We start from the raw sequence: 121,896 nt of genomic DNA on the forward strand, positions 1-121,896 counted from the left end.
ACTTTTTGGTTTTCTAGGGTAAAGCAAGCAAGTGTACATGCAAACTAAGCAAACAATTACATAATGTGCATATAAGGCTCTTATGTGTTTGTCATTCTTGCTGCCTGTGTACAAGAACATGACTGGATGTGGCTCCACCCAGATGTGTTTGTGAACAGGATGTACTTCCAAAAACAGAAATTAAAAAAATTCAGGTGAGATGAAAGGGACACTGAGGCTTATTTTAGGGTCACAGACTATGAGAGTGTCCCTGGGAAATTCTGGGAGTTTAAAATGTTTTACAAAGCTGCACCTGTTGAATTTCTTCCTGCCTCAGAAGCTGTGATAGGCACAGGGAATTACAGTGGCCCATAACATGTCCAGGGAGAAGTTTTGAACAAAGGTTACAGAACATTGGTTGATAACCTGGCCACCTTTGGCTTCCTTGCTCTGGATGCTCCTGTTAACCAAATATTGATTCCACTTACACTGTGGGCTTGATTAGAGGGATGGAGAAGGTGGGTGTTGGGGTTGCCTTGCCGCTAACAGGTGATGAAGCTAACAGGTGATGAAGTTGCATACTTTGTACTTGAAGTAAATATTTTGTACTTGTTCTCTTATTTCATCCATCACTATGGGGACATCTGCGTGCCTTTCCCCCCTCCCCATCAGCTCACAAACCCCCACAGGCATCGTTTTTTGCCCTGTCTGCCTCATGACACCTGTTGTTTATTGGAAAGCTTTAACATCTGTCGTGATTTGTGTGGGCTAATTCTGGGGCCCCATTTCATTTTCTTTGCGTGTTGGGCATCCACTTTCAACTGAGCTTCCTAGTTGTTCAGGGATGGCCAAGAATCTATATATTGGCTCCTCTGCCTGGTTATTGTCTGCCTACCCCTCCCCCACCTTGTTTGATGAATACTTTGAACTTGGAAAAAATATATATGGTATATATGCCATTCTTCATTTCTAAAATTCATCCTCTCTGGAAGTCACCCTGGCCCTGCTGGCCTAAAGCCATGCTCCCTGAATCCCTGTTCGTAGGGAGGAAAAGGTACGTTGTCACATTACCACTCCAAATCTCTTAATGGGCAGGGGGGAATCATTGGATGCAAAAGAGATAATGGAGGTTCAGGAAATTGTGTTTAGTTCTCCTGTGTGCATATTAAAGACAGTAGTACTGCAACCCTGGAGTGCCCTGATGCCGCTGCTGCTACAAATAGCCTTCAGCTCTTCACGCTGGTACTGGATAGTCACTTGCTTCCGGTGTCCATTTGTTTTTTATGCTCCCCCCCAGCGCACACACCTCCTCCAGTCCCTTGGTGCTGAATGACAGGCTTCTGCCATGGTTATTATGCAGTCAGATTTCCCCTGCCTGATTGGCTGAGCTCGCCAACCAATGAGGGCTTCCTGGTGACTCCTGGTGGCAGCACCACAGTACACGTGCAGGGTGTGTAAGGAGCGGAGTGGGCACTGGCATAATCCTGGCCAGCACTGCTCCGCCTTCTGTTAAACAGCCAGTGGCTTCTCCGCCTGCCTGGCCGTAGCCAGATGCTCTTGAAGAGAGAAGACTGGTGCCCAGGCTCGGCTGCACACTGCTGCTCTAGCCCGGCTTTTTCCAGGAGGACTGGCAGGACAATGCATTTGGGGGGCAAGGGAGTCATCACTGGCTGGTCCAGGGGAACCAGAGAACAGCTCTCCCCATCGCAAGCTTGTGTTGGCTAATCGCTCCATTGGGGCAGGCAGAATCATCTGGTGAGTACCCTTCCCCTCCCCAGCACACACCCCCTCCTTTTGGGATGAGACCCCTTGGCAGCCTCTAGGTGTGCTTTTGTTGGGGGGGGGGTGTCTCCTTAGCTCCGGATGCTCAGCCAGTCCTGCCCATGTATGCTGGGCAAATTCAGGCTCCGCCTCCAGGCACACACTGGCGGAGGCTGCCACAGTTGTGGTCACGTGTGCCAGTTCTGCAGGAACGGAATGTTCTCTCCTGAAAGAGGCTTCCTAATCCGACTTGCTCTACCCTGCCTGTGGGGGCGGGGAAGGGAAGAGGAAGCTCAGTAGCCACAGAGCCTGGCATGTGCTGCAGGCAGGAGGGGGAGTGGCCCTCTCTCCTCTCTCTTCTCTCTGCAAGCCTGTCAGTGCTGGGCAACTCTTGGGGGTGCTGGATGGGGATGATTCTACTTTGCTGCTGCAGTCAGCAGTGAAGCACCCCTACAGCTTTCTGGCTTGCAAATGAGGACAAAGACATTGTCTTGCCAGCCTGCCTTGCCAGCCTGCAGGGACCCTCTGATAGCCAGCATTACGATGGAGTCAGAATGTAAGCCAGCTGCTGCAGTTCCTTTCTGTGCCTCCCCTATATTTTTTTTTTCTCTGTAGGAGAAGAGGGCAAGAGGATGTTCTGGTGTGGGGAGAGAATGGGCGCTGGATTCAGGGGAAAAGGGGGTGTGGTGGATCCTGATCTCATGTCTAGAGTTAGGACTGTCTATGCTGCAAGTCTTTCTCTCTGTACAGGTTGAGCCTGTACACGGATTTTTTATACATGGATTTGACTCAACACGAATGGCCCCTGCAAATGAGAGAGAATGTGCTGATCCCTGGAGAAGGGGAAAAATGCATCTCTTTAAAATCAGTTTTAAAAACTGAGCAGTCCTTTAACAACAGTCTCCTTAATGAGAGAGAGGGCAGCAGGCTAACAATCCATCAATCCTTCTCTCTCCTTTGGACCCCCCCTTCCTCCAGCAAGTGAAAGAAAGATGATCATTTTGCATTGGTGGTGGAGGGGCTGAGTGAAGTGCTGATGGATTGTCTTCTTAAAGACTCTTAGAGTCAAAAGGTCAGCAAGGCTGTTTTTCAATCACTGGAGCAAAGAAACTTTGTTTTTTAAATTGATTTGCTATAGTGTGTTTTTTTATCCAGGTGAGTGCTTGGAACTCAGCCTGTATATCCTAATAGGCTCACAGTTGTGAAGTGACTTGCAGGCAGACACATGAATTATTTAGGAGATTTTTTGGGGGGGAGGGCCAGGACAAGGGTTGTTACTGCTTCCCCCCTTCTATTGTGATGCTACCACAACATATTTAATACGCCAGGTCTTTATTTGGTTTAAACCCCTACTATCTGAACAATATCCCTTTTTAGTCCTTAGAACAGTATATCTCTGTGTTTACTGTAAGTTTCATTATCTGCCTGTTTCTTGATTTTGGAAATGGCAAATATCTATAGCTTGTAACCCAGTTTGCAAATGGGCTTGATGTGATACCTGATCCGAGCCTACAGGAGCCGCAGGGCGAACTTGATTAGATATGCTTGTATTTAGATTCTCCCCTAGTGTTGACCACCTTGTAAATAAATTCCCAACACTGTTCCTCTTAGTTTGTTGTGACCTGAAAGGAAAAGAGAAATAACGTATGAATGCTTTCAGTTTACAACCTTCTTCCTTCTGGTCCCCGGGTGACTAACTTGCCACAGGCAACTGCTATGCGCATGCTTACTTGTTAATATCAGGACACATGTATTTGCAGCTGACTACGGGTTTGTTGTTACACCATTTTCGGTTCCACGCCTTTTTGGCAGCAGTCCTCTTCCTGTCTGGTTGCCAACTGTTTCAGAGGCGTCTCCTCCTACTGTATTTTTGAGAACATTTTGTTCTGCAGACATGAGCATGTTACCACATTTATCTCTAGGCTCTGTGAAACTTGCCTAGCGAGTTCTGCTTATTTTGTGACTGTTAAAACCACAAGAGGCAGCTTGGCTTAAATGGGCATCTGTGCCAGAATGCAGTATGGTTTTTAGAAAAAAAAAGTTCAAAGTCTGACTCACCCATCCCAGGAAAGAAATGGTTTTAGGACCTACTTAGCTTGGCCCTCTTGGAGTGCATCAGTTGTTATTGCCAGGCAATGGGTAGTCCAGGCCTCAGGTTTTGGCAGATGAATATTTTGTGTGTGTGTGTGTGTGTGTGTGTGTGTGTGTGTGTGTGTGTTTGTGTGTTTTTTAAGGGTGAATGCATACGCACACTCCCTATGTATCAAGTGTGTCATTTCTTTCAAAAAGATGTTTTTCTTGACCCAGGAATTGCTGACTGGAAGCAGTGATGGTGGCCATGCTTTTGTTATCAGAGATTATGGAAACACTGATTGGGGTTGGACTTTAAAAAAGAAGTGGGGGGGGGGTGGTCCTCCTGGTTCATCAGACTCACCAGCTTTGTTATTACAAACAGGACTGTTGTGTTTTTAAGATTAAAAATAGCAAGCATCCAAATTAGAAGAGCTAAATATAGCGCAGATAAGATGTTAATGAGTCTAGAGGAAGTGGTCTGTGTGAAGAATGGAAGCTGTCAGGAATTGACGGGCAAAAGAAGAGGAGGAGAGAAGATTTAAATAAATGAACTGGTAGTAGGTGGTCTTCTGTGCCTTAATCCCCCTCTCTGCTTAGGTGCAGTTAATTACCTTCTTACTGGACTGAAAACCTCTCTGTGCTGCATGGAGAGGGTGGAGGGGCAGGGCAGATGGAGCAGAGCTGTGGTTGCTATGTCAACCCCTTTTAAACAGATCAACTTTTTTTATGTTTTACCCAGAAAACATCCAGGTTGCTTTCAGAGATGTTCTAAATCTAGCCAAACAGCTCTTTTTAAAAGTCAGTATATTAAATTCTTATTTATTTACTTACACACCCATACCCACGCACACACCCTGGCATGCCTGACAACTGGCTTGTTGTTCATCAGACTCAAGGTTTGGGTTTGGTACCTTAAGTGATTCCCTAGCAAAGCTCCTATGTGTTGAATGGGAAGATGTCCATGAATTCAGGGGACACAGTTATTCCCTCTGCATGGAGATGCTGTGGATGGGCAAAGCTCTGGCTGTTGAATTTCTGCCTGCTCTACTGTTGTAGTAGACACTGAATGGCTTCTGGCAGTGTGAGTTGAAATCTGTGTGGGGACATGAAGGGTAGTGAAGATGCTTCAGAGGGAGGGAAGAAAGTGTTTTGCACGCCTTTTATCATAGCAGGAAGGAGAGTTTAAAAAAGTGTATAAATCTAGAAGAGTCCTGTGTGTGCAAATTCCTAACTTCAGTTCAAATTGTTGGGTGGCTTTCTGGAGTGCTTGGGGAGTAAATCTCCCTGAAAGTTTGAGAACCACTGCTTTAGGGTATCATCCGCTGCCCTTTACTCTCAAGGAAGAAATAAAGCTATCTAGTCATCAAAACCTTACATGTTCTACACCAATGGATAGCACTTTTGAAACTAGGCCAAATGACCAGCTATAAACCCCAGTACTGTAACATGTTTTGCTGTCAGGGAGTAATGCCTGACATTTGAAAACTATTCCAAGACTTGAATGATGATCTGCTGGGGCTTCCCTCTGGGGAAAGTTGTATCGCAATGGACCATGTTGGTGTAGCTTTTTCCAGGGCAATCTCCTCTGGCTTGTGAACAGAAGTGTCCTCTCATGCCAGGGACTTTCTTTGTAACACACTTTGTGCAGCATTTGATCTGGATTTGTTGTTGAATCTATTTTCACTCTTTTTATCTTCCCTTCCCTTTCAGGTATTGCGTACAACTCAATCCACACTGATCTTCTCACACTACGCTGATCTTCTCACACAGCTTGGACCAGAGAGGCATCCTCTTTGATCTGCGCTTTCCCCCACTTCTCCAAAGTTGTCTTGCTGTTTCCGTGGCCGTGGAAGTCCCATCCTTTTCCCCGTGTGTGCACCCAGCTTCTCAAGGAAGTGCCCATGCCCCAGAACCGGTCATGAGCACGAGCTGTGAACCTGGGCAGAACCCCTTTGAGGGTGGAGGTGGGGGCAGTGGCAGCAGTGCCGGGGCACCCAGGAGAACCAGAGCCCAGCGAGGGGGCGAAGCGCAGGGCCAGGGCAACGATGACATGGATGTCAACAGCAATGGCTCCAGTGGCAACGAGTCTCATGGCGATTCCCACAGCAGCTCCAACAGCAGCGGCAATGGCAAAGACTCGGCCCTCTTGGAAACAACGGAAAGCAACAAGAGGTATGGGCTTCTGTTGATTTGGCTGTGGTGTTCTAATGCTTAACTCTTGTGGTTGAGTTTTTTGATGATGACTTCATATTTTTTGGGTTGTGCTGGGTGCCCGCACTGTGAGCGAAAGGCGGTATAAAAGTATTCAATAAATAATTCAGTGTTTGCCTGGTTGGTGTCAGAGGATGGGATCCCTGATAGTAGCAAAGCCAACTTTGAACCCTACGTTAGTGTGGATGCTTTTTCAGTTTCACCAAACAGATCTATTAATTTATGTGACAGCTTTGTGCACAGAAGTGTGCTTGGTGTTTCATGTTGTTGTCCAGTTGGGCTAAAGGAATGCCCTGTTTATCCTTCCACAGCTCAAACTCTCAAAGCCCATCTCCTCCGAGCAGCTCCATTGCCTATAGCCTTCTGAGTGCAAGCTCCGAGCAAGACAACCCGTCCACCAGTGGCTGCAGGTAAGGACGTATGTTGTTTCTTTTCTGCCCTCTTTTGTGGCTGTCTTGCAATGGTTGGAGCCACAGGGAATCTAGGCCTAAAAAGGGGCTGAGCTGACAAAGCTTCCCCCCTCCCATGCCAGTTCTCTATCTCTGGTGAGCAGTTGGGATGAGATTTCTTAGCTCAATCTTTCAGTGCTTTGATTCCAGTCCCTGCCTGGTCAAGGAGAGTTTAACTCCAGGACAGTTAGTTTTGGAGATTACCGAGTTCTCTTACACTTTTGAGTGGGGGGGGGGGAGTGAAATACAGGACTGGGACTCTCAGAGGAATACAGTCTGGCCAATTCTTGGAAACAGACAACTGAAATGCTTGGTGAATGTGGCGGCCAGTTCTGGTGATCTGTTTCTTTCTCTAAGTATCCAGGGAAGATATATAATTCAGAGAGGATTGGGGAGAGGTGGATTCTATTGGTTAGAACAGATAGTGAATTTGGAAAACTTAGATAACATCAGAAACCGTTTTGTGTGAAATTTGTTAGTCAAAATCGATGTTTAAAAAAAAAATCTAGCCAGTGTATATTTCTTTTGGCAGGTGCTTGGACAGGGGTATGTGTATGAATGGAGGAGGTGGGGAATAGTACAGATCGCTGCAGCCAATCTGTGCAGACCTTTCAGAGGCGTCTTGGCCTGCTTTTGCAGCAGATGTAGTGTGTTTACAAACAAACAAACAATTGTGCCACTGCAGCAGTGAACAGTCTGCACGAGTGAAGACCCAAAAGGAGCTGATGAAAGCCCTGAAGGAGATGAAGATCCGGCTACCCTCAGAGAAGCGCAGCAAGGGGAAGTCGGGGACCTTGGCCACTCTGCAGTATGCCCTCTCCTGTGTAAAGCAGGTCCAAGGTTCGTTTGTTTAGTGTATACTACCTTTGTGTCATCTGTGGTATTCAGGCGAGACATTCCGACAAAATGTCAAAGACAATTGCTCAGGAATACATGCACTATTGTATTTAATTAAAATCAAGTTGTAAAAAGCACCTTAAAGGTAGCAAGGAAAACTGGTATTGACAGCAGAAGTATAGCTGGGGGGGGGGCGGTGCGGGAAGTACAACAGGCTTAGCAGTGTGCTGTGTAAGCAGCCCCTCTCCCTTGCCGTCAGAGCCATTTGGGGCAGCGATGTCAACATGGTGTTGCTGTTGCTTACACTGCACATTGCAAAGCCTGCCGTACTTACCAACAGCTGCCTGTTGTGCACAGAACCAGCTGCACTTCTGATTAGAAGCAATATTAATTTCAGTGTGGAATGAAGAATAATTAAAAAAAATATATATATACAGCACAAGTCAAATCAGGACAGGCTTTGCTGAAAAAGGTAGCAGTGAAGATGTCATGTGGATCTCTGCTCAGAGGGCATTTCACAGCCAGGCATGGTTCAGTAGCTTTTATGCACAGCTGCATCTGCAGAAGTTGCAAACCGTAAAGCATGGACTCCTTTGCCAGTTCCCCTGGCAAGTAGGACTTGAATTATTCAAGTAGGACTTGAATAGTCTTGGTCCACACCCAGTGTGTCTCTTGGAAGCCTTTTCTTCCTGTTTACCTGCTCTTCTTTCCCCTCCCTTTTCAGCCAGCCAAGATTACTACCAGCAGTGGACCATTGACAAAAGTCAACCCTGCAATCTGGACATGTCTACTTATACCATTGAGGAACTGGAAAACATCACCTCAGAGTATACCCTCAAAAACCCAGTGAGTTTCTCACTCCTCCTTTGTTCCACAGTCTCTGTGTTTTTGCTAAAACAGTCTACATTTGTGACAGGAAAGCTTTGCTGCTTGTAAGATCTTTCCCAACATGCACCTGCACAACCCTTTCCAGCAATTTTTCAGTGTGGGTACTTGAGGCTAACCTTGTGCTCCTAGCTCAGCATCCTGTGTAACTGAGGCCAGGCAGGTGCTTCCCTAGGTGCTCATAAGCAGGCTGCCACGGTGGTGGCTTTCTCCTGTTTGTTTCCAGTATCTGGTCATTGTGGATTCCTGCCACCTGGCATTCATGATTGGAAACCCCAATTGACTATATCCTCCACAAATATGTCTTAATCTGTCTTTAAAAGCTGTTGAAACCAGAGGACATCTCCACTTCTGAAGAACAAGTCAGGAAGGGCTGAGACTTGGGTAAAGCACCTGCATGGCACGCAGAGGTCTCAGATTCAATCCTTGGTATCTCCATTTAAAAGGATCAGATAGCATGTAATGGGTGGGGGGGGGGGATAGAAACTAGGTTTGGGCCCAATACTAAACAGGGTGCACCTGAACTCTCTTGTCAGGCTGCACAGCCTGACACAGAGGCTCTTCATTCTATGGCAGCCCAAGGGCTGCTGCAGAATTGAGTAGTCCCATTGTGAGGCTCCTTAGAATATAAAAACAGCCCCACTGGATCAGGCCATAGGCCCATCTAGTCCAGCTTCCTGTATCTCACAGCAGCCCACCAAATGCCCCAGGGAGTACACCTGATAACAAGAGACCTGCATCCTGGTGCCCTCCCTTGCATCTGGCATTCTGACATAGCCCATTTCTAAAATCAGGAGGTTGCGCATGCACATCATGGCTTGTACCCCATAATGGATTTTTCCTCCAGAAACTTGTCCAATCCCCTTTTAAAGGCGTCCAGGGCAGACGCCGTCACCACATCCTGTGGCAAGGAGTTCCATAGACCGACCACACGCCGAGTAAAGAAATATTTTCTTTTGTCTGTCCTAACTCTCCCAACACTCAATTTTACAATTTCCTTCCTTTACAAAAGTCCCCTCCCCCCCCCAAGAAGCTACCGCTGGCTGCCTGTTGTGCACAGAATGCCATTGCTGCAGCAGTCCTGGAGCAATGGGCAGCTTAGGCTTGGGCTGTTTGTCTCTGGTTGCAGCACTAGAGCGCCACCATTGATCAGAGCGGGTAATGCTGGGCTGGATGGACCAATGACCTGACCCTGTACAAGGTGACTTAATACATCCAAACCATGAGGATACCTTTTTAAAAATTGTTAATGGTAACATTCCCTTAAGCTTCCTTGCACTGATCCATGTTTCTGTGGTTGGGGGGGGGGGCTTCTGCTCTATAACAGTTTCCTTTTCCCAACCTGTTCTTTGTTTGTTTTACTCTGGAAGGATACGTTCTCGGTGGCTGTCTCTTTCATCACAGGGAAAATTGTCTACATCTCGGACCAGGCAGCCGTCATCCTGCGCTGCAAGAGAGAGGTCTTCAAGGGGGCCAAGTTCTCTGAGTTCCTAGCACCACAGGATGTCAGCATCTTCTATGGGTCCACCGCACCCTACCACTTGCCCTCCTGGAGCGTCTGCACCTCTGCCTGTAAGTTTTATCCATGCCTGGAACTTCTGGTGGGCAGTGAAAGCAGTTTTAGAGCCAGAGCTGGGCCCCAAAGTATTCCTTCTTGGCTTCCATGCTTCCTGCAGTACCATTTAAAAATAGGAGTAATCCAAAGCAGCTGGGATGCCTGCTATCTGAAGGACCCCGAAATATATTCTCCCTCTTCCAGAAATGGTACACAAACCTTTTGTGTTGGATTTTTTTTTCCTGTCTGGTCTTGGAACTTTTTTGTTTTTATTAAGCAAAATTCTGTCAGTTCAGGAACTGGGATTAAGTGAAGGACTGAGGAAAGGGCAGTGCTTGAACTTCTTGCCAATTTATTGCTGATCTTGCCATTCTCTCTCTTCATCCTCTCCCCCCCTTAGCTGCAGCTGCCATGGATTATACACAAGAGAAATCTGTTTTCTGTCGAATCAGGTGAGTTTTGTCTTTATTTAGGAGATATGGGGGAGAGATGAAAAGAGATTGTGGAGTTCAGTTCCTGGTGGTCTGAACATGTGTTCCTGGCATTTGGGCTAGACTCAGTGCTCCTCAGGACTGGATGGGAAGTTAAGAGCCAAGAGATTTCATGTTTTCATAAGCGTGCCCGATCTTTTGAGACTGCCCTAGCTGTCTCAAGATTCTAGAGGGCAGATCCTGGAGGGCAAATGGTTACTGGTAAAAGCAACCCCAGAAATACATGCCTGCGTAATACTATGCCTTTCCAGCATAGTAATTGTACCTGTGTCACAAATGCAGGCTGCTTGTTTTGGTGTCGTATTTAGTCTGCAAATAGTCATCCTTCAAATCTGCATTAACATGACTGCAGACCCTAGACCTGTATTGAGCTTGGGTAATTGCATGATTCAAAAGCAGAGAGAGAACCTGTTTCTTCCTCTGTGATAAGAAATACTTATTTGGCTAGAAAGCCACAGGAGGGCCTGACTCTGCTCCTTAGATTTCCAAGGGGTGTGTGTGTGTGTGTGTCTTTTATTGCAGCAGATAAGGAAAGCGAGGTAGCTTTGCTCATTCCAGCTGCAGTTTTGAGGAAGCAAGCAGATGGCTCCCATTTTGTCTTGTGTGTTCTTAGCACTGTATTGTCTTCTGCTCAGCCTGAAGAATGCTTCCTGTCAAGGAGACTACAGGGCACTTCAGTGGTAGGGTGTATTTCTCCCTACGCCCACACATCTCCCTTTGACACTGGAAAGAGTATAGTATTTTTCAGATGGGGAGATATCCTACAACCGGGGAGGAATCTCTGCCCCATCTCACACTCTACGGTTGATTTCAGAATTCAGGTGTGTGTGACCAGGACTAAACCTTACCCCCATCCCAAACCAGTGGGCCATGAGCAGGAAGTCTTTGAGTGTTGCGGTGGGACGGAGTGGTTGTCCCATGCAGTCTGCTTGCAGATATTTTGTGTATACATTTGTATTTTAATCACTGTGTTTAGCAGAATGTTGTCAGCAGCTTGATTAAAAAAAAATTAAGACAGGATATAAATTCTTCAAATAAATAAAATGTCTGACTGGTACTACAGTTAAATGTTACACATGGGCTGGTGGCTTCTGGCTCTCTTCCTCTGATGCTTTTTCAGAGTGCCTCTCTGACCAGGCAGAATTCTGAGGTGGCACAATGGTTGGTTCTTGCTTTTTTTGCTCTGAATTGCACGACTGCTCCTACAAATAAGCTGCTTGCACACCAGTTTGTCCCAGAGGCAATCTAGAAATGTAAATACATAGGTAGTTATGGTGCCTCAGTGGTGGGAGATTTAAGATCAAGTCCCAGCTGCTGGGGGGACTTGCTGGGCTCTGAGATCTCTTCTGTGAGGTGGCTTTTCTGTGGCAGAGTTGTTGTGAGAGCTGACCAGCCAAGGGTTGAAATGGATGTACTTGCACATTTGAAACAACTACAGGAAAGATAAAGTTAGCCAAAGGTTCACAGAGTGAAGCTGCTGTCAGAATAATGCTCTCCCTCTAATCACCTGGTGAGGCAGTATAATAACTGCTCTGATGTGATGTGACAGTGATCTCTGAGTTGGGGGACAGGTGGTGAGGGTGTGGAGGGACTGGTGCCTCCTGCTGCCACAGTGGTAGTTGTCACCACTTTTCTGCTCCCTCCTGGTCGTTCTGGTCTCCTCTGGCCTCTGGTCTTATTGCAGGCATTTGTTTCTCAGCGGATGCCATGACAGTGGGCGCGAGCTGCGCTACTACCCCTTCCGGCTCACACCTTACCTGACCAAAGTGCGCGACTCGGAGAATGCTGAAGGACAGCCCTGCTGCTTGCTCATTGCTGAACGTATCCATTCGGGCTATGAAGGTAAGGGAAAGTCATTAACTGCCCATTGTGGAGTGGGAGTGTGGTACCTACAGGCAGATTTGACAACAGCACTGTACAGAGGCACTACAGCAGAAGCCTAGGTCAAGATGGTGATCCCACAGCTTCTTGGAACTCTCCAGCCATATTTATCTTAATTAACTTGGCTTCTGAAGCTTGATTCGTTTTCCCTGATGAGAAACTTGGTCCATTTCAGTTTATAACCATCCTATGTTAGAAATTCATTACATCCATAACTAATGCAATTTGTTATGCACAATGATGTGCAATTTATGCTGGATCTGGTCTTCCAATGTGCAGCAAAAAAAACCAAAAAAAACCAACACTTTTGAGCCTGTTGGTGGCATCTCCTGGGATGGGTCTGTGTTTGTTCTCCTTAAACTGCACATTTGCTGTACATCATCAAAGAGGCAGCAGAATGGCATGGAGATCATGGCCCAGTCAGCAATATTGTGCTCCTGTTTGTGCCTGTACAATAGCAGTGTGTGTGTGAGCTGGCCCACTGCTGTTTCCAGGCCAAGAGTTGCCGTTTGAAAAAGCTTAACTTGTATTCATTGTGCTTTTCTTCTACAGCTCCCAGAATCCCTCCTGATAAGAGAATCTTCACCACCAGGCACACCCCAAGCTGTTTATTTCAGGATGTGGATGAACGGTAAGGAAATTGAAACGAGAGAAATGTGGGTTGTAAGGGAAAGGGCCTGGAAGGTGGCCCCAGTCTCATCTTCTGGCTATGCAGAGCCTTGGACTGAGCCTTTTCCCCAATGGGTATGCCCTTCTGTGGGCCTGCAGATCTGAGTAAAGAAGCCATACTTCACAGGAAGGGGACTTGCCTTCCAGCCATTTTGGTGGGTGGGTATTCCTGTCTTGGGATAAGGAATATTTCACAGTCCTGCTTCTCATTAACTTCGCTCTTCTTCTTTCTGCCGGCAGCTGCGTTCTTATAGAGAACGGGCTATCAGTAGTTCCCAAACGCTTTCAACTGGCAGTTCCCTTGACTTACTGGGCCATTGGCCACAGCTCCCCAATAGAGTTTCAATCCTATACATTGTTTAGGGCAGTGATTTTTTTAATGAGGGTTCTGTGGCTCCCTGTCTTGCCCCTGAAGAGCCATGGCCACTGGGAAGCAGCCAGTTTGGGAACCACTGGGCTATATGGAGAATTGTCCCACATCCTGCAGATAAGATGAAGACCCTAAGCTGTGTAGTGGCCAGCCTTTTACAGCGCGTGCTCATGGTCACTGTCTGTTCCCCTATTTCAGAGCTGCCCCTTTGCTAGGCTACCTTCCTCAGGACCTAGTTGGAACCCCTGTCCTCTTCTACCTACATCCAGAGGACCGGCCTCTGATGCTGGCCATACACAAGAAGAGTGAGTATAAAACAAAGGGAAAAGCTGCATGGGGGGCAGGGATTGCTAATCTGTACTTGGGCTACCTAATAGATGAAAAATTCAGTTCCACTTAAACTCTGTGTGGAGTGTGGTCTCAGTCCAGAGGGGCTGGTTCTGCATCATCAGCTCACCCCCTCCCCTGCCTTTCTCCTTTCCAGTCTTGCAGTATGCTGGCCAGCCCTTTGATCATTCACCCATCCGCTTCTGTGCCCGCAATGGTGAATACGTGACCATTGACACCAGCTGGTCCAGCTTCGTCAACCCCTGGAGCCGCAAAGTCTCCTTCATCATGGGAAGACACAAAGTGCGGACGTGAGTGGTCCTCTTTGAGCTGCTTGGGTCTGCTGTGGCAGGACCCTTTTCCCCTCTCCTTGAATTTGTAATGTATTTTAGAGATGGGAGATATAAGCAGTCAGGTAGAAGGAGTGAGGAGGGGCAACTTAGAAAGTGGAAGCCGCTGGTCCCATCCTGGGCCCTTCAACATGCACATCAGGGCCACCTTCTCCTGACCTCCCTGACCACAGTGGGCTTATCTCTGTTTATATCTGGCCCTTCCCATGTCATGGGGCTTCCTCTGTGGCTCTCTGATTTGCACAGGTGACATGTTGTGTAGAATCAACACCCTGAGTTGAGTTCAGAAACAAAAGACCTAACAGAACTGGAATACTCTGCTTCCTGGCAGCCCATAGCCCTCTGGCTGCATTCTGTATGAATCGAAGCATTTGGACACTTTTCAAGGGCAGTCCCCTGTAGGGCGCATTATGGTAGTCAAGGCTGGAGGTGACTATGTCTTGACTGACTGTGGCTAGGGCCAGCTTTTCCAGAGAAAGTTGTAACAAATTGCCGAATGAGAGCTTTGTTCTAGATGCAACATGAGAGAGTGGGGAGGAGGAGAGGGGAGACCCTGGGAAATGATCCCGTGGAGTCTCCCTCTGAGGGTCACACACAACCCCCTAACTCCATTCCTGTTCCTTGGATCTCTCCAGGGGCCCCCTCAATGAAGACGTCTTCACAGCCCCCAAATTACCAAAGGTGAAGCCAGTGGAACAAGACATCCAGGAACTGTCAGAGCAAATTCATCGGCTCCTGCTGCAGGTGAGGAGTTCCTTTTCCTGCTGCCTGATGGGCCATGTTCCTCCACTCTGCCCTCTTCTTCCTCCAGAGCTTTGGTCTCTCTTCTGTGTTAATGACTCTTCTTTCCCTTTACAGCCAGTGCACAGCAATGGATCCATGGGCCTGTGCAGCGTGGGCAGCAATGCTTCCCACGAGCAGTTCCTGAGCATTGCCTCATCTAGTGACAGCAACGGCATCCCCAATGAGGAGGCCCAAGCAATGCGGCCGGTGAGTCACAGGGCCCAGTGGCTGGGGCAGAACATTGTGACATGATGCTCTAAGGATGTCAGGGCTCAGAACACAGGTACATCCCCTCAAGCACAAATCTCTCTCCAGTCCTGACCGGCAAAGAGGAGTTCCCAGATATGGTGTGGCTATTATGAAAGGAGAACTCTGGAGGCCTTTTATGCATCTCAAACCACTACGGGAAGAGCGAGCATGAGTTGTGCAGAATCTAAGTCACGCACATGCACGTGCAAAATGGCAAGAGTCGCTGATGTTTCCTAGGTTTGAGAGTAGAGGGGGTGCCATTGGGAAGGCAGAAGAGAGAAATGTTGATACTCCAGATTTTAAAAGACTCTTTGCAACCAAGGGCCTGAGGTATAGATGCCCCCCCCCACCCCAAGATGTTTGGAGTGTTGGGTGAAGGGGAGCAGAGTTCATGGGACATGCTTCAAGAGAGGAAACTAGGACTGGGGTTTTCCCCAAGGAGAATGAGGCTGGAGGAGTTGTGGGCTTCTCTGACCTCTTGTCTTCTCTTGCGACCCCAGATGACTTTCCAGGAGATCTGCAAGGATGTTCACATGGTGAAGAACCAGGGTCAGCAGGTCTTCATTGAATCCCGTGCGAAGCCCCAGTCCACGAAGCATTCTCGAGCAGGTAGGGGTGTGTGCGCGTACGCACATTCTATGGGATAATAGTACCCCCCACACTTGGTGCCTTTATGGTAACTGTAGTGGGTTTGATCAAAGGCCTGCTAGATGATTCTTTGGCTTTGTGGCCAATTTCTGGCAAGGAGGTTGCAATGGTGAGAGGTTCTGCTGGCAGTGGCACCAGGTTTTGGGGCATTCTGGGATCAAACGACCTCTCCCCAAGACTCTTCATGGTGGGTGGCACCAGCTCCAAATTGTGACTTACTCCCCCCCCCCCCCGCAATTACTTCCTAGCTCTTGAAATGCCAGCTGATCGCCACATTCAACCTATGGAAACGGTGAAGGAGTCAGAGAGGAGAGTAGGAAAGACTGCCACCTCCGAGGAATCTGTGGGGAAGGAGCCCTCCAACTACTCCTACCAGCAGATCAATTGCCTGGACGGAATCATAAGGTGAGGGTCAGAGGCATTTCCAATCACTGTTCTGCAATCTTTCAATGATAGCATAAAGAAGGCAAGTAAAATAAATTATTTGAGCCCTTAGAGTTGACTGAGGTCCAGGCTAGAATGGGTTTCATTTGAGGAATCATTTTGCTTTTCAGTAGTGGGTTAAGGATAATTTCTTGGTTCTTTTCTTAAAGGTGAAAACAAGGCGAAATTGATACTCTTTTATTGCCCCAATTTATTGTTAATATTTATATACTGCTTTTAAACAAAAAAATTTACAAAGAGGTTTACAGAGCAAATCAAATAACTAAATGGCTCCCTGTCCCAAAGGATCTCACCATCTAAAAAGTTTGCAGAACAAAAATCAGCTGCACCTGCTAGAAAAGAGAGGGTGCAGGCATGAGGAGCAATAGTTCCTCTCCCCCTGCTAAATAGAAGAGGACCACCTCTGGGAAAAGTGCCCCTTGCCCAATTAGCAGGGTTTGGGCTAGTGTAGCAGCAGACAAACTTTTGGAATTTAAATACCTTCTCCTTGGTTTTATTTTAAATTTCAGCTAGTTAACCTTTTTGTGCAGTTCCAGAGTTCATGCGCACAATAGCCATTTGGGATCCCCTCTTATTGCGTGAACGTAGGCCACTGTTCTCATCAGTGGTTTTGAACTGTTTTGTGGATGCAGTTTTCCTTTTTCATATTGAGTCATCTGGGACTCTTTGAATGGTAGAATAGCAGAGTTAAGCTATCTAGAACGAATAAATGCAACAGTATCTTTCTATATTGCAGATTACACATGGGATATATGAGTCTGTGGGGATCAGATGCAGGCTTCTTTCATCTCCGCTACTCCCTCTAATATGTGCCCCCTATTTAAACAGGTACCTGGAGAGCTATAGCATTCCGAGCCGTGTGAAGCGAAAATGTGGCTCCTCTTCTTACACTACATCCTCAAATTCTGATGACGACAAGCAGAAAGCGGGTGAAGAGATGGCGGCCTGTCCAAGCAAAGGTAATTTAGTTTCCCTCTCTTTGCTTGCACTGTTCAGTATTCCCTCCTAAGATGTAGTTCTTGCCTTTCCCACTCCTGGTTGTTCTCCTCTCTCTCTCTCTCTCTCTCTCTTTCCACTCATGCTCATTTCTGCTGTCTCCCATTCTGTCTGGAATCTGGGTATTCTGTTGCTGTGCCTTGGGTGGGGCAAAGGGGAAGGTGGCAGGTTTCTGGGTCTGTTTGAGAGAGCTGCATTTCCTCCTTGAAACGCCCTTGATTCTCGTGGTCAGCCAGACTCATTCTTTCACATCTCCGCTGGGTAAGACCCTTTTGACATGGGTGCGTGGACTGCATTTTGGGGGGAGCAGGCTGGAGTCTGGCCTCTTGATGTCCTAGTCTTGCCGGTCGGCACTCTTGAGGGACTGTGCCACCAAATGCCTCCATTGACACTGTCCCCTTCCCCCATGCTAATCCACCGTTGTCTCTTTGAACAGATGCGTCCGAGGAGATGCTGCCAACCCCGGAGAGTCAGCCCAAGAGGGAAGAGCCTGGGACGGCAGCAGCTGCCGTGGTGGGAGGCCCACTCACACCCCTGGCCTTGCCTAGCAAAGCCGAGAGCGTGGTCTCCGTGACGAGTCAGTGTAGTTTCAGCAGCACCATCGTCCACGTGGGAGACAAGAAGCCCCCCGAGTCGGGTATGGGAGGTGGACACTTGTTTTTTTTTCTGGAAAATCACAGGTGGGGCAAGCGGGGGCGGGGGGCCAATTGGGGAGGAGTCTAGGGGTGGGGGTGGGTGCTGGAGATGCCACTCACCGCTTAAACTTGACTTGGTTCCTTTTGGTTCCGCGGCTGGCAGCAGGTTCAAGGCAGACACAAAGAAATTCTTTCTGCAGAGCACAACGGACTCCTGGAATTAATGGCCACTGGAGGTTGCAATGGCCACTTAGAATTCATGGTTGTAACAGGATGGTTAGATACGTGACTGGGTCTCCTAGTTACTTCTAGCCATGAAAGCGAGTGGCCCCTGTCTTCTTGATACTTTGGGAACTCCCTTGGGGTGTCTCGCCAGCCAGTGGTGAAGACTCAGTGGACTCACGGGCCTGAACATGCCAGGCAACCTTTGTATGTTCCATAGACAACTGCTGCTGAGTCAGTTTCTCCCATTTGTCAGGTAGTGCCAGCCGCATCCTTAACTGGAAGCCCTTGGGGCAGGGGCTTGGCACACATATTTTACTCAGCTGCTCTCCTTTAATCCCTTCTTCACAGCCCTTTCAATGGCTAGCTTTTTCTTCTTAAATATGTTATTGTGGGAGCCGTGCAATGTTTCCGCAAGAGTAACAGAAGGAAGCCACTTTTCTCCCTAGAACCAAAAGTCTCTTAGGATCTTGGATCAGAACACCTTCTCTTAGGCCATTTGGCAGCAGTTCCCCCACTGGTGGAGGACCAGGGACTTTTTCTGCCCAGAGTGAGCTGCCAAGGCTCTAGCCCCTCCTGTTCTGTTGCCCCGGTCTGGGTTCTGCCCTTTTGAGGGCCTTGCAAGTCTTGGGTGAGATCCCTTTAGCACTGTCCTTCAGGGATGACTGAAGAGATGAAGGTGCTTCTGCTTTGTCTACAGCAGGGGGTGATGCACCTCCTCCTTCCCCCTCTGGCCTCTTTTAGCAGTGCAATCACTTCCAGTGGCCTCCAGGCTGCTTCCTACTAGGCACAGCCCTGGTCTTCCACTCCTGTCCCTCTGTGGTGGTGTGCTTTCAAAGACTTCACCCTCACCTTGCTAGTGCAGATTTGCACAGCATGGGTAGGCCTGCATTTGGTAGCGTGTGTGTGTGTTCATACTGTCTTCTGCTCACACCTGACTCCTGCAAGTGTTTCTCCTGAGTTGCAAGTCACACCAGTGCAGGGGTGTTAAGCACAGCAGCATCAGTTGTCTTGCCGCAGCTTGCAGTGCTTGATCCTCTCCGGGTTTCCCCTTGCACTTAAAGAAGGCTCTGACATAATTATCCCCTTTGGTAGGTGCCTCATTCTTTCTCTTGGAGCCCATCTCTTCCTCTAGACTCTGAGCTCAAAGACCAGTATCAGGAGTCTTTATTTACCTGTGTGACTCCACTGCTCTTCCTGCATTGATTCACACCCTGCCTTTCTGACTTTCTGTATAACCATCTCTAGGAGGAGTCTTGTGGGTTTGTTGTCATGCAGTTGTTTCCTAGAAATTTTACTTCTTAGAAATAAAACCATGGATTAACATTTGGGCATAGAAATTTATCTTGAACAGTGAACAAAGGGCAAATCAGGGAGGGCTATTTACTGGGCTAACTTGCACTCAGATTGCTGAATTTGAGCTTCCAAGTGACACAGGGCTTTTCTTCCGGCACAAATGTTAAAATTGAGACTTTCTCCCTTCCTTTAATAATTTGGTGTGTGGTGATACGTGTATGTCTGTGTAGATAGAGAGAGAAAATGTTTTTGCCATGTCTAAGCTGATGTTGTTCTGTCAAAGGAGCACAGTGTTTAAACAGGAACCTTGCATTCACAAATCTTTTCCTTCCGTGGTCCCACTTTCTCCAAGATGTTGAGAAGTTTCTAGAAAAAGTCTTTCTGAGAATGAAAATGTGACTGCTTTGCCCTCTCCTGGGCTCTGGGAAGCCTCCAGAGGCTGCAAGAGCTGGGTGACATCCTTCTTTTGAAAAAGAGTCTAATCCTGCCTCCCTGAACAACCTCCAGGATTTGTTTCCTTAACAAGCATCAAGTTCATACAAGATCTTAATTCAGAAGTGTCTGTGGCTAGAATCTGAGTTGACCACTGAAGGATATGATTGGAACCAAGGCTGGTGTCCTTTTAAAGCTGGCAGTGGTCAGATCCATTTCCTGCCTGTGCTGGGTATTGGCACTTTGGCTGCAGAATCCTGAATTCAGTATGTACTGGAAGGAGTTGTAGCATGACAGGCTAACCTTGTCCTTTCCTCTCTTTTTTTGTCACTTTCCCCCCTCCCCTTCCTTTCCAGACATTGTCATGATGGAGGAGGCAACACCCAGCACGGCCCCTCCAGCTCCACCCCACAGTGTGACCCCAGATCGGGAGCAGCAGTACCGCAAGGTGGGGCTGACGAAAGAGGTGCTGTCTGTCCACACCCAGAAGGAGGAGCAGGCCTTCCTCACACACTTCAAGAATCTCAGCCAGCTGCACGTCTTCAACTCTGCATCTGGGCTGAGCTGGCAGGAGATGCGCCATGCTGGACCCCACGTAGAGCGAGGTAAGCCAGGGTGGGTGGGGCGCTTTGTCTGTGTTGGTGTGTGCGTGCAGGCGTGTGTACGGAGGGGGGGATCAAAGTCTCTTGCTGCAGGAGAAAGGCTCCCCTTCATTCTCTTTTTCTCCTCTTGGCTCCCCAGGACACAAAGGCCTGCGCCAGGGTGTCCGGGGCCTGGGCTGTCGTGGGAGGAGCAGGAAGTCCAGGGCCAAGCGCATCAAGCAGAACAAGTTGTCAGACAGCACTAGCTCCCCACAGAACTCCAGTTCCCCTCCCCAGGTGCCAGGAGCTCCAGGCCCCTCGTCCTGGCCACCTTCTGGAAATTCCCAGGCCAGCCTCCCTGCCTTGCCTTATCCAGCTGTCATGCCCACTTATCCCATTCCTGTCTTCCCCCCTCGGCCTGCTGCGCCTCAGCCCTCTGAGCCTGCCCAGAACCCACTTCCCACCCCACAGTTCCCAGCTTCTCTAGTCACCCCCATGGTTGCCCTTGTCCTGCCCAATTACGTCTTCCCCCAGATGAACAGTCCCCTCCCTCAGTCCTACTTCCCCGGAGCACCTGTTTTCCCCTTCGGCCCCCAGCCAGGGCATGTGCCGACCCCTGGGCCTGAGGTGTGCACGCAGGCACCGTCTCGGTCCTCCACACCGCACTCCATGAGCCAGCCTGAGCGGGCCGAATCGCCACTCTTTGAGTCACGCTGCAGCTCCCCGTTGCAGCTCAATCTGCTGCAGATGGAAGAGATGCCCAAGACCTGTGACTGGCCAGAAGCCGCGAGCAGCAACCCAACAGGACCATCAGGTGCCACCACTGACTGGTCTGGTGTGGCTGGTGGACAGGGACTGGCAGATGATCTCGGCACCCAGAAAGAAGCTTGCATGGTAAGCCCCTCCAGGAGCCCAAAGACAATCCTTCTTTCTTTTCCTGCTCTGGTGGGCAGTCGATTTGCATTGACATGACATGTTATCTTTAGGGTGGGAGGCAGGAGCAAATATAAGCATGGGAAAAGCCACAGGTAGGGGTAGGTTGTGCTGAGTCTCCACATTGGTCCTGCCTTTGGCAGCACTGCAGGCGCTTGTTGTAGCTCTTTATCACTTGAAAAACTGGCATTAGTCTGCGATCACTTGAATTTGTGTTAATTTGTCATTTGGGGTTCACCATTTCACTGAATCTGGAAGATCTGGGGCAAGAGAACTGGGGGGAGAGAGGAAACAAATGGAGACTGGGTTGGGATAGCCAGGGAGCAAACAGCCATGGTAGGGCAGCTGTCACTGAAGTGGGTCTTGCTGTCCTGCTCAAAAGGCAGTTCTGGCGTCGGCTGGCCATCTCTTCCTGGGAGGGATTCCTACCAGCGGCTGGTCCTGCCTTCTGATTCCATCCTTTTCCAGAGCACAGCAGTTGGGAAGCACAGCATTGTCTGAGCATTGTCTATATTTGTGGAGAACAGCCAACATTCCCCTCCCAAATTGGATGAGGCTGGGAAAAGAAATCAGTTACATTATCTCTGGGGCCTTGTCCCAGTGGTAGGCTGATTTGCTGGCTGCCTGCACAGCTCTAATTTTTGCCCTCTCCCCACCGCTGCACAAGCCCCTTGATGCTCTGTGATAGGGAAGGATTAGCCTATGCCCTCTGAGAATATCCTGGCCTCCCCCAGGCGAGGGATCATTTCAGGCTCTGTGGGAAGATGGCAGCAAGGCCAGCCAGGTGCTCCCAAAGTGGGCATAATGGACAGCTTGTCCTCTCTAATACTGGATCAGCAACTCTGGGCCCTTCCTATTCTTGAGTTGCTCTTGTGGCTGATGTATATAGCCCTCTCTGGACTGACAGTCATCTTCTTGTCCCCTTGCAGGCAGAAGCTCACGATTCCTCCAACAACGATGCCTTGTCCAGCTCCAGTGACCTCCTGGACCTGCTTCTGCAGGAGGATTCGCGCTCCGGGACCGGGTCAGCTGCTTCGGGCAGTGGCTCAGCTGTCTCTGGCTCAATGGGCTCCAGATCAAATGGGGACAGCACATCTGCCAGTGGCACTAGTAAGCACAGCTCCGTCATGTTTGTTCCATCCTGTTGGGTTAGCTTCATAGCTGACTGGGACAAGCTTCTGAGCAGCAGTAGCAGGAGAGGGCAGTCAAGGAGTCAGACCACCTGTGTCTGAGTGACAGTGGTGCTTGGCTGGGAGGTGTTCCCCTCCCCCCCCCCACACAAGCACACTCTTTTCAGTTTCCATTGATGTGAGAAGCAGGGATGCTCAGCCACCACTAGGGCATGTGAAGGCTAGAAAAACTGCTTCCTGCAGGTTTAGCCACCTGTTGTGAAAGTTGCCTGTGAGTGGTCGCTTTCCTCTGTGTACAGGGATGGCACTGGAGAGCCCCGAGTGGCTTTGCAGGTGTTCTGCGTCTGAGGATGGGGCTTTGTGCACAGAGGTGAAAAACTCCCCCAGGTGGGCCTGAGCACCCCTAATTTCAAGCAGATGGCTCTTGAGCAGCCTGCATTATATAGTTGCTGGTCAGACTCAGGGGTGTCTTGTAGACCATGTGCCTGAGTACTTGCAAACATTCACCTCCCATCTTTTGTAACCTGTATGCATACAAAATCATATGAACATAAGAACAGCCCCACTGGATCAGGCCATAGGCCCATCTAGTCCAGCTTCCTGTATCACAGTGGCCCACCAAATCCCCCAGGGAGGACACCAGACAACAGACACAACCTGCGTCGCTTTGCCCTCCCCTGCATCTGGCAATCAGAGGCAGCCTGCCTCTAAAACCAACAGCTTGCACATTACACATCATGGCTTGTAACCCGTGATGGATTCTTCCTCCAGAAATTTGTTCAATTCCCTATAAAGGCTTCTAGGCCAGATGCCATCACCACATCCTGTGGCAGGGAGTTCCACAGAATAACTACATACATACTGAGTAAAGAAGTATTCTCTTGCCTGCCCTTACTCTGGCTTACTGTGACTCCTTACTCCCAACACTCAATTTTAGCTGATGTCTCCTGGTTCTGGTTACCAGAAGAGGCCCTGCAGGGTCCATAATTACTCAGCATGTCTTGGTCTGTACCTTGAGTCCCCCTCCTAGGGTCAGGCATGTGGAGTCTTCTAAGCAAAATTCCCAGGAGCCCCCCCCCCCCCCCCGATCCTTTAGATTAAGGACCTGGATTCAGAAGTGGCAGAGTTGAGGCCTCTTTCTTGGACTACAGCCTGGGCCAACAGGCTCCCTTTGCCTCATGAATTCCTTTCTTTCTTGCCCACCCAGCCAGCAGCAAGAGCAGCAACACCAGCAAATACTTTGGCAGCATTGACTCCTCGGAGAATGACCTGCGCGGCAAGAAGCGCTCTGATGTGGAGGACAACGAGCACTTCATGAAGTACGTCCTGCAAGACCCTATCTGGCTGCTGATGGCCAACACAGACGACAAGGTCATGATGACCTACCAGCTACCCAGCAGGTGAGGAGCAGGAGGCCCCAGGGCTGCCGCATGGCTCAGTTTGTCTGGCTTGGTGTGGGCGTGTCAGGCTCTTCTGCTCTGCCTGGTTCCTGTACCAGACCCCTTTTGGTGTCCCTGTCCTACGTCTGTTGCTTGAACTGGATTCAGAGCAAAGACCTACTTTCCTTTTCCTTTCCTTTTGAGTCATAGTAAAAACACCCCACCATTACTCTTTGCTCATTTCTTCATCATGCTTCCATTCTTAGTGCAATTGCCAAAATGTTCTCCTTGGCACATAACAGAGTGAACACCTGAAGTTTCAACTGAGCTTAAACCTTTTAAACCAGGGGTGTCAAACATAAGACCCACAGGTTTGATTTGGCCCCCAGAAGCCCTTTATCCAGCCCGTTATAATCGGGCTCTCCCAGTGCCGGTTCTTCCAAGGCAGCACTTCACAGAGCATCTCTCAGCTGCTAAGCTGCAGAGTGATTCCTTGGTGGAAGCGGTGCTGCTGAGAGAGTACCCACACTCTCCCACTCCTTGAAAACACGGTCAGCGTTTGCATATTTTTGTGTCATTCACTGCTGATGAGTTCTTACCCGAGAACAAAGCACTGTATTCTTGGCCATTATCTGCTTAATGATGTCACTTCCAATCCTCATTAGGTGCCTTGAACACTATTTGACTCACTCTGTGAAATGAGTTCTAAGTTGTTAAACCAAACATTGGGGCCATTTCTGTCCCAATCAGAGGGGTCCTTTTATTGACCCCAGTGCTAGCAGTCCTTTGGCAGCCAGTCCTGACCCACTTGCATGCCTGTCCTCTGTAGAGATCTGGAGGCTGTGTTGAAGGAGGATCGGGAAAAACTGAAGCAGATGCAGAAGCGGCAGCCTCGGTTCTCGGAAGAGCAGAAGAAGGAGCTAGCCGAGGTGCATTCCTGGGTCCAGAAGGGGATCCTGCCCAAGGCAATCAACATCACGGTGAGGATGGTTGTTGGCATGTTTGGAGGAAGAGAAAGGAACTCTCAGTGCAGGACCAGGAACTAGCAGGCCTGGCTGTGTGACTCTGCTCGCTTTTTTCAGTACAAATAACCTCCTCCTGCTTCACTTTGCAAGCAAGGGTGATACAGTGCCTGGGTCAAGTTGCTCTGGAGGTGGCGGGAGAGGGAGACAGGAGCCCTTCACAGTCTCTCAAGAAGTCTTGGCCCCTGAACCCAAAGACGGCAACACTTGCTCATTAGTTTTTTGTCTTGCATTCTTAGGCCTGTGTGGACTGCGAGAGCAACCCGGCCTCCAAAGTCACCCCATTGTACGACGTTGAGATCCACGACATGGACTTGAATGGCATGCTGGAGCCAATGGAGGAGGGCGGTGGAGGGCAGGGCTGCCTGCCACCCTTGCCGCTGGAAATGGCCATGGAGGAGGAGGAGGCTGGGCTGCAGGAGGGAGAGCAGCCACCCCAGGCAGAGGCAGCGGGAGAGGACTCTGGCTAGGTGAACCATGAACTCTTGTCTGCCTGTCAAGAATCGCTTCTTGCCCCAAGCTGGGACACCACTGGTCAGCAGGACCCGGGGAGTGACATAGGCTGCAGCTCCCATGAGTGCAGCAGCAGCAGCTCCACCCCACACAGCTGTCCAGTGGCTGCAGTGAAAGTCCCCTTGAACCAGAGGGGTGGTGTGGGCCTGGCTAGTGAACTGGCCCTCGGGAGAGAGGCTGTGCCAGGGCTGTGCGCCCCATGTTGGCTTGTCCTAGTGCTGAACTCGAGGCTGGCCCGACAGCCTAGGCTGGACCATATACCCCAACCCTTGCTGCCTTATGGAGGTTTTGGACCCAGGTGGCCCATGAACAATGGACAAAGGAACAGACTTTGTATGTATTTATTTTTGCAGAATGGTTGTTTGTGTTTTATTGGGTTTTGTGAACTTTTTTTACTGATCTGCAGGCAAAAGCTCTTGAAGGGGCCTCTTTGCAGCACTGATTAATAAAGAGAGAGAGAGGCCACTCTTCAGATGCTGACCATGATGATGAACCTTTGCATGTTTCTCTTTTAGTACGCTGCCCCCTTGGTTGAGATCCTTCCACAGAAGGAGGCTTACTGTCACCTTAAGTTAGTGCCCAGGCTTGGGCAGACAGTGCACTGGAAAGAAGACAAACAAAAGCATGGGGGGAGGAACCTAAAACATTCCCCCCAGTTCCCTAGAGGCTGCTGCCTTCAGATGCCTCTTGGAGAGGCCATGGCTGCCCTCAATCTCCCCCCTCCCTTAATGGTCAACTCCTGTCTTAACTGTTTTGTTTCAAAGACTGGTTCTTCCGTTCATGCGACTCAGTATTCACCTCCCCAAAGACATGGGGTGCCCCAAGAGCACTGCACCTTGCAGGCTCCCTTCATATAATTGTTGCAGTCCTTGCAAAAAACACTTCCAGTGACACTCATGCTCTAAGAAGAAGACGGACTGGCACAGCCCATCTCTCCTGGCTGTGGCAAAAAGGCTGCCTTTGCGCAAGGGAGAAGCTCTGGGTCTGCGTGGTCAGACTCTCCAAACCCCCCCCCTGCTCATTTTCCCCCTCATTCACACACTATTTATTGAACTATTTATTTATTTATACATTGTGGTTTTTTCCTGTGTTGATGCAACAATATTTATATATGTCTGGAAGCACCTCTGGTCTCGGCTGAGATTCAGTCCTGGGACCTGCCTCTTGGAAGCAGCTGGCTGTGTTGGTGGTTTTGGAGCCGGAACAGAGGAATCTGCTGCCTGAGCACCTCAGCGAGTTGTGTAGCCCTTCTTTCCCGACACAGCTATTTTGAGGGATGCCTCTACCATGTGTTTAGCTACTGCTTATCAACATAGTCAGAAATTTGCAATCATCTATCTGGGTTTTGAAGCAAGATCAGTGAAGTGAACTACATTGCGAACTTTCCATGAAGGAAACCCTCTTGGGATCTGTCTCTAAACACAGCATCCTGCAATTTAAGAAACAAAAAAATCCTACATCATTATTTGATGCAAGGAACTTACCTACCTATAGTCAGTCTCAGCAGTCCAAAAGATTGCAGAGCCAGATCCCATCTTCGGGTACCCCAGTCCGGGAAGTAACTGTCTAGGAATGCCAAAGTGTCTTGAAACCATTGAAAGTCATTGATACCAGCAGATGTTTCATGCACCAGCAAACAGCTCTTTCAGAGATACTCTTAAAAGAAACTCCTCTCCCTCCCATTAACAAGCATTGCTCGGTATGTGGTGTCAGGGTGGATTCAGAAGAATTAGTGATTTCCTTCTCAAAAAGGTTGTGACAATCCTTGTGTGGAGGGATCAGCTGCAGTTTTGCACATTTGTCCAATGAGTGTTGGCTGTACAGTCACTATTTTGCACTGTGGACCTTTTGAGGGAAAACCTGCATTTGCTCCCCAAGGTGTGGCAATCAGAAAAAGCAGCAGACTTGGGTAAGAGATCTCTGACTGGATCCACTCTTGGACATCTTCGGTGATCGTTTGTCTCCCCCACCTCTACTGAAACCAGTTTTCTCTCATCACCAAACCTGCAGGGTCTGAGGCAACCAAGGTAGTTTGTGTGTGTTTTGTGCTGGGTTCCAAAAACTACAGTTAGCAGACCATATGGGCCTTGCTAGTACCAGAACCAGTGACTGAGCAAACAAAAATGACACTCCTCTTCTAGAGGGACAAAAAACTCCAGAGCCCATGTCCTAAGCTCCAACAACTCTTGTACAAACTAACTCTTGGGTAACTCTAGAAGACCAGCCATGCCAGCAGGCCTTGGATAGCCAAGCACACAGATGTCCTGAAACAGTGACTGACTGGATGATGTGGCTGCAGCTGCCTCATTGGGGAAGACAAAGTTTGCAGCCCCAAATAGGAATGCTCCCTTTTCCAGCACTGTAACTGCAGATTGATTGGAAGTGCATGGCGTCTCTTGTTAACTGGGTCCCTTCTGCAACAGATTTGTACACGTTTGCTTGAGCACAAAACGGTTGCAGCATAAGCCTGAGAACGTCTACTCAGAAGTAAGTACCATTTTGTTCAATGGTGCTTACTTCTTGGTAGTGGTATAGCTAGAGAGGGTGCAAAGCAGTAAGTTTTGTAGCTTCCAGCGGGAGCTCCAACCTTTCCCTTTCAAGGCCTGTGTTTGTCTTTTGCACCCTATGTTCCAGTTTGCCATTTGCTAGCAGGAAACTCCCAAATTTAAAATGAACCCATCTGTTGTGTTTTTTTCCCCTCCACTGGGCGTTCCTGTGTGTGTTCCCCCTTCTTTGAAGGGAGTACAGTAGCTGTTGGACATGTGCCTTGAAGCATATTGCTAGAGAAGGTGTTTTGTTTTTTTTAAAAAAAAAAGTTTACAATATTTTTCCTTCAGTTCTTGTATTTCTTCCAAGTTTCTGCCCTTCCCGTATGGTTATTTTTCTGTCTTGATTTTGGCTTAGTGCTTGAAAGAGGTGGACAGTGGCGGTGGTAGCCTCCTGCCTCCTTCTTGGGGGGAGGAAAGCAACCACTCCTGCCTCTCTGAAGATAGTGCGCAGCAGCAGTAAGGGTAGAAGGACAGAGCAGCCTTTTATGCAGAGCTGTGCCACAACTCATGCCAAATTTGCAACCCTTCAATTTCCAAAGGGCACAGTGTTTGTGGGCACAATTGGATGCCAGCAGTAAGTACAGGAAGAGAGAGAACTAAAACCAGAAGAGGCAAGGCCAGTTTATTATTTTTACTTTGGTAATAGAGATTTTATTTTTGTACAAATCTACACAGAGAACTCTCCCACACATCATTTCTGAGGGGTTGATGGGTGGGCAGGTGTATGTGAGTGAATGAGTGAATGAGGCATCTCAACTCTTGCTGCCAAATTGGTGGTGCAATATCTGTGAAAGTGATTCTGTACCCAAATAAAGGCACTCTTGTCTTTTTTTCACTCGGTGTCCTGCATCTGTTTTGGAAAGGAAGAATATGCAAGGGAGGGGGGAGGAAAGGATAATTCTAGGAACTAGGCCAATGTTAAGATTAAGGAGCATCTCCCCTTTTAATATTTATAAAAAAGATTTTATGATCAACTTACAAATTACAAAATACAGTAGAACCTCCAAAGTTGACCACCTCTCTATATTTACCACCACCTTAAGTTGACCTAATTTTCACAGTATGGACAGACACTGCATATACACTATGGGAGACAAACCTCTCCATATTGACCACCTCCGTAAGTTGTATCTTGACCACTTTGATCATTGCACAGAGTATTAATTTACCCTCCGTAAGTTGCTCACTGAACACTAACGAAGCAAGACCACAGTTAGCAACATCAAAAATGTCACGATGTGTACTTTGAGAGATACAGTAAGGAAAATGGAGGCCTACAGCGGAAAAGAAAGAAAACTTCGCTTGATGAAGTAAATGAAGCTATTTTATGCTGGTTCAAACAAATGAGGACAGTGAACGCCAGAATCTCAGGGCCAATGATCCAAGAAATTGCTAAGAAGTTTGCGCAGGAATTCAGGGTAGAAGATTTCCAAGCATCAAGTGGTTGGCTTGAAAAATTTAAACTGTGACATGAGATCTCCCAGAAAGTCTTGTGTGGTAAGTCAAATGAAGTTCCGGCAGAAGTTGTTGAAGAATTCATTACTAAGTTCCCAGACTTTGCAACAGTCTTCAAAGACGATGACAGGGAGACAGGGTTGAGCAGTGAGGTGGCTAAGTTTGCAGATGACACCAAACTTTTCCAAGTGGTGAAGACCAGAAGTGATTGTGAAGAGCTCCAGAAGGATCTCTCCAAACTGGCAGAATGGACAGAAAAATGGCAGATCCATTTCAATGTAAGTAAGTGTAAAGTCATGCACGTTGGGGCAAAAAACCAAAACTTCACATATAGGCTGATGGGTTTTGAGCTGTCTGTGACAGATCAGGAGAGAGATCTTGGGGTGGTGGTGGACAGGTCAATGAAAGTGTCCACCCAATGTGCGGTGGCAGTGAAGAAGGCCAATTCTATGCTTGGGATCATTAGAAAAGGTATTGAGAACAAAACAGCTAATATTGTAATGCCATTGTACAAATCAATGGTAAGGCCACACCTGGAGTATTGTGTCCAGTTCTGGTTGCCACATCTCAAAAAGGACATAGTAGAAATGGAAAAGGTGCAAAAGAGAGCGACTAAGATGATTACTGGGCTGGGGCATCTTCCCTATGAGGTACAGCTACGGCGTTTGGGCCTCTTCAACCTAGAAAAGAGACGCCTGAGGGGGGACATGATTGAGACATACAAAATTATGCATGGGAAGGATAAAGTGGACAGAGAGATGCTCTTTACACTCTCACATAACACCAGAACCAGGGGACATCCACTAAAATTGAGTGTTGGGAGAGTTAGAACAGAAAAAAGAAAATATTTCTTTACTCAGCGTGTGGTTTGTCTGTGGAACTCCTTACCACAGGATGTGGTGATAGCGCCTTGCCTGGACGCCTTTAAAAGGGAATTGGACATGTTTCTGGAGGCAAAATCCATTATGGGTTACAAGCCATGATGTGCATGTGCAACCTCCTGATTTTAGAAATGGGCTACATCAGAATGCCAATGCGAGGGAGGGCACCAGGATGCAGGTCTCTTGTTATCTGGTGTGCTCCCTGGGGTATTTGGTGGGCTGCTGTGAGATACAGGAAGTTGGACTAGATGGGCCTATGGCTTGATCCAGTGGGGCTGTTCTTATGTTCTGCATACAGTATATGTACTGTATATAATTATAGTACTGTATATAGCAGGGATCTCCAAACTTTTTGGCCAAAGGACCGCATCAAATATCTGGCATGGTGTTGAGTGCCGTCTTCGATGTTGGGTGTTGTCTTTGATGGCTCCACATCAGACCCCTTTGACATCCGAAGCGGCGTGAAGCAGGGCTGTGTTCTTGCACCAACCTTGTTTGGGATTTTCTTCGCTGTCCTGCTGAAGCATGCCTTTGGAACTGCAACAGAAGGCATCTATCTCTGGACCAGATCAGATGGAAAGCTCTTCAACCTCTCCAGACTGAGAGCAAAGTCCAAAGTCCAGCTGAAATGTCTGCATGACTTCCTCTTTGCTGACGATGCAGCTGTCACTACCCACTCTGCCAAAGATCTCCAGTAGCTCATGGATCATTTTAGCAAGGCCTGCCAAGATTTTGGACTGACGATCAGCCTTAAGAAAACACAGGTCATGGTTCAGGATGTGGACTCACCTCCCTGCATTACAATCTCTGCGCATGAACTGGAGGTTGTCCATGACTTTGTGTACCTTGGCTCAATGATCTCTGACACTCTTTCTCTTGATACCGAACTAAACAAACGCATCGGTAAAGCAGCTACCACGTTTTCCAGACTCACAAAGAGAGTCTGGTCCAACAAGAAGCTGAGGGAACATACCAAGATCCAGGTCTACAGAGCTTGCGTCCTGAGTACACTTCTGTACTGCAGCGAGTCATGGACTCTTCGCTCACAACAAGAGAGGAAACTGAACGCTTTCCACATGCGCTGCCTCCGACGCATTCTCAGCATCACCTGGCAGGACAAAGTTCCAAACACAGTCGTGGAACGAGCTGGAATCCCTAGCATGTATGCACTGCTGAAACAGAGACGCCTGCGTTGGCTCGGTCATGTTGTGAGAATGGATGATGGTCGGATCCCAAAGGATCTCCTCTATGGAGAACTCATGCAAGGAAAGCGCCCTACAGGTAGACCACAGCTGCGATACAAGGACATCCGCAAGAGGGATCTGAAGGCCTTAGGAGTGTTCCTCAACAAGTGGGAAACCCTGGCCTCTGAGCAGCCCGCTTGGAGGCAGGCTGTGCAGCATGGCCTTTCCCAGTTTGAAGAGACACTTTGCCAACAGTCTGAGGCTAAGAGGCAAAGAAGGAAGGCCCATAGCCAGGGAGACAGACCAGGATCAGACTGCACTTGCTCCCGTTGTGGAAGGGATTGTCACTCCCGAATTGGCCTTTTCAGCCACACTAGACGATGTTCCAAAACCACCTTTCAGAGCGCGATACCATAGTCTCTCGAGACTGAAGGTTGCCAACAACATGTTGAGGGCCAGAAAAAATATTTAAATATAAAATTTATATAAATAAATAAGAGATGGAACTTAGTTGTGTGAATAAATGAATGAATGGGCTTGTTCATTCAACCTCTCTGGCCCTTAGAACACCCTCCAGATGCAACCATAGCATAGTTCAGTCATGTTCAGCAAAGTGGGCCAAGAGTTTTCAGGAGAGAAGAGGCTGGCCGCGGGCTGGATAGAGGCTCACCGTGGGCCACATCTGGCCCCCGGGCTGGGGTTTGGAGACCCCTGGTATATAGTATATAGTACTGTACGTAATTCTGAATTCATTTTTTCTATACACTGTATATATTTAGGTATCTGTAATAAAAACTCTAAAATTATTATAAGTACAGTATTACATATTTTTCTGTATGTTGACCACCTCCCTATGTTGACCAATTCCTCCTGTCCCTTGGGTGTTCAACTTAAAGAGGTTCTACTGTAGTGAAAAAATGACAAAACAGTGAACCAATAACAAGGTAAATAATTAAACACTCGGCTTTAGTTTGAAAAAGAGAATGCCAAGACAAGATTGCCATTTCTTATAAGAGGGGTCAGTATCACAATTTCTTTGTATAACTGTTAATTTTCAGCTTTCCCAGGATATAACCAAACAAGCAGCGTAGTACATCCACATTCATAGAAAACCAAAAAGATTGTGGATCCACTTTTGAGAATCGCTGGTAAAAGCCCACCACCTGGGTTTCATATCTGCAGTGTTCATTCCACATTTCTACCACTCAAAGAACTCAAAAGTTTTGAAGCATGAACTCTAGATTTCCAGCATGTAAAGTTTTATCTTTACATGGGATCTGTACTGCTGCTGAGATCACCCCCCCCCCTGCAGTTTTCATTGAGAAAGCAGTCCTGCCCCTTGCAGCAGGGCAGAGGACTTCTGCCTGCCCTGCCTGTGGGCATTGGGGTAGGTGGGTGGGAATCTGGCCACTGCTGGAGGCCAAACACTAGCCCTGGGGAGTGCCGCAGAATGTTGGCTGCCAGGTCACCCTTAAGCACATCAAGTGGCCAGATAAAAAGCTTCTGCAGGTCACATCCCATCCCCTGGTCTTAAGTTTGACACCCCTGATCTAGATGGAATTGTCATTCATTAGTCAAATGCAGCTTAAAATAATTGTGGTGTAGTGAATGAATGAATGACTGTTCTGGGGCCAAAACTGCAGAAGTGCCAGACATCAGTGTAGCCTGAAGAGGCTGCTGTAAGGCTGCAGGCGGAGGAGCTTCCTTTTCCCCTCCACTGAGGAGCAGACCCTCCAGTGTGTCCTGTCAAGAGCTCTCAGTATAGCTCCAGGGAAAAGGCCATTGCCATCTGCAGAGAAAGGGCACAGTTTGCCAGTGTGCCGCAGAAGGAGGGGCAGAGACAGCTTTCCTCCTGGCTTCCCGGGGAAATCTGGCTTCCCACGAGCCTGGACAACCAGACCCCAACAAAACACGCGTTCGCCCATCCGTCACGTCTGGAACGAGAAGAATTCGTGCCAGGGATATTGGTTCAAAGGCTGTTTTGTGCACCTAAAGAAACACAAATTGCAGGGACCAGAAGCCTTTCAGCTTGTCCAGGGGGCGTGGCCTAAACGCACCAATCAGAGCGCGGCTCCTCCCCTATAAATAGCCGGGCAGCGCCGTGGCCGTGTCTTTTCCGCTTCAGCTGAGGTCGGAGGAGTGTCCTGTTCTGCGGAAGTGGGAGGGCGCGGCGAGTGACAGGATGACGGAGGCGGTCCCGGCTGCGCCCGCGGTTCCTCTCCCAGCAGTCAAAGGTCCTGCCAAGAAGGCCCAGAAGGCGGCGAGCGCCCCCAAGACCTCCGGCCCCAGCGTGACGGAGCTGCTGACCCAGGCTGTGTCCGCCTCCAAGGAGCGCGGAGGCGTCTCGTTGGCGGCGCTGAAGAAGTCCCTGGCCGCCTCCGGCTATGATGTGGAGAAGAACAACAGCCGCATCAAGCTGGGCCTGAGGAGCCTCGTGTCCAAGGGCACCCTGGTGCAGACCAAGGGCACGGGTGCCTCCGGCTCCTTCCGGCTCGGCAAGCAGACCGAGGCCAAGAAGGTTCCTCCAGCCGCGGCCACCAAGGGCAAGAAGCCCGCCGCGGCCGCCGCCAAGGGAGCCAAGAAGGCGGTAGCCAAGAAAACGGCGAAGGCGCCCAAGAGACCTGCCGCCTCCGCTGGCAAGAAGCCCGTCAAGAAGCCCAAGGCGAAGAGCCCCGCCAAGGCGGCCAAGCCCAAGGCGAAGCCCAAGACGCCCAAGGCGAAGGTTGCCAAGCCCAAGAAGGCAGCAGCGCCCAAGAAGTAGAAAAGCCACCTATGAGCAGCGCTCCCCAAGCCCCAAAGGCTCTTTTAAGAGCCACCCGCACTCGGTTCAAGAGAAGCGCTGATTTGCCTGGAGCCCGTTCTAAGCTGTAACAATGCTAAAGTCGAGAACGGCCTTGCGCCTGTTTCCACGCGTGTCTCGAGTACTCAGGGGCCCCCCCCCGTGGCCGGCTTGGCTTTCCCGCCCCGTTGTACCAGCAGTGTGTGCGTCACAATGTCTGAGTTCTCTAGCCTACCCTTTGGGTGTCTGAAACTAAAGGCTCATCCCGCTTTGGGGCTCTTCATGCACAAAAGCGAGAGCGACACACATCTCAGAGTAGGAAGGGCTGCCCAAGGTGATCTAGTCTAACCCCCCTACCTGTAGCAGTATGTGATTACTGCATAAATGCTCATCCTGACAATCCAGTAGAGCAGTTATTTTCAACCACTGCTGTGACACATTGGTGTGCCAAAGGAGTTTGGGGTAGGGCTATTTATTAATAGGGTCACTGGGGGATGTGAGTCCCCCACTGGCAGTAGCGTCTCTTGTCAGTAAACTGATGGTGTGCCTTCCTTGACAAGAAAAAGGCTTAAAGTCGCTGCAGTAGTGCCGACCTGGGACTAAACCCAGGTTAAAATCCTCATTAGGATTTTAACAAGGCCCACCTAGTTCAGCTTCCTGCATCTCAATAGCCCACCAGATGCCTCAGAGAGCACAGAAGGCAACAGACCTGCATCCTATGGTGCCCTCCCCTGCAGCCTCACAGAACTGACAATAGCGGAATGGAAGAAGGCAGTAATGAAGAACGGTTTCCTGGGGAAAGACTAGCAATGTGAATATACGAGCGATTCACAGGCTTGTGGTTTACTATGTACTTGTTCGCATCCTTCAGTCTCGGAAGACTAAGGTATCGCGCTCTGAATAGTGGTTCTGGAACAGTGTTCTCTCCAGTGCACGAAGCCTCGGTAAAGTAGATGCGGAGGATAGACTGTTACCCATGCAGCAGATCCCCTCTCCACGTTGCTGGAATGGTCCAATGGAAAGGCAGAAGCCAGCACGGTTGGTTCCAGTGGCGTCGCAGGAGTTGCCAGAACGTGACTGTGTTCAGACATGAACTGCCTCAGGGACTCCGGCTCCGGACTTTGCCTCCTGAAGCCTTTTCCATAACTGGAAGTAGCCACAAGGAAGTGAAGGTTTGGGATCAGTTTTCCTTCTCTCAGATGAGCTGCCCTCCCAGGCTAATGAGTCCCATCTACCCGGTACTATGTACTTAGACTCTCGCTATCAGCCCTTTCGTGAGCGGGTAGTGGCTCTTAAAAGAGCCTTTGGGTTTCTTAGAAAGTGGATCCGCGCGCTGTATCTAAGCTCTTTCCCCACGGATGCGGCGAGCCAGCTGGATATCTTTGGGCATGATAGTGACGCGCTTGGCGTGAATGGCGCACAGGTTGGTATCTTCGAAAAGGCCTACCAGGTAAGCCTCGCTGGCCTCCTGCAGAGCCATCACGGCCGAGCTTTGGAAGCGCAGGTCCGTCTTGAAGTCCTGCGCGATTTCGCGCACCAGGCGCTGGAAGGGCAGCTTGCGGATCAGCAGCTCCGTAGACTTCTGGTAGCGCCGGATCTCCCGGAGGGCCACAGTCCCGGGGCGGTAACGGTGGGGCTTCTTCACTCCGCCAGTAGCCGGGGCACTTTTCCTAGCAGCCTTGGTCGCCAGCTGCTTGCGGGGCGCCTTCCCGCCAGTGGACTTGCGAGCGGTCTGCTTGGTACGAGCCATCCTGCTGACGACGACCCTCTCACAGCAACTAAAATATGCTGAGAACTTGCTGCCTATTTATAGACAACCCCTAATCCTGATTGGTTGAAAACCGCGGGGTGTCAGTTGGAAAGTTTGAATTTCCCGGACTGTGCCACGATTGGCTGAGCAAGACCTGCTTGATCGTGGAGGTAGGAGGGCGAATCTAGTTTTTGTGTATTGGAAGGACTCTGATTGGGTGGCTGAAAACAAGCTGCGTTCGATTGGGCGAAAGACGACCCGTCGCACCCAGAGCACGTGAGTAGCTTAGTTTTCTTTCTGGTCGGCTTTCCGATATGTAAACGCAGCGAGACCACCCACGGAACTCACTGATAAGCAAGGAAAGGGTTTTCTTAGGATGTCTAGTCGTGAAGGCAAAGGGTTAGGCAAGGAAGGTACCGTCGCAAAGCCCGTTTGACATCAATAGTGCAAAACCAAAGGCCCATTTAAGAGCCACCCACTTTTTTCTGAAAAGAGCTGCAATCGTGGCGTTCAAGTGTTTTCTTAGACTTCTACTCATCCAGCCACGAAGAGCCTCGGTATGTTTGTTTTCATAGAACTTGGCAGCAACTTCAGTTGGGGGGGGGGGCCATGATTGAGACATACAAAATCATGTAGGGAACAGAGAAGAGTGGATAGAGACACTCTTTTCCCTCTCACACAACTCCAGAACCAGGGGATGTCCACTATAATTGAGTGTTGGGAGAGTTAGGACACACTAAAGAAAATATTTTTTTTTACCTAGTCTGTGGAACTCCTTGCCACAGGATGTGATAATGGCATCTGGCATAGACCCCTTTAAGAGGAGATTGGACAAATTTCTGAAGGGAAAGTCCATCACAGGTTAGAAGTCATGGTAAGTATGTAGAACCTCCTGATTTCAGAAGTAGGCTATCTCAGAGTGCCAGATGCAGGGGAGGGCACCAGAACATAGGTTGTGTCTTGTTGTCTTGTATGCTCTGAGGCATCTGGTGGGCCACTGTGAGACACAGGAAGCTGGACTAGATGGCCTTTGGCTTGATCCAGCCGGGCTCTTATGTTTTAATTTAATTTGAGAGAATGCTGAGATCTGTAAGTTAAGACTTCCCCGTTTCAATCTTGTTTACCCCTAGTGAAGGATGCATGTTTGCTTTAAAGATGAAGTGGATAAACAAGGGAACTTGACTACACAGTAATTGATTCCACTCTGATGCCAGTCATCCCAAGAACATTTTGTAATGGAGGAAGGGACCAGAAAGATTGCTCTTCTGGGGTGGGAAAGTACATTTCTATATATGACTTAACATTTCATTTTGTAGAAGGCTTTCATGGTTAGATGAGTTTAAAACCTAATTTAAAACATTGCTCTTTAGGCCATGGATTAAAACACCTTGTAGGATCTAGTCCAGCGATGGGCAAACTTTCAACTTCGAGGATCAAGGGCACTTTTGCTAATGTATAGAAGTGGGAGTTTCTGAGATGACAAACTGCACCTGCTGAAATTCTGACACAATTGTTAAATGTTCAGGATCCTTAGGGTTAGGAAGTGGAGCGTGCCCACCCGCTTTAGAATATTAACTCCTGTGGTTTAAGTGGCAAAACACACAGTACTTAGGTTGGAGATTTTTTCTGGGGCTCAGGAGAATCAGCTCTCTTGAAGATGCTATAGGCGGCTCTGAAAAGAGCCTTTGGGCTGAGGTCTCAGGGGCTGGGTGTCTTCCTGTCTCACTTTGCCTTGGGCTTGTGGCTCTCGGTCTTCTTGGGCAGTAGCACAGCCTGGATATTGGGCAGGACGCCGCCCTGAGCGATGGTCACTTTGCCCAGCAGCTTGTTCAGCTCCTCGTCGTTGCGGATGGCAAGTTGCAGGTGGCGGGGGATGATGCGGGTCTTCTTGTTGTCCCGAGCGGCGTTCCCGGCCAACTCCAAGATCTCAGCGGTCAAGTACTCCAGTACGGCAGCCAGGTACACCGGGGCTCCGGCTCCGACGCGCTCGGCGTAGTTTCCTTTCCGCAGCAAGCGGTGCACGCGACCCACCGGGAACTGCAAGCCTGCCCGCGAGGAGCGAGTCTTCGCCTTGGCCCTGGCCTTGCCGCCCTGTTTCCCTCGCCCAGACATGCTTGTTCTGCCCAATACGCTCCAGCCACCAGCTCTCCAGACAAGAAGAAGGATGAATGTGCCCTTAGCCAGCACCCAGCCACCTTTTTATTTACTCCTGCAGAATCCCCGATCGCGATGGCCATTGGCTGAGTCAGAACCCGTCCAATAGGAACCGAGGGCTTCCAGAATAAGCCAATCGGAAGGTGGATGGTGAAGTTAGCCAATCAGAAAAGGAAATTTGGAAGCTGGCCAATACGAAAGCGACTTGACTTTTCAATGAGACTCCATCATAATTCGAAACATTACAGCGTGTCTCCCCCTCTGCGGGCGAGGTGGCAGCAGCCCATAGAGGGCAATGGAGAAATGCGTCCCTTACGCGTTACTGAGCAGTACTGACCCTTCCCCGGAAGGAGCAGGAAAGACAGAAAATTGTGTTCTTTCAGGCTCACTTATTATTTTGTGTTTAAAAATAAGGGTGTATTTTTAAAGAGCTTAACCTTAAGCAGGAGAAGAGGCTGCCTGCAAGTCCACTGAGCCCAGGGCAGAGTGCAGGGAGGCATCCACAGGAGAAGCTGTTGTAATGGCTGAGTTCCATTACTCACACAGAGGCAGGGTTCAGGAGTTAAAAATGTTCAGATACATGAAATGACGGTGCCCTAGAACAGCTGCTTTAATCCAGTTCAGTGTACACACTCTGTCTCTGGATTCCAGAAAAGGGGACTTTCTAATAATGAGGGGACTTGAAGTAGAAACTTGCACAAGGAAATGCTTTGGTGTATGGGCTCTTCAGTTGAGAAAGAAGGTGCAGGGGGGGAGGGAACATGATTGAGGGCCCAATGCTATCCAACTTTCCAGCTCTGGTGCAACCACAATGCAGCCCTGAGGTAAGGGAACAACTGTTCCCATACCTTGAGGACGCCTCTGTGATTGCCTCCCAAACACAGTATGTAGTGCATGCCCCACTGGCATGGCTGCACCAGCACTGGAAAACTGGATAGGATTGGGCCCTGAGTCATGTAGGACAGTGGTTCCAAATGTTTTCACACTTGTGCATCCCTTGGCAGCCTATTTCCATAAATTGTACCCCTCACAATAGCAAAATGTTTGTAATTTATAGTTGCTGTTATGTCCAACTTGCGTTTTCAACTACTGATTCATACCTGATAAAAAGTTTTGATGATCAAAAACTAGCCGTCACTGGGACTTTCACATTTCGCTAGCTGCCTTCCTTGCTGCTTTGTCAGCCCTGCAAGGCATTCTAATACAGACCTGCCTTTTTCCACCATTATTCAATTCTTTTTCCAGTACCCCTAAAAGTTCTGGCAAGTACCCCTGGGGGTACGTGTACTCCAGGTTGGGAACAACTGATGTAGGACACAATTATGACATGTAGGAAAGGCATTGCCAAGTCCAGAAAGAGACCCGTATGGGGAGTATGGAAGGAATAGGGTCAAAGAAGTTGTAACAGGCAAGAAGGCTTCCTTCAGAAAATGGAAGTAGCATAATAAGGAACACAGACTCTACCCAAAAACAAATGGAAGCAGACCATAAAGAGCCCAAAATGAGACTATTAGGCTTGTGTGGCTAGCAGTAGTTCCAACTGTGGGTCAGGACTCACTGGTGGGTTGTGACCTGATTTTTGGTGGGTTGCGTAATGGCAATGGAAATATCAGATAACTGATTGTCTCAAGCCCTGAAACTATGCAAAAATCAAATAGCTGCTAATTACCCTTCTAAGAGCTCAGTTCCTGCAGTTTGCAAGATAGCTGCCCTCGGCTCCTGCTCTTCGCAAGCATGTATCAATATTGGGAGATGAATGTTTGAGCATCATTTTCTGGTTATTATTACTTGTAAGTAAATAAATAATTGCTTCTTTCTAGACTTCCATATATTTAAAGGCTGTTAAACCCAGGTGGCTTCCATTAGAGTGCCTTTTTAAAATGTGGGTCCTGGTGCTAAAAAGTTTGAGAACCACTGCAGTAAGAATTCTGGAAGGTTAGAAAGGCAGGACTTTTCTTTGCAAAAACCAGACTAATTCTCTTTTGACACAGTTTGTTCTTCTAGTTGCTTCATAATTTTATCATTAATTATGCTTTTCACCAACTTACCCAGATTAGATATTAAACCGGCTGGCCTGTAATTTTCCTGACCTCCACTCCTTCCCCTCTATTCTTTTTAAAAATATCCGTGTTACATTGATTACCTTACATTTTCCTGGCATTGAGGCTGATTAAAAGGATGACTTACATATTTTTGTGAGAAGATCCCAAATTTCACATTTGAGTCCCTTAAGAACTCTTGAATGGTTGCCATCTGGACCCATGATTTGTTAATGTTAGCCAGTACCCTCTAGAACAGGGGTGTAAAACTTAAGGCCCAGGGGCAGGATGCGGCCTGCCGGAGCTTTATATCCGGTCCGCAGGCTCTCATCTGCTGAGCAGTGCTGTCGTGTTACTGCTGAAAAGGCAGCCCACATGAAAATTGGGCTCTCTCATATCTTGAAATATGATCAAGATTTGTGTATTTTCTCTTCTGATGTTTGTAGCGAATGAGTTCCTAAGTAAGAAAAAAGTGCTTATTTATGACCTGTTTAATGACATTAGTTCCTGCCTAATGACCACTTCCGGTCCTCAGCAGGCATCATGAATGCTATTCAGCCCTCAATATGAAACAAGTTTGACACCCCTGCTCTAGAACATCATCCCTGATCACTTTTTTTTGGATAGATTTCATCAGACTCCATCCCTGAGATGGTCAGTGCAGGCACACTTCCCTATGGGGATCTGCCCTATGTCTGTCATGAAGATAGATGCAAAGAATTCATTCAGTTATCTCTTCAATCTCCCTAAACTTCTTAAGCTTCCTTTTTATTTCCTCATCAACTAAGGGTCCAACTCACTCCCAGGCAGGCTTCCTGATCTTAATGTATTTGAAGTTTTTATTGTATGCCTTGCTATTTCTAGCCACACAAGCCCTCCAGGGGGCTTACCTGGGCCTCTGAATGCCTTATATGTCATAAAAGCCTCACTGCTGGTTTCCCTCTGGAAACTGGAAGTTGTGTTTTTTTGGCTGAAAAGGCCATTCTGAAACCTGCAGAAGTCAGGTGCGGATGCTTGTAGCCTCTGTGTGGTTCAGGAAGCCCTCCAAAGGTGACCAGAGCACAGCTCCAGTTGCCTCCAGAGGGCTCAAGTGGGGCCAAGCCAGATCCACAATCCACAGATACGGATACCCCGCTTGTAGCTATTTTAAACTGGTGTGGCATGGAAGGTCTGCAGGTGTGTTGAAAATTGCTGAAACGCTCTTCGGGGTTCTGTGACTATAATGGTAGTAACAAATTGTCTGTTGGCAGAGCTGGTGGAGGAAGAGGGACTGACAATTCTTTACTATAAATAGATGCCCTAGAAACAGAGTTGCAGAACTCAGAAGAATCTCCCAGAAGTGACATGACAAGAGGCAAAGACCTTAGAGAGTTCTGTGTAGTGAGAAATGTTGAAAACTGCTGGTTTAAAGGTTGATCTGATAGGATCTGTGATGGATGCGGTGGGCCGGAAGGCAGGCCCCCAACGGTGCTCATTTTGAATCTAAGGCCAGAAGACCCTTGTACGTATCCCTGGCTCTTCTAGGATAGGTTTGTAAGACAAAGCAGCCTCAGTCTAAAACAGAGAAGGCATGAACATCCACAGCAGTCTATACACTGCATATGATCTTCACAGTTAGTTATACATTTCCAAATATTGTGAAGTCTTATTAGAGTTACTGAGGAATCTAAAGAACAAACTTTCTAAAGAAAGTTGGAAAAAGTTTGGCATTTAAAAGTAGAAGTAGGAGTTTGCAAAATCCAGTGACCTAACTAGAGGGGCCTCTTGCACACTGCGGCGAGGCTCCCTGACAAACTTAGTCTTTGCACCCCCTCTAGCTATGCCACTGGATTTAATCCATAGGCATCTGCTTTGAGGAGGGTGGGGGGGGTGGCACAGGGAGGGAGTGGGCTAAGAAAACCATGGCAGCTCTGCTGTCTGTAGCTCAGGTGTTCATGAACAAGCCAATGGGCTGTACACTGGAGTCTGAACTTTCTAATCATCAGAGCTGAGAGAGAGAGAGAGAGAGAGAGAGAAACTAATGGTTGTAAGCAGGAAGGCGAGTTGCCCAGCAAGCCAGAATTCTATCGTTGAGCTTCCACTGCAGATGGTGCATCCTGTAATCCCCACCATTGTGGAATTCTCAAGAGGCTGTTGAATGAAGTTAATGGGATTAATGAAATAATGAATGAATGATAAATGAATGAATACCAGTGAAGTGACAGAGCACATTTTTCCAGCACTGCATTGGTGGTTCAGTGGTAGAATTCTCGCCTGCCACGCGGGAGGCCCGGGTTCGATTCCCGGCCAATGCAACTCAACTTTTGCCTCCCTGCTCTGATCCTGGAGGCTCCGTGCCTGCAACCCACTTGCTGGAGAAGCGGTGCTGCCTCTGATGCTGCACGGCTTCCACTTTCCTTGCAACCCTCTTTTGCATGGAGCTTCTCCACTGCAAACCTATGCACAGTGACTGAGAAGGAGGCTCCATTGAGTTCAGTCGGACTTAAGTCTCTCCTAGAGGTGGATGGCTGCCTGAGTCTGCTCCTACTCGTTCATGCATTGCTCAGCCAGCCTCTTGTACCACTAAGCTGATCAGGGCACCCCAGCAAGCAGCCTCTGGGGATGTGGGGGGAATGCAATCCCTTCCAGTGGCGTAGCCAGAAGGGGGCAAAGCGCTAAGTTTTGCAGGGAGGCTCATTGCACCGTGCAAGCCCCCCCCCTTCGGAGCCATTCAGGACTGGAGGGGGTGCAAAACGAAGGCTCCGAAGGGGGGGCTTGCACGCTGCTATGAGCCTCCCTGCAAAACTTAGTGCTTTGCCCCCCTCTGGCCACGCCACCTTCCATTACACCAAATGCTGCTCCAGCGAGGAAGGACTGGCTGGGGAGTGGGGAACGCGGAGTGGGCTCCCCTGCATTGCCACACTGGACCTCAAGTCCCTGATTCCTCCCTGGGACCCAAGAAGATGAAGTCCCGGAAGCAGACCACGGAACTCTAGCAGATTGTGCAGTCTGCGGCAATGAGGGTTAGGGCAACAGCTTTCGCTTCACTTTCCGCATCACGCATGCGCATAGTTGCTTGTTTATGCGCATGCGCGGTAAGGTGTCGCTGTTTCTCTGCCAGCATGGCGGCGATGGAGGCGGGGAAGATGGCGTCGCCCAAGAGCGCCCCGAAGGATGCTCAGGTAGGGGGGCGATGGCGGCCGCCCTGCACCTGGGTGGGGCCCAGGGCCGCTCCCGAGCCTGGCCAGTCCTCCTGGAGCCCCTTGCCGCCTCCTCCCTCCCCTGCCAGCGGTGCTCCTGAGGGTCCCTCCCTGGGAAGGCTGGAGCCTCCTGAGGGGTGGGGTTGAAGCCCCCCCAGACCCCTGCGCCTCTCCAGGCTGGGGGGAGCTGTGCCTCCTGGGCTTCTGCCTGCTGGAGGCAGCCAGCCCAGCTGCCTCCCCTGCCACCACCTTCCAGCCAGCCCAGGCCACCCTGGCTCCCTGTTATGCCTCTGTGCTCGCCCCAGGGGCTTGATCCAAGGGGGGGATGGGTGCGTGGCTCCCCCAAACTGGTACGCCAGTGGGGAAGGGCACGTGCTGGGATGGGGAGCAGCCCAAGCACAGCTGGTAGCCCAGGTCTACCCACCTGGAATGGGAGCTCAGGTCTACCCAGCAGGTAGATCTGGGCTCCAAGTTTTTGAGGGAGCCTAGGTCTACCCACCTGGCAGAGATCCAAGTCTACTCAGGTATACTCACCAGGTCCACCCAACTGGCAGAGGCAAAATGGGAGCCAAGGTGTACCCGCCCAGCAAACCTTGACCATGGAGACCAGTTCAACTGGGAGCCCAGGTCTACCTGGCAGGTAGATATGGGTTCCAAGTTCCAAGTCCAGGTGGGAGCCCAGGTCTACCTACCCAGGTTTACCCACCTGGCAGAGGTGGGATAGGTATCGCGGTGTAGCCACCCAGCAAACCTTGACCACGGAGACCAGTTCAACTGGGAGCCCAGGTCTACCCACCTGCAAGAGGTGGAATGGGAGCCCAGGTCTAACCACCTGGCAGAGGTCCTGGTCTACCTACCCAGGTTTACACACCTGCCATAGGTGGGAGGGGAGTCTAAGTGTACCTGCCTAGCAAACTTTGGCCATGGAGACCAGTTCAACTGGCAGAAGCAACATGGGAGCAAGGTCTACCTGGCAGGTAGATCTGGGATCCAAGTCCAAACTGGAGCTCAGGTCTACCCATCTGGCAGAGACTGAATGGAAGCCGAGGCCCACTCACATGGTAGAGGAGGAATGGGAGCTCAGGTCTACCTGATAGTGTCCCTGGGGAGTTGACCTCTGCACTGGGGTTCTGATTTTGTTTTTCTGTTGGAAAGATCTTTATCCCACATTTCCCCCCCCCCATGATAGAGCACCCAAGATGGCTTAGAACACACAACAATGAAAAAACAGTATAATAAAAGCAATGCATAAGATACAGTGATAAAAAAATCAATGGCACACACAATTACAAGCATATTAATAGTAATAATAAAAATAATAATAACAGGTATTTATATACCGCCTTTCTTGGTCTTTATTCAAGACTTTATTCAAGGCGGTTTACATAGGCAGGCTTTATGAAATCCCTATTAAATAGGGATTTTTACAATTTCAAAGAAGGTTCTTTCTTTCAAGAATGACTACATTCAGGTGTTTTGTTCCGATCTGGCTTCACATTCTGGCCTCCATCCTCCCACGCTCAGAGCAGATGGAATTGCTCGGCTTCAGCTTGTCAGCTGCTCCAAGGTCGCACGGTGCCGGTGGCCTCGAACTGGCGACCTTGTGGATGTTATCTTCAGGCAGGCGGAGGCTCTACCCTCTAGACCAGACCTCCTGCACTTTAAGTGACAGTGACCAGACCAGACCTCCTGCACTTTAAGTGACAGTGACAGTGCCCTTTAAGTGACTCCTGCCCTTTAAGTGACAGTGGCCAGTATAATAAGATACATGACGGTATCTTGAGAGAGCAAAAACACACCTTAACCAACCCAAGAAACAGGCAAATCTATGGTGGAAGAGCCAAAATGAAAAACAAATGGTTTTAGCTCCTGCCTGAATGATAGCAGGGAGGATTCAGTTCAAGAGGGAAGGCGATCCATAATTGTGGCATCGCTGCCCTGGAAAGCCTCACCCCTTGGGATGACCTTTGGGGATGAGCAGGTCCATATGGATAAAGGTGGTTCTTCAGATACCCGTGTCTTCAGGATGAAGTTGGAGACCTTTCATACTGCCAAGTAAAGACAGGGTGTGCATTTTGGTTTTTTTTTGCATGTATAGCTTTGCGCCCTACAGGTAGACCACACCTGCGATACAAGGACATCTGCAAGAGGGATCTGAAGGCCTTAGGGATGGACCTCAACAAGTGGGAAACCCTGGCCTCTGAGCGGCCCGATTGGAGGCAGGCTGTGCAGCATGGCCTTTCCCAGTTTGAAGAGACACTTTGCCAACAGTCTGAGGCAAAGAGGCAAAGAAGGAAGGCCCATAGCCAGGGAGACAGACCAGGGACAGACTGCACTTGCTCCCGGTGTGGAAGGGATTGTCACTCCCGGATTGGCCTTTTCAGCCACACTAGACGCTGTGTCAGAACCACCTTTCAGAGCGCGATACCATAGTCTTTCGAGACTGAAGGTTGCCAATAAAGCTTTATAGAGCACTTTTGTATATTGTTTTGACTGTATGCGTAAGAGTGAAAAGTAATTTACAGATTTCACAAATTAACAAATATTTTAGTTAATGTTTGCTTAAAAGGGGGGCTTGTGTAGAACATCATCATCCCTGCAAGCTATTTAAAAAATGAATCCTTCAAATCTGCTGCCAATACTGTATTCTTGCCACACTCCTGCTTGCTAATTAAGAATCAGAATGCCTGCAGAGAGCAGCCAAATTGCAGACCTTTTGAGCAAGCTGTGCTGAAAGACTAAGGGCACACTCCTAACCAGGTCTACTCAGAAGTAAGTCCCATTTTGTTCAATGGGGCTTACTCTCAGGAAAGTGTGGTTAGGATTGCAGCCTAACTCTTTTTTGTCAGCCAGCCCCCCCTCAGGGAATTCTAGATTCAAAAGTACAGATTGAGGGGAATAAGAAAGATTTGAGTCTGCTTGGCAAAAGGAGGGGCCTTCAGAAGAGGAGCATGGAGGCTTCTTCAAAATCTGCTGCTTTTATGTTTAGTTTGGTATTTGATGCAAATGTTTTAGTTTTTGGTTATCTGCTTTGAAAACTTCAGCTCAAAAGCAGTCATTAAAATAAATAACATAGGTACACTTTATCAGTTTAGATTTTGAAATGTTGGGGAATATTTTCCATCAAAGATGTCACTTCATTTGTTGCTGTGGTTTAATCTCAGTGATGAACATAATAGATGATGAAATTAAACATTTTCCTTTGTTTTATTGTTTCGGATAGGTGATGGCCCAGATCCTGAAAGATATGGGGATAACTGAGTACGAGCCACGGGTTATAAATCAGATGCTGGAGTTTGCGTACAGTAAGTTACGTCTGCACTTGTTTTCTTTTTTATTCTGGCATTTAGTTTATCCTCATCCAGAGAATATTTATTCAAAGTACTGTATTCTGTTTGCTTACTAATCCCTCTCTGCTCCAGATGGGAAGCTAGGAATTTCTTTTCCTGGTAGGCTTTATTTCTAGAATTTGGCTGGAAAATCACAACATTGTAATTTAAGGAGAGATTTAAAGCTTATATTTTGACAAGGAGTTCAGTGACGTGGCTTAGATACTCAGCAAATGTAGCAGAGTGCTATGATCTTTATAAGCTAGGGTTAAGCTCATCGGCTTTAGTACTAAACAGACTTCTGAGGTGTCCCTGCTCCAGGTCTGGTTGAAGGGAATAGGGTATGCATCTGAAACTCTGTGAAAATTCTGCCCCCCCCCCTGCGTACCCTGCTTTGGTGTGCCTTGTTACCCCCTACACCAGGGGTGCTCAATAGGTGGATCGCAATCTACCGGTAGATTGCGAGGCAAAATGAGTAGATCGCGGAGCCCTGTCTCTCCAAACTCTTAATATGTCAGTTTCGTCTAGTGACTAGACGAAACTGACATATTTAGCTGACACTAAACTGACACTGAAACTGACACTTTAGCTGCTCTTCAGGCATGCAGCAACAAAACTGACGAAACTGACTAGACTCCAGCAGGGGCTCCATACATTAAAGGGGGTGTCTGTCAGACACTTCCTTCCCCCCTGGTAGATCTCCGGGCCTTGCTGGGTTTCAAAGTAGCTCTAGAGCCAAAAAAGTGTGAGCACCCCTGCCCTACACCTATGCTTTGGGTTAGAGAAAATGGAGGAGGAAGAGAGAAGGTTGCAGGGTCCTTTTCTCAATCAGGAAATAAAGTTGCTAACTGCAGCCACTACATTTCCCCCTCCCCTAACAGAGCTGTGATCATCAGCTTGCCCACTTCTTCCTCTTTACTCTGTTGCTCCAGGTTTTGGAATGAAGAGACAAAGTTGGGCCAGAATAAGAAAGCAGAGGTTGGGCAGTGCCTCTCCCAGCTTGCTTGTTCTAGCCTCCCTTTGCCACTCTGTTTCACAACATAGAGTGGCAGAGTGAAGAGGAACAGCTCCAGGGAACAGCAGGGAGTGGTGTGAGGTGGCTGCCAGGATGACTGATGAGTACAACTGCTCTCCTTACATCTTTGGGTTTTGTTTCCTGCAAGGATACGTGACAACTATCTTAGAAGATGCCAAAATTTATTCCAGTCATGCAAAGAAGTCGAACGTTGATGCCGATGATGTGCGTTTGGCCATCCAGTGCCGGACAGACCAGTCGTTCACCTCTCCTCCTCCCAGAGATGTATGTTATGGGTTCTTTGGAGCACCATGCCGAATCAGGGGAAGGGGAGGGTTCTTGCTGCTGCTACGGTATCACCCTTGAACCTAGTTGAAGAGATGGGGGCCTTGTCCCAAAGAGGACTCCATTAAAATTTCAATAAGGGGAGGGGCAAGGGCAACACACACACACACACACCAAAGGGGGAAAGTGGGAGTAAGAGAGGCAAAGGCTGAAGGAACAGCAGTGTCACATGTGGGTGAAGTTCAACTTATTAGTTTGCACCATTTTAACCCTGTTTTTGCCTCAGCTTGCTCTAAAACGTAGCAAAACTAGCGAACAAAAGAAAACCATGTGAGGGCACCTGCTACAAGGCAAATAAACTTGCGCACACAGAGGGGGGGAGAAGAGCTGTTCTTTCTCAAAAGTCATAAAATGCTTGAGAAAACAAGGTGAACTTTGTTATGCACCAAGGCTGGCATTGTCAGTAAATGCAAGCAAACTTCCAGCAAACTGGGCCCCTTGCCCAGTAAAGGATTTCATAAAAGTGGCTGTCAGAGGAGGAGCTGCATGAGAGATGCAGTCTCCAGGGAGTGCTACGTTCCAAGAGTATGCAGAAGTTAATCAGGCTTTGCACACACAGTGAAAAATGTGCATTTTTTCCCTTCCAGTTTTTGCTAGATATTGCAAGACAAAAAAACCAGACTCCATTGCCACTGATTAAACCATACGCTGGCCCGAGACTGCCGCCAGACAGATACTGCCTCACAGCACCCAATTACAGGCTAAAGTCTTTGCAGAAAAAGGTAAGGAGCACTCTGCCAAAAGTGAACCTTTGTGTGCCCAGCATCAAAGGAATTACACAAATGTTGACTTTTTCCCCAGGGCTTGAAAATGTCGCTGTCAGGCAGTGGCATAGCTAGAGGGGGTGCAAAGGACTAAGTTTTTCAGGGAGCCTGACTGCAAGCAGCACCTATCCCTTGGAGCCATTCTGGGCGGGCGGGCGGGGGGGGGGAGCAAAATGGAGGCAAATCCATTTTGCTCCCACTGCCCGGAATGGCTCTGAAGGGGAGCGTCTGCTTGCACACTGCAGTCAGGTTCCCTTCAAAACTTAGTACTTTGCACTCCCCCTGTCAGGCACAAGTTCCTTTATTTAGTTTCAATTTGTTGGCTAGGTAGAGATGTTTGGCCATTCAGCCCCATCTTATATTGGTGAAGTTCTTAGCAGAACCTTCCTGAAAAGACAACCTAAAGTCCAACGTTCCTGGATGGGTGGGTGGGGGGACACATTGAATTTTTGTTAAATTAGGATTGTTTGTACGATGGTAGAATGAAGGAACGCTATCAGGTACATATGACCGGGGATGTGCAAATCTCCAGGCACACCGCCAAAGCCGAGAAATTGGCTTCCAGATTTCTGTTCCCTGCATATCTCTCCATTTTTTTTTTCATGACTAGCAGAAGCAAGGCGATGAAGTAAATGAGCCTGTATATGCACGTTTAACCCAGAATTTGTGTTAGCCCAGAATGTGGGGTGTTTTGCACAACTGGCTCTTGATTTTCTTAACCACCATGTCGTTGAACACGTGGCCGTCCTTTTAAAATAGACTCTTTCCCAAAGTAACATTTCAAAACCACTTTGACTATTCATGTTGGTATTTTATTACTGCTTTTCTGCAATAAATACTCCCCAACAACTAATTCATTAAAAACTGTTAAGATATAAAAGCAGCAGTCCAAACAAACAGGATAGATACCCAGAAGTAAACCACCCGAGTGTCACTTCCCCCCCCCCATTCCACAATGAAGGCACCATGAAACAAGCCGGTTTTAAACAACTGCCTAAAAACCCAGGGGGGTGGGAGGAGATCAGGCTTCCCAAGGGAGGCAATTCTGGAGCCCAGGCTCAGTGGCAAAAACTGTGCATGCCTTGCTTCTTTCCAGGTCTCCTCATCTGCTGGAAGGATTACCGTGCCTAGACTGAGCGTTGGTGCCGTCTCTAGCAGACCCAGCACCCCGACATTAGGTGAGCTGCAGCTCAGATTTGATGTGGCTGTGTTTTGAACCTCTCTCATCAGGCTTGCACAACAGCAGATGGCCTTGCGCTCCCAATTCATTCGTGCTGTTTCCACACAGGATCAGGGCCCTCAGTACCCAGGCTTCTAGCCAGAATTGTTGGCAATTGTGGGTGGGAAATCTAAGGGTACTCTAGAGTGTGTTGGGGTGGGAGGAGGGAATCAATTCACAGTACTCAGATCATAACTATAGTTGGTCTCCTATTTCATCTGATCTATTGTTTCCATTATTTTCAATGGGATTGCATAAAATATTAATGGATCAGATGAAATTGTTAATGTATCATAAAGAGCTTTGTGTCTTTCAGTCATGTTTTCGAACTTGCACTCATGGGGGCGGGGAACTAGGCACAAGCTGACTTTTCAGTGATGAGTGCAACCTTGGCCCCTCTTCTTTGGCTTAGTGTATCACCCCTGCTGTGCTAGCGGGTCCTACCTGCTTAGTGTATACACTTAGTGTGCACTTAGATACACTTAGTGTATCACCCTTGCTGTGCCAGTAGTAATGGAAAAGGCGCTGGCTGAGACCCTGGAAAGTAGCTGTCAGTCTTGCACTAGAAAGGTGGACTGACAACCAACTCAGTATTAGGCACTTTGTTTCATTCGTTTCCATGTGTTGTTTTGATGTCTCCTGAAAGCCAACACTGCAGGGGAGGGGCCTGTGAGGCTCTCTTCCTTGCCCCATCCTTGGAGCTTTGGCAATTCCGGATATGTGGTGTTCTGACCCTTTAATTGCATCCTGCCTGCTACCCACCCTTCTTCCACCTGGATCCTAAGGCAACCATATATTCTTAAAGACTTAACCCTGCTGATGTGCATTTCAGGAACTCCTTCGGCACAGACAGTGTCTGTTTCAACCAAAGTTGGGACTCCAGTGTCACTGACAGGTCAAAGATTCACTGTGCAGATCCCCACATCCCAAACAACAGTGAAATCAGGTAAGAGCAAGGAGCACTGCCACTGAACCTCAGGCACCCCCGTAGTTTGAAGGGCTAATAGAATGGCAGGTTTAAGAAATGTCAAGGGACTGAGCCCTGGAGATTGTATAACCAGCCCAGCACAACCTTCCCCCCAGTTAAGATTTTGAAAACCCCTTTGCTGCAGTGCATGCAGAGAAGGAACTCACTTATTCTTTCTTCCTAGCAACTCCTACAACCCCGACTGTTCAGAATGTGCTGATCAACCCCTCCCTCATGGGGTCCAAAAACATCCTCATCACCACCAACATGGTATCGCAGAACACAGCTGGTGAATCAAACCCTTTAAAAAGGAAACATGAGGATGACGACGATTATGACAACTTGTGAGAGGAACTCTGAGTGGCGTGGCGTGGCACAGCACCAACTGCTCCCCTTCTGCTTTGATAGCTGACCCCCAAATGGCAGGTGGTCCAGGAAGCATTTGTGGGGGGTGGGGCACTGGATTAACGCTGTGATGAGTTTCATTGCCTTTGAACCATTTAAACCATTCTTCAACTTGCTGCCACCTCCTGGCCCTCCTGGAGCCTAAAGGGGGAGGAGGAAGGAAACAAATTGGAGTGGAGGCCTTGTCCCTGCCTGTAAGACAAACATCTATAAAATGCGTTGGGGCTGTGGTTGTGAGAATGTCGCAGCAGAGGCAGTTGCTTGTTCTCCTTCATGCGAGTGCCTGTGGAGCTAAAAGATGAGCTTGAGGGCCTCTCTGATAAAGCTGTTACTGGGCTGTACCATTTCACAGAGAACAACATATGTCTTGAAGAAGGTTGTAGGCCAGCCTTCTCTCAGAGGGTTTTTGCTTCTCCTTTGTAAAAGGTAGGGGAATGAAGAGGCAGATATTTGATTCCTTACCTTTTGGTGTGAAAAGATACTGCCTAGCCAGCAAAGGCATCACAGGGCTCTCAGTGCCTGAGGAGAGACCCAGCCAGCCAAAGAGCCCATCCATCCCTTGGGCAGATTGTAAGGCATCTACACAGCTGTGCCAAGGGTATGCCCAGCAGTCAAAGCTGTACAAAAGGCCAACTGTAACACCCAGCCATTCAGCCTGTTCCCCTTGTGGAATATTGAAGTGTAATGATAATTCTTATTTCACTCTTTTATATTTGTATGTTGTGAAATATTCTCTAAATGTTTGATAATTATGTATGGTGTGGGGATTCTCTAAAAATCTGAGATACTAGCACGATCTGCAGAAAGAAAGAAACAGACAGCATCATTGTGGCTTACAAGAATTGTTGCTCTCATTTAGCAACAGTATGTGTGTAACAGTTTGGAAAATAAGTAGAGTTTCCCTTTAGAGAGAATTCTGCTATAATAAAAAAAGCTTTCTGGGGATCTGCTTCAGTTTTGTCTGGGAAGGGTTCTGTTTTCATGTGCGATGGGCTAAGAAAGGCTACCTATCCCCTTCCTTGATATTTTTGTCTAGGTAGAAATACTGTGTATACATGTATAAGTTGAGACATATATGTCCTAAAAACCTGGGATGACTTATACACAGAAGTGTTTATGGTAAATCTGATTATGAACTTGTTCTCAGAGCAACTCTGAGTTTCAAGGAAAAAAAGGAAGGCAGAGAGAGGCCCCTGCGGAAAAGAGAGCCATTGTAAGCACCAGCCTTGGTAGGTTGAGGAATAAGTCTGCATGGAATAGAACTTTCAGTGGTGCAGCTGTGCTGGAGTTGCCTCCACGGAGGTAATAACCTCCCCCAAACTTGACATCTATACATCTTAGGAAATGACTGGATTTTTGGCTCCATGTTGGCCCTGAATTTATCTTCAAGATCAACTTATACATGAGTATATATGGTGGATCATTTACAATGTCAGGTCAGGGAATCAACATGGAAAAGCAATTAGACATTCCCAGAAGAAAGCTTTTGCTCCCACCCTAAGTGGGGCAAGAAGACACGTTGCACTGCAAATATGTTATATAAACCCTCCCAGATGCCTGCATTTAAAAAGGAGTCAGTGGGACCTGCTTGTCCTCCCCCCACCTCTTGAGGAGAAGCTGGCACTATGCCCATTACAGCTTCCAGGAGCAGCTCTCTGGAAAGGCCAGGCTTCTCTGCAGTTAGAGGCCTGTGCTAGGACAAGAGAGATGACTATTATGCACAGCCATTGAGAAACTGCACAAAATGGACAAGAAATATGCTGCAAAGTCCTTTATTAAACAACTATACACTATAATAACATCCGTAGGCTCACTTCATAGCCTACAACATTTCCTATTCATCAGTTGCTTGCCTGCTGCCTCTCCCCAAAGTCCTCTTTAATAGGTGTACAGCTGGAGAAGAAGCCAGACGTGCTGGTGCTGCGCAGCGTCCTCATCTTCCGCTTCCTGATTGCTGGCAGCTGATTCTCACAGTCCTCCCCATTTCCCAGATTGAAGTACAAGGGAACGGCCTGTGGCTGGGGAGCTGCTGGGGCACCTTGCACTGTTGCTTGCTCCAAAGCCTGATAAGAGAGGAGATAAGAGGCAGAGGCAGCTGCATTAGTTTGAGCTTCCAGTGCAGAGCACTGCCATCTGTGGCTTGGAAGGAGAGCGACCTGTAAAGCAGGGTACAGGGGGGTGGACACATAGCATAGCTGTGAGGGCACAGAATAGTACAGAGGGAAACCCTGCATCCGAAACGGAACCAAAAGGGAAGAAGAGCAATGTGCTGGGGCTGGTGCAAGTAACCTGGTTCTGAAAAACCAAACTTCATGTGCTTCTTTGGTAAAGGGGGCCACAGTACACTCAGTCATCAATGGCAGCAAGAAGGGAGGAACAACTGATACTGCAGCAGACAGAAGCATTCCTTGGCTTGGAAAGTACAGTCTTTGAAGGGGAGTTGCAGTGGGTCACCGGCTGAGCACAAGTCAGCAGTCTGATTAACTTTGCAGGCTGCAAAGTTAATGTCATTTCAGGCTGCATGAGCAGAAGCCCAGCCTGCAAGTTAGGAGCAGTGGCGGTGCCACTAGAGCACTGCTGTGCAGCTGTGGGTGCTGCGCTTTAAGAAGGATGCTACTCAATTGGAGCAGGTTCAGAGAAAGGCAACAAAGACACTCAGGGGTCTGGAAAACCAAGTCCTACCAGGACAGCCTGAGGGAACTCAATGTGTTTAGCTGGGAGAAGGCATGGTGGGGAGGACATCACTCTTCAAAGTACCTGAAGGGCTGACCCAAAGATTTGTTCTCTGCTGCCCCAGAGAGGACTAGATCAAACAGGCTTAAGCTGCAGGAGGGGAGACTGGTTGAACTATCAGGGAAAAAAATCTCTTAATGGTAAGAGCATTTGGACAATGGAATAATTATGGAGGGAGGTGGATTGGCCCACATCACAGCTGGTGGTAGGTGTACATGCTGCTCATTTACATCTGATCACATCATCTCCTTGGGAGCAAAAACGAACACCGCAAATGCCCAGCTACTGACAGAAGTCGGGGGAACCCAGACATTGGGTGTGTACTGGCTTGCATTTGTCAGGAAGTTTAACTAGGATATGCATATAAATACAGGACATGCCATGTGGAAAGGAATGAGACCTGTTCACCTCAACACCAGGCATAAATAGCACACATGCAACCTGTTCCTTCATGTAATGCATTGGATATTAATTGTGCTTTAAGCTTCTCTTGTCAATCTAGTACATACAATAATCATCTGGCAAGCTTACACGTAATGCAGGGTTCGTTACTGCTTGGTAAATTTTCCTCTCTGTCCACCCAGTATTCACCACTAATGCAAGCCAGACCAGTCTGCTGTGATCTCCCAACACAAAATTCCATGAAACACATCAAAGCCAAAAACCCAGGGCCAGTCATTTGATTCTACCAGCATCTTTTTAAACATACATACCTTCCTGGTGGGTGTGACTGCTGGTGGATTGAAGAAGGTCTCTCCTCCCATCACCAGAGTAGGATCTTCAAGACTGAAGCCAGCATCCCTAGAATCCCCTGACTGCTCATCAGTGAACGTCCCCTCCTATGGGAAAGAGCAAGAGGCACATTAGCCTAGGTTGATGCCATCCACTGCACGGTACCAGTTCTAACGAAGCAGGAAGGGCAGTGAAGCAATACTGGCGAGGGAAGACTTCAGCTTCTGTGTCTGCCACACAACTCTACACACCCCACTGAGTCCTGCCAAAGCCCCATAGTCACCTGGAATCGGTACATGACCCGTTTGGGCTTGACTTAGCATGCAGAAGGGTTGGGCTTGTACATATCATTTTATATAAATATATATACTGTTGGCATCCTTCAGTCTCGGAAGACTCTGGTATCACGCTCTGAATGGTGGTTCTGGAACAGAGTGTCCTCTCCAGTGCGCGAAGCCTGGGTAAAGTAGGTATGGAGGATAGGCTGTTACCCATGCAGCAAATCCCCCCTCTCCACGTCGCCGAAATGGTCCAATGGAAAGGCAGAGGCCAATACGGTTGGTTCCAGCGGCGTCGCAGGAGTTGCCAGAACGTGACTGTGTTCGGCCATGAACTGCCTCAGGGACTCCGGCTCCGGATTTTGCCTCGAGGTTGACTCCTGAAGCCTTTTCCATAACTGGATGTAGCCACGAGGCAGTGGAGGTTTGGGATCAGAGTTTTCCTTCTCTCATATGAGCTGCCTTCCCATCTACCCGGTGGCTGTTTAGTCGCCTCTTAAGACAAGTACAGCCAAACCGAGTGCCTATTCTTAGCCCAGCCCCCAGGGGAAATATATATATATATACATACATACATACACACACGCACACGCACACACACACACACTGTATATATCATATATCTTTTATCCAGTATTCATACTCAAATTAAAGTTCCTTTGTAAAAACCTAGACAACCAGCACAAGCCAGACAGGAGGTGACCTGCAGGAAGAAATGATAGCAGAAGATAGTTCCAGGTGACCTACGTGATTGAGCAAAGCCATACACTGCAGGGAGAGGCAAATAGTACTGAGCCAAGTATCAGAAGGCAAAGGATGATCCAGCCTAATTACCAACACCACAAGCTCTCTCTCTCCCACTTTTATTTGGATAACCATCCTGCAAAGAGGCAGATCAGCAGAGGTCACCTTAGGAATGGCTGCCTGGAGCTCTACTCACTTCTTAGTTTGCAGCATGTGCAGTAAGGTCTATAGCCACGGACAAACCCTACCTACTAGGAGGCAGGACTGTACCTCCTAATGTAATTGGGTCCTACCAACCAGAGACAAGGCAGACTGTACTACCCTGAAGGATCAGACAAGTAGCACTCGAAAGAGCCACTCACCAACGCACAGAAGTCCCTGTTTCGGCATTTCTCATGGTCACACCGGCAGTCCTCTGTACAGGCCAGTTTCTGCTTCCTGCAGCCACACTGTTTGTTTCCGCAGCGGCCTTTGCAGGTACACTACATGAGGAGAGAGCTCTGTGAGAAGTGTGTCTGTACACACATGAGCAACAATACCGCACGGCACCACCAGAAGACTAAAGGCCCAGGCAGCTTGTCCACTTCCAGCACTTGGGCAGAAATTCTCCAAGGAGGAAGTGCTTGTGGCAGACTCCCAAATTCCTCTTCCCTGGGTGGCTGAACCGAGGTCATTTGGTGGGTGGGATAAGCCTCACTCTTCCTCCCAAGCTTGGAGCCAGAGAGGTGGGCAGGAATCATCCTGGCAGCTGTGTGGTGAATCCTGCCTCCTCCCTAGCTCCAGAGTCGGGGGTGGTTGGGCTGCCATGTTGTCCAGGTGTGCCCAGTGCCCTGAAACTGGCCAACCCCCTCCCCTGCTATTGAGGAGGGGTGGGGAGGGCTTCACTGGCCACCGCTCAGTACCAACCATGTTATGACTCAGCGACCAGGGCCACACTGGCACAACGGGGCCCTGCCACGTAGATTTGTTTTATGCACCATTACAGGAACGCTCTGATGCTGGAGTCAAGTGTAAGACAAACCAAGCAGCAGCTCCTGTAAGCTCGAGACCCAGAAGGAGCAGCTGCAGTCTGTGTGGTCTCTTCCCAGTTGTCAGAAGCAGGTGCACTCTTTCCCTGGGGGCTTCAGGCCTTCAGACAGCCTGCACCCATCACCCCACAGTCTCCCCTAAATCTTTTCTACTTGCCCCTGACAATGGGGAAGAGGATTTGCCACAAAAGTTCAAGTTTGGCCAATTCTACTCAATGCATCTGTTTGGACTTCATCTATGCAAAATGAGGTGAGGGGTGCTCAACTAGGATGACTTCAGAAGAAAGGACAAGACCAATTCACAGAGGTGATCATCTGTCCCATGGCCCATCCATGTACACAAGCAGTAAGACGCTGAATGAGCAGACCCTGGAAGCAGGGCGGAAGGGCTGTGGCTACTCCTTAGAGGCATCTAGCCAGCTGCTGCCTGGTCAGAGGGATTTTCCATGCTGTTCTCCACAGCAGCTCTCCCACTCTCTTGCATTCCTCCTTCTAATCAGAAGGGCTAATCATGACATGCCTGACTCTTCCCCAGAACAATCATACCCCTGGAAGGTTCTTCTTGATGCCTCTGGCTACTTTTGCTGGCACCCACTCAGAATCCTCTGCTTCTCCTCCTGACTCCTCCAATTCTGAGGATGAGTCCTCAGCAGCCATTGCACATGTAGCCCTGGAAGGTTGCCGGCGGGGCTTCGGCTGAAGAATGAAACACAAACCTTTGCTAACTCCCCTCACAACAAGGCGAGTCACAGAAACTCACCATGCCAAAGACTTTCAGCCTGGCAGAATTAGAATGGAAAGAGAAGGGTGTGACAGACCTCCCCCCCCCAAGCCACAAGCTTTCATAGCACATTTCCCAGATCCCAGGCTAACCCTCCAAAAATGCAGCTTCTTTGCCTTTGGGCCCGCATTTTATGACTGGGAATGGCCTTAAAATATAAGGCCATTAAAGAAGGCAAAGTATTTTGATTGTGCTGCTCGCCTCTACTTTTTGGGAGACAGGGAGAATAATCCCAACCAGCTTCACTGCATGCAGACCCCTCCCCCTTACCTTTGGTGGAATGTAATCAAATGGGGACTCGGGGGATTCTGAAAGTGCTGGTTGAACGTTGCGGATTTTCTGTCCACTTGCAGCTTGGAGAATCCTCAATTTCTGTTGGGAAGGAAGGACTGTGAGCAACAGAAGAAACCCATTTTCCCACGAGACTCTCTCAGCCTCAGATCTCCTACCTGTTTGACAGCTTCAAGCTCTTCAGTAAGCTCCTGATTTTTCTCAAAGACCTCCTTCATTTTTAGCAGCTCCTCATCCTATTTAGACAAAAGGGATATAAAGCTATCAGGATCCATCGTGAATTGAAAAAAAAAAAAATCCCAGATGCCCATGCACTGACAGTTTGCAATACTTGGCTCCTAAAGAAGGCAATTAAGAAAGTAATGCCAGTGTTAAAATTCAGGACATTTTCCATTCTCTGGTCATTGCCTTAGGACCAGGCCTTGAATTCCTGGCCTATACACAGCCCACGTTGCTTTAGCCCAGGGTTTCTCAAATTTTGAGGGAGCTTTACTCCCTCAGTAAGTTCTTGCAGGGGAGGGGCTAGTGACGCGATCCCCAGGATTGCGTCACTAAGGGGGGTGAGGGGGGTGCTTGTGTGTGACTTTTTACACTGTAGGGCTGCAGCAGGCTGACCCACCAGTCGCAACCCACCAGTTTGAGAACCACTGCTTTAGCCAGTTGAGGCAACAAGGACCAGTTGAACAGCCTGCCTTGAAAGGTGGTGGACTCTCTGTCATTGGAGGGCTTTAAGCAGAGGCCAGCTGGTCAGCTGTTGAGGAAGTTGTCTTTGTAGGACAGCCTGCATTGTTAGGGGGTTGGACTCAATCTTGGAGGTCAATGTTTCTCAACTAGTGGTATGGGTACCACCAGTGGCACTTGACGTGGTGTCTGGCGGTGCTCTCAGGACCCCTGGACACCTGTCAAACAGCAGCAAGAACATGACACAACAAACAGCAGTAGGAGGCTCAGCCCGGTGGGCAGAGCTCCAAAGCAAGCTTTTCCATGCTTTAAAAAGCCCTCCTGTTCATCCTGAGCCTCTTACTGGTGTTGATAATGTCACATCTGACCTCCCAATCCAAAAGTTACTGGTGATGATGTTAATTGTGGTGATACTTCGAATAGGTGGACCATGTGAAGTGGTATGGCGGAGGACAAACATTGAGAAACACTGTTGTCAGTCCTTTCCAACTCTAGGATTCGAAGGAATTGTGCAGTAATGCCTGCCCTCGCAGTTTTCTGCTCCCCCACTTTCCTAACTCCAATTGCTGTAAAGTAAAACAAGTTCTGCTTTGCAGAGAAGGACAAAGAACAGATGAACAACTGGCAGAAGGTTTCCAGAAGAGATCCTGTTTTTATTTCCCCTCTAGGGATGGAGTCCAATATCCCAAATATTTGGTTCAACATCTCCCTAAAAGCCAAGCAGTTCTCAATGAGGTGGAAATGGCATCACACCCTTTGCTCTTCCAGAAGGGCAGATGCACTCACAGGAGAAAAGAAGTAGCTGGAATATCGCACCTCACATTGCAGTACAACTGCATCATGCTAGACTTGAGAGGCCCAGCAGTGTTTACCTGAAACCTGAGGCGCTCCAGGAGTTGCTGCTCCTGTTCCGAAACTGAGGTCTCGCGCCTCTTCTCTGCTTCCTCTTTGTGTTGTATCTGTCCGAGCAGGTAGAGGACCTGGGGAACGAGAGGGATGAGACAGCACTGCACCGACGACCAAGCATGAAGAGAAAGGAAAACTCTACTAGGCAGAATCACTGCTGGCTATACATCTGTACATATTGGATGAATAAATTTAATTTTCTGGTTATTGGTGGGTGGTGACATTAGAATGTTCTTAGATTTAATTTTTGCCTATTGCTCCCCTTGATTTATTTTGCATTTCAACACGTGAGCCACTGGGAGGGGAGGGGGGAAAGGCAGGATAGAAATAAAAATAGATAAATAAAAAACCATGACCAGTACTCTGACCAGTATTAAGAAAATAAGAAGAGCCCCACTGGATCAGGCCAAAGGACGATCTTGTCCAGCTTCCTGGATCTCACAGTGGCCCACTAGATGCCGCAGGGAACACACAAAGCAACAAGAGACCTGCATCCTGGTGCCCTCTCTTGCATCCGGTGTTCTGCATCTGACTCTTCTGTTACAAAGCATAACCTTCCAACTGGTAAACATCAGTCAAAAATATGTTCTTTTGGAGAAGATGTGGGGCTTTGGCCAACCTTTCAGATAAGGGAATGTCCCCATTGTAACTCTACACTCTGTCCTAACTAAGCTCACAAATACCAACCTTGAGGGCATTCCTCAGTGCATATTAAGACCTATTCTTCTTCTCAACACCATCATAAGCTTTCCCTGCATCAAGTTTTAAACTGTAAGCTCCTGAGGACAGCAGTCTATTGGCTTGCTGTTACCTGTCTTCACACCTGTCATGCAAACTGTTGGCACTGGAATACTCATAAATCCTAGCCTGGACACTGCAAAATGCAAGGGATGTATAGGACCAAAGTCTGAGAGATTGAAATTTGCACTTTCATGTCTAGAATGGAAATGGGGAACAAGTTGCAACATGTGTCTGGTGACTGATCAGGGTGACACGCCAGGCAGGGGGATCTCTGATCAGTCAGAGATACAAAAAGACAACCCATGAAGCCCACATGACAGTAAGCCTTAAGTGTGCCAAGGCACAAAACAGGGTCTGCAAAGCCTGGACTGGATCCAGAGACGTGCTGTGGCTTCTCACCAAATAGCTATGAGAAACCTCCTGGCCACTGCGCAACTTGGATTCACTGGATCCAGAAATACCCCAAGTCTACAAAAAGTGTCAGTTGTCACCAAAGTCACCCCAAGGACTGTATTCACAGGACCTTCTGAAGAAGAGATTTCTCTCAAACATATGCACCCTACAAGCAGGTAAGAACTAGGATAGGGTTCACACTTGAAGTCAAGGTTTAAAAGCCTTTTTACTACAAATAACTCTGGGGGGGGGGGGAACTATGCAGTGGATGGAGTTAAATTGGCAATGAGCTTATTCAATAAAACAGCAGCTTTTATCTCCAACAGATACAGAGCAAGTGGATTCTGACCACAGGCACTCGACACAAAGTCACTGCAAGGTTTTTGATGGCTGTCGCTACCTTCTCCTGATGCTGCTGCTCCATTGCCACAAGCCGACTCTCGTGCTCCACCTCCATTTCAGCCGCCACAGTCCGCTCTTCGAGAAGCATCTTATGGATATCAGCGCACGCAGCTTTGCTCTGCTGAAGGCGGTTCTCCAGCTTCCCGTCCTCCACCTTGGAGGCAACCAGCTGTAAACAAGAGCAGCAACAGGAAAACACTCAGGTATGTGCGGCATGGAGAACGGATACCTTACAACAGTGCATGTAGTATGCAAAAAAAACACTGAAAGGCTGTTTGAATGCACACCCCCAGTAGACACTAAGCAACAGAAACAAAGAGTAACCTCCTCTCACCCTAGGTTTAACTTATTTATAAATACCCCTATTGTGGGTCATGCAGATGGAGTAAACAGAAACTGCCGTGAGCAAGCAGGTGAACTGGCACTACCTCTTCCTTCGCCCAAGCCCCTATTCTGACAACGCTTTGAGAACTTGAAAAAGCTGCCCTCTTTCTGCTGCCACTCAATCTTACTTCGCCAATCAGGTATTTGATGGCACATTTGGCTTCTGGAATGGTGGCGATGCTTTCCCAGCGTTGCTTTGTGCGATCTCCGGTGTCTGCATCTAGCAATTTCTGCTGTAGATCGGCAATCTGGGCACTCCTTTGAAGGAAAAGAGCACACCGGTCCATCAGATATTTGCCGGTAGGACAGATCATTTGGAAACCAAGGCTGTTTTGATTGTGACAGAGAAAGAATCTATTCCTAGATGTGCATCAACATTATAGCTGACTTTTGTGCTTTGCCCATCATATGTTAACATTTGTGTTTCACGTGTGCATTGCTGAATCAGTGAGCAAGTTGTACCTAACCAATCAAGACTGGTGTGTGAACAGAAGTACATTCGGCTGAAGATGTTGGCAACAAAGATTAGAGAACAAAGCAGGGAGTGCGACAGAGGGTAGACTAGGCTGGGGTGTTTCACTAGGGGATGCGACCATCCCCTAGAACATCTGGGTGGGTAAAGAACATAGGGAAAAGTGTTTAAAAATATGTTCTTTGAACCGTTCAGCAGAAGTCCCACATTGCCTATACCTAAACTCCCAGGGAGTTTGAAAGCCGCAGTAAGTTCTTGCGGGGGCAGGGGGAGGCAATGGGGGAGGGGGGAGGCATCCTGTACCTGAGCTCCATCTCCGTTTCCAAGCTCTCAATCTGTTTGGTGATGGAATGGCTGGCTTGCACAGCACTGTGGGAGAACGTACGTCTCTGGGAGGAATGAGAAGAAAATGGGTAACAGCCAGATAACAGGAAGTGCAGCTCCCAAGAGGAGGAGGGTGGGTGGGTGGGTTTCACTGCTGTGGCCTCCCAGCGACAGGAGTCTTTGACTCCCCCTTGTGGCAAACAGTGTGTGGATGTACCCCAGCAGACAAACGTGAGCTGCCAGGGGCAGGGTGCCTGCCTCAGAGCAAGAAAAGGTGACTTGCCCTGGACTGAAGCAGAAGACCCGCCCTTCTCCACCTGCAGGCACACCACACTGCTGCTCACCTTGTATTTGGAGGGTAGGTTCTCCCCAGCATCCCGCCTCTCCTTCAGCGACTCAATCTCCTTCGCCAGAGTTTTCCGGTCCTCGAGAAGATCGTTGAGATGGCGCTGTGCCTCTTCTATGCTCACAAGGACTTCAACTTCATTTGCAAGCCAGCTCTGGACAAGAGGGAAACCAGTTACACTAGAAGGGCAACAAAAGATGGCCAAATGCTTCTCCTGCGAAGGGATCCATGAATAGGCTCCTCCTACAGGCAGAAGGATAATCGGCTACGCCATGGTGAACCCATTGGGCTACCCAAGGAGAACAACAGTCACAGGGCCCCACCTTCACCCGAGCAGCAGCCCCTTCGAGTCCACGGCCGAGATTCTCTTTCCGTTTGTCAGCAACTTCTCGCTGCTTCTGAAGAGCGTCCTTCAAGCGCTTGTTGGCAGCGGCAGCCTACAAAAGTGACGTGGAGGTCAGAGCATTCAGCAGAAACTAGAGGCTCGGAGAGTCAAATGGCTGCAGATTATTTTTGTATTTTGGGCAACACAAAAATAGCTTGTTTAATTTTTTATGTTTCTTATACAATTCAGAAGTGCGGATTCAAAAGGCAATCTCAGGTTTGTTGTATCAAAACTTTTTTAGCTACCTTAAGTTTTGTGTTTTTATCTATCCCATTGCCTAATACAGTGTGACACAGATTGTATTATGCAACCATATGGTGTCAATTGTGTCTAAATGACTGACACAATGCCAACAACAGTGGCACTTCGGAAATCCTGACACTAAAATAAACAAACACCAAATTGTCCCAATGTTGTTACATGGTGTCATTTTCAAAGCGGAAAACGCATGCACAGAACAAAGTACAGAGCTGCCCAGACCCCCTTACCTCTTCTGCTTTCCGCCTGAGGACAGCGGCTTGCTTCTGGAAGTCTTGCTCCAGCTTGACAAGTTCATACTGCCTCTTGCGATCCTGAAAATGACATCAGAGTAGAAGTGGGTGTCATTTCAACACCCTTTCAAGGTAAGAGAATCTTGGAAGAAGACAGGTTGACTAAAAGGGGTGCCTAGTGGTTAGTGTGACCGCACACCTTCTTGCTCCCTGCTTTCCAGCAGCTGCAGAAGAATCCTTGTTAGTTTGCACCTGTTGCCACCATCCCAGGCAGTAGATCAAGAGATCAAGCAGTAGATCAAGAGATCAAGCAGTAGAAGCCAGTAGTAGATCAAGTAGCAAGTTAAAGATCAAGTAGAGTAAGATCAAGTAGATCAAGAAGATCAAGTAAGAAGCAAGTAGAGATCAAGTAGTAGAAGCAGTAGATCAAGAGATCAAGCAGTAGAAGCCCATCTGGGAAAAGCCCCCCCTCTTAAGAGAACACTGACCCAGAGAAGTTCTTATCAAAAGAATCTCATCAAAAACCCACAGTAGCATCTGCAGGACGAAGAGACATGACAGTCACCAAGTTACTTCTAAACATGGACTAGGCAGGCAAAGGATCAAAATGTAATGGATTGTCTGGAGAGGGAACAGGATAGGAGAAGGCCCCCCTGAGAACCTGGCTGCTGAAGCCCAGAAGCTGCTGTGGGAGACCAGGGACAATGTTCTTTGAGAGACAGAGCAGGCAGAAGTCATCCAGGTGAGGCTGCAGTACCTCATAATTCAGGGGAAGGGAGGGGGTTACAGAGCCAGGCTGGTGGTCCTCCCCAGGCTGTCTTTGATCAAGGTTTCCGCTGGGCCCTTGGCTTCACAGTTCTCAAGATACTTTTTTCCTTACCATGGCTGGCAACAAGGCTTACAGCATGCCTCAGGTCAACATAGAGGCAACCGGCCTCTCTAGGAGTGGGAAGTCAGGCCCCAGAATTTGTTAGACTTCAGTGACGCGTGGTAGGTGGGGAGGCGTGTGAGCAGAGCCTCCCCACTGGAGTCTTTTGAAAAGCGCTGCCACCGTGAGGAGTGCAAGCACTCACAACCCACATGTGTGAGTTGCGAGTGCTTGCACACCTCACATGGCGGCGGTGCTTTTCAAAGAACTCCAGTGGGGAGGCTCTGCCTCACCTGCCTCCCCACCCACCACACATCCCTGTTAAGACTTTTAACAAAAAGGGAATGGAACAATCTGAGAAGAGAAGAGGGGGGTAATAAAAGTAGAAGCAGACTGAGGGAAAATACCCAAGCTTGGCTGGAAAGCATAAAGGGGAGTTTTCATCAAACAGATGCAGTAACCATTAACATCCAGCAGATGGCGGTGGGAATGTCTCAGGCAAGAAGCACTGTGGTGCCAGATGCCCAACTCACCCGCTCTTTCAGCTGGATCACTTCCTTGTCCTTCTGCTGCTTCAACTGCCTGAATTTCTCAGCATCCTCCTTCATCTGACGTATGAGCTGAACACGCTGGTTTTTCATTGCCTGGAGAAGAACAAGACAAAGGAAGGAAGTCTTTGCTTTCCACAATTATTTCAACTGTTTCCTTTTTAAAAAAATTACGCACATTCTCCAAAGTCCCTTCCTACTTTAAAATACTAGAGGCACCAACCAGACAATGGCAGTTTCCAGGAACATGATCAAAGGCAAAATGCCATTCCTGCCCAGTTCCGCTCTCCACATCTTTCGACAGACCACTTTCCCCACTCCTCATCAAAACAAGACTTACTCGAATCTCCTGGTTCAGCTTGCACACTCTCTGCTCACTTGACTCTTTGATTTTCAAGAGCTTGGACTGCTCCTTCAGTTTTTTCTTCAGCTCCTGCATGTCTCCTTCCAGCTCCTGAAGTCTTTTCCGGCGGCGTTCGCTCAGCCTGAAAGATCACAACAGGATCACTCGTCACTGCAAGGCCCAAGCGCCACCTTGGACCAGTGGCCTCTCCATTTCCCTATGGGGCATTCCACAACGCTCCCCCACATTGCTCTTACTTTGCCTGACTGACATCCTTCTTCGTCATGTGGAGTGCCAAGACCAGGTCATCTTTCTCTTTCTGCAGTTTCGAGACCTGCACTTCCAGGTCCTTGATATTAGTCTGGATAAATAAGTCAAGTTTTGAAATGTATAATTAAAGAGCTGTAGCCAACAGGAATCCCATATAAAATTTTAAAGGGAAGGAAACAAAAAAGAAAATTGGGAAATACTGAAAAGTCTAATACACAAATTCTGAATTAAGATAAAGAAGAATCTTTTCAAGGGAGGGCACCAGGATGCAGATCTCTTGTTATCTGGTGTGCTCCCTGGGGCATTTGGTGGGCCGCTGTGAGATACAGGAAGCTGGACTAGATGGGCCTATGGCCTGATCCAGTGGGGCTGTTCTTATGTTCTTAACTACAATTCCCAGGAAGCCTTGCAGGTCTCTTGTTACCTGGTGTGCTCCCTGGGGCATTTGGTGGGCCGCTGTGAGATACAGGAAGCTGGACTAGATGGGCCTATGGCCTGATCCAGCAGGGCTGTTCTTATGTTCTTAAGAATATTACATTAAGCGAAAAAAGATATACACAGAGCCCTTGATTAGACAATTCTTTAAAGAGATTCAGTCAGCAGTACAGAATATATAGTTCACATATTATATCTGATCAATACAAAAATGTCTTATGAACCATTTCCACAAGTGTATAAATAGATTCCACAAGCATAAACAGGAAATTAAAAGGGGGACAAACTCATGGAGCAAGACAATACATCTCCCATATAGTGATTTTGTTCACATTAAACACAATAAGCCTTCCAAACCCAAAACCAACGTTCAGTACAGAAGGTGTTGCTGCTTCCAGTGTTGGGCAAAGGAAGAGACAAAGCATCGCTGCCTTGAGCTCCACAGTGAAAGAAAGGTGGGATTCTCCATGGCACGATCAGTGACCAATAAGATAGCTCAGGTCAAGAGTACATTCTTTACTCGTTTCTTCCTGATGAGAAGCAGCCGCCATTACCTGATATTGGCACTGGATGGGCTCCAGCTGGCTGTCATTCTGAGACATTTTCCGGGCGAGGGCCTCCTTCAGAGCCAGGGCTTTGTTGAGCTCAAGCAGCTCTTTCGACATCTGAGCCTGGTGGAGAGCATGCTGAGCGGCATATTCCTCAGAGGAACCGGGACCATCTAGGCTGGCTTCTGAAGCCTGCAAGAAAGACAATATAAAAACCCAGAACAAGAGAGGAGAATTGCATGCCATTTTAAAAGGATGCACAGGTGGAGTTCACACTGGCATTGTGCTGCTAGACTCCTTCATAATTTGGCAGCATCTTTGCTTGCCCAGCAACAGTCGGGTCTCAATTACTTTAGGAAACCTCTGGTAGAAGTTTACTGCTGCTTTCTATAAAGGGGACAATGCAGTTGATTCTGAAACCAACAATCCTGGTTTCTGGAATTGGACCATGTACTTCCCTTTATTCAATAACAGTGTTGCTTCCCCCCCTTCTCAAACCTGGGTAAAGGAAAGACAAACAGCTACTGTTTTCCCCTACTAATATAACCACATGAAGTCATGCGGGATGCAACTGCTGTTAACTGGCACACCATTTTCACAGAAGCTGATGGGCCTACAGAAAAAGCACATGCCCTCATTCTATACTCACTATACACCTTATTGCAATATCAAACAAAAAAAAAACACCCCTTTTACCCTTAAGTTTAAAGAGATCCCAGACCTAACTCAAGTTTTGCTTGCTACTAGATTTTTGGCCTAAAACTTCTGTCTACATAATCCCATTTCCAACACCCACATACCTGCAATGACAAGGGCTTACTACGCTTAGAAAGAAGAGTCTGCATTCTCAGAATTTAAACTAAATCCTTCAAGGAGGAAGAGAGAGGTTGGAAGCTTCTGCCTAGGATTACCCAGACTGCCTTGAACTACTAACTAAGGTCCCAGATGATGATGACTGATGCATACAAAGGGAATTTATCCGTTCCAGCCAGCCTGGACAAGATGGATGATGTATTTAAATCCAGCCTTTCCCTCACACTGTGAGTGCTCAAGGTGGCCAAGAAAAATATAAAATAGAAATCATTATAAAGCCCATCACTAAGAGCCAACATAAAAAACACAGAACAACCAGCAGCACATATCAAAAGAAGCACCAGTAAAAGTCTATAGCCCAAGGCAGACAGCTAATGGATTGGACAAAGACCCAGAGCTGAAATTCTGTTTGACCCTAAAACTTGCTTAACTGCTGCCACAGCACAGGTTAAGCCTAGTTAACCACAAAATTTTTTATCTACAGATCAGGCTCAACGTGGGTCCCTAGACCTACGTTGAGTCAGATTTGACCCAACCTGAAGCCTCCAGAGGCAACTAGAACTGTGTTCTGGTTGCCTCCAGAGGCTCTTACGAGGCCCATGGAGGCTGCGCACAGTCCGTATGGACCTCAGGATGGGCTCCGTAGATTCTAGAAGGGCATATCCAGTTTCTGGCCGAAAACCAAAAGTGCCCTTCTAGGATCCAGAGGCCATTCCAAGACTCAAAAGGTTGTGTGTGGCCTCTATGGGCTGAGGAACAGTTCCGATACATTCAGAGCCCCAGTGGGCCAGAAAACCACAGATTATATTATCCATGGTTTTCTGCACCCACACGGGGGGGGGGGGTGTGTCTGGGAACAGTTCCCCTGCAAATACAGAGGCACCACCTGTATATACGCACTGGTTCCTGAGTGACCTCCATGCAGGTGCAATAATGCTGGGTTGGCAAGGACTGGTTGTTTTGACTTCCATACATTTTGACTTGTGAACAGACCTCTGGAACTGAACTGGTATGTAGGTAGGGGATTTGGGCACCTTGCTGTTACACCAACACATACTTCACTGCTGTCAATATCACCTTTTTAAGTTGCAAAGTAACCTTCAGTCTTGAAAGACTATGGTATCGCACTCTGAAAGGTGGTTCTGGCACAGCGTCTAGTGTGGCTGAAAAGGCCAATTCGGGAGTGACATCCCTTCCACACTGGGAGCAAGTGCAGACTGTCCCTGGTCTGTCTCCCTGGCAATGGACCTTCCTTCTTTGCCTCTTAGCCTCAGACTGTTGGCAAAGTGTCTCTTCAAACTGGGAAAGGCCATGCTGCACAGCCTGCCTCCAAGCGGGCCGCTCAGAGACCAGGGTTTCCCACTTGTTGAGGTCCATCCCTAAGGCCTTCAGATCCCTCTTGCAGATGTCCTTGTATCGCAGCTGTGGTCTACCTGTAGGGCGCTTTCCTTGCACGAGTTCTCCATAGAGGAGATCCTTTGGGATCCGCCCATCATCCATTCTCATGACATGACCGAGCCAACGCAGGCGTCTCTGTTTCAGCAGTGAATACATGCTAGGGATTCCAGCACGTTCCAGGACTGTGTTGTTTGGAACTTTGTCCTGCCAGGTGATGCCGAGAATACGTCGGAGGCAGCGCATGTGGAAAGCATTCAGTTTCCTCTCCTGTTGTGAGTGAAGCGTCCATGACTCGCCGCAGTACAGAACTGTACTCAGGATGCAAGCTCTGTAGACCTGGATCTTGGTATGTTCCGTCAGCTTCTTGTTGGACCAGACTCTCTTTGTGAGTCTGGAAAACGTGGTGGCTGCTTTACCGATGCGTTTGTTTAGCTCGGTATCAAGAGAAAGCACGTTGGAGATCGTTGAGCCAAGGTACACAAAGTCATGGACAACCTCCAGTTTGTGCGCAGAGATTGTAATGCAGGGAGGTGAGTCCACATCCTGAACCATGACCTGCGTTTTCTTCAGGCTGATTGTCAGTCCAAAATCTTGGCAGGCCTTGCTAAAACGATCCATGAGCTGCTGGAGATCTTTGGCAGAGTGGGTAGTGACAGCTGCATCGTCGGCAAAGAGGAAGTCACGCTGACATTTCAGCTGGACTTTGGATTTTGCTCTCAGTCTGGAGAGGTTGAAGAGCGTTCAGTCTGATCTGGTCCGGAGATAGATGCCTTCTGTTGCAGTTCCAAAGGCCTGCTTCAGCAGGACAGCGAAGAAAATCCCAAACAAGGTTGGCGCAAGAACACAGCCCTGCTTCACTCCGCTTCAGATGTCAAAAGGGTCTGATGTGGAGCCATCGAAGACAACAGTGACCTTCATGTCCTTGTGGAAAGATCTGATGATGCTGAGGTGCCTGGGTGGACATCCGATCTTGGGGAGAATCTTGAAGAGGCCGTCTCTGCTGACCAGGTCGAAAGCCTTTGTGAGATCTATGAAGGCTATAAAGAGTGGCTGTCGTTGTTCCCTGCATTTCTCCTGCAGTTGTCTAAGGGAGAATACCATATCAGTGGTGGACCTGTTGGCTCGGAATCCACACTGTGATTCTGGATAGATGCTCTCTGCAAGTACCTGGAGCCTCTTTAGTGCAACTCGGGCAAACAGCTTTCCTACAACGCTAAGGAGAGAGATGCCGCGGTAGTTGTTGCAGTCACCTCTGTCACCTTTGTTCTTGTACAGTGTGATGATGTTTGCATCCCTCATGTCTTGAGGTACTCCACCTTCTCTCCAGCAGAGACAGAGGATTTCATGCAGCTCAGTGACGATGATGTCTTTGCAGCGTTTTAGGACTTCAGCAGGGATGCTGTCTTTTCCAGGTGCCTTGCCGAAGGCAAGGGAGTCCAGGGCCACGTGAAGTTCTTCTAGGGTTGGTTCACGGTCAAGCTCTTCCAGCACAGGCAGGCACTCAATGTTGTTCAGTGCTTCTTCGGTGACTACATTTGCAAATGTAAGTTGCAAAGTGGTGCTATACATTTACACCAGGGGTCTCCAAACCCTGGCCCGGGGCCAGATGCGGCCCGCAGTGAGCCTCTATCTGGCCCGTGGCCAGCCTTCCCTGAAAGCCTCTGGCCCACTCAACTGAACATGACCAGAGCTGTGCTCTGACTGCATCTGGAGGGTGTTCTGAGGGCTGGAGAGGCTGAGTGAATGAGCCCACTCATTCCTTTATTCATTCATCTAAGTTGCATCTCTAATTTCTTTATTTAAATTTTATATTTAAAAATTTTTCCGGCCCTCAGCACTGCGCCAGATATTTCATGCGGCCCTCTGGCCAAAAAGTTTGGAGACCCCTGGTTTACACCATGACTGCTATGAGGTGGGCTGCATCATTATTCTCTTTTTGCATCAGGAGAGCAAGGCCAAAGACAGCAAGTTGTCAGAGTGCATGTCAACAGGAGATCTTTCCAGAGCCAACTGTGCATCAAGAAAGGCTCTTACTTACAGCACTAGGTTCTTGATCAGATGACGTGTCCATATCAGCAACACTGGCGGGATTTTCATTCTGAGGAGAGAACACAGTTTAGCCTGGCACTGCAGAGAGTCCCTACAACTCCCAGGACTTCTTTGTAATTGTAAACCTCATGTGCCCCAACACCATCATGATCTGGTCCAAAATGGAAACCTGTTGCTCTATCCATGTTGAGCCTCCCAGAATAAGCAAAGCTTGGAGCACTGACTGCTCAAGAGCCCTCTGCAAGCGCGACAGAAAGCACTACACATTGGGTTAGTCATAGGAATTCCCACATTTGCCACGCTGATTCTTACCAGCAACTGGGCAATCACTTGCTGCAAATTGCAAATCAACTCCACATGCTCTTTCAGTTCTTGGTCTTCCAGAGTCTCCAACAATTTCTGCAGATCCAGTTTCAACCTGAAATTCAGTCCCATAAAGGTGCATTTGGAACTTGGTGGCAGTTTTCTGCCATGCTTGCCCAGAAGGTCTCACTCTGCACCACACATTTTGTTTATAGGGGGCTCCCTCCTAACAGGAGACCAGAGTAGCCAAGAGCCACAGACACAGTTGGGCAGCCATCAGCCTGGTCACAAAGCAACTATTTGTAGGTTTTCCTGCTACTTCTCATACCTCCGTTTTGCTCCCCTGCCCAGAATGGCTCCAAAAGGAATGGGGAGGGGCTGCCTTCACACCACATGGACACTCCCTGCAAGACTTAGTGCTTCGCACCCCCTCTAGCCACACCACTGGTCCCAAGCAACCCAAAACCTTGCTCCCCATATTTCAGGCTGGGATAGTCCCATTGCTCTATAAACAAGCAAGCGTAGCACAGCAGACACTTACGCTGAGTGTTGTCGGAGTTCCTCAAGCTTTATGCTGATCTTTTCGTTCTGCTGCTCTGACTACCGAAAATTAGAAACAGGTCATTAATGAGGTGCAATATCTGCAGTGCATTGTTAACAGGATTGCATGACAAGCTGCTTAAAAGAGTGCTGGAGGTGCCACTCATCCCTAAGAATGCTGGACTCAAACCTAGGAGGCCACAGCTTTGCTTTGGATGCATTCTACCAAACATTCATCAAGGACCAGCAACAGTAGCTTGCTGGGCACTGAATGGACATGTCTCCACCTGGAAGGCTTAGACTGGAAGAGTGTTGAATTAACAGCAGGGAGAGAAAGAAAGAAACAACCTACCACCACATCAAACCTAGCTAGGAATGTCCGGTGGCATAGCTAGAGGGGGCGCAGAGCACTAAGTTTTGCAGGGAGCCTCACCGCAGCATGCAAGCAGCCCCTTCCCCTCCCCTTCAGAGTCAGTGCAGGTGGGGGTAACAAAACGGAGGCGCCGCACAAAACAGAACACAAAACTTAGTGCTTTGCACCCCCTCTAGCTATGCCACTGGGAATGTCCATTTTCCCTCCACGTCTCTGAAAAGGGCCAGCTCAAAAATAATCCTTTGTGAAAACTATGCAAGAGTTTTTTTTTTCCAAGCGCTTCATGAAGACTGCCTTTTTTTGTTTTGCTCCCAGAGTGATCCCTGCCTCTTTTAAAACCCGTGTCATGCCCATGTTCAGAGAAAAGAGAAAGAAATAGGGTGCTCCCCCCCCCCACTTTGTGGACTTACCAGAATGATCCTTTCCAGCATCTGGGCAACCTGACACGCTGCTTCACTCAGGCCACGGCTCAGCTTCTCATTTTCTTCCACGAGGGAGTAGTTTTTCTCCATCAGAGACTGCAAGTTTTCCGAGGGCTCGCCCCTAAGGTTGCACAAGAAGCACGTTAATTCCCTACGCAAAAATAGACCTGCCATGTTAGACTAGAAGAGGGAGCCCGTTTTCTGAAAGGATGGAGGCAAAGGTAAAGACAGTGAAGGAGAAAAGATAAGTGACCAACAGATCTCTGGCCAATAAACACATTCCGTGGCACAGTTCTTACCCAATAGACACTGGAAGGGTTCCACCATGAGCCTGCAGCAGCAAGACCTGCAACTGTTGCACCTGAAAGGAAACACACGGCTACCATGAACTAGAACTTTAACAGCCAGTCTGTGAAGAGGCTTCAATTACTAAGGCAGGAAGTCTGCTCTAGAAGGTAGAGCCTCCGTTAGCCCGAAGATAACATCAGAAGGTCGCCAGTTCGAGGACACTGGCAGCTCCCCGAAGGGCTGAGAATGGCGAGACCTTTAAGCGGCTGACTAGCCGAGTTGAGCGATTCCACCTGCTCTTGGTGTGAGCAAGAAGCGTCTTGGCTGCCCTCCATGTGAGAGATGGAGCTGCTTGTCAGTCTGCGTGGGAGAACTGGAGGCCAGAAGTGAGACCAAACCAGGAAGATCCATTCTGAAATGTGGTTGGTTCTTGAAAGAGAGAACCTCTATGATTGTAAAAATCCCCTTGAGGGATTTAGGAACGCCTGCCTATGTCAACCGCCTTGAATAAAGTCAGAGGAGGAATCCGATGACCAGAAAGGCGGTATATAAATACTGAGTTATTATTATTATTACTAAGGAATTATTTCAAGGTGTTCCCGCAGGCGCGTGCATCACTAGGATCCACTCTTCTAGCAGGTCACAGACACACACAGCATGCTTAGTACCTGTTGCTTCAGCCTCGTGATCTCAACTGCCTGGGGGTCCATATTCACTATTGGTTTGTTCTTGATCTTTCTGGCCCTGTCAGCATAGCGAAGGGTGTTCAAAGTCTCTTCAAGGTTGGAATCTGCCGGGCTCACACACGCAATCATAAGAGTGTGGCTGTTGCCTCCTAAAGAATCTGGAGGAGAAAATGGAAAGAGGATCTACAACTTAGACTAAACATCTTCAGTTCATAATTTAGGCAAGCTAAAAGGGATGATCTTGGAAGCCCAAAATTCCCCAGGGCTTGTGTTCCGTTTTTACCTTGCAAAAGGCGCGTCAACTTCGAGTCCCTGTAAGGGACAAAACTGCCTTTCTTGGATTCATCCCCAAGAGCGCTGATAACGTTCCCCAGACAGAGAAGACCTTTGTTGATGTTGATGCCTGCACACAAAACCAAAAACACCTCTTATTTCACGTAATGTTTTTGTGCTGGTTTTTTCTTTCACCAGCATAAAATAAGAGCCCAGAGCTAGGCGCTCAGCTTCTTGAAAGAAGACTGAGAGCATACAAGTGCACTACACAAACAGAAGCCCACAAACTATTGGCCTTCTCTACTGGTATTCCTGAACAGCTATTTTCTTGACTTGCCATTAATCAAATTCAAGAATTATTCACCTTCTGAGTCAGACTTCCAAAGTACAAAAGACTGCAATTTCTAAAGATGCTGCTGTCCAAGAGACAAACCCAATCACCACCAAAACCTATTTTCCACTCACCTTCCCTGAGCCGATCACCCTCCGCTTTGGTCTTTTTTTGCCTCTCTGAGCCTGCGAGATCTACAAGGTGAAGCTTGGAATGAAACCTGGTGTTTCTATGAAAGAAAGAAAGGTAGGTTTTACTCACAAGACAGAAAGTAGAACTAATCGGGCAATGGTTAGGCCTCGCAAGCAGCTGTAATTCATTGGGTAGTGCTGCAAATGATAAGACTGCCTGGCAGTCAGTTGTTCAGCTTTCAAACTCCTATCCTCCTTGTCTTTCTCCCTACAGATTGCTCCCCCCCCCCCCGCACCCCCCAAGTAGCTCAACCTAAGAGTGCTTTTAAGAAGCCACATCCTCTTTCAGTAGATCATACCTTGAGAACCAGGAACCAAATATGCCTTTGCTTACATGTCATTTTTGTTTTTCTGTTCAATGGAAACCGTGAAGATGGCATGAGAACGTGACGACTGAGTGTTCATGGCTGTGGCGGCCACTGTTCTTGAGTTGTTTCCTAGCTCCAGGCAGAAGACTGTCTCCTGGGCACAAGTCACTTCGTGTTCCGTCAATCCCACAATCTACATTGAGAGGGAGAGGGAAAGTGGAGCTTTTCTTCAAGACCCAGAAACTCTAAGGCATAGACCAGCCACACAGAAAACCCATGTGGAAAGGAGCAAATATCATGGAATAAACAAGTTTTGACCAAAAACCCACTTGGGTGCCTTTATTTGCAAGTGTTCTCTCAGAGAAGAAGTCAAATAATTGTTTCACTTCTTACTGGTTGCAAAACACACTCAAGTAGCTTTCAGTATCAGGGTTTTGAGTCCCTGAAGGAGGCGAGACAGTACCCTAGACTGGCTTCCAAAGGGACCTTCCTTTACTCTTCTTCTCCTTGGTCTCTGCTTTAAAGGGCAGTTATCTCTGCTCTCTTGCTTGTGGCAAGTAGGAGAGACAGCAGTGAAAGCAGCTTTTGCTTTGGCTCTTTGGTTGGAATGGGGGGAGAGGAGTGGAAGGAAGAAGCCCCCATTTAGGGAGCCTCTCTCATCTGCACTTCAATTCTCTTCCCACTGGAAGGAGAAGGGTGTCACCATTTTATTGACATACAGATATATGTCCCATTGTGCTCTTATGAAAGGGGGGGCAGAGGCAAGGAAAGCCATGGACAGAGCTACCATGTAGTTTCGTGCCTCAAGGACCCCCCCCTTAGCACAGATGGGGGGGAGAGAAGTGAGCTGCGAACAAGGCCAGCCCAGGTAGATATCACCTCTCTCCCCGGGTTGCCCTGGGTGACTGCTGCAATCATTGTGTCCAGTGGGGCTCACTCCCAGAAGGGTGCATATAGGACAGCAGCCCAGGCAGAGAAGATTGGAGGCAGGCACCTTGTTTCACTGTCTCTCAGATGCAGGAACCCTTGTGAAGCCCTCTTCCACAAGGGTTTGTCCTGTCCTTATTTTCAGCCTCAAAGGGCAGTCATGTCCCTTTGCACTGATGGGGCACACTGTCTACTCAGAAGTCAGTCCCATCATGTTCAGTGGGCTGGTGATGGGCATAGCAGCGGCAAGGCTATGGAACTCATCCCTGTGTCTCTCAGTGCCTCACTGAGTTAGTTTGCTCCCAGTCAATCCACCACTTGCACAAAAACCAAATGTGCCACCCTAACCTGTCACTAGGAGGAGCAGGAAACTTACTGCCCTCAGAAGGGCAAACCCTCAGGGGGAAGCCGCTTCTAGCTTGCAAGTGCTGCTGCGACACGTGCTGAAACAGGGAGTCGGCCAAGGCGTGAATGACAGCACCAGAAGAGAGAGTAGCAGTCTTTGCCACAAAAACCCCCAGACTGGACTGAACGCGTGACTGCAAATCTCACCCAAGTTGAAATTCATGGATGTGACTCACTGATGCATTTTCCCATGGAATAACTGCATGTCTGGTGAGGGACCAAGACGGTTGGTGAATAGCAAGCTTGAGTGGGGCTGCCACAGAAGGAGGTCACTACTCGCCTTGCTCCTGTGACATGCTTCACTCCTGCTTCTTCAAAGACCAGTACACAAAGATAGGTACACACCAGTACTGGCAAAGACCAGTACACAAACCTACCTTTATACCTCCCTTGGGGTCCTCACGGATGCTGATTTGAGACGTGCGTTCTCTGGCTGGGGACAAGAGATCCAAGATATCTTCATTGTAAATCTGAAGGTATTAGAAGAAAAGCTCAGAATCCAAACAGATTGAAAGACACACCATAAAATGGAGAACACAAGGTTAAGGGTCAAGTGAAACTAGAAAACAAATGTAAATGCAAATAGGTAGTTTCCCCCTCAAGTATTTCCAAATAACTTCCAAGTACATTAACATCAGATTAGGCTGCTAGCCTGTCTTAATTGCTATGAATTTTGGCACTACTCTCGTCAAACAAATCCCCCCATCCCAAATTCAAAACTCACTTCTTTAACCTCACTCTTACACAAAGCACTGGGGCGGGAGCAAGATTCAATCATCTGTAGAACTAGCACAAAAAGGCTTTCATTATTAGTGAAAAGCCAGGAGGCCAGTGACAAGTGTCCAGAGGAGGGAAGGGGGCAATGGTAGGTCCCTCCCCCATGGCTCAGCAAAGGCCAAGAAGATGAACTGATTGGGAACAGGTCACACTGGTGTCTACACAAGCAGTGCAGCACACAAAAGCACAAGAAAGAGAGGATGAAAAGTTGCTCAGACCCTGGTGCTTGTGCAAGTCACAGTGGCACCTGCCATTCCTAACACTGGAGCTGCTTCCCAAGACAGAAACTTTCTCCGCTGAGTGCACTCTCTCTCGGGGAGCTCATGCCAACTAAAAACACAAAATGCCTTTTAGCGGGAGGCAGCCTTTGGAAACATCAGCAGCACTTCTGGGGCCACCACCAACAGAGGCATGCTGCAGTTTTTAAGAAAAAAGCCCTGTTGCCACTTGCCTGCATTGCTAATACGGAAGTACTGTACTATTTTCCCTGAGTTTGTTGCAGGTCCTACAAGAACAGCAGGAAAACCAGAAATTTGGGGAGAGGCTTTATCATCATCCACCTTTGACATCTCTCTTGGCTGTCCCACCAGCAAGGGGTGAATTTGTTTTTAGTTAATTGTCCTGTAGTATACCATGCCACAACCACCTTCTCCCATATGGACCTACTTGCACCCTGCAGCCATCATTGAAGGCTCTGTTCCATGTCCCTTCACCCATGGAGTCATATTTGGAGGGGATGTGAGGCAGGAACTTTTCAGCGGTGGCACTCAGGCTATAGAATGCCCTCACTTGTAAGATTTAGGGTGCAGTCCTAACCCCTTATGTCAGTACTTTCCAGCACTGGCATAGCGGTGCCAATGGGACATGTGCTGCATCCTGCAGTTGGGTGTCACTCACGGAGGCCTCCTCAAAGTAAGGGAATGTTTGCTCCCTTACCTCAGAGTTACATTTCCCTTATGTCAGTGCTGGAAAGCACTGACAAAAGGGGTTAGGATTGCGCACTTAGCTAGCCCCATCACTGGTGGTCTTTAAGAAGCTGGTTAAGTCTCATCCCTTTCACCTGACTGTTGACTTTTCCTTGCCATGATGAGCTTTGTTTCTATTCTCTCTCCCTTTTTCCTCTAGCCTTTGTTAAATTTTTGATTTTGTAAGTCGTCTTTAGTTGAGAACCAAAATGCAGCAAATGTCCTGAGTGGAAAATGCAAAAGCTCCTTTTCAGCAAGTATCTTATGCTGAAAGAGATAGTGCAAAACCATTTTACAAAGGAGCCCAGAGGCATCTGATCCTGAGAGATAATTTTCTTATCATTACAGCCGAAGGCTTGGTCCTGCACAAGCAGATACAGTAGAGCAACAGCACTTAAAAAGTATAAATGGCTCCTACCTCTAAATAAGAGACTTTCAGGGCAAATTGCCATTCTGCCCTCTCCTCCATTTTTTCAAAGAGTAACCTGATCACCCGGGGGATGACGCCAACAGTTGGATCATTCTCCTGGTCTGAGGTGTAGGCCCCTCCCATGGAATAGGTTTTTCCCGACCCTGTCTGTCCATATGCCAGCACAGTAGCATTGTACCCTATGGAATTAAAGCCACAAGGAAAGTGAGAGGTCTTTGCATGAGGCCAACTGCCTGCTCACAGTCTTCTGTCTGTTCACAGGAATAAGAACAAGACAGACAGAAGCAGATGAACACATCTGTTCTCACCTTCAGGTTTGTTAATTTGAGACATATCTGCCTATTGCTCCAAGACCATTTATGAATTGTAATCCAAAGACACTCCTCTACAGGAAAATAAGATAACTTATGAATACGTTGTTACTTCCTTGAAGCAGTAACATACTAGGAGCAGAGATCTTAAGGATCTCAGGGCCTATATTGCAAGTACAGCCATCTTGTTAAACAGATCTAGTCAGTGCCTGGATGAGGCAGGACACCATCAGAGAATGTCCAGTTACAGCACCTTGACTGTCCAGCTTGTTCAAAGCTTGAAGTTATTGTATGCTCTCACACACAGGAAGGCAACAAGCATGTGTGGCCTGTCATCCCAGAAACCATAAGCTGATATAAATAAATGTAAACTCCCACTTTGCCTTCGGAAAACTACTTCTCTGAAACCCACCCATTCACCTCCCCCTACATTTGCCATGCTCTCACCTTTGAAGATGCCCCTTACAAGGGGAGCAATACAGGTGTTGAAAACCTCCTCCTGCTCAGTGGATGGGTCAAAGACGTAATCATATGTAAAGGGCTTGTCACTGCCTAGAATTACCTGCAAGGATGGAAAGAGAATGAGGGCTATGCTTTTGCCCTTTACAAATTCAGCATTAATTAGGACTGATCCCTGTCCTTGTTTACAGAAGTGTGAGTCCTGCATTATTTCAGCCCCTTGAAGATGTAATCCTCCCTCACCTGTGGTTCTCCAGGGACAAAAGAGAGGCACATCTGGCAGCCCTCAGAAACCTCTTTAGCAACCAGCGGTCGGCATCTTAGTGCTACCTTCACTGTGATTCCCTTGTCTTCCTCTTGTGACATTATTATCTTCTTATCCACCTAAAAGAAACCAAAATGTCACAAAATGTTACTGCTTGGAAAATAGCACCGGAAGCACATATCTGACAGTGGCAGGCAACTGCTTTAATCATTTAAATCATAAGGTTTAATCATTTAATAGCTAGGAAGACAATTTCATTTAGCAGCAAAATCAGGACAACATCTTGAGTCTGAAATGCACACGCCATCCTTGCAGAGGAAACATTAGCAAATGCTAACAAGCTTTATGAGGATGTGTGTCTTACTGACTTTTGATTGTCTAATATCTGGAGACAATATTTATCCCAGTCTTCCTATAAACGGCTCCAGACAAAAAAAATTATTGATTGCAAATCTTAGGCATACCTGTTTGGGAACAAATCTTACTGAATTCAGTAGGTGTAACTTTTCAGTAAATTGGTGGTTCTCAGACTGTACAGCAGGCTCCCTCCCTCTTTAGGTGACACAGGTCACCTGCAGGGAAGGATGGAACATGAAGTTCTAGGAAGAGATGATCCGTAGACAGGCTGAGTTAGCTTCTCTGCTCCACTTCAGACTACTTCAGACTACTGGATACAATTGGTATGTCCCCAGCAAAGGGCTCTTATTGATCCATATGAAATTTGAAGGAGTGATTACCTCCTCCCCTGCCCCCTCAACCCAGGCTGCTTTAAGAAGAACTTTTACTTTATTTTAATGAAGTTCTGCCATGCATTTAAGAGGATAACAGAAATATTCTGTTCCATTTCTTCAATGCCAGTGATGGATTAGCACCATAATATCCGGATGCCTGTGTGCAGCATGGGTTTGATTAGGGAGAACACTGGGAGCTGTCCATAGCCAGTTATGCTTGTGGAATCACACCACAATGATTTCCACAGGAGGCTTAAGATGACCAAGTGCTTGAAGGATAGAGAAGACAGATTTACTGATCACAGACCATGAGAAGTCCCATCTTAGTAATACGGATGTTAACAGTGTAAATGCTGGAGGGGGACAAACCTGATGGCAGTGGCTAGTTTATCACTTGAGGGGCTGGTGGTCAGATCCAGCAAAGCAATACTACTTCAGTGGCATAGCTAGAGGGGGTGCAAAACACATTTTTGCAGGGAACCTCATTGCAGCCAGCCTTCCCCTTTAGAGCCATTCCAGATGGATTCTGTGATCAGTAGTAACCCCTGCTAACTGGTTAAGAGGCACTTTTTCAAGTGGGTGCTCCTCTTTTATTTAGCAGGGGGAGAGTAACTGGCCCACCTCACCCCAGCAGTGTCTTTTCTAGTGGCAGTCTGCTGGTGTTGCATCTTTTTAGACTGTGAGCCCTTTTGGGACAGGGAGCCATTAGCTATTTGATTTTCTCTGTAAACCTCTTTGTGAACTTTTTGTTGAAAAGCGGTATATAAATACTGTTGTTGTTGGTGGGTGCAAAGCAGAGGGGAGTGATCACCTGCACACTGCGGGGAGGGTCCCTGCAAAACTTAGCGCTTTGCACCCCGTCTGGCTGCGCCACTGCACTGCTGTGACGGATGAGACAGGATACTCTGAATCACAGAATTGTCAGTCATGAACTCACTAGGTTTTCTTTGGAAAAAAAACGCCATCTCTCTCCCAGTCCCCCCTTCAAGTGGGCCAGGAGGATCCTGCCACACCGGGAATGTTTCACACAGCGGTTCTCAGCCCTGTTCCACACACGCTTACTCAGGAGCAGGGTGTGCAGCGGGACTTGCTCCCGGCCCAGAGGAGTCGCAAGAGCTTCCCATGTACCAAACTGTTGCTGTGAGAGCACAAGGAGAACCCGGCTGGATCAGGCCCAAGGCCTGTCGTCTGTCCGGCTCCCCAGATGTCTCAGGGAGGACGCGAGAACCAGAGACCTCCGCCTGGCGCCCCCTCGCGCCTGGCAAAGGACGGAGCGGTGCTGGCAGCGGTGGGGCCTCTCTCTCTCTCTGAGCGTCTTTAGTCTGCGCGACTCGCCTGCGGAACTCCCCGCCTCAGGATGCGCGCAAGAGCCCCGCTGGCTCAGCCAGAAGCCCGCCCGCTGCAGCCCTTCTGCGGAGGACGCAAAGCCTCAGGCGAGGACGAGACCCCTCGAGCCCCACCTCCGCCCGCCCGCCCGCCCGCTGCGGTCAGCGGGGCTTCCCGGGAAGGCGCGGGCAGGACTGCGGCCCGCGGACGTCTGCTCAGAGGCCAGTCCCGCCGCGGTCCACGGGGCCGCTCCCAGGCGAGGGCGGCCGGGAGGCAGCCTCGGGGCCCGCCCGCTGCCTGCCTGCCTGCCTGCTCCGAAGGGAGCCCCGTGATGGTCAACGGGCCTCGCTCCCGGGAAAGCGCGGCCTTCCGCAACGGAGGGCCCCGTCGAGCGGGCCAGGCGCGGGCCCGATCCCGATCCCGCCCCCCTCGAATCGCGGGTCTTACCGGCCGCGGCGCCGTGACAACATTCAAATCGACGCGCCAACCGCGGCATCGCGAGACTGAGCGAGACGTGGGCTGCGTACGTCGGGACGTCACCGCGGTCACGTGGTGGGCGGAGAACGTGTAGAGCTACGAAAGGCTAGACTCGCTTCCGCGCGATCGGCGGAAACGGCCGGCCGCGGCGCTTTCGCCTCTCCCGGGCAGCAGAGGTGCGTGTCTGCAGTACGGCGCGAAGAAGTCCGGGAGTTAGTGTTCAGAAGCCGCAGAGGCAGAAAAGTCTAGACTCACCCCCCGGTCTATGTTCCGCAGGGCGTCTGGCCGCCATCTTGTCTGCCTCCTCGTCTCCATGGCAACAGCCCCGGCGTTTGGGAAGCCGAAGGGGCGGGGCCTGTTCACACGGCAACAACATTATCATTTATTTTTGTTATTATTGTTGAAGGTTCACAAATCCACCGAGAAATTCAAATCCGCTTTGATGACTGAGGGGCCGTTTCCGTTTGAAGGCTGCCAAGGGGCGGGGCTGGTGACGCACTTCCTGTGGAGGGCGCGCGGGGGATGCTGGGAAGATGCTTTTTCTGGGCATGTTCACATAGGAGAGATCTGTGCTGATGTCAAATGCAGAACTAGAAATATAGGGAGCCGAAGCCCAGAAAAGAAGGTGGTGTTTTATGACGGGCTTGTACCTATTGCAGTCCTTGAAAAATATCCTTATGCAAATGTGCCATTCTGAACATTAAGGATTTCATATAATGATGATAAATGGTGCCTCAGGACAGGATTGGCTTGTGGTCAGGTCAGGCAGAGGGGAATGTGAGGCCACCAGAGCGGACCCACTCTGATGAACATGGAGTTCAACAAATGCTCCAGAAGGCAGCCCCCCCCCCAAAAAAAAAAGGATTAAAAAAGATACTTCAACTGGTAAGGTGAAATTTTTTTAGGCTTGCAAAGCCAGGTGGATCCTGCCAGTGGTTAAACAGAAGTTAAAGCGCACTGGGTAGGGCTGAAAACCTTACTGATTTTTTTTTTTTTTTTTTTTGGTGGGGTGGGAATATTGTAGGCTGGTTACAGAGAAAATTCACTTGGTGGAAACAGGGCTGGTTTCCCCTTATTTAATTATTTGTTTTACTTTAGTTTAATTATTCATAATTTATTTTAATTTGCTTGATGATGTCTCTTCCAGCAAGTCATTCTAAAAAGTGGGTCCCAGTGCTAAAAGTTTGGGAACTGCTGCAATAAGGTGCTAACTAACTGTCGTTAATTGGTAACTGAACAATAAGGTGCTTTTAACTCTTAAATTTCATTTTCTTCCACAGAGTTATCTGTGTGGCATTTGCCATTTCTGCTGCCCTCTATTTTTTGTTGGGGTAAGTATTGCCTGTATCTACAGAATCCCCTCCCCCCTCCAACATTTGGAAGCAAAAGATGAAAACTTAATTTATTTATTTTTTTACAGGACATGTTTTGAAGAGTGAAGGAACTGAACTGCAGGACAGCCTGAAACACCAATCAAAGTTCTGTCCACATTTTTCCACCTTAGGGGGAGAATCCAGTTCAATCCATGCACAAATTCGCTGTTGTTTCTTCATCGCTCTCTGAACCACAGGAGTTCACCTGGCACACCAGAGCACACCTTGTGAGGAAAGGAGTTCAAAGTGCCCCCTTGCAGCACAGCAGCAGAAACCCACTGCAAGGTGCTTCCCCTATAGTACAAGCAGAAGGGGTGCTCTCAGCAATGGGTGACTAGGGCTGGAGATATGGCCAGCTTCAGGGAGGACTTTTTACCTATTTGAGGAACCTGCCCCCAGATGAGGAGCTTCTTGCAACAGATTCTGGGTCCATCTGGCTGCATTACAGCTGTTAGGATCCCTGTGGATCCCTCAAGGCAGGTGCCAGAGGTCAGCCAGATTGAGCAATGGCTCAGCGGACCCCCCCAGCATGGCCAAGCTCCAGCACCCAGTCCTGGCCAGCCACTGTAGACTACCTGCATGTGAGAGTGAAGAGAATGGGAAAAGCCACTGCCCACCAGTGAGCTGGGTTCCCGCACTCCCCCTAGCCTTGGGCAACCTGGTGTTAGCAATGCTAACCATATTAAAGGGATGAGGCAGAGGCTCAACAGGTGCCTGCTGGAAATGCTCTAGGTAGGAGGATTTCCTGCTACACCCAGGGGGTTGGACTGGATGGCCTTGTACATCCCCTTCCAACTTCATCATCTTTCCAGTTCCAGAAGTGAGGCTCTGCATTTGATTAGGAGCACTTTTGAACCCAGAGTCATTTTTTTGTGTCTTTTGTTATAGGAACTGGTTTTGTGGCCTTTTTGTTGTAACAAAATGGCCTGAAAAGAGCCTGGCTTCTGCTTCTCATGCGTAATTCAGTAGCAAGAGAAAGGAACTCTGCACCTGCTCAGATGCACACTTTTCAAATTGATGGAAACCTGGTGGAATGTAGGGAACCAGTGAGATACCACAGTTCCAGGCTACAAACTATAGGAGGGACAGGGAGGGGTGCATTGGAGGTGAGGTGGCCATGTATGTTGTCTGTGCTATTCTGGTAGAATCAGCAGAGATTGAAGGGGGTGCAACTCCATCACAAAATCACTGTGGGTCAAATCACCAGGCCCTAGGAGTGAGGGGATAGCAAGGGCATGCTGTTGTCCTCAAGATCAAAAATCTGAAGGAGATCTTGAGACGTGGAAGCCAACCCGGGATGAGTTCATGAGAGATGCTGTCACGATCCTGGGGGACCTCAATTGTTTTCCCCTTGATGGGGCCAATTCATGCTCCTTTCATGCGGGAAAGATCTGACAGGCCTTAGAGCAGCTGGTCATGGAGCCCACCAAAGGGCAGGTTACCATCTTTTGACACCAAAACCAACTGGAGGAGATGTGAGGAAGGCACCCCAAGAAGTCAGCCTCAGATGCATCTCACTCAACAAACTCCTGGATGCCAAGAACCATGTGGGTTTTGTGACTGCGACATGGTCAAACACCCATGTGGAAGGCTGGAAACTCCCAGACTAACAGGACGATGAGTGGGAAAGACATACTTGGATATTCTGCAGCACAAAATTCATGAGATAAGTGTCGGAAAGGGAGACCCCCCACCAAAGACCTCTCTTGAGAAAAACACAGAAGGGCCGCTCCTGCCCCCTCCAAGGAGAAAGCTGTGAAGGCAAATCCCAAGAGTCCCCTACCTCTGGCAGCCAGAGAAACCCCCAGGGTGAGCTGAGCAGGGGGGTGCTGGGGTCAAGACCAGTGGGGGGGGGAACTATACACCCAGCCACAGGCACCAATTCAGCCTCAGGATGTATGCACCATGCGTCACAAGGACACCTGAGGACAGAGCTTCTGGTCAAGAGCACTCTTCCTGCACCGGACTGGATCAGGACAGGCAGGTGGCCTGGGGGGGCATGTTTCCCTCGCCGTCTGCACAGGGGTCAGCAGTGCAGTGGGGGGTCCTGCTTCCACGCTGCAGCATCTTGTCCCAGAAGCCACGTGGCCGCAGCCAAGACCTCAGCAGCCCCACGAACTGCTCCAGTCCACTTGGGTGGATGAGAGACCCTTCCGAGTTCAAAGACTACAAATGGGCGGGGCTAGTGACACGCTGAGTGAGTGGGCAGGGCCCGAGCCGTACTTCCGGGGCGGGGCCTCCCACAGGCAGCGGGTAGGGGGCAGTGCGGCTGAGCCGGAAGTGGGGTGTCAGTCGCTGCCAGGTAAGGCGACGGGGCGGGCGGGCGGGCCCTGGGGTGGAGGATGCCGCCCGGCGGTTGCAAGCGGGGCCCCGGGGGGCCTGGGGCGAGGCTGAAGCGCCCTGCGCCTGTCCTGTCCCGCCCCTCCCCTCCCCGCCGGCAGCGTGTCAGGCTGTGGGGGCTTTGCCTCAACTGGGAGCGGGGGACGCACCCTCCCTCTCTCTCTCCCTCCCTCCTGGAGGGGGGTTGGGAAGGGGGTCCTGACCCGGATCGGTGGGGGCTGCAGAGAGCAGGCCCAGACCGCCTGGGGGGAGGTCAGCCTGGAGTGCTGCTGGGACTGGGCTGAGGGGAGGCGCTGGAAGTCTGGTCAGCCCCTGGGAGCACTGAGTGGCCGAGCAGCAGCAGGATGGACCAGGGTTGTGCAGCAGACGCTGACCCGCGAAACACTTCAGGTCCCCTGAAGAAAGGAGCCCTTGAGCCCCCCCCCCCAAGCCTTCCTGTTGCCCTCAACCCCTGCCTCCTGGAACCACCCGCCTTCCTCTCACCACCACATCTTGTGGCAAGGAGTTCCACATGCGAATCACACGCTGGGTCCAAAAGTGTTTCTTTTGTCTGTTTTGACTCTCCCGACACTCAGTTTCAAGATTCAAAGGCTTGGATCTCACACAAATGGTTTAACAAACACCATTCTGTTGTGTGCCCAGGTGCTTTCCCCAGTATGTTTATTCTAGGGTTGCCCCATTTTCTTCCTCACAGAAACTCTCATTTTTGAACATTTGCTTTTGTCTGAAGTCTGAATTCCAACTTCTGGACCGTCCACACGGTCAAAAAAAGCAAGCAAGAAAACTCTCTCTCCAGATAGGGACAAGGCTATTCAATTCATGACTCTTTTGCAGGTCAGTGGCCACAAGTAAAGTCAGTGACGTCCATGACTTGAGTCGCCAAAACCAGCATTTTTGGCAACTCAAGGAGTCATTTTGAGTCGAGTGTCCATCCCTGGTGTGAAGAAATAGAGATTAAACCCAGACCTGGCTGTGTCTTTCTGCCTGAGAAATTAGGACCCAAACAAAACCAAGTTGCTGTTGTGTCGTCATCGTCCCCCACCACCACATTATGGCTGAGAGAGCTGCTGTGCTCTTTGAAGCTGTGTGGTGGGAAGTTATTCCCTCACCAACTCTCTGTGCTGGGGGAAAGCCATATACTTCATTTACCTTTTATCTCTTTGGTGGGCCACAGAAAGCTGCCTTTGGCCTGATCCAGCAGGGCTCCTTGTACATTCATATTTTTTGTGAATTCAGATCACTTGGCAACCTTCAGTCTCGAGAGACTATGGTATCACTCTGAATGGTGGTTCTGGCACAGCGTCTAGTGTGGCTGAAAAGGCCGATTTGGGAGTGACAATCCCTTCCACACTGGGAGCAAGTGTAGTCTGTCCCTGGTCTGTCTCCCTGGCTATGGGCCTTCCTTCTTTGCCTCTTAGCCTCAGACTGTTGGCCAAGTGTCTCTTCAAACTGGGAAAGGCCATGCTGCACAGCCTGCCTCCAAGCAGGCCACTCAGAGGCCAGGGTTTCGCACCTGTTGAGGTTCATTCCTAAGGCTTTCAGATCCCTCCTTGTAGCACAGCTGTGGTCTACCCATAGGGTGCTAGGAATTCAGATCACCAACCTGGAAAAAGGGAGGGAGCAGTTTTCATAAATTCTGCTCTGCCTTGAAGCTTTTTTTGGGGGGGAGGGTGTATTGAAGAAGGCACCTATGCTACTTTCTCTTCTCAGGCATGACAGCTCACTCTAGGAAATGTCTGTTGTATTTTTCCAGCACTGCTTTGGCCCCAAAATGGATATTGGAGGAGGTGGCAGTAGTGGCCGAATCCCATACGATGATTACCCTGTGGTGTTCCTGCCTCCCTACGAGAGCCCCCCAACCTGGATTCCTCCCCACGAGGTATGTAACTGCAGATTCTTATCGGGTTATGGTGGTAGCCTCATAGTCCAAGCTGTGTCTAATTTTAAGGTCCTCACATCCATTAAGGTCCACACACCTCACTGGTGTTTGCTTGTAAGGTTTGAAATAGAATAAGAGCGAATTTGTGATTTGTTACTTAGCAAGTGCTGTGCTTGGTCTTTTCAGAACAGAACTATAGTATTGTGCAATGAACTCCATTGGTGTAACATTTCCTGAGTGGAATGAGTTATATTTGTATGTTTGGTTTTCCCTAGAGAATTTACCATTCTGATTATAACAATGAGCTGACCCAGTTTCTGCCTCGTACCATTGTGCTGAAGAAGCCTCCAGGGGCTCAGGTGAGGTTTGACCAACCCCAAATGAAACTGCGACTAAGGGGGAATGCTTCAATATCACGGAGGCATCTTACATATTGGTTAACTGGGTTTCTCAGCAGAAATGTTTCTTATCCTTGGAGGGTCTTTTGTACCCTTTCCAGAGCAACCACACTGTGTTCAAGCCCTATAAGCAGCCAAGTGCCTGACTGTGAGACCAGGAAACTGGCAGCATTAATAATTTTGATCAAAGGGTGTATTCTGTAGCATATGCAGAATAGTGAGCTGGTTGGCTAGCAATTTGGGGTTGGGGTTGGGGAGAGGGCTGAGTTGGTTAGAACAGAGTAGAGATTCTTTTTTTTAATAAAGAGTAAGTCAGGTTTCCTTTCTTGGGACAAGCTTTGTTTATCTGTTAGCAAAAGTGAAGAGTGTGCAGAATTAGCACATTTTCCCAAATCATAACTGGTAGTTATAGAAAGGTGATGTTGAGGATACTTCTAAATAGATATTTTTGAAAGGAAAATTTTCAAATTTACCAGGCAAGACTTACTCCGTCAATCTGTTTGTTGTTATAACCCTCAGTACTCCATAGACTGTGAGTTACAGTAGGGATAGAAAGAGGAGATGAATCCCTGTTGCCAAAACCCTCCATAGGGTTAGGAAGAAAAAAGAATCGAGAAAACAAATTACATGTTGAATATTACAATTCCTTGTCTCCAACCTCTTCATACCTTTCATTTCCTTCCTAGCTCGGGTTTAACATAAGAGGAGGAAAAGCATCTCAGCTGGGAATATTTATCTCTAAGGTACGTCAGGAGACAAGATCTCTTGTCTCAGTGGTCTGGATGGCTGCTTCTGATATTTTTTTTTAACAAGTAAACTACTTATATGTACCAATGTTAACATGTATTAACTTACTTTGATGTACAGCTTATAGCCTTATCATGTTCGACAAATAAATCTTTTATAAAAACTTGATTTCCTTCAGTTTAACTTCCATTAATATAAGTTTTATAGAGGTTTTTTAACCAGTGATTCCCAAACTAGTGGGTCTCAATCTACCTGTCAGAAAGCACTCATCTCTAACCCCTTAAGGGGGGTGGCAGCAGCAGTGTGATCCCCAGGATCACGCAGCTACCAGGGACAGTGGCAGTGCCAGACTACCTCTGGCAGCACCAGTGTTTATTTTAGGATTGCCACATTTTCTTCCCCCCAGAAACACTTTTAAACACTTACTCTGGCAGCGCTGGCCTTCTGGAGGGAGGGTGCAGGGAGCCCCACGGATGCCTCCACAGGGCTCCCCAAGCCTCAAATGAGTAAAAATAGCAATTGGAACCCACTCCTGGTTTCACAATTGAAAACCAGAAGCGGATTCAAATCACTTTTACTTAATTCTGAGGCTTGGGGACTGATCTGCCCAGGAATTGGTGAAATGGTGGTGTTTAGCAAGATATGGCTGTGGTTTTGACTGACTTCTGTCTTCCCTCTTCTGTCTTCAGGTGATCCCAGAGTCAGATGCGCATCGAGCAGGACTGCAGGAAGGAGACCAAGTTCTCGCAGTTAATGATGTAGATTTCCAGGACATTGAGCATAGCAAGGTGAGATGTCTTCCTCTTGTTGGGAACTTTGTCTGGGGAGAGGTCCTTCTACATTTAGGGTAGGTAAGTATAGTAGTCAGGTGTGAGACACAGCCTTGAAAGCACACGCTGCAGCCACTTTGTTGGAGTTCCACAGGTCTGGGCCTGTCCAGTGCCTTTTGCAAGGGCAGAATTCAGGGTGGGCCCAGAAAGCCCCACCCTGTCTTGTTACTGCTCTTAGCATTGTATTTTAACTTTAACTTTTGTTACGCTAACAATGGCACTCTGCTTATTCAGAGAGAAAGGCAGGATATAAATCATTTAAATAAATACTGTCTTTAAAAAATTAAAATAAAATAATTAAGTCTGTGTAGTATGTGCATTTTTTTTAAATGTACTTACTACTAAGTAGACTACAACAGGTTCCAGAATGCCTCAGATCTTTTTGTTGCATGTTTATGTGGTTTGCCTCTTGACCTGTGCCTTTTAATAATAGATGATGACTCACATAATACGTTGAGCCACATTTCTAATTTGGCAATCTATTTGATGAAGAGTAGGCAAGCAAGTTGTTCACTGGCAAAGGAGGAACACCGTAGATTCTTATTTGCTATGCCTATAAATCTCTCGTCCTTTGGAGGGCAATATTAAATATTTGACCAGTGTTTTTCAAAATGTGCTTCTAAGAGCCCTGGGAGACCCCGTCAAGGGCTCAATGTGCACTCCATAAGTGGCTGCCATCTTTGTGGGGCTGCTGCACTCCACACAGGCACTCTGTGGTGCCCAGAGTCTCAATTTAGGAGCATAAAAGGCTTCAGAGACCAAAAAGTCTGATATCCGCTGTATTAGGCTTCAATTATGTATGAGAATTCTTGTAAATACATTTGGAGGGCACCATGTGCCATGTATGTACACAGGAAATGCTCACTATCCCCAAATGATATGGACTGCCTTTTTGCTTAATTAGAATTTCACTCCTCTGTGGATGGAGTCCTGCCTGAGAACTGTAGTAAGAATGTTTAAATGCCGCCTTTTGACACAAAGTTCACAATGCAGCTCATATAACAAAATAAATCAATAGATTGGTTTGTAGATGTACTGCCCAGAGTTCTAAAGGAAAGCAGGGATATTCATTAATATGGCGCAATGAGATACCATTTGGAGTTCAACTGTTCCCTTGTTTTGTGTCTTTTACCCAGGCTGTGGAGATCCTGAAAACTGCTAGGGAGATCATCATGAGAGTTCGTTTCTTTCCTTATAGTAAGTTCTGCTGCTACTCTGTAAAATCCGTAGCTGATGTTAAAACATATCAAATGTTTGGCGGTTCATTGCTCTTTGCCCTTGCAACAGCTCTGCAATACAAATCACTATTATTCCTACTTTTATAGGTGGGATTGACTTGGATTGAATAGCATACACAAAGCCACACCATAAATGTATTACTGACCTAAAAAGAACACCTTATCCCCCTAGTCAGATTTTGGTAGTAATAATTTCCATAAAAATGCAGTTGGCAGAATCACCTTCCATCTTATAGTTTGCTTTAAACAGCTTCTAGGCACGATAGTTCAGTGTTGCCTCCCTGTTCAGAGGCAAAATATTGGGGGGGGGTCTTTTGTCATCACCTCTAGCTGGTGGGCTTCCCATTGGAGTATCCAGTTGGCCACTGTGGTAAGCAGAAAGCTGTCTTGGGCAGGGGGCATCATTTGTTAAGGTCTTCCAGACCTATGGTGTAGTCTCATTTGGAATGCTCTGTACATTTCTTTTTGCCACACCTGGAAAAGGAAAGTGGAGAACTGGAATAAGTGTAAAAGAAGGCAGCCAAAATGATTGGAGAGCTGGATAACCATAACAAGAAAAGGCTAAAATGTTTGGGGCTTTTTAGCTTGGAAAAAAGCAGCTATGCAGGGACATGATTGAGGCTTACAAAATTATGTATGGTGGAGAGAGAGAAAAAGGGAGGCCACTTCACTAGGAGTAAAGCAGGGGGTTATCTATTGAAACCGATTGATGAGAGATTCAGGCTAGACAAACTGAGGGGATGCTTCACACAGTGCATTGTTGGTTTGTGGAATTCATTACTGCAAGGTGTGGCTTTAAAAGGGGGTGATTGAACATATTCATGGAGACCAAGTCTGTCACTGGCAACTAGTCATGATGGCTTTAGCTAACCTCCAGCAGAATGCCTCTGAATGCCAGCTGTAGGGGAGAAGTATGCCCTCCTGTCCTGCTTGTGAGGTTTCCCAGAGGCAGCTGGGGGGCGGGCCTTCTGTGGGGCAATAGGGTTCCTTTGGACCCCATCCAGCAGGACTGCTTTGATATTCATTCTGTTTCTCACTTCCCTTCCAGATTACCAGAGGCAGAAAGAGAGAACGGTTCACTAGATACTTCTCAGCTCCGGCCTCCTCTGTGGCAAGAGTTCACCAGCCTCCAAACAGATCTTCTTTTGGGGGCTACTTTTTTTCTGAACAGTGCTAGGGACTTTCAGACTCTCTTGTGCAAGCTCCTGCTTTGGGCTAGTGGAGGTGATTGTGGCACAGGCCTGCCTTTTTGGGTGGAGGGGTACAGAGCAGAGTTGAGTCCCTGAAGAGAACCAAGCCACTTCTTACTTCACAAAGTGGGACACAGAGAGTAGGACTTAAGCTTTTAGCTCTTTTGCTGAGCTGGGAAATGACTGTTGATTTACTGAGCATGCCAGCACCAGAGGACATCCTTATGTGCTGGGGGACTCTTTATCCAAGAGCTTTTTTTTTTGTCATAGTTGCCTTATCTTTTCTGGAAAAAAGGGAGAAGAACAAGAAGCATCAGGCATAGGCAGGAGCAGCAAATGGGACTTCTGGCAGAAAGTGCCTTCAGATAGGTGATGGGCTTATGGTTGTGGTTTGGGGCACAAGATATTGTGGACATCTGTACTAAACCATAGTGAAATGAATGGGGCTTGTTCCTGGCTGCTTCACTGAACCTGTGCTGGAAGAACTTCAGATTAAGCATGCATTTGTTCAGTTTCGTGAAAGCAGAGCAGTTTAGGAATTGGCATAGTTTCAGATAGTAGTTGTGCTATTGGAATTAGTTGCTACCCCACAATTCTGGGGAAGGATTGGGAGTTTTTCTTTTCAACATAAATTTCTAACTGTAAGTATCAGTACTGAAAATGCAGGCACTCTTATTTTAAATATGTAAATAACCAGGGAGGGGGGCGCATTCTTTTCTCTCCTCTGTTTCTGCCATCACCATATTGTTCTCTGTGCTGCCTGATTCCTTTCCTTTATTTCAACCATCTCTATTCCAAATATTACTTACACAGAAAAAACCATGTAGATTCTGCACTCAAAAAGGGTGTGCAGACCTCAGTGTAAATTAAACACTTCTAAAGTATTAAAACTGAAATTGTTCAGAATTCTGTGGAAATGAACGATCATTTCTTGATGTTATCACAAGCACGCAATGCAACAGGCTCATTTATAACCTTAATCTGCCAAGGCATTCCGAAAAAGGGTGTGTGTGGGTGTGTATATAATTCGAAGTCTCTGGTTCTACCAGCACCACATACAGTCAACTTAGTTAAAGTTATGGAGCGGAAAGCTGCTGCTGCTGCCCCTGCTACCACCTGAGTAGCAATACAACTGATAGTAGGGTTTCTGCTTTTCATAGCAGGATTTTCTCCCCAGCTGCTCTACTTGTTTTTCAGTGCAGGTGTCATTTTAAATAAAGGTTAATTAGCTTGAGCTTCAGTCATGTAAGAGGTGAGGCAAAGAAGAGGTGCATCCTCACTTTGGCAGAGCCCCACCCAGAAAACCTACAACTGTGTTTTCCTTCACTTTGGACACTGAGCCTCTGGGTGGTGACCGGCATGAAGAAAGGGGGAATCGAGAAGCACCTGGATGCATAAACCGACTTGCTAGGGAAAAGGGTTTCAGTCCTTTGGGGGGGGCGGCATTTGTTACGTGCTGTTCAGGTCCTCGAGCAGAGATCCTAGGGAAGCAATAAAATGTTACTGCTCTGTTCTGGATTTTGCTATGACAGCTATTTGGAAAGATGTCAATATTTAATAAAACAGTGTTCACAACAGAACTGATGTATTATTCAGTTGCCTGGGGGAGCTGCTGGGCAAATTGGGGGCTAGCAATCCCTGTTACTGCTAAACTGGATATTTCTGTGTGGTCCGTGCCAGCTAAAACAATGACTGCAGAACATCAGACTTTGTTTAATGGGTACTGCAGGTGATCTCAGTATACAACCATGTGGCAAGAAACAGGACCTGGAGTAGCTGTAGGGTTCCTAACTGCTGGAAAATGTTCTGAGCTGCTACCATCATAAAGAACATAAGAACAGCCCCACTGGATCAGGCCATAGGCCCATCTAGTCCAGCTTCCTGTATCTCACAGCGGCCCGCAAAATGCTCCAGGGAGCACACCAGATAACAAGAGACCTGCATCCTGGTGCCCTCCCATGCATCTGGCATTCTGACATAGCCCATTTCTAAAATCAGGAGGTTGTACGTCATGGCTTGTACCCCGTAATGGATTTTTCCTCCAGAAACTTGTCCAATCCCCTTTTAGAGGCATCCAGGTCAGATGCCATCACCACACCCTGTGGCAAGGAGTTCCACAAACCGACCACACGCTGAGTAAAGAAATATTTTCTTTTGTCTGTCCTAACCCTCCCAACACTCAATTTTAGTGGATGTCCCCTGGTTCTGGTGTTATGTGAGAGTGTAAAGAGCAGCTCCCTATCCACTCTGTCCATCCCCTGCATAATTTTGTATGTCTCATCCCCCCTCAGGCGCCTCTTTTCTAGGCTGAAGAGGCCCAAACGCCGTAGCCTTTCCTCATAAGGAAGGTGCCCCAGCCCCATAATCATCTTAGTCACTCTCTTTTGCACCTTTTCCATTTCCACTATGTCCTTTTTGAGATGTGGTGACCAGAACTGGACACAATATTCCAAGTGTGGCCTTACCATCGATTTGTACAACGGCATTATAATATTAGCCATTTTGTTCTCAATACCCTTCCTAATGATCCCAAGCATAGAATTGGCCTTCTTCACTGCCGCCGCACATTGGTCGACACTTTCATCAACTTGTCCACCCCCCCCCCAAGATCTCTCTCCTGATCTGTCACAGACAGCTCAGAACCCATCAGCTTATATCTAAAGTTTTGATTTTTTGCTCCAATGTGCATGACCTTACAGAACATCGATTAGGGTGGATGGCCCTATCAAAAATGGACGTCATTTTTGATGCAGCTCTCAACTGAGATCTCACACAATCACAGCACTTCTCAATGAACAGACATGCTTCTCCTGTTTACCCCCCCCCCCAGGTATTATCCCTCTGTGTTGAAGTGCAGGTTGCAAGCCCCCTAGGCACAGGCATATTTTGCCATCCACTTGGCAAACTACTGGGGATGATGTTATGGTTATTCTGACCCTCAAGACCAGGTGTGCTACTGTACATTGGTGTGCTGTGAATGGTGCGCAGGTGTGCTGCAGGAGTTTGGAACACAGCGGTTGGAAAGCACTCAAAAACTCTTCTAGGTTTGGCAGCTGTGTTTCTGGGGCAACTGTCTTATACTTACTGCAAGCGGAGGAAGAGATAGTTTGTCACTAGTAGAGACAGTTGCTATAGAAACAGCTGCAGAACCCAGAAGAGATTCCTGGAAGTGACATCACAAGAGGCATAGAGATCAGTGTCCTGGGAGAAGAAAAAGGTAGGAAATTGCTGTTCAAGATGAGTTGTATTGGCCTGGCCTGCTTTTGTGTCCTGCCTGGGCACTTCTCCAGGGCACCTGCCTGACCTGGTCTGCCTAGGACCCTGCAGATCCAGCAGAGCAAATCTGTGTCCAAGAAACCAGGAAGAAAGTTGTCCAGCGCAGAAGAGCTCTCTACTGAGCCCACTGGAGAAGTAAGCAAAAGGGGATTTTGTGTGTCAGAGTCTGAACAACCATGGCACCCTCCAATCTGCTACAGCCATTGCATGCTTTTAGTTCTCTTCCAATCCGAAATGGACTGTTAGAATTGGGATGATGCCTGCTTGTCCTCTCCAGATTTCCCTGACTTTCTGCAAGGACAGTTTCAAGAGAAAAACAACTGTGATTGGTGGAAACAGGCAGGTGTAATGATCTTTGGGTCAAGGAGAAAAGGCAAAACTTAAACTGAGGAGGTGGTTCCATGGTGTAATGGTTAGCACTCTGGACTTTGAATCCAGCGATCCGAGTTCAAATCTCGGTGGAACCTGCTTTTTTTTGGAGGGGGAAGAGGATCTCCCCCACTTTCTTCTCAGCTAGCCAAAGATGATGCTGGTTACAAGGTTGCAGCATCTCCGCGAGTAGAAACAGCCAGGAACAAGATCAGACTGAGCCTCTGATCCTAAGCAAGGAGAGAGCAGGCGCGGCAGTGACGTTGCTAGAGGGGGGCAAGGCGCCTCCGTTTTGTACCCACCTCCTGGAAGGGCTCCGAAGAGGAGGCTCCCTGCGCAACTTAGTGCTTTGCCCCCTCTAGCTACGCCACTGGGTGCAGGTCTAGAATGCTCACAGCTCCAACAAGCCAGGAGCAAAACCTCTTAGTCTGAGTGCAAAAGGTGCCAAAGGAGGGAGAGGAGGGTAGGCACCGTAGCAGATGAGTTCCACACAAGGTGAGCACAGATGAATCAGACCTCAGTCCCACCGAATTCAGTGCCTTCTCTTCCCATTGTAGCCAAGCAAGAGGACCCCGGGAAGCCCCCCCGCCAGAGAGGACTTGCAGTCAATCATCCCCTTCCCTGTTGTGTGACGTCTGGCCCCTGATCTTCAACGATACACTGCTCCTGCATATGGAGGGTCTATTAAGTTTTCCAGGGCTCAGCGCCAGTGGCAGATCTCCCCGTCTCCATAAAGTTGTCTAATCATCTTTAAGTCAAAGTTTCAGTCTGATTTAGTGTCTCCCGCCCTCTTATCTTTTCCCTAAGAAAGTGTTTTCTGAGTTTACTATTTAGAAGCATCTGCCTGCCTGCCTGCCTGCCTGCCTGGAAATGAAGCAACAGAAGCCAACAGCCTGGCCAGGCGAGTTCAAGGGTTAATGCTTGATTTCTAGCAATGCGTTAAAGGAAGGTAAGGATGCAGACCTTTGCTCACTTTCCTGGGAGTAAGTCCCATTGAACTCAATGGAACTTACTTCCAGACATACATAGGATTGTGCTGTAAGTGTAACAGAACACTCGTAGGGCAGGACTGAGAACTGGACTTATGAGAACTGAGGACTGGAAGCTTGAGAACACCCAACACTTCTGAAAAGACAGTTTCTTTCCATTAGAAAGGAGCAACCACACTCCTGAAAGTTCTACATTAACAAGAGACTACAACGGCTTTAACAGCTGCATTGGTGGTTCAGTGGTAGAATTCTCGCCTGCCACGCGGGAGGCCCGGGTTCGATTCCCGGCCAATGCATTGCAAAGTTTTTTTTTTGTTTCCTTCCCATCTATTTTCACACAACTGATTACTTTTTCTTTGCAGAATAACACCTTGCATGATCATCAAGCACAGGCATAGGTTGTACTAGGTAGTGACGCCTTTGCAGTTGTGAAAATGTAGTTCTTTCATTGGAAATAATATCAAACGACTTTTCCAACAAGCCGAAATAGCTCAGTTGGGAGAGCGTTAGACTGAAGATCTAAAGGTCCCTGGTTCGATCCCGGGTTTCGGCAGCAATGAACGTTTTGTTCCCCTACCTTATGAAGTTGCCATTAACCTTCTACAAGTCGCTGATTAAAAGCATGATCGTTCACGGCCCGTTTAAACCATTTCAGCCCAGCGTTGCATCTACGCAACAGGGATCAAATGTGTACACCTGTGGGCTGGGCAGAAATGGGTTAATTTTGCCTGGACCATCAGCAGTGACTGCTGAAGACGCAGGTTCTGAGTTAGAAAAGAAGGTTCTTCATTCCAATGCAAGCTCTTTCTCCCAGATGTCCATCCTATTCCTGGGTGTGTGATCCAAGGCAGAGATAAACCCCACTGGAAGAGAGACGAACCATTAAAGAACCCACAAAGTGTTACATACAAAGCTGTTCTCTTGAGCTCTCTGATTGAATAGTCTTTAAAGGAAGCATCAGGGCAGCTCTGAAGAAAAGATCAGTAGGAGGTGAGGTGTACAGAGGTTGGCTTCAAAACTGATTTTTATTGGAAATTATGAAACATGGGAAATCACTTGCAAAAAGTATTAAGAAAGCAAAAGAGAATGAAGGAGATGCCAAATCCTATAGCTGACGAGGTGGCCGAGTGGTTAAGGCGATGGACTGCTAATCCATTGTGCTCTGCACGCGTGGGTTCGAATCCCATCCTCGTCGACTGTAGGTTTCCCTGGTTTGGTTTAATTTTCTTTTTGTTAAATTCAAAGCTACAATTACAGAGAAGGGGGGCGAAGGCCGTCAAACGAACAGCAGTGCAAATACTGCTGTTTTATTCATATAAAAACACTATGCATTTGTTGCAATAGGCATGACTAACTTAACCCATTTCTGCCCTGCACACAGGTGTGCACCTTTGGTCCATGTTGCGTATATGCAACGTTGAGCATTAACCCGAGGCAACTGTGGTTTTAGGGTTCTTCCTCCCTCCCCCCTCCCCACAATGTTAGTATAAAGAAAAAGCAGAGGTGCACGAATCACAGAGTACACTTGTTTGGAAAACTGTCACTGTGGAGTACGGTTAAGAGCTTACTTATAACCACTTGAAGAACATGGGGGCGCACGCTGGGTGCAATTCTAAGGCTCAGAACATCGCAGTCTGGACTGCAGCTTGGGGCGAGCACAGATGGGCGACTTCTGCTCTTTTCGGGCGGTTTTGGGTGGCTCTTAAAAGAGCCGTTGGATTGCAAAGGCTGCTGCAGCTATTCAAAATCTTCACTTCTTCCTGCTGACCACCTTCGCGTTGGTGGCCTTGGGCTTGGCCTTCGCCTTGGGCTTCAGCGCTTTGGCTGGGCTCTTGGTGATCTTCTTGGTCTTGGTGATCTTGACCTTCTTGGGGCTCTTAGCGGCCTTCTTAGCCCCTCTTGCGGCCGAGGTTGCTTTGATTGCCGTCTTGGTCTCCACCTTCTTGCCCTTCTTAGCGGCTGCTGCGGGCTTCTTGCCCTTGGCCCCGGCCTCGGACTGCTTGCCGAGCCGGAAGGAGCCGGAGGCGCCCGTGCCCTTGGTCTGCACCAGGGTGCCCTTGGACACGAGGCTCCTCAGGCCCAGCTTGATACGACTATTGTTCTTCTCCACATCGTAGCCGGAGGCGGCCAGGGACTTTTTCAGCGCCACCAACGAGACACCTCTGCGCTCCTTGGAGGCGGATACCGCCTGAGTCAGCAGCTCCGTCACGACAGGTCCGCAGTCAACCATCCTGGACTCAACTACCTCAACGCCACAGCCAGCCCAGACTGAAAGGTGGCTAGCCACAGAGCCTCCTATTTATAGAAGAGGAGCTGCTCTCTAATTGGTGCGTTCTAAGCAGCGCTCCCCGCCAATCAGAATGCCTCCCGGTCCTGGCATCCTGGAGTTTCTTTCCGCTGCACGGAAGAGCCAGAGTCCCTTGGGGATTCCTCCCATCTTGGGCAAGAGTAGGTTTTGGGCACCCATTGAAATCAGTGGGGCTTACTTCTTAGTAGACATGCTTGGGCTTGTACTGTAAAATGGGGTGCATGAAAGTCCCACTGAACTTTCAGTGAGATTTATTCCTGAGTAAAGGCTTACCCAGTAAGACTGCACTCCTATCCACACTTACCTGAGAGTAAGTTCCATGGACTACAATGCGAATAACTTCTAAGTAGACATGCATAGGATTGAGCTCTGGCAGTCCAATTTCTATGGTTCTTTAAATCAGAAGCAATGTCTATTGCAGCCAGTGCGGCTTACTCCCAAGAAAGTGTGCATAGGATTGCAGCCTGACAGCCCAATCCTATGCATGTCTACTCAAAATTATCCCATTCGAGTCAATGGGACTTACTCCCAGGAAAGTGTGGATAGGATAGGGCTGTAAGGTTGTAACCCTATACAAACATGCATGAAAAGTTCCAGTTGAACTCAATAGAGCTGACTTCGGAGTAGACATGCATAGAGTTGCACCGCGTGACACTAAAACCATTGAAACGCTGCGGAACTGACCACCCCCCTTCCACCCTCGAAAATGAACAGGACACTCACAAAAATTTGAGTAATTGATTTGTATTAGATTCTTCGTGGATCACAAAAACCTCATGGTTAAAGCTAGAGTTCAACTGCGCTTTAAGGTACACGGACGGGAGTGGGTGGGGTTTCCTTGCAAGCGAGCCTACATGGGGTGGTCTACCAGGATGGGAGGGTGCAAGTGAACATACGAGAAGTTGTTATAGTTATTGCGTATATGATGATGTCTGGTGCGGAAAGGGCAAGATGCTGCCTTCTCGGCGGGATGCAGTCCTTAAAAGACAGGATGAAGAGGCGGAGCCGGGAGCTCCATTTCAGCGACTTGTTTCCATGCAGTTGCCAATTGGTCAAGAGGCCAAACAGCACACGCCAAACGGAATTCAGCATCATCAAAAGGGTCTGATGAAAAAACGACCTACAGCTCTTCCTCGTTAGTATAGTGGTAAGTATCCCCGCCTGTCACGCGGGAGACCGGGGTTCGATTCCCCGACGGGGAGGCTTGTTACTTTTGGTAGAAAAGGATTGTGCTTAAAAATGAGGCCACTAAGCTGCGTTTATCTCCCCAGGAAGGGGCCATAACACTGCATAGAAAAAAAAAAAAATCCCTAGGCGGGCGACAGCGTTCACTACACAAAGCAACAACCTCAATACCCCAGGTGTGTTGGAAGAGGTTTTGAGCAGAGATTCTCCAGCTACTCCATTTCCCAGCCTTTTTTACTCCTCGATGGAGTCTGGGGAGCCCTGTGCAGAGTTTCAGAACCCAATTCTATGTCTGTCTTCTTAGGAGTAAGTTCCATTATAGTCAATGGAGCTTACTCCCAGGAAAGTGTGGATAGGAATGTAGCCTGAGCCCAACCTATGCCTGTCTAATCGGAAGTCAGTCCGATTATAGTCAGTGGAGCTTACTTCCAGGAATGTATAGATAAGATTGCAGCCTCAAGGAGCCCCATAGCGCCAGTGCATGTACAGAGTGGTACAGCACCAAGCTGGTGGTGGCCACTTATGGAGTGCTCGAAGAGCCCCCCGAAGAGGTCTCAAGGAGCCGCAAGAGGCACATTTGGAGAATGTGCAATCTATGCATGTTTATTCAGAAGTAAGCCTCACTAAATTCAATGACACTTACTCCCTATAAGTGTGTATAGGATTGCAGCCTTTTTAAAAAGCCTATTAAAAAAGGAGACAAAATTAGACTGATTATCTGTCGATTCAAGAAGAAGAAAAAAGGAAACAGCTTTCACCGTCTTCCCTTTCAGAGTTAATTTATAGCATTTGGTTCCCCGCGATGTGCTGATTCCCCCGGGTTGGACAGCTTTCAGAAGGGGTTGGACCAATTAAAGGAAGAGGACGGGCCTATTAGTGGGTCATTAGACCTAAGTGGAGCCTGCTTGACTAGAGGCATTCTACCGCGGAAGGCCAATTGCTCGCGGAGGAGGAGACAAGGAACTGCAAGGCAGAGCTGATGTCTTGCGGGCTTCTCAGAACGGAATGCCTGGAGAAGAGGATTTGGGGGCTGGGCCATCGGGGGTTTGCTGCTTGCAAACAATGGACCACAAATTCACCTCTCCGTTTTCTACGCATAAAACTCTCGTTCTCTTAAAATGCTCACCTTTCAGCGTCTCAAGTTCATCTTTTCCTGTCCCGTCCCGTCCGTCCCCCCAAAATGTAGAAAAAAATTTTTTTTTAAGTATAGCAGTACTGGCAGCGGTGGGATTCGAACCCACGCCCCCGAAGAGGCTGGAGCATTAAACCATTTCTACCCCACGTTGCATATACGCAACAGGGACCAAATGTGTACACACCTGTGGGCCAGGAAGAAATGGGTTTTAATCCAGCGCCTTAGACCGCTCGGCCACGCTGCCCCCAATCGAACGGCTTCTTTTCCCCTTTTTAACCAGGATGCCATCATGCGTCCTTTTCCCCTCAAATCCCTGCAGAAAGAATATCCCATAGTGGTTACTGACTGGGGCTGAAATCCTATCCACACTTACTTGGGACTAAGCCTCACTGACTATAATAGGACTTACTTCTGAGTAGGTATACATAGGATTGGGCTCTGGATGACAAAAAGTTAGCTAGCGACCAATCCCGTCTTAGCGCGGGAGATTTAAAAGTGCTTGGGTTTTCTCTTACTCCATTCATCCAGAATGAATTCTTCAAGTTTAGTTTAGCCAGGCAATTTAATTCTGTTCACATGTTAATTTTTAAAATTAAACATAATAAGATGTTTATTAGGTGGGGACACAATATCATTTTATTATATTGTGTTTTTAAAAAAAGTTACTTAAAGACCTCCTTATCAACTCCCTGCAAAGCTGCCTTGCTCAAACACAGTGTGGAATTCTTGGGAAATTCTACCAAGGAGCCCATCAGGCTTGGAATCGTGGTTCCTGCAAATTTCGTCCAATCACTGCACAGATCGGAAAATTCAACTCTGCACAGGGATTGGTTGTTTTTGTCATCCAATCAGAACGAAGAGAATTGGGTATAAATAAGACGCCGGCCAGCTGCTTGTTTTATTTGCTGTGGAGTTCTGCTGGTGCTTCTGTCTGTGTCGGAAAGGCTTGTTATGGCTCGTACCAAGCAGACCGCTCGCAAGTCCACTGGCGGGAAGGCGCCCCGCAAGCAGCTGGCGACCAAGGCTGCTAGGAAGAGCGCCCCGGCCACCGGCGGAGTGAAGAAGCCTCACCGTTACCGCCCCGGGACTGTGGCCCTCCGGGAGATCCGGCGCTACCAGAAGTCCACGGAGCTGCTGATCCGCAAGTTGCCCTTCCAGCGCCTGGTGCGCGAGATCGCGCAGGACTTCAAGACGGACCTGCGTTTCCAGAGCTCGGCCGTGATGGCTCTGCAAGAGGCCAGCGAGGCTTACCTGGTCGGCCTCTTCGAAGACACCAACTTGTGCGCTATCCACGCCAAGCGCGTTACCATCATGCCCAAAGACATCCAGCTGGCTCGCCGCATCCGCGGGGAAAGAGCTTAAGTCAGCTCTATCTAGCAGGCTTTCCCCCATAAGAACCCCAAAGGCTCTTTTAAGAGCCACCACATAATCCTGGAAAAGTGCTGAAAGTCTATGTTACTTAACCTTAAAAAGAATTTACTTAGGAATTTGTCATGAAAAGTTTCAGCAAGACATGTGGATCATGTCCTTGGTGTAAACACACTAATGCAGCCCTTTTAAAATACATTAGGTTAGGAAACATTTACACTTTTTAGCGTTGCTAGGACCTTGAGTTAAAGTGAGAAATGGGGTACAAGCCAGTGTCTGTGCTACCTACACAACTATATTTGCTGAAAATGATTTGTTTTTGAACTCTGGTTAAATTCTCTCTTGGTAGATGTGTGAAGCTGGAGTATGGCTACAAAATTCATTTCAGCAAAAGAAATTAATTTCACAAGCATATGCTTGACATAGAAAAATCTAAAATTCATGTTAATCATTTAGGAGTTTAGATTTATTTCAACCTAAGTTTTCTAATCAAGGAATGATTCTACCAGCCTCTGCCTTTTCATGTTTTTTCAGGGCATCTCTCAGAAACCACTGCAGAAAATTACACCTGAAGAGAAAATCTAGCAAGTCCCCTTTTACATGAACACTATTTAGAAATTATGCAGGGTAGTATTTAGGGGAAGTCAGTTCTTGTGGAAGGCCAGATACAGAGTTCAGTCACCTGGTTTCCTCCAGCTATTTCTCTGCAAATCACTAATGAAGATTTGCAGTTTCCCAGTTATTAGCAATGATTGTCATTCATCTCCTGGCACACCAGCAAAGCACACCAGTTTTTTGGCAATTGACAAGGCACCCTGTGCTGCAGTGGGGGGCTCACATCACCCAATGGCCTTACTGATAAACAACCTTCTCCCAAATTCCTGTGGCACACCTGGAGACCATCTGCAGCACACCAGTGTGCCACAGCATCATTGTTGGCAACCTTCAGTCTCGAAAGACTATGGTATCGCGCTCTGAAAGGTGGTTCTGGAACAGCGTCTAGTGTGGATGAAAAGGCCAATTCGGGAGCAACAATCCCTTCCACACTGGGAGCAAGTGTAGTCTGTCCCTGGTCTGTCTCCCTGGCTATGGGCCTTCCTTCTTTGCCTCTTTGCCTCAGACTGTTGGCCAAGTGTCTCTTCAAACTGGGAAAGGCCATGCTGCACAGCCTGCCTCCAAGCGGGCCGCTCAGAGGCCTGGGTTTCCCACCTGTTGAGGTCCACTCCTAAGGCCTTCAGATCCCTCTTGCAGATGTCCTTGTATCGCAGCTGTGGTCTACCTGTAGGGTGCTTTCCTTTCACGAGTTCTCCATAGAGGAGATCCTTTGGGATCCGACCAACGCCCATTCTCATGACATGACCAAGCCAACACAGGCATCTGTTTCAGCAGTGCATACATGCTAGGGATTCCAGCACGTTCCAGGATTGTGTTAGGAACTTTGTCCTGCCAGGTGATGCCGAGGATGCGTCGGAGGCCACAGCACAGTGGTTGAAAATGGCTGGTAGTGTTTGATCTACTTGCAGTTCAGAGGCATCAGTTTTGTCCCTGGTTTAGGCATCAGAGGAATAAAGGTAATGGAGTTAAACTTCTTGGTAGTTGGAGGACATTTACAGGCCCCTTTCCACACAGCAGCTTAATACTGGTGAGCAAAACCCTATTTTAAAATCCTGCACTTGTGGACCAAATGTAAATGTTACATTTTCAATTATCATTAATATAGTAAGTACTTGGGCTAACTAGCTGCTTTACCGATGCGCTTGTTTAGCTCGGTATCGAGAGAATGTGTGTCGGAGATCGTTGAGCCAAGGTACACAAAGTCATGGACAACCTCCAGTTCATGCTCAGAGATTGTAATGCAGGGAGGTGAGTCCACATCCTGAACCATGACCTGTGTTTTCTTCAGGCTGATTGTCAGTGAGGCTGATTGTCAGGCTGAGATTGGCTCAACGATCTCCGACACACATTCTCTCGATACCGAGCTAAACAAGCGCATCAGTAAAGCAGCTACCACGTTTTCCAGACTCACAAAGAGAGTCTGGTCCAACAAGAAGCTGACTGAACATACCAAGATCCAGGTCTACAGAGCTTGCGTCCTGAGTACACTTCTGTACTGCAGCGAGTCATGGACTCTTCGCTCACAACAGGAGAGGAAACTGAGCGCTTTCCACATGCGCTGCCTCCGACGCATCCTCGGCATCACCTGGCAGGACAAAGTTCCAAACAACACAGTCCTGGAACGTGCTGGAATCCCTAGCATGTATTCACTGCTGAAACAGAGACGCCTGCGTTGGCTTGGTCATGTCGTGAGAATGGATGATGGCCGGATCCCAAAGGATCTCCTCTATGGAGAACTCGTGCAAGGAAAGCGCCCTACAGGTAGACCACAGCTGCGATACAAGGACATCTGCAAGAGGGATCTGAAGGCCTTAGGGATGGACCTCAACAAGTGGGAAACCCTGGCCTCTGAGCGGCCCGCTTGGAGGCAGGCTGTGCAGCATGGCCTTTCCCAGTTTGAAGAGACACTTTGCCAACAGTCTGAGGCTAAGAGGCAAAGAGGGAAGGCCCATAGCCAGGGAGACGGACCAGGGACAGACTGCACTTGCTCCCGGTGTGGAAGGGATTGTCACTCCCGGATTGGCCTTTTCAGCCACACTAGACGCTGTGCCAGAACCACCTTTCAGAGCGCGATACCATAGTCTTTCGAGACTGAAGGTTGCCAATACCATGGGCTAACTAAGATTTTCTATTGCAGTGTTTCCTGAATTGTTCTGGTCTCACCAGTGGGTTACAAGCCTATTTTAAGAGGGGTTGTGAAAAGTTTTTGAAACACTAAAAAAAAAAATTGCAAGCACAATTGCCTGGTTAGCAGAACCAAATGGTTTCCTGGAATGCTAACCAGTGGCATGAGGTAATCTTCATACCTCCAAATTAAAATGGGTGTGCTGTAGATCACATGTGAACCCAGTCCCTGATTGCAAATGTTGCTCTCCAGTCTTCAGGGTACCCTAGAACGACTGTGAAGGTTTTGGGGACAGTCCTTGAACTCAATTTGGTGGAAGAATCTAGCAAATAACTGCACAAACATACTATGTTTAAGGTCTCTAGCAGCCTCAGGAACACAGACCCCAATTATTAATCAATTAAATATCTCTATATCTTGTTTTATAAATTATTAATGAATTAAATATTTCTATATCTTTTTTCTAGATTGTCACTATAGATTGTCATTTAAAAAGTGGGCCCCAATGCTAAAAAGACTGGGAAGCACAGTTCTATTGACTTATTAAGCACTACTCTAACTACCTTATTCCATGAATTCCAATCTAGAGCTAGCTAGCATAATGAGACATCTGAAGAGGCCAACACTTTATTTTGAAGTTGCAGTAGTAAGTAGATACCTCACAGTTAAAATTATGGATGCAAGCAGAAGGTAAATGTAGAAAATGTTCCTACTGTAAAGGGTTCTAAAGTAAAAATCAGGAAATACACCACCAAAATTTGAAACTTCTATTAAGGTTGAGGTAACCCAACTATGACACCCTGCTGGGAAAGACAATATAGCCACAAGGTTTCAAACAGATACCACTCTTTTAAAAAGGAAACTGTCCTTAAAAGAACATTGGAGCTTTAAACTTTTGTTGTTAATTACTGGGTTCTACTGAGATTTGAACAGAAAGCTAGTTTGAAGGTCTACTAATCATAACCTTCCAGAACATGCTGGGTACAATAAAACTGCTAATTTTATTTCATTACCATACAAGAGAATATGGACTAGAGGACTTGTTAGCTAGGATGAACAGAGACGTTCCCTAGAAATAAGATAACTACTGCAATTTCTAAGTTATCAGTGTATTCTATTCAAAGAAAAGTCTAATCATGTTGGGCAAGGACTAGATTGTGGCACTACAGACAGTCCAGCGTTTGCCAGACTCCCTACAAAGCAAAGCCTATGGATTCCCAAACAGCGAGTCAGCTCCCTTTTGAGAAAAGGTGCGTGGCTCTTAAAAGAGCCTTTGGTGCTTTAGCGAAACGATCTTCAGGTTTACTTGGAGCTGGTGTACTTGGTGACGGCCTTGGTGCCCTCGGACACGGCGTGCTTGGCCAGCTCCCCGGGCAGCAGGAGGCGCACTGCGGTCTGGATCTCCCTGGAGGTGATGGTGGAGCGTTTGTTGTAGTGCGCCAGGCGGGAGGCCTCGGCGGCGATGCGCTCGAAGATATCGTTGACAAAGGAGTTCATGATGCTCATGGCCTTGGAGGAGATGCCGGTGTCCGGGTGCACCTGCTTGAGCACCTTGTATACGTAGATGGAATAGCTCTCCTTCCTACTCTTCTTGCGCTTTTTGTCACCCTTCTTCTGGGTTTTGGTGATGGCTTTTTTCGATCCCTTCTTGGGCGCCGGGGCGGACTTCGCTGGGTCAGGCATCTTGACAAACAAGCTGACAACTCTATCAACTGCTGAAACAGAAATGACGGAGAACTACCGTGCCCTACTTTTTATAGCAGCCTTATGCAAATAAGAGACTCCAGTTACTCACGTTCCTATTGGCTGTTGAAAGACGCGATGTCCTTTCTATTCCAAAGAGAATGCACACGTTGAAACGTCACTCCTTACATTCTATTGGCTAGAAAGAACCAATCGCGGTAAGGGTTTAGAAACTTACCTTCTATTGGTTGGTTTAAACAAGAGCGCTGCAATTCTTGCAGGTACCCGCGCTTGAGCAGCCCCCATTCAATCATTGCGGTGTCCTTCTGCGTAATCGCTTACCTTGTCACAACGATCTTATTTCCAATGGAGTAAGAGCCCAATCCTGTGCATGCCTACTCAGAAGTAAGTCCAATTATAGGCAATGGAGCTTACTCCCAGGAAAGTGTGGATAGGATTGCAGCCTAATGGTTTTATCCTTTCAATAGTCACAGGCAAAATCGGGGGGGGGGGGGAGGAGACTATATTGGACCACGTCAGAGACAAATTTAAAAAGGAACTTTTTAGTGTGATGCCTTTAAATAAACGCCATAAAGCAGGGCGTTAAACGTAGAAAGCTTAAAAACAGAAGATGTGACAGTCCACAGAATTTGACAAGGGGGGCTACAATCAGATATATTTTTGCTTCTGGTCCGTTTGCGGGAGTCCTTTTTCTGCGCGGCTACCTGGCTTTTCCCAATGAACGATCGAAGACGGAGGCAGCCAGATACCCAGTGGAGAATACTTTGTTTTGATCACTTTCCTGTTTAAGGCATGCTGTCCTGACCTGCTGTGATTGTGATGTCCCTTTTAATCGACCTTCGTCTTTGAAATCCCTCCCCCCCTCCCCACCCCGGTTTTTCCCTAATAACTGAACTGGATTCCGTCTCTCAAAGGCGAGAGAAGGAAGAAGTGCTGTGCTGACTCCCCCTCTTTCCAAACTCCTTCTTAAAACTTTTTTTTTCCTCCTATCTTCTAACTCTGTCCGTGTATTGGGATGTCATTTCTTTGTGAAAGACAACACCGGAGATAGCAATGCTAAGGGAGTGTATTATAGTCTTGTCGAGAAAAAAAGTCATGGAGATGCCGGGGATCGAACCCGGGGCCTCATACATGCAAAGCATGCGCTCTACCACTGAGCTACATCCCCACCCTTTCAAACTCCGTGCCGGATCTGAGCTAAAATAGCATACATTGTTTGCAGAAACCTAATCCAGATACACCAAAACCCTCAACGTAGGAATTTTTTTTAAAATTCCAAACTATTCAGACAATCCAGGTGGCCGCGTGAACTGGGGGACAAAAACTTTCATTGGTAGTGGTAACAGAAGGAATCGGTTACAGGCGCGTTTTCTCCTTTACGCAATACCGTACAAGCAAATTGCTCTGAACGCTGCTCCACGGTGGCGTAGCTAGAAGGGGTGTAAACCAAAAGTTCTGCAGGGAGTCTCACCGAAGCGTGCAAGCGGCCCCTTCCCTTCCCCTTGGCATGGGGAGCAAAACGGTGAAGACCTGAGAAGACCCAGAAGAGGCGAATGTCTCGTTTTGCCCAGACCCAGAAGAGGCGAATGCCTCGTTTTGCCCGCCCCCCTCCCCCAGAATGGCTCCGAAGGGGAGGAGAGACAGCTTGCACGCTCAGGTGAGGTTCCCTCTAAAATCCATTGCTTTGAACCCCTTCCAGCTACGCCACTGCAAATTCCCCTTTGCTTTAGTTATTAAATCACTAGAAATACAAATTAATAAAAACACGCTCCGTAGAAGATGTTGATAGGATGACAGCTCTTTGGGTGGAAAAGTGGGTGGCCCTTAAAAGGGCCTTTTGGATTCTGATCACTGCAACACTTCCACGCTTAGCCTCCAAACCCGTACAGAGTGCGCCCCTGGCGCTTCAAAGCATATACCACATCCATGGCGGTCACGGTCTTCCTCTTGGCGTGTTCTGTGTAAGTGACGGCATCACGGATTACGTTCTCCAAAAACACCTTCAAGACACCGCGAGTCTCCTCGTAGATAAGACCAGATATGCGCTTCACCCCGCCACGCCGAGCCAAACGACGGATAGCAGGCTTGGTGATCCCCTGGATGTTATCGCGAAGCACCTTCCGGTGCCGCTTCGCGCCTCCTTTGCCCAAACCTTTGCCGCCCTTGCCTCGCCCAGACATCTTCACCACAACTAGTCTCGCTTCGTATAGAGAGGAGTGAGTTCTGCGGCGAAGCTTTTATAACACAGTAGCGGACCAGAGGGAGAACTTTCGCGCCTCTTCTTTACAGTTCTCGAATACTTCGCCTAACAGCTTTCCCCCCCAACAACGATCAGGAAGAAACTGTCCAATCAGCGTCCTTGACACCTGATTCCTCTGCATCCTAGTTGAATAGAAATACTGTATTGAGCTTAAGATTGTGCTCTGCTTTGGTATTTACATTTAGTGGAGGGGGAAACGGCTCCAATCCTACGGAACCACAAGTACATTTAAAGAGTTTTAGAGCCCAATCCTATGCTCGTCTACTGAGACATAAATCCCATTATGGTCAATGGGGCTTAGTCCCAGGGAAGTGTGGATAGGAGTGTAGCCTTAGTGCCCAGTTTAATGTGCGCAAAATTACTTTGCGTAAAATTCACAACAGCAAACACATCTGGATAGGCCTTGATACTTTAAGAGTATCGTATTTATTGCATCAGCAGCTTTATTTTATTATATTTGTACCACTTTAAAAAATAAAATAAAATTATGGTATAATAAATCGGTTGACTTTTAGTTACCACCAGATTTTGGTTTTGCTGCTGTAGATTTCGGCTGCAATCCTATGCACACTGACCTGGGAGTAAGCCCCTTTGACTATAATGGGACTTACTTCTGAGTAGACATGTATAGGCTGGGTCTATAAGGCAGCTGCCCCTCTGGAAAGTCATTTGTATTTCTTCAAGTCAGACCAACCTCAGGCTATGCTTGATCTCTATCAAGACGAACCCAGAAGTCCGTGAACATCAATATTGTCTTGCAAGGTGGAATAGTTTCAGCACAGAGTTCCATACTGAGCATTTTTCTACACCCAGAACAACCACTTCAACCCCCACACGTGGGAAGGAGAGTAGGGTGTACAGGCACAATAAGTTTTAAGCTAAAAAGAACAGTTTTGTCTCTCTGCGCCATTGATGAGGTACAAGCCATGATGTGTATGCACAACCTCCTGATTTTAGAAATGGGTTATGTCAGAATGCCAGATGCAAGGGAGGGCACCAGGATGAGGTCTCTTGTTATCTGGGGTGCTCCCTGGGGCATTTGGTGGGCCGCTGCGAGATACAGGAAGCTGGACTAGATGGGCCTATGGCCTGATCCAGTGAGTGGGGCTGTAAAAAAAAAAAAAAAAAAAGATGCATTTCAACTCATTTTCTGTTTGGAGGGGGCAATTCTACAAAACCGCTTCCACGTTAGAATGGTGGCAGCATCTTTGCCTGTTGAGTGTTTAAACACTATAGCCTCGCCAGGATAAGTAGTTTTTTAGCAACTTTTTTTAAATTAAAGATAATAAGAGACAAAGTGGGACATCAGGAACATATGAATGAAATGACTTGGCTCTAGCACAAACCTGTATAAGTCTACTCAGAAGCAAACGCCATTGTGTTCAATTAGACTTATTTCAAGGAAAGTGTGTACAGGATTGCAGCCTTAAGATCCCTAAAAGGGAAGCTGAATTGGGACAGAATTTGAGTCAGAGTAAAGCAAACGGTTTTTAATGTGCCGCGCTAAAAGGGGATTGGTGAACAGGCAAGCTGCTCTTTTTCATGAGCGCAGAATACCTGATCTCTTTTCTGCTGGGATCTGAGAGGAAATGGAAGAAGCGGTTGAAACTATGTTCAATCTAAGAATTTTGGGAAGGAACAGATAGAGGTATCCTGAGAAAAAAAGAAAAGAAGATATTTACTGTAGGTAGCGTGGCCGAGCGGTCTAAGGCGCTGGATTAAGGCTCCAGTCTCTTCGGGGGCGTGGGTTCGAATCCCACCGCTGCCAGTACTATTTTATTTTTCTGAGTTTTGAAAGTGGCTAGGAAAAGATGGATTTGAGACGCTGGAAGCAAGATTTTTTAAGATAAACAATGTTCGGGGTTGGAAATAGCCAGGTAAGAGTATATGTGGTTCATTAATAGCAAACATTAAAAGCTCTGAGGAATTAGCCCCAAAGACCTCTTCTCCAAGCATTCTGTTACACAGTAACCAGCTTCTGAAAAGCCAGTTCTGCCCTTCAGTTCCTTGTCCCACTCCCCTGCGAGCAACTGGCCTTCAGTGGTATAATGTCTCTGATCAAGCAGGCTCCACTTAGGTGTCTTGAGTCATGGCCTGGGATAGGTCCGACCTTTTCAATTAATCGATGTCAACGTCTTTTGAAAGCTGTCTACCCCTGGAGAATCACCATGAAATTAATTCTAAAATGTGTGAGGGTGAAAGCCATTTCCTTTTGTCCTTCCTTAATCTTCAGATAGTCAATCAGCGATGATGGGAGGTGGTGGGCATTTCTGTTTTTAAACGTGAATTTTTCCCTACCCAGCTATTTTAAAAAATTATTTCCAGTGATAAGATTCTTTCCCAGGAAATTAATGCTTTGATAAAAGAATTAATGCAACAACCAGCTTTCCTGACTTCTATTTTAAATTTGTTTGCCAGGGAATTCACCACTTACCAAACTTTTAGCATTCAGATTCAGGGAAAGCTGAAGAGATTGAAGAACATGAAAAGACCACCCAAAGGTGGTCCCAAAGGAATTAGTATAATTCCACCAGATAGAATTAATCATCTAGAATTAATCATCTAGAAATCACATGGCAGGATGTAAGTCACTTAAATTTAGATAAAATTTTGTCTTCCACCCTTTCCTCACTAGGTTTCTTACAGGTCAGAAACCATACTATCTTTACAAAAACACTGAAGTGTTGAAAAAATCAGGTGAAAGCATGAAGGTTGAAATGCTTATGAATTTTTAATGTTAAATATAACATCTAATTATTAAAGTGTTTGGTCACATAGCATAAGTAGAAAAGACAGCTGTAGGTTCTACTTTGATTTGAACTCAAATGACTAGTTGAAAGATCCAAACTAATAACCCTGCAGAACAAACCATACATTAAATCTGCAAGTTTTATTCATTAGACTAGGGGACACCTTCAGTTAGCTAAGGTGAACTAGAAAGTTCCTTAGAAACATGATTTTTAAGTGTCTATTATTCTAATCAATTCAATTCAGTTCTAAATATATAAGCTAAGCCTACAGGTTCCCAAACAGCGAGTCAGTTCCCTTTTGAGAAAAGGTGTGTGGCTCTTAAAAGAGCCTTTGGTGCTTTAGCGAGACGACCTTCAAGTTTACTTGGAGCTGGTGTACTTGGTGACGGCCTTGGTGCCCTCGGACACGGCGTGCTTGGCCAGCTCCCCGGGCAGCAGGAGGCGCACTGCGGTCTGGATCTCCCTGGAGGTGATGGTGGAGCGTTTGTTGTAGTGCGCCAGACGGGAGGCCTCGGCGGCGATGCGCTCGAAGATATCGTTGACGAAAGAGTTCATGATGCTCATGGCCTTAGAGGAGATGCCGGTGTCCGGGTGCACCTGCTTGAGCACCTTGTACACGTAGATGGAATAGCTCTCCTTCCTACTCTTTTTGCGCTTTTTGTCACCCTTCTTCTGGGTTTTGGTGATGGCCTTTTTCGACCCCTTCTTGGGCGCCGGGGCGGACTTCGCTGGGTCAGGCATCCTGAAACGTTTCTGTCACTAGGTCAGAGGAGAACAGAATGAGGGATCTGGGACGCGCTCCGCCTATTTATAGGAGCCTGACGCCTCGCGCATCCTCAAATCTCGAGTCCCTATTGGTCAGCTGGAGCGAAGCGGGAACACGGTATGCAAATCGCAGAATTGAAATCCCAGGCTTGCGATTGGATGGCTGGACTACAGTAGAGAAGCCGCGACTTCCGATTCGTTAGACTCAAACCTCAATCTCATTGGTTCAGATATCGCTCTTATCCAATAGGAATTGCCAATTACAATCCGAAAGAACAACCAAGAGTCATATAGGGCGCTAAAGGCAAACTCATTTACAGTAAGGCAGCTCTATTAGAGGGGTGGGTGGACCTCTCCGACATGATTCTATCCCAGCTTTGCCCCCACACTAGGTTGAAACGGTTAGCAGTTTTGCAGGGGTATCTGTCGTATTGAGCTCTGGAATGTGTACTCAGCACGTTTCAATTGGTATTTTAGTCATTGGTATTTAGGTATTTTGGTCATGTCTCAGACACATGACTAGGCGGAAGAATTTTCTTATCTTAATGTTTTTTTTCTGCTATTTGTTCTAATTTATGTTTTTTAATCTGTTTTTTACATGTTGTTAGCCGTCCTGGGTCCCTTTTAGGGAGAAGGGTGGGATACAAATAAAGTTGTTTATTATTATTATTATTATTATTATTTAATTGTTTGCTTTATGAGTATAAAAAGGCTACAGCTTGAATCAGTGGTGTAGCTAGAAGGGGTGCAAAGCACTAAATGTTGTAGGCACCTGGATGTGCTGTGCAAGCAGCCCCTTCCCCTCCCCTTTGGAGCCATTCCAGGCAGTGGGAGCAAAACAGGTGAATGCACAGCATGTTCAGGCACCTGCAAAACTTAGTGCTTTGCACCCCCTCTAGCTATGCCACTGGCTGGGATGCTCCTGACCAGAATGAAAACAGTTGCTCGAACTTATGTGTGGTGGCTGCTGGGTGCTGCTGTGGGAGACTTGGTGAAACCCTGCTCTGTATATTAACAACTTGGAACAGTGCCATCTGATGCCCCTGGTAATGGCCAGCACTAAGTCCATTTTGTTCCCATTTTGCCAAGAGGGTGTTTCATTCTGGTCTGTGACAGTGTTCCCCTCTTGCAAAGCTGGCACAAAATGAACTTGGAGCTTATTAAGTGGTTGAGACAAATACAGTAAGATCTCAGGCTTGACTGTCTTCTGCAGAAAGAGGGTTGACATGACAGAGCGTGTTGCCCTGTGTGTGTGAAAATGTATCTATCAGGCTACGCTGGAAAAGCACAGCCCAAATCACAAGGGCTGCCAAAAAAGGGTCAAGGCTTTGTCTCAGTTGCCAAGCTCCTTGCAAGCCTAGCAGTGTGTGCACCTTACACCAGGTCAGGGAATGGGAGGGGTGTGAGTAGTGGCTGGGAATGGGAAAGATTCTTCAAAGTCCAGTCCAAAGACCCCTTCCTGAGCAAGACCCAGTGTGATGAGGCTGGAGGAGCCAATGAGAGACTTTCAGAGCAATCTTATGCATATCTACTCATAAGTAAGCCCCACTGATTTCAAAGGGTCTTACTCCTAGGTAAGTGTACACCAGATTGCAGCATCTGACCGAAAAGAGCACCTCCCTGAGTGTTTAAAAGACAAAGTGCTGAAAAAAGTGGTTGCAGCTTAGGTTGGCCATCAAAATGTGCTATTTGCAACCCCACACTTCATACAGGAAGTGAGCAGCGTGAAAGAAACCCTGAGAATGTGCTTGGTGGTTAGGAAGGACTGGCCACTGATCAGACCTCAAGGGCTCACAGCATGCTTTGCATTAAGCCAGCTACTCTGTGTAGACCCTACATGGTGGACATTCAGTATGCCACTTGCAAGGAATCAGTGGTGGGGAGATGTCTTTATCGCTTCAGGGCTCTTCAGATGCAGTTGGTGGGTCATTGTGGGAAGCAGCATTAGAATCTGTTGTTCACCAGGTCCCAACAGTTCAAAATTCTGTAAGCAATTCCACTCTGGTTCAGAACCTCAAATTTGTGCAGAGTAGCTCAATGCTGCAAGGCCTGCTGGGAACCTCTGAGAGCTTGCCAGTGGTCAGTTTGTCTTAACAATTAAGGTGCTCCATCATTCTTTCTGGTACCAGAGTCTGCACTTCCTCCCAGTGTAGTCAGAGAGGAGGAGGAGGAGGCATCTGAACAATTACATCAGCACAAAGGCTAGGGCAATATCTTACAGAGTCAGCCCCTGAAGATGCTGGAGCAAGTTGGCCCTCGCTCTGTTCCCTTGGGTGAGTCTCCCTGATGTTCTTTTCCTTGTTGTTCGGGTCTTTGTCCTTCCTTTTCTCCCCAGTTTGCCCTCCACATTCTCTCCATATCTTTGAGTAAGTGACAGACCTCTCTCAATCATGTCCCCCCTCAGATGCCTTTTTTCTAGACTGAAGAGCTCCAAACTCTGTAGCCTTTCCTCATACCTGGCTGGGGCACTTTTGAGGAAAGGCTATAGCATTTGGGCCTCTTCAGTCTAGAAAAAGGTATCTGAGGGGGGACGATCGAGACATACAAAAGTATGCAAGGGATGGATAGAGTAGACAGAGAGATTCTCTTTTTCCTCTCACACAACACCAGAACCACAGAAATCCACTGAAATGGAGTGTTGGGAGAGTTAACACAGACAAAAGAAAATATTTCTTTATCCACCGTGTAGTTAATCTGTGGAACTCCATGCTACAGTATGTGGTTATGACATCTGACCTAGATGTGTTAAAAAAGGAATTAGACAAATTTCTGGAGGAAAAGTCCATCACGGGTTACAAGCCATAATGGGTGTGTGTCACCTCCTGACTTTATAAGTAGACTATCTCAGAATGCCAGATGCAAGGGAGGTAACAGGATGCAGGTCTCTTGTTGTCTTGTGTGCTCCCTGAGGCATCTGGTTGGCCGTTGTGAGTTACAGGGAGCTGGGCTAGACCATCCTCTGGCCTGATGCACCAGGGCTCTCCTTATGTTTTTATGTCCCTGAATTTGAGGCTGATCTTCTGCACCCCTTCTTTTCCCTGGTGAATGCACACCCCACCTTCTTTTAATTCCACCACAATCACAGCTCAAAGCCACTTGGCATGTTTTCACCAAATATTGCATCCTGCAATATCAGAAGTTCCATCTTTCTCCCTTGGTGCACCTCTAGGAGTTGACAGCCTAACTCGATAAATTCTTCTTTGGCTGCCTGGTTTCAAGCAACCTGTGAGGGATCAGGACTCGTTCTGTGGTCAGGATGGAGGAGGGCAACAATTCCAGGAGCTCTGGAGAAATAATCACGGGTGTCTCTCTGCCACTTTCTTGGTGCTATTTCTTCTCCAGATGATACACACTGCCTTGTTTCATCCTCTGCTTCCTGCAACATTCCCTCTTTGTGTTTTACTGTTCATTCTTCCTCATTCATGTACTTACTGTCTCTGGCTTCTGTCCCTTCCTACCAGGAAGCCAGATTATGGAGCAAGAAACCATCCTGGTCTAGGCTCGCTAGAGCCTGAAACTGATTTTTTTTCTCTTTTCTCTTTCAGTCTCAGTCTCATTTCTTCTCTGGATGCTGCCTCTTACAGGTAAAATTAGCCCAAGCCCAGGCCCCACAAATCAGGCAGGGAGGCAGTGGCCATGATCACACAGTGACCTCCTCTCTTTGCCATGGGTACCCGCAACATCCTGGTTTTAGAAATAGGCTACTTCAGAATGCCAGGTGCGAAGGAGTGCCAACAGGAAGCAGAGATCTTGTTCTCTTGTGTGCTCCCTGAGGCATGTGGTGGGCCGCTGTGAGATGAAGGAAGCTGGACTAGGTGGTCCCTTGCCCTGATCCAGCAGAGCTCTTCTGATGTTCTTTTGCCCTTGTTTTGCTTTCTGCCCTCTCTCAGATTCGCAGGCACCTTCCAGGGCTCCACCTCCACCAGCCGCCAGACTGTCTGTGTACCCTCCAAGTCACGCCTTCATCCGAGGACAGCAAATCAGGCTGGATTGCTCCCCCCCAGAAGGACAGGGGCCAGCGGGGTTCGTTTACTATAAAAAGAGTGCAAATGGTGGATGGAATAAGCAAAGCACCCTGAAAGGGAGAACTGTCCAGGTCTCCACAATGCACCTGGAACCAAAGGAGACCTTTGTCTGCAGCTACTGGAAAGTAAGCCAGGCCGGAATACGGGCCCAAACAGAGCAAAGCAACCAGGTTGAGTTCTCGGTCCTTGGTGAGAAACATTTTCTTTGCAAATTTATTCCAACCAAGCCACACAACCAAGCCATCTGTGCTAAGCTGTTAAGGCCAAGGTGTGGGAAAGGCTTGAACCAGAATTCTGGAGCTTCTGACCAGAGGGGGCCAGTGCAGGAGGTGCAATATATATACCAAAAAACAGGATACATACCAATGCAAGTCTCATATGTCTACTTAATGCAAAAACACACCTCACTCATTTTAGGGACTGCTTCGATGCTGCCACATTCTGTGGTAGTTCCTTCTGCTTAATAATAGAGCATGATGCATTAGTGTGCTTTCTTGTGTTCATTCTCTGATACGCTTCCTCTCTTCCTCTTCTTCCCTCCCAAGAGCCACCTGCAATCCTTTTGCTGGAGCCTCAGCACCCTGCGTACATCCAAGGGGAGCGTCTGACCCTACACTGTTTAGCTCCTGATGGTCTGGAGGTGACAAGATACACATTCTACAAAGTGCAAGGGGAGCAGAGTTCAGAGATGCTGCATGGTCAGCAAGCAGGACCCCGTGCACAATTTCACGCAGAGGACCAGACCGCTGCAGAGTACAGCTGTGACTACCAGATCATGCGATCAGGAAGGGAAACCCGGTCCCAACAGAGCAACCTCGTCTCTATCGCCGCGATCGGTGAGTGAGTCTGTTTGCTGTTGGGTGAGGTCCATTCATGAAACATGGGGCAGACTCCTCCTCTTTCCAGTCCACAAAGGGCTTCATCTCTGCTAGCTCTGTACCCTTCTCAGGTTCTTGACTGGGGCTAGAGAGGGACCCCAACTGCCAAGCAAGATTCCTCTTTCTCCCCACAGTGGACTCCCTCTCCCTGAAGGGGGCTCCAGTGCAGTGGTGTAGCTATGGCAGAGGTTGCTCCTTCAATACTGCAGGCACCACAACATGCCTGTGGAAGCAGGCCCCTTCCACTCACTGTCAGAGCTGGAGGTGCTCCACACTTAAGCCAACAACTTTCCTTCCCTAACCCCTCTTTCTCTGTGCTCCTTCATTCCCTTTCTCAGGCCACCCTCCTCCTCCATACTTCTCCATCACCCCAAAGCACAATGTCTACAAAACGGAGGAATCCATCAGACTCACCTGCTCCGTTCCTCCTGGGCACTGTGTGTCCAAGAGCCTGCTTCTCAAGGACGGCAGGCAGGTGCAGCAGCTCACCCCATCATCCGCTCTGGGCACTTCCTTCACGTATACCTTGCGCCTGCTTCCACAAGACGGAGGCACGTACTCCTGCAGGTACCAATTTCAGGAAGCCATGCGGGACGTCTCATCTCTGGACAGCAGCGGCATCAGTTTTCAAGTGCTTGGTGAGGACGTTTCCCCTCCCCCCCTACAAAAATCTGTTGGATGAGCTGGTGAGAGGCTGAGCTATTTGTATCTGAGGTTGGAAAGGAGCTGATGGTGTTTCCCCTATAGCAGGGGACCCTGGAGCAGTGGTCCTCAGACCTTTTAAACCAGGGGACCAAATACATTCCTAGCTGGTGAAAGCAGAACTTGTCAATTAAACTCTTCTCATCTCCTCTGTGCATCATCTGAGCCTCTGCAACATGTTCCCCCAGCATCAGAGGCCTGGTGGGGGTGACAGTGGGTGCTCAGGAAACTGGAGGCAGACCAAGGGAAGTACTTCCTAGTAGTGTACCCCTTCCTGATCCCTGTTTCATTGAGTCAGCAGCTGAATGGGGAGCAGGAAATTGGTAGATGTCTGCTGCCTCCATTCCAGGATGGAGAAACCAGGCATTGGGGAGACCATTTGGGAAAAATCTCCCCTCCCAGGAGAGGGCAGAACCCAGTAGCTCTGGTTGAAAACCCAGTTGCAACAGTACCCACAAGTGATCTGACATGACGGCCCTCTAGTATTGGCAACCTTCAGTCTCGAAAGACTAAGGTATCGTGCTCTAAAAGGTGGTTCTGGCACAGTGTCTAATGTGGCTGAAAAGGCCAATCCGGGAGTGACAATCCCTTCCATACTGGGAGCAAGTGCAGTCTGTCCCTGGTCTGTCTCCCTGGCTATGGGCCTTCCTTCTTTGCCTCTTTGCCTCAGACTGTTGGCCAAGTGTCTCTTCAAACTGGGAAAGGCCATGCTGCACAGCCTGCCTCCAAGCAGGCCGCTCAGAGGCCAGGCTTTCCCACCTGTTGAGGTCCACTCCTAAGGCCTTCAGATCCCTCTTGCAGATGTCCTTGTATCGCAGCTGTGGTCTACCTGTAGGGTGCTTTCCTTGCACGAGTTCTCCATAGAGGAGATCCTTTGGGATCTGGCCATCATCCATTCTCACGACATGACCGAGCCAACGCAGGCGTCTCTGTTTCAGCAGTGCATGCATGCTAGGGATTCCAGTACGTTCCTGTGTTGTTTGGAACTTTGTCCTGCCAGCTGATGCAGAGGCAGCGCATGTGGAAAGCGTTCAGTTTCGTCTCCTGTTGTGAGCGAAGAGTCCATGACTCGCTGCAGTACAGAAGTGTACTCAGGACGCAAGCTCTGTAGACCTGGATCTTGGTATGTTCAGTCAGCTTCTTGTTGGACCAGACTCTCTTTGTGAGTCTGGAAAACGTGGTAGCTGCTTTACTGATGCGTTTGTTTAGCTCAGTATCGAGAGAAAGAGTGTCGATGACGGCCCTCTAACTACTAATGAACATGGTCTAGGCAAGCAAGGCATCAAAATATAATCAATTTATTTAAAACCCAAAAGAAAAAGGAATTAAACAATATGTGGAAGCTGGGAGGAGAGAAGTGCTGTACAACAAGCAGGCTAGTGAAAAAATTTGGAGGGAAGGTGGGATATAAATCATTTAAATAAATAAGTGACTGGACTTGGTAGGATGGTCCCCAAGAGACCAATGACAAAATTAGGTGCAGTAACTAGTAACGTGCAGCAGGGGGAGCTGAATAGCTACAGGTGTCTCGTTTTATGTGTGTTGATTTTAGACTCAGGTGTGCTCTTAGCAGCCCTGGAGCTCCCTGAGACCCTGATGATTTAGATGTTTCTGAAATTGTTTTATTTATTCCTCTCTCATTATCAGCATACACCAGTTTCATATCAGTCTGTGGTCTCCACGTCCCCAAAGAATTCTGGAAGCTGGCAGTTGGTGTGGTGCTGAGAACCATCATTATAGACCTGTCCTGTCCCCCACCAAGAACAACAGACCCCAGGGCTTTTGGGGAAGGGAGGATGCTGTGTGTGTCCAGTTTAATTCTGAGCATCCTTGGGAAATTTAGGGGTTTCATGGATTAGTAGTCAACACGGTTTGCTTTTCCTGCACCACTACCACACCCACACGCCCCTTTCTCTGTCCTGCTCAGGCCCACTTCATCCTCCAAACTTCATCGTGTCCCCAAAGAGAGATGCCTACAGACCCGGCGAATCCATCCGCCTCAAGTGCAAAATCCCTCCTCAACAATATCATGATCTGAAGGTCCTGTTTTTGAAGGATGAACAGCAACTGCATCTCACCTCCTCCCCATCCTCCAAGGACACCTTCACGCACTCCCTGCGCCTGTCTCCACCAGACAGCGGGAGGTACTCTTGCTGGTACCAGTTTGTGGTATCTGAGTGGCAGATCCAGTCCGACAGAAGCAGCTTCTTCCAGGTTTCAGTGATGGGTGAGACCTTTTCTTTCAGTGCAGGTCTGTGGGAAGAACAAGCAGGAGGCTGGGCTGTGCTTGGGCGATTTGGTTAGCAAAGGAACAAGGGAGAAACATGTTAATGGGATTAAAATACTGTATAAAGTCTCCATGTGCAGTGGTTTCAGGGAAGTGATCTTTCAACTCCTCTTTTATGGTTTGGTTATTTCTCAAATAACATATGGAAATCAAGGCATATGGAAATCTACCCCAAGGGGTTGCGATTATAGCTATGACCTGATGATCTGTTAATGTGGAATATGGGCTGACCATTCTTACATTCCGAGGATTGCTTGGCAGCTGTGTTCATGACCTAAGATGCTTCTCGGTGGGAGATCTCCATCTCCTGTTTCCTTCCTTTTCCAGAAGTGGTAGTGGGAGTCTTGCTGGATGTCCCTGTAATGCAGTTTGTTTCATTTTTAAGTTACTATTATTATTTTGTAAATACCATTTTGGCGCACAGGAGTAGCAGTTCCACTCTGTCCTCTCCTTCCCCAAGCGGGTGCCTCTTATGAAGTCACATTTTGCCCACTGGTAGACCCCCCCAGTTCCAGCCTCCTTCTTCCCCCAGTATTGGGCCAGGTGGGGCTGGGTCTTCCTCCAGTCATTGCTCCACCTGTATGCTAGTAAATAAAGCAAATATTGCCTCAGTGCTGTCTGCTCCAGGGGCAGCCAGAACCCAGGCAAACTGCAGCACCTGGAACTCTCACAGCTCAGGGAGATGGGCTAACAGTGAGTAACAATTGTATTCATTCACTCATTCTCACTGATGCCAGCTTCTGCCCCCAAGCAAACATCTTGGGGGTTGGGGGTGCCAGAAATTCCACCCTTATAGCCATTTTAATAAAAGGGCTATTTACCATGTTAGTTTGCAGTTCAATGCAATTCTGTTCTAGTGCATCAAAGAAAATAATTTTTAAAGCGTCAAGATAAAAAATCAAATTAAAAGAATAAGATCCTTCCTACCTTGTCACTCTGTGTCCAAACTGCAGCTCACAAGCCACATGCAGCTCTTTGAAACAGAACGCACGACTCTTTGAAATATGTTGGCTGAGCTCTTTTTTGCATCACAACTGATACACAGTACATAAAAGGTATATAGGAAATGTACAAGTTTTATAATTATTTACTGGATATAAACTGAGAGTCCATTGGATTAAAATGTAAGTTTAATGTTCAGGGTGAGTAAATATACAGGTTGTCCCTTGTTATCTACTCGGGTTCCCTTCCAGAACACCCAGCAGATAAAAAAAATCTGTGGATACCAAATCAGTGGGAAAATGACTTTAAAGTTCCACTACCAGGTTTCTTGCTCCTCTGTTGTCACCCCAAAATGCATTGGTATAAACGCTATACCGCATTTAGTCACTAGATGGGGTGAATAATGGAGTCTAACGGAATGAAGCTCTAGTTATTTAACAGTGTGAAGGTAGGAAATTGAACTTTGGCGTTTTTTAACTAGTTACAAGACATTTAAAGGTGGACCTCAGTATCAGTGATAAGTCAAATCAGAGGGATACCAATGACCCATGTGTATTTAAGAATTTTAAAGGCTTCTTAAATATTGCAGCACTAAAACATCTGAAGTTTATTTTATGTCATGCTTACATTAAGCAAGTTTGATCACCCCTATACTTTTCTTTGCAGCTTTTCCATTGACCACAGAGCCAAAGTTCTCTACCACTGTCTGGACTGCTCAGAGCAACCAAACTGCATTGGGACACAACAATTCCTCTGGAAGTCCAACAACATCAGCTCTGCCATCCACCTCTCAGGGCATCTCAAGGCCACCAGTCAGAAACAGCGGCAATCCCAGAGGGACCACGCAGTCACCTGAACACTCAGAAGGTACCCCCACCCTCAGAAGCCTCATATACAGCACATAATGGTCAGTTTGCTGTAGCCCGAAAAC

The 121,896-nt window shown here is 48.1% G+C and overlaps 12 protein-coding genes and 9 non-coding genes across 26 annotated transcripts; 12 read left to right on the forward strand and 9 right to left on the reverse strand.

The window, feature by feature from the left end:
- The first annotated feature begins 1,534 nt into the window (after nt 1–1,534).
- PER1 (period circadian regulator 1) lies at nt 1,535–25,581 on the forward strand. Of its 3 annotated transcripts, none has more exons than XM_066627643.1 (23): nt 1,535–1,734; nt 5,524–5,985; nt 6,336–6,434; nt 7,159–7,313; nt 8,035–8,156; nt 9,566–9,767; nt 10,151–10,202; nt 11,941–12,083; nt 12,675–12,753; nt 13,360–13,466; nt 13,646–13,799; nt 14,474–14,582; nt 14,697–14,828; nt 15,371–15,479; nt 15,767–15,923; nt 16,791–16,921; nt 17,395–17,595; nt 19,900–20,148; nt 20,285–21,018; nt 21,987–22,167; nt 23,395–23,587; nt 24,396–24,546; nt 24,828–25,581. In XM_066627643.1, the coding sequence occupies exons 2-23, from the start codon at nt 5,732–5,734 to the stop codon at nt 25,056–25,058; spliced, it is 3,945 nt and encodes a 1,314-aa protein (XP_066483740.1). In that variant the 5' UTR covers nt 1,535–1,734; nt 5,524–5,731; the 3' UTR covers nt 25,059–25,581. The 3 variants fall into 3 exon arrangements, with proteins under 3 accessions (XP_066483740.1, XP_066483742.1, XP_066483741.1); XM_066627644.1 differs by lacking the exon at nt 1,535–1,734 and adding an exon at nt 2,155–2,296; XM_066627645.1 differs by lacking the exon at nt 17,395–17,595.
- A 7,714-nt stretch (nt 25,582–33,295) lies between these two features.
- LOC136650896 (histone H1.4-like) lies at nt 33,296–38,980 on the forward strand. Of its 4 annotated transcripts, XM_066626827.1 has the most exons (3): nt 33,296–35,975; nt 36,463–36,573; nt 37,070–38,980. In XM_066626827.1, the coding sequence occupies exon 1, from the start codon at nt 33,353–33,355 to the stop codon at nt 33,929–33,931; it is 579 nt and encodes a 192-aa protein (XP_066482924.1). In that variant the 5' UTR covers nt 33,296–33,352; the 3' UTR covers nt 33,932–35,975; nt 36,463–36,573; nt 37,070–38,980. The 4 variants fall into 4 exon arrangements, with proteins under 4 accessions (XP_066482924.1, XP_066482923.1, XP_066482925.1 ...); XM_066626826.1 differs by having other exon boundaries at nt 36,463–38,980; XM_066626828.1 differs by lacking the exon at nt 36,463–36,573 and having other exon boundaries at nt 37,524–38,980.
- On the reverse strand, nt 35,028–35,699 carry LOC136650897 (histone H3). The gene has a single exon (XM_066626830.1). It carries the CDS (start codon nt 35,697–35,699, stop codon nt 35,289–35,291), a length of 411 nt encoding a protein of 136 aa, XP_066482927.1. The 3' UTR covers nt 35,028–35,288.
- LOC136650898 (histone H2A-IV-like) lies at nt 37,322–37,817 on the reverse strand. The gene has a single exon (XM_066626832.1). It carries the CDS (start codon nt 37,809–37,811, stop codon nt 37,422–37,424), a length of 390 nt encoding a protein of 129 aa, XP_066482929.1. The 5' UTR covers nt 37,812–37,817; the 3' UTR covers nt 37,322–37,421.
- A 3,135-nt stretch (nt 38,981–42,115) lies between the features above and the next one.
- On the forward strand, nt 42,116–42,186 carry TRNAG-GCC (transfer RNA glycine (anticodon GCC)). The gene has a single exon. It is a non-coding gene; the product is annotated as a tRNA-Gly (tRNA).
- A 795-nt stretch (nt 42,187–42,981) lies between these two features.
- LOC136650895 (transcription initiation factor TFIID subunit 9-like) lies at nt 42,982–52,058 on the forward strand. The gene is made up of 7 exons (XM_066626825.1): nt 42,982–43,053; nt 46,295–46,376; nt 47,564–47,700; nt 48,348–48,482; nt 49,621–49,702; nt 50,576–50,689; nt 50,895–52,058. Exons 1-7 carry the CDS (start codon nt 42,994–42,996, stop codon nt 51,056–51,058), a joined length of 774 nt encoding a protein of 257 aa, XP_066482922.1. The 5' UTR covers nt 42,982–42,993; the 3' UTR covers nt 51,059–52,058.
- An 845-nt stretch (nt 52,059–52,903) lies between these two features.
- KIF4A (kinesin family member 4A) lies at nt 52,904–81,323 on the reverse strand. Its single transcript, XM_066627312.1, has 31 exons — nt 81,258–81,323; nt 78,732–78,872; nt 78,477–78,591; nt 77,707–77,897; nt 75,924–76,016; nt 74,241–74,407; nt 73,850–73,944; nt 73,395–73,514; nt 73,094–73,269; nt 72,437–72,498; nt 72,126–72,258; nt 71,344–71,402; nt 70,812–70,917; nt 70,489–70,548; nt 66,246–66,431; nt 65,244–65,347; nt 64,984–65,128; nt 64,629–64,739; nt 63,225–63,308; nt 62,675–62,788; nt 62,350–62,505; nt 61,985–62,070; nt 61,338–61,467; nt 60,824–60,994; nt 59,256–59,363; nt 57,861–57,938; nt 57,682–57,783; nt 57,177–57,326; nt 55,965–56,084; nt 54,562–54,687; nt 52,904–53,178 (listed from the first exon to the last, which is right to left on the reverse strand). The coding sequence occupies exons 2-31, from the start codon at nt 78,852–78,854 to the stop codon at nt 52,957–52,959; spliced, it is 3,693 nt and encodes a 1,230-aa protein (XP_066483409.1). The 5' UTR covers nt 78,855–78,872; nt 81,258–81,323; the 3' UTR covers nt 52,904–52,956.
- A 3,569-nt stretch (nt 81,324–84,892) lies between these two features.
- PDZD11 (PDZ domain containing 11) lies at nt 84,893–92,862 on the forward strand. Its single transcript, XM_066628378.1, has 7 exons — nt 84,893–84,962; nt 86,754–86,879; nt 87,155–87,238; nt 87,964–88,020; nt 88,714–88,812; nt 89,991–90,051; nt 91,141–92,862. The coding sequence occupies exons 2-7, from the start codon at nt 86,772–86,774 to the stop codon at nt 91,173–91,175; spliced, it is 444 nt and encodes a 147-aa protein (XP_066484475.1). The 5' UTR covers nt 84,893–84,962; nt 86,754–86,771; the 3' UTR covers nt 91,176–92,862.
- A 2,091-nt stretch (nt 92,863–94,953) lies between these two features.
- TRNAQ-UUG (transfer RNA glutamine (anticodon UUG)) lies at nt 94,954–95,025 on the forward strand. The gene has a single exon. It is a non-coding gene; the product is annotated as a tRNA-Gln (tRNA).
- Nucleotides 95,026–96,141: 1,116 nt separating this feature from the next.
- Nucleotides 96,142–96,212, forward strand: TRNAG-GCC (transfer RNA glycine (anticodon GCC)). The gene has a single exon. It is a non-coding gene; the product is annotated as a tRNA-Gly (tRNA).
- Nucleotides 96,213–96,256: 44 nt separating this feature from the next.
- Nucleotides 96,257–98,170, reverse strand: LOC136651665 (histone H1.3-like). The gene has a single exon (XM_066628267.1). It carries the CDS (start codon nt 98,144–98,146, stop codon nt 97,667–97,669), a length of 480 nt encoding a protein of 159 aa, XP_066484364.1. The 5' UTR covers nt 98,147–98,170; the 3' UTR covers nt 96,257–97,666.
- Nucleotides 96,397–96,469, forward strand: TRNAF-GAA (transfer RNA phenylalanine (anticodon GAA)). Its single transcript has one exon. It is a non-coding gene; the product is annotated as a tRNA-Phe (tRNA).
- TRNAS-GCU (transfer RNA serine (anticodon GCU)) lies at nt 97,030–97,111 on the forward strand. Its single transcript has one exon. It is a non-coding gene; the product is annotated as a tRNA-Ser (tRNA).
- Nucleotides 98,171–99,354: 1,184 nt separating the features above from the next.
- Nucleotides 99,355–99,426, forward strand: TRNAD-GUC (transfer RNA aspartic acid (anticodon GUC)). The gene has a single exon. It is a non-coding gene; the product is annotated as a tRNA-Asp (tRNA).
- Nucleotides 99,427–100,625: 1,199 nt separating this feature from the next.
- TRNAF-AAA (transfer RNA phenylalanine (anticodon AAA)) lies at nt 100,626–100,788 on the reverse strand. Its single transcript has 2 exons — nt 100,751–100,788; nt 100,626–100,669 (listed from the first exon to the last, which is right to left on the reverse strand). It is a non-coding gene; the product is annotated as a tRNA-Phe (tRNA).
- A 707-nt stretch (nt 100,789–101,495) lies between these two features.
- On the forward strand, nt 101,496–101,906 carry LOC136651952 (histone H3). The gene has a single exon (XM_066628728.1). It carries the CDS (start codon nt 101,496–101,498, stop codon nt 101,904–101,906), a length of 411 nt encoding a protein of 136 aa, XP_066484825.1.
- Nucleotides 101,907–105,954: 4,048 nt separating this feature from the next.
- On the reverse strand, nt 105,955–106,335 carry LOC136651641 (histone H2B 1/2/3/4/6-like). Its single transcript, XM_066628226.1, has one exon. The coding sequence runs from the start codon at nt 106,333–106,335 to the stop codon at nt 105,955–105,957; it is 381 nt and encodes a 126-aa protein (XP_066484323.1).
- A 1,117-nt stretch (nt 106,336–107,452) lies between these two features.
- TRNAA-UGC (transfer RNA alanine (anticodon UGC)) lies at nt 107,453–107,524 on the reverse strand. The gene has a single exon. It is a non-coding gene; the product is annotated as a tRNA-Ala (tRNA).
- A 700-nt stretch (nt 107,525–108,224) lies between these two features.
- Nucleotides 108,225–108,536, reverse strand: LOC136652182 (histone H4). Its single transcript, XM_066629108.1, has one exon. The coding sequence runs from the start codon at nt 108,534–108,536 to the stop codon at nt 108,225–108,227; it is 312 nt and encodes a 103-aa protein (XP_066485205.1).
- A 1,766-nt stretch (nt 108,537–110,302) lies between these two features.
- On the forward strand, nt 110,303–110,384 carry TRNAL-AAG (transfer RNA leucine (anticodon AAG)). Its single transcript has one exon. It is a non-coding gene; the product is annotated as a tRNA-Leu (tRNA).
- Nucleotides 110,385–111,726: 1,342 nt separating this feature from the next.
- LOC136651740 (histone H2B 1/2/3/4/6-like) lies at nt 111,727–112,107 on the reverse strand. Its single transcript, XM_066628387.1, has one exon. It carries the CDS (start codon nt 112,105–112,107, stop codon nt 111,727–111,729), a length of 381 nt encoding a protein of 126 aa, XP_066484484.1.
- Nucleotides 112,108–121,896: the final 9,789 nt, after the last annotated feature.

Source organism: Tiliqua scincoides, chromosome 5 (assembly GCF_035046505.1).
Source record: "Tiliqua scincoides isolate rTilSci1 chromosome 5, rTilSci1.hap2, whole genome shotgun sequence".
In the NCBI taxonomy this organism is placed as follows: domain Eukaryota; kingdom Metazoa; phylum Chordata; class Lepidosauria; order Squamata; family Scincidae; genus Tiliqua; species Tiliqua scincoides.

Bases quoted from the DNA above. Each gene is read 5' to 3' on its own strand.
- PER1 (XM_066627643.1), top strand. From the start codon at position 5,732: ATGAGCACGAGCTGTGAACCTGGGCAGAACCCCTTTGAGGGTGGAGGT. The intron at 6,435-7,158 runs GTAAGGACGTAT...GTGCCACTGCAG, and splicing joins CCGTCCACCAGTGGCTGCAG to CAGTGAACAGTCTGCACGAG. The intron at 16,922-17,394 runs GTAATTTAGTTT...CTCTTTGAACAG, and splicing joins GGCGGCCTGTCCAAGCAAAG to ATGCGTCCGAGGAGATGCTG.
- LOC136650896 (XM_066626826.1), top strand. From the start codon at position 33,353: ATGACGGAGGCGGTCCCGGCTGCGCCCGCGGTTCCTCTCCCAGCAGTC.
- LOC136650897 (XM_066626830.1), bottom strand. From the start codon at position 35,699: ATGGCTCGTACCAAGCAGACCGCTCGCAAGTCCACTGGCGGGAAGGCG.
- LOC136650898 (XM_066626832.1), bottom strand. From the start codon at position 37,811: ATGTCTGGGCGAGGGAAACAGGGCGGCAAGGCCAGGGCCAAGGCGAAG.
- LOC136650895 (XM_066626825.1), top strand. From the start codon at position 42,994: ATGGCGGCGATGGAGGCGGGGAAGATGGCGTCGCCCAAGAGCGCCCCG. The intron at 43,054-46,294 runs GTAGGGGGGCGA...TGTTTCGGATAG, and splicing joins GCGCCCCGAAGGATGCTCAG to GTGATGGCCCAGATCCTGAA. The intron at 49,703-50,575 runs GTGAGCTGCAGC...TGTGCATTTCAG, and splicing joins ACCCAGCACCCCGACATTAG to GAACTCCTTCGGCACAGACA.
- KIF4A (XM_066627312.1), bottom strand. From the start codon at position 78,854: ATGTCACAAGAGGAAGACAAGGGAATCACAGTGAAGGTAGCACTAAGA. The intron at 62,506-62,674 runs GTGGGGCCCTGT...CCTCTTGTCCAG, and splicing joins GGGCTGCTGCTCGGGTGAAG to AGCTGGCTTGCAAATGAAGT. The intron at 60,995-61,337 runs GTAAGATTGAGT...TCTTGTTTACAG, and splicing joins TCAAATACCTGATTGGCGAA to CTGGTTGCCTCCAAGGTGGA.
- PDZD11 (XM_066628378.1), top strand. From the start codon at position 86,772: ATGGATATTGGAGGAGGTGGCAGTAGTGGCCGAATCCCATACGATGAT. The intron at 86,880-87,154 runs GTATGTAACTGC...GGTTTTCCCTAG, and splicing joins CCTGGATTCCTCCCCACGAG to AGAATTTACCATTCTGATTA. The intron at 87,239-87,963 runs GTGAGGTTTGAC...TTTCCTTCCTAG, and splicing joins AGAAGCCTCCAGGGGCTCAG to CTCGGGTTTAACATAAGAGG.
- LOC136651665 (XM_066628267.1), bottom strand. From the start codon at position 98,146: ATGGTTGACTGCGGACCTGTCGTGACGGAGCTGCTGACTCAGGCGGTA.
- LOC136651952 (XM_066628728.1), top strand. From the start codon at position 101,496: ATGGCTCGTACCAAGCAGACCGCTCGCAAGTCCACTGGCGGGAAGGCG.
- LOC136651641 (XM_066628226.1), bottom strand. From the start codon at position 106,335: ATGCCTGACCCAGCGAAGTCCGCCCCGGCGCCCAAGAAGGGATCGAAA.
- LOC136652182 (XM_066629108.1), bottom strand. From the start codon at position 108,536: ATGTCTGGGCGAGGCAAGGGCGGCAAAGGTTTGGGCAAAGGAGGCGCG.
- LOC136651740 (XM_066628387.1), bottom strand. From the start codon at position 112,107: ATGCCTGACCCAGCGAAGTCCGCCCCGGCGCCCAAGAAGGGGTCGAAA.